Source organism: Falco cherrug, chromosome 6 (assembly GCF_023634085.1).
Source record: "Falco cherrug isolate bFalChe1 chromosome 6, bFalChe1.pri, whole genome shotgun sequence".
Lineage (NCBI taxonomy): Eukaryota > Metazoa > Chordata > Aves > Falconiformes > Falconidae > Falco > Falco cherrug.
The window spans coordinates 41986659-42108554 of record NC_073702.1 but is presented as its reverse complement, the minus strand read 5'-3'; the positions used below and the strand labels follow the sequence as shown (position 1 = coordinate 42108554).

The 121896-nt window shown below is 41.9% G+C and overlaps 3 protein-coding genes and 1 long non-coding RNA gene across 7 annotated transcripts in view; 2 read left to right on the top strand and 2 right to left on the bottom strand.

Moving 5' to 3' along the window:
- Positions 1 to 1101: 1101 nt before the first annotated feature.
- SLC22A3 (solute carrier family 22 member 3) lies at positions 1102 to 31897 on the top strand. 2 transcript variants are annotated; one of them, XM_005443096.3, is made up of 11 exons: positions 1102 to 1814; positions 14185 to 14288; positions 16274 to 16428; positions 17866 to 18031; positions 19068 to 19185; positions 25287 to 25384; positions 25522 to 25736; positions 28851 to 28959; positions 29204 to 29316; positions 30796 to 30895; positions 31650 to 31897. In XM_005443096.3, the coding sequence occupies exons 1-11, from the start codon at positions 1401 to 1403 to the stop codon at positions 31705 to 31707; spliced, it is 1650 nt and encodes a 549-aa protein (XP_005443153.2). In that variant the 5' UTR covers positions 1102 to 1400; the 3' UTR covers positions 31708 to 31897. The 2 variants fall into 2 exon arrangements, with proteins under 2 accessions (XP_005443153.2, XP_027666785.2); XM_027810984.2 differs by lacking the exon at positions 31650 to 31897 and having other exon boundaries at positions 30796 to 31643.
- Positions 31898 to 36157: 4260 nt separating this feature from the next.
- LOC102056450 (plasminogen) lies at positions 36158 to 64122 on the bottom strand. Of its 2 annotated transcripts, none has more exons than XM_005443098.4 (19): positions 64012 to 64122; positions 59766 to 59901; positions 57204 to 57310; positions 52621 to 52735; positions 51627 to 51766; positions 50627 to 50747; positions 50388 to 50506; positions 48926 to 49088; positions 48195 to 48325; positions 47277 to 47442; positions 46367 to 46533; positions 45299 to 45447; positions 43684 to 43777; positions 42022 to 42142; positions 41225 to 41299; positions 40723 to 40863; positions 39521 to 39627; positions 38478 to 38623; positions 36158 to 36848 (listed from the first exon to the last, which is right to left on the bottom strand). In XM_005443098.4, exons 1-19 carry the CDS (start codon positions 64058 to 64060, stop codon positions 36687 to 36689), a joined length of 2409 nt encoding a protein of 802 aa, XP_005443155.1. In that variant the 5' UTR covers positions 64061 to 64122; the 3' UTR covers positions 36158 to 36686. The 2 variants fall into 2 exon arrangements, with proteins under 2 accessions (XP_005443155.1, XP_027666784.1); XM_027810983.2 differs by having other exon boundaries at positions 50627 to 50744.
- Positions 64123 to 72929: 8807 nt separating this feature from the next.
- On the bottom strand, positions 72930 to 102174 carry LOC102056283 (plasminogen-like). Of its 2 annotated transcripts, XM_005443097.3 has the most exons (19): positions 102054 to 102173; positions 100557 to 100692; positions 99815 to 99921; positions 93647 to 93761; positions 92435 to 92598; positions 91783 to 91912; positions 91540 to 91658; positions 89932 to 90094; positions 88921 to 89051; positions 87950 to 88109; positions 86262 to 86452; positions 85124 to 85272; positions 84311 to 84404; positions 82206 to 82323; positions 81078 to 81152; positions 80387 to 80527; positions 76906 to 77012; positions 74250 to 74395; positions 72930 to 73242 (listed from the first exon to the last, which is right to left on the bottom strand). In XM_005443097.3, the coding sequence occupies exons 1-19, from the start codon at positions 102100 to 102102 to the stop codon at positions 73084 to 73086; spliced, it is 2454 nt and encodes an 817-aa protein (XP_005443154.1). In that variant the 5' UTR covers positions 102103 to 102173; the 3' UTR covers positions 72930 to 73083. The 2 variants fall into 2 exon arrangements, with proteins under 2 accessions (XP_005443154.1, XP_027666782.1); XM_027810981.2 differs by lacking the exons at positions 72930 to 73242; positions 74250 to 74395; positions 76906 to 77012 and adding an exon at positions 79038 to 79259 and having other exon boundaries at positions 102054 to 102174.
- Positions 102175 to 116651: 14477 nt separating this feature from the next.
- Positions 116652 to 121896, top strand: part of LOC129736413 (uncharacterized) — an 8488-nt gene continuing 3243 nt past the window's right edge. The window contains exons 1-3 of the long non-coding RNA XR_008732981.1: positions 116652 to 116786; positions 117133 to 117231; positions 117845 to 121896. The exon at positions 117845 to 121896 is cut by the window's right edge and continues 3243 nt beyond it. This is a non-coding gene — a long non-coding RNA (uncharacterized LOC129736413). The remainder of the gene's footprint in view (positions 116787 to 117132; positions 117232 to 117844) is intronic.

Here is a 121896-nt window from a genome sequence, read left to right as displayed (position 1 = left end):
GATTACTGCAAAACAGCATAACCAGGAGTCAACAAAATTCCCTCAAAAGCATCTTCTGATACAAGTAGAGCAGTGCATCTTTGAATGCGATGAATGAACGAAAGAAACCTGCGTCTTTGCCTAGCTCACACCACAGCATCAATTCTCATCTCTGTTACAAAATCCATTTCAGATAGTCTCTGTAGTAATCAAAGCCTTACTTGGTCTGGATCTAACTGTTCTAGAAACTGTATGTCGCTTCAAAACTTGTAGACACCCATAGGCAAAGCTGCAGGTAACCAAAGACAAGGGATTATAGAAGACATTTTTGATATGTGCTGTCCCTAGGCTCACAATGGAAAAAAGTGGCCATGGACCTCATGATCCTGACCAAAGTGCAAAACACCTGCCGATACATGTCTGATTTGACTCAGAGTTCTGCACGAGATATGCCCATGTGCACACAAAATGTGCCCCAGTCTTGGCTCCCTCTTCCCTTCTCTCCCCACTCAAACAGCTGAACAGAAAAGTGTAATAACTTGTTTTCTATTCATTTTTGAGGATGAAAACCTGTTTTTTTATCCTTTCAATATGTGGAAGATTTTGTGAAATTAAGATCAACAGGGTCGCATAAAAGCCTTCTTGAACAGGTGGATCCAACTTAAAAAAAAATAAAACCCCTGGATTTTGGACTGGTGCAGTTTGTGAGCCTCACCTTACACTACAGAAAGGAAAGCCTCTTGCAAAGTAAATCTGTACAGATGGTGAAGCAGCACTTTGGAGAAGTAATTAAACATTGCCACAGTATTCTTTTCTATTTGCTGATAGAAAGACTTTATAGCTCTCTCTGAAGCAACTTTCTTCCTGCCCCTGCCATCCTGCAGGGAGGCTGAATTACTCACTGCTGCTTTTTGCAACAACTTCTGTGTCTTTCCCATTTAACTCTGCTTTATCCTTGCACCTATTAATTTATTGTAGCTGCAGTGGGAGCTGGCATTTGTGGCTTGCCTGCCCTGAAGTAGTTAATTGGTTTTATTACATAATCTGGCTAACATTTGTGATGAATAGGAAATGCACGCCCCTCCTCTCCTACAATATGTTTGTGCACTTTAAATTGCACTCCTCCCCGGCTGTGTGTAAGCCCCGCGCCACTTGACATGCCCTGAGTCTCCGCATGTGTGCTTGGGTGCACGCTCGCATGCCTGCCTGCAGCTTTGCCCCGTTCTGGCTCTGCTCATGCTACCGGTGGCATTGCACACCCGCGTGTCCCTGTGCATGTGTGTGTGCGTGCACACGAGAAGAGAGGAGCGAGCAGAGGCAAGGCAGTCACATTTCTAGGAAGTGCTGGCATTCGATGTGAAGTGTGAAAGCAAACTCTGCCATCTCTTGGACTGCTGCAAGTGGACAGACCGCCTCACATAATGCCATCTTTTGATGAGGTTTTGAAAGAAGCTGGAGAATTTGGAAGATTTCAAAAGAGGGTCTTTTTCCTCCTTTGCCAGACAGGCATAACTTTTTCTTTCCTGTTCGCCAGCGTGGTTTTCCTTGGGCAGGCACCAGATGACTACTGGTGCAGGATCCCTGGGGCAGCTGAATTAAGTGAACGGTGTGGCTGGACACTGGAAGAGGAACAAAACTTCACAGTACTTCCCCTGCGCCTGGGGAACAGGTCCTCCAGCGGGGAGTGCGAGAGGCTGGATGTTGTGTGGGATGCCTCCATCAGCTGTGCCAGCCCGCTCGCTGGCTATGGCAATCACAGCACAGGCAACCTGCCACTCACCTTGTGCCACGAAAACTGGATGTATAAACAGCCCCACTCATCGATTGTCAGCGAGGTAAGGAAAATCCCCATCCTTTAATCAGTGGTTTCTGTCCTGGTGTGGGATTGCAGCAGTAAAATGGGATTGCTGCTGCAAGGGTTGTTGTTTTGGTGGCTGGTTTTCCTCTCCAGATTTGCTTTGTTCCAAGTCACAAGCAAATTGAGACAATGAGTGTGATCAAGTGTCAGTGTCAAGCTTTTAGGGAAAGGTGAGCTGATCTGAAGGGTGGCTTTCCAAAGCTAAACACTCCAACAGAGGTTGCTCTGTCACTAGAGGAATGTCAGATTAAAATAAAGAGATAGGTGGTTGCAGCTGAGGCTTCTGGTGCTCAGTTTTGGGCCAGCAACTTTGGTGGTGTAAACTCCAAGTGTACCTGACCGATACCACTTGATGATCTGGATCACTGTGCGTTATCTGTTCTCTGTATTTCCAGTACTGAACATTTCAGTCTTCAAGTACTAAAAAACAACTGGTAGCAGACTGCCCTTCTGAGATCTGGCAGGAGTCAGCAGAAATGATTGTGCTTACTAAAGAAAAAAAAAGACCAAAAGACACGTTTTTGCCCAAAGCTATCATTCAACTTTTCCTGAAATGTCAATGTCAGAGAACCACAGACTATTGTAAGTGCTGGCAAGTGTAGGGGCTTTCTAACGACACTGTGAAAGGCCATTTAAGATGCTTTCCTAGGAGATCCTCTGTGTAATTTTTAATCATCCCATGGATGTGTTGTGGTCTGGCTCCAGCATACAGTCTGCACACTAGGGGTGTGTATTTTAAGGTCATCCTGATGGTAACTGTCACTGACACAGCGATGACAAACATAAAGTGTTCTTAGAGGGGCTGGCTAGGAAAATGTCAAGGTGCAGTGCAAAATATGTCAGCACAGCCATGGGCTCTGTCTCCTGCCTGTCTCCTGAGCCTCCTGCTGTGTTTTTTAACTGGGTGCTTGCAGTGGAGCTGTGCCCTCCAAAACATGGAGCAGGCAAAGCCCTGAGCAAACACTGTACTGGAAAGCAGTGCCTATCCCAACTGTTCAATTCATCATCCTTCCCCCATCCAGCTGGGACCCCTGGATCTGCTTGCAGGCTTCAGGCTCTTCTGGGCAGCAGCTTTGTGCCCTGAGCTCCACATCTGACCTGAGCAACTTTAGCCAGGATCTGTGCTCAGGCCAGCGCCTGGCTGGCCCTAGAGGAGAAGTTCAGAACGGGCTTTTGTGTGCGACTCCCGAAGCCAAGGCTGCTTGGAGGGCCGCAGGTGGCATGCAGGGAGCTGGCGCCAAACCTTGGCATGACGTATCTCTGATCATGCTGGCAGTGGCAGCCCAGGCGGTGGGGGCAGGAGGATGAATGCTGCCCCGGAGCCACAGCTGGCTCTGGAGTGAACCGTGGCGGGTGGCCACGGTGGGAAGTTCATGCTACTGCCTCTGAGGGTCCTCTGCTGGGGGACTGTGAGGGTTTAGGTCATGGTGTACTTTACCAGGGCAGTCTGTGCTAGCTGTTCCCCTCAGAGCCTAAAAATAAAAATATAGAGATTCCTTTTCTTTTGTTGTTCCCTTTTTTCCCCTTCAGCCTCGCTGTAGGTGAAAGCATGTACGTTGTGCTCATAAGTTTGTGCTCAGAGTCCGTTTATGGCAGCAGGTTGTGTATCTGGCAAAGGCACTGTGACTTTTCAGCAGCGCTGAGCCACTGGGTACAGCTATGAGAGAATGAAAACAGTGTTTGTTTTGCAGCAATAAATGGGAGTAAAAGGTTCAATGTTCTCCATCAAATGCTTTGTCTATCTGTACCTTCTTCCTTTCTTCTCCTAGGGACCCCCTCCAGGGCCAGGGGAGGGAGAAGGGATGAAGGGATGCTTGGGGAAGCTCTCCCCACCTGTGGTCCCAAAGGTGCACATTGGGAAAACCAGGGAGTAACACCCTGCAAGTAGCAACAGGCTGGGACTGTCTGTCCCCTGTGCTCGGGCAGCAAGTCCCATCATCAGTGTCACTGCAGCTCCTAGAGGGACTCTTGCTGGCTGGGTTACCTTGACAGGAGGGTCCCGGGCTGTGACCTATGGCACTTGTGTCCTGTTCCCAGTTTTTCAGTATTTGCCAGATGAAACACATCCTACCAAGCTCGGTTTCTTCATCTAAAAAGGAAGCTTGTGGCCTGCATGTCCTGGCTCAATTGCTTTGGATCAGCTATTAAAAGGAGCTTGATATCTTATTAATACATAATATGTCCAGCAAAGACAACTTAAATCACAGATTTTATTTATTTTCTTTTCATTCCTCTGAGGCTCTAAGAGATCACGGCTCAACTTAAACAAGATTTGTGCTCTGTTTAATCAGCTCACCAAAGACATCTTTTCTCATATGTCTACTTGTAAATGCTTGCTTTTGTCCACATGTTCAGAAATGTATCTGTTTCTTTCAACTGTCTTAAGAATTCTGGGACCTTATATGTGGCTGAATCAACAGTGGAAGTGACCAGGGAGACAAAGTTATAAGGATGAGTTACATGACAGTCTGAAGGACCTGTGTTCAAGCAGAAAGAGAGAGAAGTGGGAAAAAAAAAATCAGGATACTGAAGGAGTTCTTCCAGGCCTACAGCAAGCACAGATCTGGTGTGGATTTGCAGCCTGGCAGGGGAGGCAGAGGGCAAATGCAGGCACGTAAAGCCTTCACTGGGAAAAGATGTCGTATCCCAGAGCAGGTCTGGCAGCCAAATCACAGGTTGTTGCAACCAGTTCTGAGCACCCTGAAGAAGCTAAATCATATGTCTGGAAGGGCTGATTTATGAGGAGTTGTGAAATGAATGGTATTGGCGTACCCGACTTCATTGCTCTAATTTGTGCATGGCTGGAGCATGTTGCTCACTGGCCAGTCTCCCATCTTAGATAGCTATCTTCTGCAAAGACACTCACAGTAACATCAGCAGAATGAAGGAGAGGAAAAAGGGGCAATGTGAACTGATGGAAAGCACTCTCTGCTTTGTAAGCAGTACCTGGTATGCCTGCTGCATCATCTGCTGCTGCGGGACTCAGTGCTGGGCTACAGTGGGGTGCTGGGACAACATACCAGGGCTTTCATCCTTCAGCATCAAGGAAAAGAGCAAAATCTGTTAAGAAATCATCACAGGAGCAACACACAGCAAAGCCAGTTAGCTTGGTCTAGTGACAGGCAAAAGAGCAGTGCTAAAGACTCCCTTTTAAAATCTTTTGCTGTCTAACAGGTTCTGAGAGGAGGTCCCTACTTCTGCAGTGACATGCCTAAGGATCTCTGTGATCCATTGATTTAGGTCAGGCTTTTCCTTGAAGGCAACCCAGATCAGAGTTGTCCACTGGTGCTGCACACATTGCCCAGCACTGCAGTGCCTGAATTAGAGTCAGCAAACCAGAGCTGGGATGATGTAAAGGTTTGGAGGCATCAGCAAAATCCTCGGCTATGTGTAAAACTTGGCAGCCACCCCTCCGACGCAATGGTGTCGCAGGTGGTGGCTCTGCTCAGGGGACCTTGACCCAGAGCAATCCCCTCTCGTTCAGTTTTGCGCAGCGCTTGGTGAAACTGGAAGACGCGGCTGTGTGCGTCAGTGGTGGGATGGGAATGCAGTTGCTACTCAGATTTTCCTTGGGGAGGGAGGCTGGTGGGGGCAATTATTGTGCTAAATCCATTCCTGGCTGGTGCCAGCTGATGCTGTCTGAAATGATGCTGGTCGTAGCAGGTGGCTGGCACTGCTCGGAAGGGAAGGCTGGCAACAGCAGCACCTTTGACAGGGGGAGGAGGGCAGGAAAGGATGGGGTTTCTGTGCAGGGGATGGAGAAGGAGGAAGAGCAGGGGTGCTGGGGGGCTGCAGTGGACCAGGGGTGCCACAGCCTCATGCTCTGGCCCCAGGGTTTGGAAGGGAGCCCAGGTCACCCCCTGCCCTCTGTAACACTTGAAGTGGGAAGCATGTTGCCTTCCACGTCCTTCCAGCTGAGCCTTGTGAGGGACACACGTACCCAGGATATACGGAAGTCAGTAAATCTAATTGCCCCAGGAAACTGCTGAAGAGTGAGTCACTGACCTTTAATACTGCTGGGCTTTGGCACTGTGTACTTTCGTCCCAGTGGAGAAAGTCTAGAACACTGCGAAAGGGCGGCTGGTGGCAGTTTGCACAGCGATAGCCATTTTATCCAGACATTTTTGGCGGTCGTGACTCCTAGAGGCATGTGCATGATTTACAACCATGTCTGCAGGTTGAATGGCCTTCGGTGGTGGTGGATGAAAGGAAAAGTGAAGTCTCATGGTCATCAGCAGCTGCAGCTACAGCACAGCTGGCATACTTTAGGCTTATTAGCAGCCTTTGTTGGCAGGACTTCAGCAGAAGGGACCCATTCCAATATGCCTTGTCTGCAGCAAGTCTTCACGCTGTAGATGATGTCATTTCAAGACCTGGCAACAATTTATTGCTGAAGTGTGAGGTCTGAGGTGGACGTACGATCATCTGAACAGATCCTATTGCACCTGCTGGGAATAAATCTTACTTCTCTGCTTGCCAGCTGTCTCAGAAAATAAGTCAGCCAGCATTTGCAGAGAAACCGTAAGCAGAGCAATAATGTTTGTCTCATAGTTTTTACAGTCCTTCAGAGCAGGAGATAACATGGCAGTCAAGCTCAGGGTGGAAAAAGCACGGCTGGTCCTTTCACTATCCTCCTCCAAGGCAATAAAGAACACAATTCAAAGTGTTGATCTAGTGTGATTACTGTCATTGACTTGGCAGTACCCTCTCTTATTTCCACTGTCATGGTGGGATTAATATGAAGTAGTGGAGGGAAAGGGAAAAAGGGCAGACAGGGAGCAGAGGTGGGATTAATATGAAGTAGTGGAGGGAAAGGGAAAAAGGGCAGACGGGGAGCAGAGGGAGCAGCAATTGCTGAATTTCTTATGCAGCTCTAATACAATTCCCCCCATACAAGAGGGGCTGGAGCAGTTCCTCGCATGGGTTACACCAGTTCGGATACGTTTCTGTCACTGCCATCAAGCCAGCTGCTGATACTGGCTGAGGGCTTTGGTTCTTCTTGGTGTTTTTAGGACAACTGCTGTTTTCCCCCCATTAGAAGACGGTAAGTTTCTCTGCCTCCCTCTTGCTTGGGACATGGATAGACAGATGAAAGAAGGACAGAACAGGTTTTCTGTCCTAGGAGTCTGGGTGATCTGAGTGGCAGGGATGCGAAGGTACCAGCTGAGCCTGGGACCATACACAGGAGACAAACCTCCAAAGCTTTCAAAGATGTTCCTCAGGCCTTGATCCACAGTGCCCTAGGGGCAGGATGAGGGCTGGTTCCAGTTGACCTGTGAAATGCTTAGCTTGAAACAAGACATGGAGACACACAGTCTCCTTGGTTAGTCCCTTAGCACTCTGACAGAAGCTCTGACAGAAAGAAAAATAAAAGGTAATTTCTCTCTTTCCACTGCATGTGCTTGCAGGGAGCTTCACTGCAGTAAGGGTGTGTGAAAGAGAGTAGTTTGACAGCCCAGATGGCAAGAGAGATGGAGAAAAGCTGTCCAGTAACAGACAAGGAATGTGTAGCAATAATCTGTATCTCCCCAGGTTTCCTTAAACCATGACTTTTGCCCTAAGCCGTTTGTCACTGGGAGAGAAAGGGTAAAGCAGGCTTTGTTTGGCCACTGGTGGGAATGCCACTTAAACCATGTGTGTGGGCTCTCACTACGCTGCTGTAAATGGGCTGAGGAATCACTGTAGATCTCTATCGACCAAGGAGTTTCATCCATCATTTTGAAGTTTAATCGTAACAGGCGGTAAAGTGCTTCCAAACTCCTACTCAAAGTTGCTACATTTTGAGGAGCTTTTAATGGCATGTTGTTATTTGAAGCAATGTATTTCTACAGGGATAGGTGTGCAGAAGTGTTTTGGGACTTGCTCAGTGCATAAAGGCCTCTCAAGTACCAGGAATTACAAGTTTGCAGTTAGTCTGCATGTCAAAATAAAATGGAAAATGTTTGCCTTCTGCCAAAGCTATGAAGAAATGAGAGGCTGCCACAGCCCCCGTGCTTCCCAGTCATTAGTCACGTATGAGCGTTTCTTCTGGTCCTATATCCGCCAGTTCCCACTCCATTCTATAGCGATTACTCCACTAATGAGCTACAGGGAACCAGTGCAAAACCTTTTCCTTCTCCCAGAGATATTTCACTCAGGTGGTTTGCTGCTGATTTAGAGGTGGGCAAAATGCACCAGCACAGTTCCCTCCAGCCACATCACTGCTACTGTAAATCTGCATTGGGATTTCACATCGGTGCTCAAGCCTCCAGTGGGTAGGAAAACATTTATCACAGGGATTTATTTCCAAGCAGGAGCGTACAACTGCCTGTACTGCAAAGCTGTCAGGGTGAAAGGGACTGATATTTTCCTGTTAAGGACACTACAGAGGGGGATATCCTGAAGGAGCTAGTTCCTGCTGTTGGTTTCTGTTGGCAGCACCTCACTTCTGCTCAGTATGGCAGCTCATTGCCAAGGCTAGGAGGAAAGGAATGCAAATGTGGATTGCTCACCGATTTGGGCAGCGCAACCTTTTTTAGTTAGCTCCCTAAATGGAAGGAGGCTGTATTCAGGCACACAACGCTTTTTGTCATACAGTGGATAGCAATCGTGCAGGCGAATGTGGCACTGAATGCAGAGATGAGTTGCAGGGTTGTGCTGGGTGCAGGCACTCGTGCAGTGCGGGGCTTAGCTGGGAGTATGGTGATGCTGAGGAAGAGGATGTGCCCTTAGCTGGAGCTGGCCACTTGATGACTGCAATGAGGAGCCGGCTAGCTAGGTTTTAACAGGGTTTAGGTGTAGCCAGCACTATACAGGTCAACAAATAGGCTTAAGAGCAGGGGCAAAAGACCCTAAGGTTTTCCTTTCCTTTTCCGTATCCTTCCCCCTACACTGCAGTAAATGTTTTAGTAATGAAGTTTCAAGTCTGTGGAGGAAAAAGGACTGAACACAGGACACGGTGACATTCCCTTTCTGCTGTGTTGTCCTGGGTGAGCTTATTCAACTGAAAGCAGAAATGTTTACTTCAAGGCATAGACATGCACTGCAAGGACAGTCTTTGTGGACAGAGACACCTGCAAATGCACAAAAGAGGACAGGATGGTAAGCTTTCCTTACTCTAACATCTCCCAAATGTTTCTCCTGAATATGTCCCAAATTTTGCAGCAGCAGAGGCATGCTATTGCAGCTGTAGAGGTGGCACTTCTGAAGGGAAACCTCAGCTAGGTCCCACCTTGCTGAGGGCTGTGTGATGCTCAGCAATGAGACACTAGCCCCACATCTCTTCTGCAGCTTATTTTCAATTAATGTGAGTTATAGCTCTTCTTCCCTGGAGATGCCAAACTGAACTGTTCAGAAAAGAAACAAAGAAAATGAAAGTCAGACAGCTGTGGTCTAGACAGACAGAGAGCCCTAGAGATTTTGATTCTCAGTGTTACCAATTTTGGAAACGGAGTGGGATCAGGGAGGGTAGTCTGTGATATTTAAGGACCATGCTGGGATTTTTTTGGTCTGTTACGAGAAGAGCTTGTACTTTCAGGGAATGGGATCTCCTGTTACTCACAATGGGAGATGATTACTGGCAGGGTTAGCTCTTCTGCTCCTTGACGCCACTGGATATTGTATGGAAGTGCTCTTGGCTGATGAGCTCCTCACAACATGGACCGCATCTTCTGGGCATAGGAGTAGCCTGTGTGGTAGGAGTGTAAATAGCCCATGCATGGATGGGCATATGACTGTTCAGAAACAGAGAGAAGGTACCACTCCTCTCCCATTTGTGGAGGCTGCTAGCAAGGGACATGGGAGATGTTTTGGGCAAGTGTAATATAGAAGGACTACTGACTAACTGGAGACAGGCTAAAATACTGGGTGAACACAGATGCTTTTCCTCCAAGTGATGCAGATGGGGATAACTATCAGGCACAACCAACCCATGTCACAGCTGAAGTGGTGATGTGAGCCTGCCAGGCAATTTGGATCAAAAAGAGATCTCTACAGGGTGTGCAATTCTCTTTTAAAGGCTACATTCCCCTCTAAAGGTTATGTTTGTAAACGAAAAGCGAGACATTAGCGAAATGATGAGTTAAAAGCTACATGCTATGTCTAGCAAACAGAAAAGGTCTGAGAATGCTTATTTGTACCAAAGGTCATTTAAATACTTAGAAAATAATAAAGCACTGGATTAATTTAGGAGAGTACAGTTAGTGTATTGTCACTGATCTCTTCAGAAAGAGCTCATCGTTTCTTAGAAGTTTTCTGTATTTTATTTCCCAGAATATTTTAAATAGTTGACACTATTGTTAGCCAAGAGCTAGTTTCAGCTGCCACCTAAATCACTGAAATTGCTGTTCAGATGAAAGAGTCCTCTCCTGTAAAGATATTTCCTCCTCTCTCTTTCAGGCATATGTTTATTCTCCTGCCCTCTTTTGTGACAGCTTATTCATTGCCTGTTTATAGTAGAAAGGGATCAAATTATTTAAACAGTAAATATACCCTTTGAAAAGGATCAAAAGTATAAACCCTGAAGGCCAGTGCCTGCAGCAGATGCTGGGACTGTTCCCTCCTGGCAGCTCTGTGCAGGCTGGCTGCTTGTCTGGGCATGGCTTCAGCGCTGCCCGGCACAGCCACCACCCACCACCCTGGGAGCTGAGCTCCTCAGACACCTTTTTAGCTTTGTAGCTTTCCTTCTGCCTTTCCCGGTGCCATTCCTGGGAGAAAGACTCTGCGGTGTGCTGAGGCTGCTGGGCCGGTACCATCCTGTGGCCAGGTAGGAATCATGCCTCTCCTCCCTGGGGGCAGCCACCTGCCCGGCACTGCCACCGTCGGTGCTCCCTTTGCCACTAATTGGGCTCCCGGGATAGCCTCCTGGGTCTTGGGAAACCTGGTGTGTCAGCTCAGGGAGAGCTGTAATCCCAAAGGAGTTTATAGAGATCTGGGGCCTGGTCTCTGAAACTGACAATTGAAATCAGGGGAGAGTGGATTTTAAGTGATCTACAATGTTCTTATTTACGCATCTTGGTCTGTGTAAGCATCATCTCATTTTGACATTGCTTAAACAGCTTTGTTATTACATGCACTTTTCAATTTTGTTCTCACACTAATTAATTACTCTTCCTGGTGAGGCAATAATGCTCTTATTCCCTTCTCCACTCTCTCCTCAGCAGTTTTGTCTTCCAAGGGGGAGTCCTCTGTCATAACCAGCTTCTTCAGGAGCAGTCACAAATGTTGGAGGATGGTTTGCTTTCTGACTCGGGCAATTTTGTGAAAGGCTTTTAAACCTGATCCTGTGTGAAGCCCTCCCTGGTGATTTATCAATCAGCCTGATACTTCTGTCCAAGGTTTTGATCTTTCAAGGAGCCATGCCACTTGTGAGGTGCTGAGCGATCTTAACCTTCACTGGGAGACAACTCACTCTGCAGACCACAGGATCAGGTCTCTCAGATTCTTGGGAACTGCTAGGAGAGAGGTGTGAGGGCCCCTCTGCCTCTCTGGGGAGCGGTGCTCCCAGGGTGACTCCACAAGCATCTGCTGGAAGCAGAAAATAATGGTGCGAAGGTTCATGTTGAACAGCCTTCAGAGCTGGATGCAGGTTGTAGCTGAGCTCTGTCACACTCCATCACTGTAAATGGCTGGGAAAAACCAGTGCATCACAGCCAGCTCTAAAGCCACGAGTAGGAAATGACATGAAATAACAGAGCATTTGGTAAAACAGCCCACGGCATTGGGCTTTTATCTCTCCCTTGAGCTGCCACCTGCACAGCAGAGTGTAAGGTCTCTCCGGCTGCCACTGCTCTGACCAAAAACCCACGGGGAAGAGTGCAGCTATGTGGTGAGACAGGCAAGGAAAGTGGAGACCTGTGCTGTGGTTTGGGGTCCTGAAACAGCTGTTGCTGCGTGGTGCAAAGCTCAGCTGAGCGGGCGACATTCAGCACCTGAATGTCTCACCTGCACCTGAAATTCAGCCCAAGCTGGCTAGAGGACCTGCTGACCAGGCAACGTATATACCTCTCCATGCATATACAAGTCCAGCAGCTGTCCAGATGGTCCCCCTGGTGCATACAGGGCAGTTCTAGCATGTCCAGCATGGGCCCTGGGTAGAGGATATGCATCAGGTGTGTCCTGTGAGGTATCTAGCTGAATACAGCTCTGCTAAGTCAGAGAGGTTTCTGTGAGCTCATGTGAAGCAACTTTCTGCTTGCCCTCTCTGCCTGTCTTTTCAAATGATTATTTCCTTTTCTGTTACACTTCAGCTGCACACTTTTGAAGCCAATGTTTTCTTTTAGCTGGTTTTTAGCCCTCTTGTAAACTGTATTACCCTGTATAGGTGGCTGCAGATGCTCCTCTGAGAACCCCAGCATCCGCCATTGGCACAGTCAATGGCATTGCCTTCTAAAATCTTATTTTATGGTCATTGCCATGAAAAAACTCTCTGCTTTCCAAAGCTGCGTCTTTTGATACTATTTGCCAGAGCTGTCATAGTTTAAAGAAGTGAGAGGTTAAGCAGCGTTTGAAGTCTGAAAGAGCTGCTCTATGTTCAGGCTATTTTAGGAAAGCATTGCAGTAGCCCTTGAGTGTGGCAGCTGAGAGCAGGTTTTATTCCTCTCGGAGGAAGCTGAGGCTTCTGCAGCTTTTGCTTATGATTCACAGAAATGGAAGCCAGATGCTGATGGCCTGACTTGGCTGAAAGGTGGCCAGTCAGGTTCCTCAGAGTAATGAGGCTGATATCAAAACCGTCTGTTGTGTTGGGACCTATGAGGTTACTTGCCAAGTTTTTCTTCACAGTTCTGAGAACTACAGTTCTTAGTCACAAAATTCCCAGACCTGCAACTTCAAGAAAAAGAAAAAGCCACAAAAAACCCCAAATCCTGGACTTGCAGTAAAATCATTGTAACTAACAATGATTCTGCTGTAGCTACTGTCAGTGACAGTACTAATAGTGCATTTAGAATCAAAACTGAGGAGTTTCATTTTAAAAAGTGAAGAATAGCTCATGGGAATGAGTGTGAATGGCACTAATGTGTGGTGTTCAGAATATTAAAAGAAATGGTTTCTTATTTAGGTACATAAAAGAATGTTTAAGAGTATTACTTTAGATTTTTGGGTCCAGATTCAGGATCAGTGAAATCCAAGTCTGAGTGCCCTCTGAATCTCCTGCATAGGCACTTCTGAAAGCCCAGGCCCAGGCAATAGTTGTTGGGTATTACAGCCTGCGAATGGGCTAAGATGGGGCTCAGGCTCACGGCGCTGAATTTCAGAGTCTGCAGAATTGTGAGGGGCAGAAAGGCTGTTAATCTTCTCTCTAACCCACCCTGTGGCCACTGCATCTAAGCATGATGTTTGAGCACTGGTATTGTGGTACATATGTGGTGAGCACAAATGTGGCACACTGTGTACACTTCAGCAACCAGCATCTTGTTAGCAATGAAATGATTTCTTACAGCTCATACCTGAAAGCAAAAGGGTCTCTCTAGGGTAAACGGTGGCAGCTGCTGTTGTCTGTGGCTTCCCCTGGTCCTGAAGCTGCATTGTTCCTAAGGCTACCCCAGGTATGGATCAAAACCTCCCGATTCCCACAAGGTCTGCAGAGCTTGGCAGGCAGGGGCTGGTATCTCTTTATTCTCAAAGAACCTCTAAAGCAATTTCCAATGATATTCTGTCTGGATAACCACTTTATTTTTAGTGTCATTTGAGTTTTAATTCCTAGTCTCTTTGTCTTCCTTCCTCTCACCTACTTCCCTCTTCCCTTCACCCCTGCCCAACCCCATCCCCATCCCCATTAATGAATCCTTCTGATATGCCCAATGTAACACCGTGTTGGGGATGTATTGCTACTGCAGTATAAAGAATAGAAAAGTCTGGGAAAGCTACACTAAGAAAATACATATTCAATGTGTCTGAAATTGTTCTGAGATGTGTTTTCTGTTTCCCCAGCGACCACATGTTTTTGCTTTTATGTAGAAGGCACTAAGAAAAATAATTAAATCATTTACATAAACTGATGTTTTCATTGGCTATAGCTGTGCACCCTTATTCTGCACTAAACAAAGTCATGGCTTTGCCTTGGCAACATATTTAACAGCGTTGTGTTTGGTTTGCAAAAGAGCTATTTGCTTTTCATATCTGGACAACTGATGTATGAAACACACAGCATCCTCTTGGCAAGAGGGAGCTCTCCCTCTATCTTTACCGCAGCTTGAAGAGGGCTTGCTGTGGCTGTGCTTCCCTGGCCCACCGGTGCTTGCTGTTGAACAAGCATATTTGAACTTCCCCTTCCCCCTCCTGCCTAGCTTTACGCAGTTTCTATGATGTTTCACCCTGAGGATGATGAATCACTCACCTGAGGTGTTCGTGCCTCTCCCTTGTTCCCACAGTACAACCTTGTGTGCGGCAGCGCCTGGATGCTGGACCTCTCACAGGCTATCCTCAATCTGGGGTTTCTGGCTGGCGCGTTCACCCTGGGCTACGCTGCAGACAGGTACTGTACAAGCACTGCTGTCCTTCGATCTGTTTGGAGGTGAAATCACTTGTAGTGTCACCTGCAATAAACATGTGTCAACACTTTGGAGGTTTAATTCATTTTGGATAAACTTCCCCAGCCTGGGTTAACACATTCCAGCCAAATGTGATCTTCACTTCCTTTTGGGCTGGAAACGTCATGCGATCGTACTTATTGATCCTGTTTGGGCTGTGAAATATCATAGAAAGATCTTTTCTTGCGGTTTCCGATGTTTTCTGTGCGCATCTGGACCCAGGAAGGGCAGAAGGGCACAGAAATGAAAAGGAAGCGTTCAGAGGAGTTTTCTGGACTGGCATTTACTGACAGATGTTTAATAGGTGCCATTGATGAAGAAAGCAGCCACCTGAGGAGAGAGGGAAGGGACTCAGCATGGTAACTCTCTCCATTCACAGGCTGGACTCGTACACTTACCACCGAAGTCATAGCTCCCTGCAGCCAGTCCTCAGCCCTTGCTAGGGCTGGATGAATATCAAGGAAAAAATGTGGGTGATACTCAGACTTGAGCAGCTGACCCACCCCAGAGCAGGGTGTCCTGCAAGCCCTACCTTGCTCTTAGGGTAAAAGAGGGAGCCTGGTGTGTGTTTTGTGCTGACAGCTAACAGTAGTCAACCTCTGTGTTGGCTGAGAGCAACACTGATAATTTCAATGGCAGAGCATATTTTTTTTAGTTCATAAAGTCCTTTCTTTCTGCCTGTTTTATTTTCCTTTGGTGTCTGTAATATTAGTAATAATAACTTAAATATGATTTCTTTTTAGGCAGGAATACTTACAGAATTATCTGGAATGTTATCTCAGATAATGAATTTTGAACTAGCAAACAAAAGTACTTTCAAGGAAAACTCCATCTTTCCAAGGGATATAGTAATAGTGGAAAAAGTAAGGTGGAAAAAATGCCATGGCACTGGCTAACTTAAGATGTCTCTGCTCAGTGTCTGGCTGGGCGGTTGTGATACTAGCACCTTAAGACTGGTAAGAGTAGAGATATTACAGCTAATCATTAAAATAAAATTATATGTCTAGGAGTACTTGCGTATTAAGCAGAATTTAACTCCTGTACACTGTGAATGTTGTACACTGATAGCACTGGGGGAATGTGCTGCAGCCAGACCTTTGCACTCTTGCCTTGTTGACAGCACTCGAAAGAATGGACCTAGTTGAAAATACCCTGATTCTTGTCCTGTATAAATTCTTCCCATCAAACCTTCTGAACAAAATGAACAAACAAATATTCTCTCAAATACTCTTTGTTAAGATAAACAGCTACATCAGTTTTCACAGTTTCTTCTTAAAACAGCAACAATAACAATGAGAAAGAGATCAACATGGAAATTCTAGTTGTGATCCAAGGACACGGTTGCCATGAAACTACAGGGAGATTTTGTTGGGTTTGTTTTTTTGAATTACAGCTTACCTTGGGCACACTATTAATAATGACATTGTTTGCTGGAAAATGAGACTCATAATATGATAGGCAGACTTTGAAAACAAGTGGTCTAAACCTAAACAAAACACTGGAAAATCACATAAAGTATTTAAAGAAGAAATTACTTTCACAGATCTGGCTGTAATTGCTATTAGGAGACAAATTTGTGAAAACAGAAATCCCCTTGAAATAAGTTGCCCTTTTCAGCTGGATCAAAAAACTGAATTGTAACATATGAGCCATAGTTTAGATACAAACCGACAAAAATAGTTTCCAAAATAAAAGGGGGCCTGGTGATGACATCACCAGTTTTAAAATTAGTGACATAAAAGTAATGATAACCACTGCAGGCAAAATTGTTCCATATCCATATTCAACACTGTGAAGATTCAGGCAGCCTTCCTTTGGAACAAGGATGGTCAAAAGGGCACTTTCAGATCTAGCATTAAAACGAGATGCCAGAAAAAAATGTATCTTTGTGTCTTTTCATGATTTTCACTTTCTTTTCCTTTTGCAACAGATATGGCAGAATCCTAATCTACCTGCTCTCCTGTCTCGGGGTTGGGATATGTGGTATCATAGTGGCATTCGCACCAAACTTTACTGTATTTTTGATCTTCCGTTTTCTCCAAGGCGTGTTTGGCAAGGGAACCTGGATGACATGCTACGTGATTGGTGAGAGCTGTTATCTTCTTTCTTTTCTGGTTAGGAAAAGTGAGGGAATTTTGGAGGACAAGGAGTCGTAGCTACATCTGCTCTTGATAATATTTTTTCTTGGAAAGAAAGCACTGGCCCTGGGGTCAGCAGACAATGATTAACCCAAGTCCATCCTACTTAATGCATTTGCCTTCCAAGACAAGGTGCCTGCATGCAAATTGTAATCTGTCATCATCCATAGGCTGGGCACATGCCAGAACAAAATATTTGGGGAAGCAGTCATGGGCCTTTGTCCAGATCATGCTAGAGATCTTTCTAGAAGCTAAACAGTACAGTGTTTCCTTACCTGACAATGTCTGCTAATTGACTGGTACAGAGATGGCCTCTGAGAATAGCAGCAAGTGTAAACACTTTCTGATATTCACTGCTAATACAGGATGGAAATGGGCAGCAGTGTACATGCCTCCCTGACCTCATAGGATCCCATGGAAAAGAGCGAGCCAGAAGTAATGCATGAGGACAGACTATCAAGAGTGACAGAACTGTCCAAGCTCTTCTTTTGTACCCATCACTGTGGTACTCGAACATGCCTGTGAGCAGCTGGCCACAGGCGATTCAGTAGCAATGCAACACTTTCTGTTGATGTTATTTAAGGACTTTTATGGCTGTCTAATCTATGGACTCCAATGGGGAGGGATTAACATAAATAATTCAGAGGTGAAGGTGTGGAATATGTATATATAAAGGTTTTCTGATTACACAGAAGATCACCAAGAAAATCAAAATCTACAGAGCAAGCTCCAGATAAACTGGATACACAAACAGGGACATGGTTAATTTTGGCAGAGTCTGAACATCTTCCACAGATGCTCAGAGGAGTTAACTGCTTTTCCTCACTGGGACAACAGATGTTTGGATGGCTGCTCCTCATTCTTTAGCTGGGAGGCTTTGCTCAGTGCTGGGCTAGACACCAGGGTCTGCATTAGCAGTATTTCCTGAAAAGGGAAAGGGATGGAAAACTTTTTTTATAAATAGCATCAAAACAGCAGGGATCCAGACTCTTTGATAGGTTATAGTCATGGCCCAGCAATGAAATGCCTCGCATAGCAAACTTACTTTTCATGAGAAAAGAGTATTGTTGTGGCATCTTGAATGACTGCCAGGTTCAGAAAGGGAAATTCTTCTTCAGAGCATGAAATAGCAAGACATTGAGAAAACCATCCTAGTAGGTGTCACCTCTAGCTGAAGAATAGTGGGTGAATTGATGAGGAGGTGTCACCTGTGCTTGCCCTCTACAGTCTCGGTGACAATTTTACAGTGCTGAAGGCAAGATGCTGGTCTAGGCAGACTTGTGACCTGATACAGTACTATCCTTCCTTATGCTCCACCACTAATATTCTTATTTCAAGTTAGACTTGTTTCTGTGTTGTTTATTTTGTCTTTCTCTCTGCTCAGTGACAGAGATCGTTGGTTCTGACCAGCGGATTGTTGGGATTGTGATTCAGATATTCTTCACCCTGGGAATTATGATTCTCCCTGGAATTGCGTACTTGGTTCCCACCTGGCAGGGGATCCAGCTGGCCATTTCACTGCCCAACTTCCTCTTTCTGCTCTACTACTGGTAACGTCACAGTCATTGCTTTTGTCATTATTGCTATTGCTATTCAAGCACCTTGAGACCCCTTCTGTGGTCCCAAGTCTCCAGTGTACAAGATGATGTAGCTTAGGAAAAAGATATTTGCATATTGTTGATTTTGGCATTTTAAATTCTTTTTAGTGAATCTCAGACCTACATTACTTTTTCTGCCCAGGCTTTCCCTCTCTTGTCAGCCACAGCTGGCGCTTCATAGAACCCTGCTCTATTCCCGTTTAGCCTGTGGCTCTTTACCTGGTTGACTTCACCAAAGTCTGCTTTTTCCATCAGCCATGGGACCTCACCTATACCTCTAATTATGTACTCAGTTCAAGCCTGAGCTTGCCCTACAGCTTCCATGAACTGGGCAGTACAGCTAATGAGTAAGCAGAGCACTATGGCACAGTGAACATCTGTCCCAGTGGAGTGCCTCCGTCCTGTGGGCTGGATCCAAAGAAACTAATCCACAGCCCTTCTTCCTGTATATTGTTTTCTTCAACATTGCCTATTATGAGCTTTTAAACTGTGAATCATGTTAATCCTAGGCCAGCAGAAAGTGAAACACCAGTCGGTAAAATTGCTTTGTGTTTGGTTTATACAATAGATACACATTCAGGTGGGTGTGTGTCTATCTTACAGTGATACAGCTAGAAGTTTCCTGATTTGCCTGTACTTGATGCTACATGTGTTTAGTGTTGACTTTCGTTGTTCTTTGCTGTTCTAAAGGCACCTTCTTTGCTTTGGTTATTGTATTTTGACATCCATTGTGCAAACACAATAGTTACATTTCTTATTTTTCAGCTTTGCGGAGTGCTGATGTAGTTTATTTTCTTCTTTCTTGCCCACAAGGGTCAGATATTTTACAGGAAACTGACTGGAGAAGCAGTCCACAGAAGAATTTCTGTATCCCAAAGACTGAAAAATCAGTATGTTGTGTATTAACACAGGCAAAAGGCAAAGGACTTTGTTTTACTTCTGATGTTAAAGGGCAAACCCTCTACTTATGACTTTTGTGTTCTTACAGGGTGGTTCCTGAATCTCCACGTTGGCTCCTGACACGCAAAAAGGGAGAGAAGGCATTAAAAATCATGCACAGCATTGCAAAACACAATGGGAAATATCTCTCACCACATTACTCAGAGGTAATGTCATCTGTTTGAGCTAGAGGTTTTTTTCTAATCTTTCTTAATCTTTTGAAGGTTCACTTGTGTTAAAATGCATTCTCTTTATCTGATGGGCAACGCTCTTGAGGTGTCACACCAGGACAAGACTGTCAGTCCCATATCTACTTTGTTAATAGCAAGAAGGTAAAAGTGAACTGGCTGGAAAGACATGGGCTGAAAAACGAAGTTTGCAAAGCAATGAATCAGATCTTTCATTTGCAACGCTCCTACTTTAAAAACTTGTGGGAAATATCAGAAACTAGCCTGAGGGCCAATGGTATTTCACAGCAGCTGCTATTTTAGCTGATAGAGTGAGCAGAGACAGAAGGATCCACTTTGCTGGCTCCTTTGCTAGAAGTTGTTTTATAACTCAAAGAGAAGATGATGTAGAAAATCGGAATTTAAATATAAATCTGCTTCCATCCCAATAAGGGGAGAACATGTCCCAAACTTCAAAACAGGGGAAGCACTGTCTGAGATCAGTATTTACAAAATTGGACAATACATGATAGAATAATAGTCCTTCGACAAGTGGTTTTGACTGAACCAAAAGGGCTGACGTTGTGTCATTGCAACATTTGCCTGTTCTGCATTGGGTAGCAATGCCTGGCTCTCAGACATGTTTACTGTGGCATTGGCCTTATGGTTCACTGACGACAACAGATGTGGACAAGGTTCCTGTTCTGTAACAAACCAGGTCTGGAACCCCAATGCTAGCAATAGTAGTGTTAGAAGTCATTATCTGAACTAAGGAAAAAAGCTATAAATTGTTAGCACACAGCTAACACAGCCCAGAGGTGGCATACTGGATACACTACAAGTATTTCAGGAAGGTGAGAGTTTATTGAAAAGAAATGACCTACATAAAATGTCTGTCTGTCAGTACACAGTAGTATTTTTTGTGCCTACATACAGACATATGTATATACATGAATTTTTATGCATATACAAAATGACCATGTGTGACTTTTACCTAACTTTTCACTGAGACTAAAGACAAAGACTTTGGAACGACAACTTTTGGAGGAGACTTATGTGTCCTATCCTGTCAGGAAGGAACATCATGATGCGTCTGCTTTGTGACAGGTAGTTGGCAACCTGGGATCCCAACAGCTTGGTATCTTACCTAGGTCTTCCCCATTGCTCTTCTTAAGCAAGGGAGAACCTGAGAATTTAGCCCAGTTAATCCCAGAAAAGTGGGGTTACTTCACCAAAATCCTAGATGATAATTGTGGATGAAACCCAAGTAGTAATTGTGGGAACTCTTCTGAAACATCAGATAGCTGTTCCCAAATCCAGAGGATTTTATTTACCTGGTGAGAAACGGCCTCCATAAATCAACCAGCCTAAGCAGCTCTACTTATTCAGGACCATTCCTGCTATAAATACAGACCTTGCACGAAAGTGCATGCAGGAAGAGCTATGTGGCAACAGAAAGAGTATAGAAATGGCCAGTTATTTTATACCAGTATGCAATTATCTTTCCACTTCATTAAGTACATGTTAATGACAGTTCTGGCAAGGTAAAGTTCACACAACAGGTTCCACAGAGAAGCTGGGCCCTAACCTATAGTATGCTTCCTAGCCTCTGGGATAATGATTCTGTAAAGTCAAAACTGGAGCTATTAGCAGAGATGATTATGCTGAAACATACATTTCCACAGCCAGCTGCTTTATTCATAAGCAGCAAGTTCAAGTGTCATAATGTCGCTATAATGGTATTTCTATAACTTTATGTTCCTCAAGGGAGCATGCAAATGTTAATGATGGGGAGGGAGGGATGTCAGGGAAAAAAGTTATTTATAACTTCCTTGGCAGGATATACCAAATGAAACTGTTGCACATTAGTGAAGCAACATGACAGAAGGAAATTTGATGAGCAGTAACAAGCTAGGCCAGCAATTAGTGAACCATTTTTCTGATGGATGCCAAGGCTGTGATACCAGCCAAGATCAGGAAATTACCCTCAGCTGTCCCACGAAGCAGAATGAGCTTTGTTTATTTAACATCTTTGTCAATAACATGGGCAGTGGGATTGAGTGCACCCTCAACAAGTTTTCTGATGACACCAAGCTGTGTGGTACGGTCAACACGTTGGAAGGAAGGGATGCCTTCCAGAGAGACTGACAGACTTGAGAGGTGGGCCCATCCGAACCTCCTGAAGTTCAATAAGGCCAGATACAAGGTCCTGCATGTGGGTTTGGGCAATCCCAAACACAAATAGAGACTGGGTGGAGAACAGATTGAGATCAGCTCTAAGAAGGACTTTGGGGGGTGGTTGACTAGAAGCTGCATGTGACCGGCAATGTGCATTTGCAGCCCAGAAAGCCAACCATATCCTGGTTTGAATCAAAAAGTGTGACCAGCAGGTCGAGGGACGTGATTGTTCCCCTCTACTCCTCTCATGTGTCCCCATCTGGAATACTGCTTTCAGCAAAGATCTGGGGCCCCAAGCATGAGAAGGACATGGACCTGTTGGAATGAGTTCAGAGGAGGGCCATAAAGATGATCAGAGGGCTGGGGCACCTCTCCTATGAAGACAGGCTGAGAGATCTGGGGTTCAGCCTTGAGAAGAGAAGACTCCAGGGAGACCTAACGGGGGCCTATGAAAGAGGGACTTTTTACAAGGGCACATAGTGATAGGACAAGAGGGAATGGTTTTAAACTGAAGGAGACTAGGTTTAGATTAGATATAAGGAAGAAATTCTGCCCTATGAGGGTAATGAGACACTGGAACAGGCTGCCCAGAGAAGCTGTGGATGCCCCATCCCTGGAAGTGTTCAAGGCCAGGTTGGATGGGGCTCTGAGCAACCTGGTCCAATGGAAGGTGTCCCTGCCTGTGGCAGGGGGGCTGGAACTAGATGATCTTTAAAGTCCCTTCCAAGACAAACCATTTCATGTATCTATGATTCTATGGATTATTGTCCTTGGCTGGGACATACGCACCAGTGAGATTCACCCATCCTGGTCAGCATTACCTAGTGCCAAGTGTGGCCCAAGATACGTAGCAGGAAGGTTGCGCTGCTGCAGGTCTCCCTCCACATTCAGCCCTGCATTCCTACACCCACTTCCCCTCTTTAAACATTAGCATTTTCAAAGCGTTATGCCAGAATGGAGATGTGTGTCTTTCCCTGTTTTTTGTTTTAAGTTAATTTATTTTTTGTCGGAAGTGTCCCTGCTCATGACCCCAAGCCACTCGCAGCTGCAGCAGATTAACCTCCACACATGTAGATTTGTGCTGGATCTGTTCCTTGGGCCTTTTTAATATACAATGTGTATCATCCTTGGTGCTGTGCCCAGAGGAAAGACAGCATCTACAGGAAGCACATTAGCTGTGAATCAAGTGTGTTTCTCACGTTAACTCACATCAGACTTCTCTTTCATGAAACAACGGAATTTCAGGTAAAGCGCTGTGGATGTGGAGGATCAGGGACAAGTGAGAGGCATCATCCATCAGTGCATTTTGGCTAAGATTTTCCAATACATCTGTCAAAATTCCATTAGCCAAGTCCCTTACATGGCTCTGGATGTAGTAGCGTTGCATTTTTATTGGCATGCAGAAAATACAGATGACCTCTGTATAATATTTGCTTCTTTTGCTTTGTGAGTTATGACACTGGTACAGTTCAGCTCTACCCAGAACTCATTAAATTAATTGTAAATTATGAATTCTTTTTTTCCAGTTGCTCATAATTTTACTAGCATGTTTTTTTTATCAAGCTAATTCTTCAATTCTCGGTCTCTGTCCGAAAGCAGAATGGGCTGTAACCAGCTGAGTGAGAGCTGCTTCTTGAGAAAGTTGTGGACGAAAACCCCCTCTCCCTTTATACACACACACACATGCACACACGCACGCACAAACACACACACACACTACAGACGTATCTAGACATATATATTTCTAGTATATGTTAACTTACATACATATGTATTATATACATGCATGAATGTACTATCCTGTGCAGAATTAAGCATGTACAGAACTATATGTCTGTGCTATGAGGAATCTTTAAAAATTATTGCCAAAAAAACAATATGTAATTTTTCTGGGACATAAAAATGTCAGGAACCTGGTTGTAAAACTTCTTCCAGAGTTTTCAGATAGCACATCTTTGTAAACATGGTTCCTGTCATTGGACTCCTGACTGCACTGATGTGAATAGCAAAGCTCCCCTTGACTTCAAAAGAACAAAAAGAGGACTTTTTCCCTACAAAGATCTGACTTTCCACAGTGATATTTTTTTTTTTCTTCATCCATTAAAAAATGCTTAGTGTTGCTTTGGGTTATTATGCCTTTATTAAGACAAAAAATATATCGTAGCACCTGTGCTGAATTTATCTTTAGTCCTTTGGAAAACTAAAACTGTATTTGCACAAAGTCACAACTGATGGCTGGCAGCCTGCTTTTATAAACACAGTTGTGGCAGCTTTATAACTGTAATATGAGGAACTCCAAGAGCAGTGCAGAAACCCAGCAACCTCCGCCTGCCCCACAAAGGGCTCTGGCATGCAGCAGAAGTAGCAGTGCTTTGAAGAAAACTTCTGGCTCTGGTTACAGAAGAAAAGCAAAAGGGAGTGGAAAGGACATTCAAACAAATGTGAGGTTTCTCTGTCCACTTAAGAAGTTTTGTGCCACTCAGTTACGAAGAAGTCATGTGTAAATACACCCAGCCAAATCTCACTGAAAAACATCTGTGCTACTTAGGATACAAAAAAGAAATACAGGGCGAAAGCTTTGGATTGAGCTGACGAGACCCTTGGGCCATGCCTTTGGCTTCACTCGTCTTCGCACCATGGATCTCCACGTTCTCATATGCTTCCCGGTCCTTTCACCCATGTCTTCCCACCAGCCAGGGTTGTTTCCTTTGGCTCCTGTGCCTGCGTGGGCAGCGGGTGCTGTGGTGGTAGAGAGGGATTTACTCCTCTCTCTGGTCTCTTAGTCCTTCTTTCAGGAGGAGGGCCATAACTGAGAGTCAAAGCAGCCAGGCTGCCCAAAATCCTCCCAAAAAGGATGCAGCAGGTTTTAACTCCATGTTTCCCACAGCTGCTTTGAGAACTGATGGCAATCCCAGATGCAGCTGCCTGTTCATGGGCAGTCTCATGGTTTTTCCCTGCCTAAAACCACCTCTGTCATCTCTTCCTCATCTTCCTCACCCATGAAATGAACATAGGAACAAAAGGGCTGCCACCTGGCTTGGACATCATGGTTACAAATGACCTCCATTAATGTCCCTAATCCCTTTTTGGCCCTGCTAATATTCTGGCCTCACAGTATCCTATAGCAATGAACTCCAATGCGTAAACACAGACTGTGTGAAATCTTGCCATTTTCTGTGATTGTTCAACCTTCCAGCTGATGATTTCATCAAGTGCCCCATTGTGACTGTGTTGGAGGAAGCTGTGAACAGATTTACCATACTTTGTAGGCAGTATGAGGACCATGAATTCATACTTTGCAGGATTTTTTTCTTCCAGGATAAAATCCATGTTCAGCACAGTGCTTGTGTATTTTAAGACCCTCTGAATTCCACCCATTGAATGTTTTGTAGCACGAAGTGCCTTCACAGATCTGTTCTTTCTCTCACTCCTCTTTTCTTCCTGCTGTCCAGCTGTGCCACCAGCCATGTTCCCAAGCCCATTGCTTGCTGCTCACCCCCTCTCTCCTTGCTTCCCTCAGCCCATCACTTTGCGCTTCCTGCCATGGTCCCCTCCTCTGTCACCTCTGGCAGAAGGAAGCTATGGTCCCAGTGACCCTGACGTGACAATGACCACATATTGCCTTCCAAGAAATTCCCGGTCAACAGCAAGGAAATAATTTCTCCATTCTCAGGTCAAGACTGAGGACTTTCTTTTTCATCTTTGCACAATCACCATGAAGAAAAGCCCACAGCCATGTCCAGTCACAAGCTGTGTCCTGTATCTGCACCCTGCTCGGGAGTGCAGCAAGCTGGCGGGCGCATCAGCACCTTTGCTTGCTCGCTGGACTGGAATATTGCTGAGCACTGTGTTTGCATAGAAACTCTGCCCCAGTGCCTGCCTGAGCCCCACCAGCTGACTCTGCTGCTCACTTTTCTCCTCAGATCACCGTTAGCAGTGAGGAGGTCAGCAACCCCTCCTTTCTTGACCTGGTGAGGACTCCGCGCATGAGGAGGAACACACTCATCCTGATGTATGCCTGGTGAGTGCCCACATCAGTCCAGCTTGGTACGAGGACAGTGGGTTTTGAAGAAAAATTCCCTTGTGACTTTTAGGGTTTTTCCAGCTGCCGACAGCCATTTGTTTGCCTCTCAACAACTTTTTCCCTTTGCTGTTTAGGTTCACAAGTGCCCTGATCTACCAAGGGCTTGTCATGCGCCTAGGAATTGTGGGAGGAAACCTCTACCTAGACTTCTTCATCTCAGGAGCTGTGGAGCTGCCAGCTGCTCTCCTCATTTTAGTGACAATTGATCGCATTGGCCGGCGCCTTCCCTTTGCAATAAGCAACATCGTGGCAGGAATTGCATGCCTCATTACTGCCTTCTTGCCAGAAGGTAATTCCCGTCCCAACACCAAGCTCTTTAGGTCAACGACTTCTCTCTGACACACCTTAAGCAAGGACAGCAGGCCACGCAAAACTGGAGATAAAAGCAAAAAGTGTCTGGTGATGCAAGCAGCACCGCAGTCAGGGAACAACATACCTTATTTGTTTATAGATTTCCCTGGAATATGCAATGGCTGTATCTTTGCTGAATGGTGAGCAACAGCTGGGTGTAGTCTTAGAAAAAAAAAATGTATTATGGCCCCGTACAGTTTTTGAAGGCAAATGCAAGGGAAGAGTATACAAAGATAAAGGGAAAATACATTCCCTGACGTGGAAGACACTTAGTGATGTAAGCAATAAGTGATTTAGCTGAGGAAGCTTGGCAGTCTTCCCATTTGCAAATAAAGCAATGCAAACCCCAACATGATGCAGGGGCTGTGACAGACAACATGATTATTGCCCTGCCCTCACCCTCCCAAGAATTTGGATAATGTTAAGGGGTTGGAGGAAAGATACGGCTTTTGATTAAGTCATTTTTATCTGGTTTCAAGAACAACTACAAGGTCTGATACTGCACAAATCTTCCCAGAACTTCTGCCTTTTCTTTAAATAGTTTTTCCTCCTGTGTATTTTCTTTGATCCGTGGGGAAGCATTTGGACGTGCTCGGAAGTGGATGCTACTATATCAGCATGCTTTGCCTTAGTGTAGCTGGGGACTGGACGCTGAATGGACATTAGAGAGGCTTATTCCTCCCCAGGGACGTTACTGTCAAAGTAAGGGACAGTCCTGGCCAGCCTTAGAGGTTTTAATTCCTGAAGTTATACTGTGGGGCAACTGTTCTCCTAGAGAAGAGCCACGAGAAGCTATTTCAAGAGTATGATGTCCCCATGAAAACCGGCAGGTTTGTCGTGAGTGCAAAATGAAATCCTTCAAAGAGGTGTGGTTTTCATCTCTGTCTCAGTTAAGCTGCCCTTAAGGGGACTCCTCAAAAGGCAGTTAAAATTAATACTGTATGCTTAATTAGCTTTATTGCTTTAACAGAAGCAGAAGTGATGGGGAAGGGAAAAGGAAGATCAGTTCTGTTCCTGGTGCTGGCACTGGTGGCTGTGTGATTGTGCCCTGGTATACCATGTTGTCACTTGTTTGCATTCATCATTTTGACCACTGAAACCTGTGAAGACAGACTAGGCTGTCCTGGTGGATTTTCCCCAGGTCCTCACATCTGTGTGCCTTTCAGAAGAGCCACCACACAGCCAGTGGATGCCGTCTGCCCTGTGCTCCGGTGGCAGCTCCCTTGACACAAGGCACATCAATTCAGGCACAGAGGGCCTGGTCACCATGTCACCTGCTGACTTTGATAGCATCATTTTCCACCTGTTAAAAAAGTATGACGGTCCCACTGGGACGGCAGGGACTGAGGAATGTTAATTGCCTGGAGCTAGGGCTGTTGCAGAAAGAGGAAGCGAAGAACAGCTCAGTGGAATTACTCCTGCAGGACACCTGCCTCCAGTTCCTTCATGTATTTCTGGGCACACCATCAGCTGAGCGTGGTGTAGCAGGTCTGTGGTTAGAGCAGGAGCATCATGTGGGGCTGGTATGGCCTGAGTGAGGGGAGAAAGCGGTAGCCTGGAGCCAGCAGGATGCTGCCACCAGCCTGTTTTCAGTAGTGCCAAAGTGCTGAGGGGACTCTGCCCAGGCAAGGAGACGACAGCCTGGGGATTAAGATAATTGCAGATGGGACACCTGAGGTCCAAGTCCTGCTTTCAAAAGAAGTCTGTTTATACAGATGGGAAAAGCTGCACCAGCAGCTTTGTGAGATCTCCATCCATGCTGGGGTGCTTACACAGTTTGAGTCTCCTGGCAGAGGGAGGAGGCACATGGACGTCACCCTCACCTTGGGGACTTGATGGACTGAAGGGGTGCCAAGGAGACAATGTGGATTTGTTTTGTTCTTTCCAGCCTTTTCTTTTCTTACAAGTGTTTGAAAACAGACCTTTTCAGGGCAAAGGCAGTGTCTCACAACATGAGGTGAAATTTGGTGGGGGTTTGTTTGGTTGTTTTGGAAGGGAAATAACCCCAAGTGTGACATTTTTGGCTCAGAGCAAACCGAAATGTTTTCTTGTTCTTCCTATTGAAGTTTTGAGAAAACAGTCACTGCCAGAGGCCTCTCCAGTGGCAGAGTTCCCCTTCATGCCGAGTCCAGGGTCATTATTTCACTCGCCTCCCTGTCTGCCTGGTCATGACCTAAACCATACAGGAGACTGTCCTCTCCCAAGGGCATTGCAGAAGCGCTTATTGCATTCCTCGTGATGCTCCTCCAAAGGCCACTGGCTCTCCAGAGAGGGCACTCAGACTGCTGGCATGGCTCTGCTCTGCAGTGCAGATGTGACCATTCCACCTCCTGCTGATGTATAAGGGCTTCCTACCAGTCATGTCAGGTATCAACAAACACCAGGGAGGGGAAGGGGGAGGATGGCCAGGAGTAGCATTATTAGGAGTATGTCTAATGTGCAATGGCTAGACAAATTATGAAGTGTAGTTGGCTTGCACTAGGGAGAATTATTTTAATGTAGTATCCCTGGAGGTATTTAAAAGACATGTAGATGTGGCACTTAGGGACACGGTTTAGTGGTGGACTTGGCAATGCTAGGTTTGTGGTTGGGCTTGACGATCTTAAAAGTCTTTTTCAACCTAAATCATTCTGTGGTTCTATGCACCTTTAGAGGTATCTTCTTTGTTGTCAGAAGGCTTTGGGAGGTGACCTACCAGTGTTTCTTACAGCATAACTTCCCTATAGAAATAAATACTCCTTTCCAGAGCTCAATTTGGTTATAGTCATGGAAGCTTATAACATTCGTTCTCCCATCCATGCTGTTATGCTCCACCAGCATCTTGAATCAACCATCTAGAAGTGATTTCTGATTCTCCAAAGCAGCCTTGCATGATTCTGGAAAGCAATAATTGCCAGTATAGATTGATATCTACAGCAGTGGCCTTTCAGTCTGATTTTCACTGATCCAGTGTTTCTGTGATGTAGCTTCTGCTGACAGGGCCTGGGGCTCTCAGAAATGCTCTGCTGGTGCACCAAAACATGCTTCACTGGGGTTTCTTTTGAATGAACAGATATTCCATGGCTCAAAACGACAGTTGCCACACTGGGAAGACTGGGCATCACAATGGCTTTTGAAATCGTCTATCTTGTGAACACTGAATTGTACCCTACAACACTCAGGTACATCAAAAGCTCCCAGGCATCTTTCACCTTTTCCCTCTCCTTTTCCCCATTCCCTATTTCAACGTTGTTTAGTAAAACTTGGTTTTGTCCAGAATTACTTAACCGAATAGCCACTGCTCAATGTGGATGGCATATACTGATGAGATAATTTTGGAGCTAAGTCTACATTCTGCTCCTCAAACTGCTGGTTCATCAATTTGGCAGCACCTCTTAAATATCTGGCACTATTTTTCTTTTGCAGAAACTTTGGTGTCTCCCTGTGCTCAAGTTTGTGTGACCTAGGTGGGATCATAGCCCCATTCCTGCTTTTCCGGTTAGCAGCCATTTGGTTGGAGCTACCTCTAATTATTTTCAGTAAGATTTGATCTAAAATATACTGTTGGTTTAAATATCCTTCTCCTAATAGGGCTTTTCTTTTGGAGCAACAGTGTACTGTGTGGCCTCGTCTACCCCTCAGAGCAGCCCCTCTCAACCTTCATGCCCAGAGCTGAATGGCAAAGGGGTGAAATGTGGGTGATTTCATGGCACGCGAAGAGCTCAAGTCTGCTTGGGTAACTTGGTTGAAGAAGCATAAAAGAAACTATGTGAGGTGCTTTAAGACTGAGAAACCTTACAGCTAAATTCTATAATTGCAGAGAAGTAAGCTTAGTCTCCCAAGAGTAGAGGTTAATGTCCTTTAAAAAATACTTGGTTTAGGTTTTTTGGTAGTTAACAGTTATGACTATGGATGTTGTATTAACCATAACTTTGTATTCCTGTTGAACTCTTTTCCTCAGTTGCGTTTTGGAAAAAATGAGCCCTGCAGAGTAATTCTGTGGGGAAAAAAAAAATTATTTCCAACAAAGAAATGGGATTCTGTGGCTAAACCAGACTTCCAGGAGATACATATTACTGAGAGAAAAGCAAAAGGGGTAGGGCAGAATAAGGAAATTTGTGCTATGACAACTTCAGCTGAAAACAAAATGGAAAGACAAAAGACATTTTAAAAGATTACCATTATTCCAAGACATATATATATATCTCTATAAGTATGGTGTTCACATTATTTAATTCTAAAATTCTGCTGCTGCTGAAGGACATATGAATTCCCCTTGTGAGTACACAGCTACAAAATCAGAGAGGATCAGAGAGGACTGTCAACAGTCAGGCAACATTCTAGCTTTTGCTCCAGCCCTTCTATTTTGTACTTCTTACAGTATTTAATAGATATTATATATAATAAATATATAATATATAATTAATTATTAAAATTAATTAGTTATTAATATTGCATTATTATTTCTATGCAGGAAATTATTCTAAAATAACCACTCATGATGAACTATTTCAGACTGGCTCTGTAGATACAGAAAATGCTCTTTCCCAAGGATGAATTTTTATTCTGAATCACATAATCTGCTTTGGCCATGGATACACAAAGATGGTATTTCAGGAAAATCTCAATGGTCTCAAGAAACACAGATGCATCTACATGATCCAGCCCCTTGAACGAAAGCAGATTTATTTTATGTGAGAAACACCATCCTGTTTCCAGTGCAGTTTGTATGCACTTGCCCATGTGAACTTGCCTCAGGTTTTTTACTTCTAAGATCTCCTTTTTGGGGCAATTCAGGCTGCAAATGAACTGCTAGCCCTCAAGTTTTTTTGTAATAGGTTAAATTGATGTAGCATAAAGGTGCTTGATAAGAGTAGGGTAATCACAAGTAGCTGTTTTACTTCAAAAATCTCACTTCTACCTTTATCTAAATAAACTGTCCTCAGTGGATAAGCCCTGCAAATAAGAAAATGAACAATTTTCTTGTCACTTTCATAACTCTTCAATGTCTATTGCAGGTATTCTTGCAGTTGTCTGTGGGCTCCTGGTCTTGCTTTTACCAGAGACAAAAGGCATCTCTTTACCAGAGACAGTGGAGGATGTGGAACAGCTTTCAAGGTATGATATGTATTTTATTGCTTCTACTTGGGTGGGGTTTCCTGGGGGCTTTCTCCTCCAACTTTATCAACTGTCATAAATTATTGATGTTTTCCAAGTGTCAAAGTAAATTCCCTAGTCAGGTTGATATTATGAGCAGGTAGTATTTTCCTCAGTAGAAATGTGAACTTTTCAGTACCACTAAGGCAGATTGTTAAAAAGAAGTGTGGAGATAGAATCTGTACTTTTCTCATAAAGACATGAAGTCGTCCTATGCACCTCTAGAAGCAGAATGTAATAGAATGCCAGGGAGATATTGCAAAGTATAGCCTGCAACTCTGCTCAAAAAAACCAGGCATTACTTAAATCAAAGCATCCTGTGAGGAAGGGCCCTTCATCATGGGAGCACTCTCACCATTTGTGAAGTTATTGAAAAATCACACACAAGGTGAATTTATAGCTGAAAAGTTGTAGGTGCCCAGCTTTCCCACCCCTGGCACACACAAGCCAGACTCTTCACTGCACTGCAGGTGTGCACGGAACAGTTACACCTTGGCTAAATTTCTTGAGGAGCTAGCACTATACATTAATGTTTCGAGCATTGTATGGATATGACATGAACAACTTTTGCCTGTTTCAATGTACAAACTAAAGAAAGAGGAATATTCCTATGCAGAAGGTAAATGTTACAGTACTGCAGCTTGGACTACAACTTGGACTACATCCTTTCTTGTTTCTTTCACCCTTATACCCCTCTCCCCTTCTGTTTCTTCAGCCATTTTGGTATATGTGGCAAGAAACGGAAACACCGGGACACCAACTCTTATATTTGACCTGTGAAGGACAGCACTGAACAAAGAACTGTGTTCCCATACTGGGAATTTGTTCTTTACATGCCACCACTTCAAAATTTGCTGCAAAGGATGGATTAAACTCCATGTTCTTCTTCTAAGCACAAGGACGTTTAAAATAAGCAGTGTATTTTTCTATAAATATGGAATAAATTCTTTTTTTTTTTTTTTTTTCTGAGTGTGCTGTTTGAAGGATGGGAGCACTCTGTGGTTTTTGGTAGACAACAGAACAACTTTAAAAAGATGCACTATCCAGCTCAGTGAGCTTTTATTTATTTCTTTATCTGAGCCATTTGTTTATTTCTATTATTAGCATATACCTTTGGGTGGTTTGAAACAGTACTGTTTGTTTAAGATTTGGATGACTTTGAGGAAGAAAGAATTAGTATTTCAACCTATTCTCTTTTGCCTCTGGAGAATCTGGACAAATAGGTCTGATGGCTCAGAAAGGAGAGTGCTGATCAGGGCAGCTCTTTCTCTGGTTGGGAGGGATGGGAATCAGAGGCATGCATCAGGAGACCCTTGCCCTGGTCTGATCCTCCCTCCCAGTGAGCCCCTGCCACAAAACCCCCGCTTCCCCCCTGTTCAGGGGCTTTCTGAAGTGTGGAGCAGCCCACCTCCTCTCCTTCCCAGGGCTTTATCCCAGTCTGTCACATCCTACACTCAGGGCATTAGCTCTGCAGGGCAGGTTGTCCTGCTGCCCATTACTGCCTCCCCTCAGACACAGCTGGGGCTCATGTGACACCCTATTGTCCTGTCCCCTGGCCAGAGACCCCCATATCTCCAAGGGAAGGGCTTCTGCCTGCTCTCCCCTGTTGGCTGCTTTTCCAACCCACTTTTTCAAGAGCATGCTGATTTTTCCCCTTCTAAAACAAGCCCTCTGCCCATCCCTGCAAACCAAATTCCCTCACCCTGGCCACTGCCAAGGTTACCTGCCATTTCTGTCTTCTGTCCATTATTATTTGTCATCTTTCCGTCATGGAAATAAATTATTTGGGTTGTTGTCAGGGATGTCAACTGCCTTGGGAAGATGGGCAGGGGTGAGATGAGCTTTGGTTATGAAGGAAAGCGTTAACTGGTCCTGGTTGTTTGAAAATGAAATGTAGCAGAATAGCTTGAATCTGTGGCTCTGCAAGCAGACAGCAGGGACAGCCTGCCCTCCCTGTGAGCTGTATGACCTTCTTCATCAAGCACTGGGTCCTGGCCACTGACAGGTAAACAATACACTCCTTACAGTGAAGGACTTGAAAAGGTGTTCAGAAGGTATGTTCTATTACCAACAAAGAATTAAAAAAAAAAAAAAAGACAGACAATGAGGTCTTGTAAAGGGCCTTATAAGCTCAGAAAATAACATATTTGGCACAAGCAAACGTAGGACTGAGTTTTGAAGTGCTACGAGTAGTGCTAACAAATAAGTAGTGCTGACATTCCAGCCAGTGCAGCTGAATGACTGCTGCTCCAGTCTCACCATCTTAGAAGCAGATGTAGGCAGGTGCCTGCAGAGGGGGATTTCCTATAATGAGGAGTATGCTATGCATTTCAACAGTTCCCAGCTCTCCCTGCCTTTTCCCAGCAACTGCCTATATCACCAGCCCTGCTGGAGGAAAGCAGGACCTTCAGTGATAATCTCGGTCTAACGTTTGTGTACTTGGAGCTGTTGGCGATAAAGGGCTGTCTTTCAAGGCTGTTTCTAACTTCTTCTGAGGCACAGTTAAAGGTCAACGGGCTGCTTAGCAAAAGTCAGCAGTGATTGAAAGATATGAAACCAAATTAGTATCTCAATAATATATCTGGCTAATTGGCAATATTTGGAAGACAACCCCAAACTGGATCTACTGCTGCAGGGAGAAAACTTAACCCTACACCAATGCGGTCTTCTACAGATCTCTGAAGATGGCACCCCATGCCTGGCTGGCAGAGACCAGCCCTGACCTGGAAGCCGTGGGCTTGCAGTGGCCAAGTGCCACGGCTCAGAGCAGGGGGGGAGTGCAGGCGCCTGGCCACAGAATCAGCCCTGCCTTCCTCACAGCCAGCCAGCCCACCGCAGGCACTGCCTTTGGAGAGCCAGGGCGAGGCCGTCGGGTGCAATGCTGTATAAGCTGAGCCTCCCTCTTCCTTTTAATGTTTTTCCTTTGTGAATTTAATTTTTTTTTAAATTGGTGTCTTAAACACTACAGAAGTCTGAAAAGGACTGTAGAGATCATTTAAAGCTGTGACTTTCCAAAGAAATGTCAGTATTATTTGCCAGCTGCTGCTGTTTGTGGACAGCTAAAACGTGCTGAGAAGTGAAAGACATGAACACTTGCTTCTGGCCTTTCAGACTGCTTTGTTTTGCATAGCATCATGTGTTGCTCAGAAGAGAATATAAATGAAATATTTCAATATGTAAAATGGCTAGGAGAAGAAGTGTCAGAAGTTTGGATGTATTTATTTTACAAAAATTCATTTTGTAAAGGACAGCTGGAAAAAGCCTGGGTATGTTTTGACTTCTAACATGATAGTACTTAACACCTTCAGGTAGAGTTTGTATTTGGTAACGGCTCCTGTGCTAACTCTTACCCCTGACAGGGGGATTTTGTAAGACAGAAAATCCTCCCATCCCCGTGAGACTTTGGGTTACCTCATGAAGGTGATGTGGGTAGTAACTTGTATGACCAGCTGTTCGGTGACAGTGGGGTTACACCACTGTGAGTGAGAGAGGACAAATGAGGTGGTGGAAGCAAAGGCAGAGCTTCAGCGAAGGAGAACCCTTTTTGGGGAGAAACCAGCTGCACGGAGGTACACACATGTGGTCAGGCAGAGCTCTAGACAGGTTGTTCGTTTAAAAAAAGTTATTCTGAATTCATATGTGCCTTCAAACCACTTAACTCATTGAGTCTTATAGGAAAATCCTGCAAACTTCTCAGGAGGCAAAGCAGTGTTCTCTTAAACTGCATGAGCTGACACTAGAAAGACTGTTGTGACTCAGATCATTCAATGAGAGGCACCTCAAGGAGGGACCAAACACTGTCAGCTATAGTTGTCTTGCATGTGTTATACTTCAAAGGCTCAGTGAGAGATGTGACATGCGTGGCAGACAAAGGATCACCTTAGTGTCACTAAAGGCACACAATCAACATGACCACAGAAACCCAGCAGCTGTGATCTTCTGCCAGCAAAGAAGTTCCTGAGACCAACAAACGGGTGAATGTGCTACTTCGACCAAATGTGCTGCTGCCACTGAATTTAGTGGGTTACTTCATCTAGTCTGTGTGAATGGTTAGTGATGTGGCAATTTTTATTGCTGCTGACACTCTTGCCAAAGGAAAAGATTACAATTTACACACTTGAAAGGGTTATGAGGTGGGACTTTTGTAGCTGCTCAGGCTTTCCCAGGCATTTTTAGCCAGTTTGGCATGGACATCTGAGATAGGTTTGTCTGTCTATAAGCCAGGTATTAACTATGCCCACAAAAGTTCACATCTGAAGAGCTTAACCAATCAAAGACGTAGCTACAACAAAGAATTTCTGTTGTCAGGGAAGTGTTGTGCGAATTTCTTGGCCGGCTTAATGGTCAAAATTAATAGATACGGAAAATACGCAGGATGGTATTTGTGCTCAGTGATTCCTTCTGACCAGAGAGGTGAGTGGGGAATGCTTTATCAGAGATGTTCCTGCTCAGGAAGGCAATGTTCCAAGACCAATGCTTCTCCCAGAATCAGACTCCAGTTGCGGAAGCTGCAAAAATTGCCCTGCCACCTGACTCTGTTTTATAGCTCTCATCTCCCTTTAAGTCTATGGGAGAAAGCAAAAAACTCCTAGGATGCAACCATCCCTTTTGTACATACATGCATACAAAAAATAAAAAGACAATCTAAATTAAGTGACACACAGCTTGGCATGCCTGGGAGTGCACCGACAAGGCAAATCCCACCCCAGGGAGTGGCTGTGTTACTTGGAGTACAGTCAGCACCCCCTGGGGGTGCAGGAAGGATGACATGCAGAGCTGAGGATCCCCAGACATGTGTGGGGTGCTCTCTGGCTGATATGCAAGGGGTGCAGAATGAGAGCAGGGGTTCATAGTCAGCAAGTGTTTAACTTTGGCAAGTGTGCGCCAAGCTGTCCTTGGAAAACATTCCTAAAGGTCTAAGCTTTCGCTTCCTATAACCACAGGCATGTGTACATCATTTTCTTTTAAAGAAAAATGTACACTTAAAGGTTATATAGTGAGATAAAGTTAGACAGTGAAACAAATGGACAACTGAATTTTATAATGCATTAAATGCATTGTCATTACTTGCTGTAATGATTGACAGTTATCCATCTTCACTATGGACTAACTTTAGGTTGAGGCTATGTTGTATTCACTTTTTTATATCTCTGATGCAACATTTGTACTTTTGCTGACACACAGATTTCCATGTCAATAAAAAATATGAAAATACAAACCAAATGTGTTTGCTTCTTTGTTTTTTCAATCCTGTGTATTTAATGCTATAGAATATATCTAATAAAAGTTCACTTGTATGTAAGACATGTACAGTGAGGTTTGTCTTTGGTTTGTATCATTAAATTGGTAAAAGGCTCAGATGACTCATAGAAAATGAGAATTATTCCACTTTCTTCATTTGTTGGAAGCACAGCATCTTGCAAAAGTCAGCCTTAGAAGAAAAAGTAATTGTTGAGCCTAATAAAAGATTGAAATGCAGATGTCCAGTTACAGTTGGGGTTGAGATTTTTGACATGTATTTCATAGGTTAGTCTATTGTCAAACATAACAACCCACAGAACATATATAAAGAGGGTAACATATCATCAGCTGGATTTCTTGGCAATAATTGTTAATTTATATCAATTTAAAATGAATGAACATATATTTATTTTATGTTCTTAAGAATGATTGTAGCTTTAATATTGTGCCTGGAATCTTGTATTTCTAACATGTATACTGCTTTCCAGGAGAGGGCAGTTCATACCCAGGATCAGTTGTTTTCCATTATACTCTCAATCCAAGGAATATAATTAGAAACTCGAACGTAAACACCAGGTTTCATGGGTTGGGCACAGCCAAGGCCCCAAGAGGTGACTCCATGTTGGACAAATCTATCTTGGTCCAGACAGACTAGAGGTCCTCCACTGTCCCCCTAAACAGAGAATGAACAGAATTATTCCTTCATGGACAGGACAGCCACATGTGCAAGAGTAGCCTTTTCACAGGAGGCACTGAAACAGAAGCACCTCTCGCATGTGAGGGCTGCACAGGTTGTAAGAAAACTGGAGCTCTATCCAGAAAAGAGTTCTTTATGCATGTTGTTGAACATTTCTGTAAAATCATCTCTTCCCGTCACCCAGGTATTACATCTATCTTTGAAGTAAGGGGATTTGGTGAGAAGGAATCTGGTTGCCCTTAGTAACTTAAACTGCGCCTCCGCCCTCAGTCTCTTCTCTGTGGTCTTCATGGCTTCCTGTTGTTACTAGATGACCCAAGATCAAGTGAATGCATGTGTTCAGACAAAATGCACACCCCTCAGTGACCTGCTTGCCTGTGACAGTGCTAGTGCAGAGAATTACCCACACTGTGTTGGCAATGGCATTGACCTCCTGGCTAGGGCAGGCAGTCTGTTGTTTTCACATCTCTTTACAGTTACCTCTAGCTTTTCAGGGAGGAAAGTTTCTGTCTTGGTTCAGTATGTTAAGCTTTTCTAGGCCCTTTCACATATTTGAAAGCACAAGCGTCAGAGCACAAGTCTGATGAGGAGCAGCTGAGGGAACTGGGGTTGTTTAACCTGGAGAAAAGGAGGCTCAGGGGGACCTTACTGCTCTCTACAACTACCTGAAAGGAGGTTGTAGACAGGTGGGGGTTGGTCCCTTCTCCCAGATAACAAATGACAGGAGAAGAGTAAATGGACTTAAGTTACACCAGGGGAGGTTTAGATTGGATATTAGGAAAAATTTCTTCCCTGAAGGGGTGGTCAATCATTGTAACAGGCTGCCAGGGAGATGGTGGAATCACCATCCCTGGGAATGTCCAAAAATCATGTAGGTGCAGTGCTCAGGGACATGGTTTAGTGGTGGCCTTGGCAGTCCTAGGCTAATTGCTGGGCATGATGACCTTAAAGGTCTTTTCCAACCTAAATGATTCAATGATTCTGTGATTCTAAGAGTTAAAGAAACTGAAGAACTCAATTTCAAAATGTAGACTTCTGGAAAAAGCCTTTGTACCACATTTGTGAGATGACCTATTGCCAACCATATTCTTCCTTTTCGGCAAACGGGAAGTCCAGCATGCATTTTGCCTCACCTTGTGTGATTTTCACAGGTACTGACACTTGGAAATTAGTAATTCCTTTGGCCCTTGCTATGCCTGCATGGCAGGCTCTGCCATTGTTCCTTGACTGCTATCTGAGATGTGTCATTTTAACTGAGCTAGATTGAACATTGGAGCTAGTGTAGCCAAGGAAAGCAAAGTGGTCTGAGAAAAAATATCAGACTGTTAGTTATTCTAAGTTGGCTTCCACACACCTGGCTTGGGCAGCCGTGTATTACCATTCACTCTGTAGTACAGGCTTATCTGAAAAATTACCTGCCCTACTTCCTAGTAGCAGGCAAGGGAGCAAGGGAAGAGCAGAATCCATGTGCATTTTTCAGCTCACATGCCATGTGGTGTAGGAACATCCCAAGGCTAATTTCGAGCCTCTAAAGCCCAGAAAGCAAAGCGCTGTTTGATTTGAATATGCTGACAACCAACTCTTAATGCTCACAGACTTTCTTACCTGGCAGCTATCTGTGCCACCATGAATATTCCCAGCACAGAGCTCATGTTTTTTGACTCTACCGTTCAAAAATTCAGGGCGGTTGCATATTTTATTCTCGATTACGGGGAAGCCAGTTTCCTTTAAGAGGCCATCACCACCGGTTCCTTTGCAAATAATAATAATGAAAAAAACCAAACCAGAATAAATGACAAAGGTAGATGAACATCTCCACAAAACAAATATTGAGATATGGATAAACAGTAAAATAAACATAGGGTTTATGCACTATGCATATACTTCCCATGCATAATATGAAGTGATACCAAAATCAGTAAGCATTATCAGTATTATGGTAATTCTCGCTCTCTAATAACTATCAAATACATGCTGCACTGATTGCATTCCTGCTTCCACAGTACATCCATATGGACCCAGTATCCAATGGTATTTGTGGGAGTCATTCCTAAGCCATTTTATTTCTCTGTATCTGAGTTTTCTTTGTGGAAGAAAGGAGGTAGAAAGTAAACAGTTTAAAATGGTATGATGGGCAGAAGCAAGGAGGCAGAGAAGGTACTGATGTTCTTCTCAACCAAGACAGAGTGGGAAGTTTTGAAAATGAGAATTATGTTTATATTTGTATCAGATGTGAACCAAGTTGGTTGGGAGAAAAAAAAAAAAACAAAAATTCAAGAGAATGAGCAAATCACCTTCACCTGATTAAGAAATGGCCTAAATGTAGAAAAACTTTCCTTCTGACTCTGTGAAAGCCCAGTCTGGGGAAAAGCGGAATGGACTGGGATGTAAGAGTTAGAAGCTCCTTAAGTCTGATTCTCCTCTTTTAGTATTGGTTTAGAGGGGTTCAGTTTACATGGCTCTGAGTGATTTAGAATCTAAATCAGATGGAAACAGTGAAAAGAATGGCAGTACCTGATGAATTTTGATGAAATAGGTATGCATGCAAGCTTGTGCAGGGTGTTTTTGGCACAAAGAGAATACTCTTTGGATAAAGTATATATCAATTTCCAAACACAGAACTTTCAGATGTGTTAATGCTGTCTCACCTTTTGTGTCCCCCCAGCCGGTCACATAGCACTCCTCTCTTCCTCCTAACACAGCATTTTCTTTTGGCAAACAGATGGGGATTACATGATTGTTAATGATTGCTGGGCTGAAAGAAACAAACAAGAGACTTGTACAGGAACAATCATTAGGACATTTATCCCTGGTATCATCTTCATGTTTCTAAAAAGATTATACAGTGTGACATTCAGATAAGGGTTTTTCCTAATGTGCAAACCCACTTTTATTTCAGGCTCTAAACCCTCAGAATGTGGTACACAAAAAGGAAAAGTTAGAGGCTTTTGAATACTAAAATTACTACAATAAATCCAGGAGAATGCTTTAACTTAGGTTGATGTATAGGCCACAAAACCTAATTACAAGGCTACTTTGGGGTATGAATTAATGGCTTTTAACACATAGGGTTAGCTTGCTCTGTCTGCATCCAGTCTGACTATTTTTAAATCATTTTCAAACTGGACACTTAGCACACAGCAGAACACAAGTCAATCTGACTTGCCTTTGAGTGCAGCTAAGGCTAGGTTCAATTCCGAACACACATTAGTTGTGCTGACCCTGCATCTGTTTTGGACCTGCATTGCAGCCACAGAAATCAAAGCACAAGCACTGTATGTTTCCATCTGCTTGCAGCTGTACGAATGTATTCCTTTTTAGTTGTACAGTGCCTTGGTAAGAGTTTCAGATGAGTGGAAACAGATGCAAGAAGGGCTGTGCTGGGTATTGCATCAAACACGTATACTGGACAGACCTGCTAGAAGAAATCTTCCCACCACAACATGAAAACAGTATGAGGTGACATCATGCTAATATGGCTGCTTTCAATCCTCATTACCTTATCAAGGTAGAGGCATGTAGAAACACAGACTGAAATCTTCTCTAGGCATTATGTCCTCCTACTCTGCTGCCACTGCCTTGCCTCCCAGGAGCTGGCACCTAGTGCACTGCCAACCTGGGTCAGTGTTCCTAGCCTTCCTCCCCTCCCAAGGCAGCCCTTTCTGTTTCTGAAGCCCTGCAGCTGAATCACCTTGGTTTCCACTGGAGCTTCTGCAGAAAGGGAAGAGAGTGTCTTAAATGACTGATTGAATATTGTGTGTAGAGAAACACACATATCCATGACACCAGCAACCACTCTTTACTCAACTTGTCCCATCAAAATGAAGGAATGCTTCAAGTGCAAGGGTACCTTCTCAGTTTTAGCAGAGCAATGTCTGCCCTGTGTGGCTCCTTGAACAGTTTCTCAACATCTCGTTTTTGCACTGATGCCTCTGATGCTCTTTCTCTGTGTAATCCAAGGTACACTTTGTATGCAGATGGCCGTGAGGACCTATTGGAAATGATTGAACATGGTGAGCTGATGAACACACACTCGGGACATGGACTACTAATGACATTACTGGGCACCTTGTTCTGTCAAAGTCATAAAAATACAGACAGCTTTGGTGTAAACTTGATTTCTTAATCCCTTATTATGGCACGTGAAATCAAGTTGGCAAAAGTTATCACTGTCACTCTTTGTTTCTTCGGATGAAACTCTGCTCTAATGAATGATGAACAGATGGTTCAATTCTCAACTGTTTGCAAGCTGAATTGAGATACAGCTCGTGTTGGTTATAGGATACATTTTGATTCTCCTATTTTCAATCTAGTATAAGAAAATGCTGGCACAGGCTATAACAGATACTTACTTTTCTAAGCAGTGAGCAGCAGTAAGAACCCACTGAGGGTCTATCAGAGTTCCTCCACAGAAATGTAGGCCGTAACTGTAATAGAGCAGAAAGGCATAAAAAGGTGGGGAAGTTAATTCTACAGCAGATAATTAGGTGATCTCTCTAACATGTACATCTTTATAAACTGAAGACATTGTGCCACATTTTCATTAAGAATCAACATTTAACTTTCCTTGAACAGTATTTCTTACAATGACGTAGTGTTTTGTGGACATTCTTATAAGGCCTTGTATGACAACATCTAGATCTTCATTCTTAACCAGTATTTTTATTACTGGAAAACCTTACATGCAGTCATGTATACCGTTGTAGAGATTCTGGCTTTTATCTAACATAAATCACTGAAAGCTTTGCAACTGGCCTTGATTCCTAGTTTTGCTAATAACTTTGCCAATAGGATCAAACATTTACATGGAAGGATCGATCAAGATCTGTACTAGCCATACTTCAAACTGTTGCTTCTGCTCACAGGATGCTGATTCTACCATAGAATATTGTGAGAAATTTGAAGACATTCTGCCTTTTAGTGAAAGTGTTCTTGAAATCAATGGTTGTATTTATAGGTATTTATCATAAAACAGAGCACTCTTGGTTGTCTAAATGGCCATCTTTAAGATTAGCACATATAATGTATAGCCTTGAGCTATTTTTAAGTTAAAATCAAATTTAGAATGCTGCAACCACATATTATAACATCCTATGAGAGACAAATGTCCCTTGCATGTGAAGTTTAATGTAATGGGGAATGGCCATACCTTGTTCGGAGACTGATTTGCCAGGGCCAGGAGTGTGGATGTGAAATACATCCAGCAACAATCCTTTGAGCACACAGCTTTGGTCTAAACTTGGATTTTCCACACTCATACTGAGCAGGAGCTACAGAATAAGAAAAAAACAACTACTATAAGGAACTTTAGCGTATTTGTTATATATTCACTATGCACTCAGAAAACTAGAAGGTGAACCTGTTACATTTATCACTTCAGCTTTTGACTCTCTGCAGGCAATTCTATACTATGCACCACATGTACTTTGTTAGGTTACCTTAATCTGGAATGCTTAGAAATGCCTGGCAATTTTTTTTCACATAAACTTCTCAGTGGTCGGCAAATTACACATATATTTACAGTCACATAGGAAAAAAACCCACCAAAACCAAACAACAACTGGAGCAGGAAGGAGAAGGAAACAGAGAAAAAGAAAAAAAATAATTTTCTCAACATCTTTAAATGTACTCTTACAGATGCCAGCAATGCAAAACTGCACTGGCAACTGTTTTCAAACTGATCTTGGTGATACAGCACATGGAATTCAACCACTGCCTCTATGTAACAATATTTTGTCCACTCTTATCTTGGAGTCTTTTGGTACTTCTGAGTTGTTAAAAAAGGGCAGTTCTTATTTAGCCGTGGGAAACTGACTCTTATCAACACAGAACTTAGATTTGTTGTCAGCAAAAGGAGCTAACTAGTGAAATTAAAGGCAAAAGCCACATTCTCTCTGTTCTTTAGGTGAACATCTGAACAAAGAAAGTATTATTTTTTTAAAAAAATTGGTTCTTGAAATTTAATACAATAACCATGTGAAAATGCCATTTTCCCCCCTAAGAGTCCTAGACCAACACTTTTAGTGCAGTAGTATTTTTACACTTACAGTATGTGCATGTTATAGAACATTTTTCTCTTTTGTATTTGCTCCATTTTGGGGTTTTGATCAGAGCACATTCTCTGCTGCTCACAGTTGAGAGGGTAGGGCCGCAAGAAAGTCATCCTTCTTTTGAGTAGGAACTACCTCGCCTCCTGGCATAGCTTTTGTTGTTGATAGACATGAAAGGACTTGAAACCAAAATGTAAGATTTTATCATTGTACACTTCGTTGCACCAGCTCAGAGTACTCAATGGCTTGATTACTAGTAACAAAGACAAGCGCATTTGGTCAAATATTTAGGGCCAGGTCCACTTTTCAGACATCTGATATGGTATAATATCAGAGGAGTAAAAATCTGCTTTACATCCAGGACAGAACCAGAACTGCATGAGAAGGGGGTGCAAAAATTTTGCTAGGATAAGAGCATCCCTTGTTCAGCTAGGCCACACATGTGGTTATGCCAGGTGACCAGACAGGAGCAGAGCAAATATCTGCAGGAACAGCCCTGTTTTGAAACACATGGCAAAACCACCCTTGAGCTTCAGTGGGCTCCAGGTACACCTCGTGCTGGGTTTGCACTTCCAAGGAATAAGCTCCATTCTTAAGACTTCAGGCAGGGTTTTTGAGCATCACTTCCCCACAATCTTAATTTCCAGTCTAAAGCTATTGTACTGTCTTAGATCAGTCTTTCAGATTAATCACTCGATGTCCTCCAGTTGTCATAGAAGGTTACAGGAAAGGGAGACACTAGTCTTTAAAGGAATAATTACGGCACTTGGGAATGTCACAGTACTCCCAGGCTTTTCTTGGGTCTGTTGTGTAGCACCAAGGTCCATTCACATCTCCATCAGGATTCCTGCAGTACTGTAACAAAGTATAAAGACACCAGCTATTAACCAGGGCACAAAAATGCCTACCAATGCATGCTTCAAAATAAAATCAAATTAAATTTGGGAAATTTTCTTTCTGTGTCCTTTCTGATGAGTGATTTCCAGCTCCTTTAGTCAAAATTTGTTTCTTTTTTCTATTTGCTCCTGAGTTTAGAAAAAAATAACAAAAATGAAACCTCTTCCACTGTTTTCAGCCAGTGAGCTTCATTAGCAAGCTTGGACCTCTGAGTTCTCAAAAAGTAAGAGATGTTGATCTAGGATGGGCTTTTCAAAAGCCCTAAACTGTCTACTCCTGCTTCTACTGCAGTTAGTAGGAGCAGTAGGGTCAACCCTGAGGTCCTTTCACACCCATTCTGGTTGCGTGTCTCATGACTCCAGGGCAAGTGGATATTGTGTAAGCTGCTTTTGCACTACTTGGTGATGCCTACGATTCCCGGGGGCAGGGATGCAGTGTTCATCCTGACACGGGGTGCTTGGTTAGCTGGATCACTTTCTAGGTCTTGCTGGCCATACTGACTGATCTCTGCTCAGCACAGATACCTCACACAACTGCATGCTACCAGATATTTTTCTAGTTTCTTCCCTACTCTGGAATATATCCCGTGTCTTAGGAAAAAGGAGAAAACATATGCTTCCCTTCCTCAAGAGTCCCTGTCAAATGCAAGAACCAAAAAAATTATGTCATGTAGCTTTTCAGAGGGAGTTTCCCCAATATGAGCTGGAATTCAATACAGGGTATGTGATGTTATCAGAAGATTGATTAAAGCAAGCTCTAAAATCATGTACCTGGAGAAAAAACAGTTCAAGCTAGCAACATCAAACAAGCTCTTTATATCACATACACAGCTTGTCACAAACCAGGCAAGTATTGTGTATGGGGTGTTACAAGTCTAGGGAAGCAGTGATGAGTACCTGTGTTAGGACCAGGGAGATGAAAGTTAGAGATGGAGAATGACTTACAGGATGGGTCAGATGCATATATAACCTTGTGTGATGGTCTGTGGCAGAAGTTGGAGGGCTGGAGGGGGAATTAATAGAGGGTGGGGGCTATATATCTCAAGGATATATATCAATATACATCAATCCATCAGCTATATATCTCAAGGAACCTGCACTGAACATTGGATCCTTTCCCATTTCAGCTGCCACTGTTACTGCTAAAACCTATGACCCCAGGCACTCCTTCTGGCAGAGGAGGTAGAGATGCTGCCCACAGACCACCTCCAGTTAGTCCTCAGTAGTGAGGAGAAGCAAGTGCCCATCCAAAGCCCCTTGTTTATGCCGCAGAAGTATAGAGCAGAGCTTCTGGGCATCTGTGTGTCCCACAGAAATACAGACTGCTCATGTCAATAAGAATTAGCACAATAAGGTTCTTGGGTTGAAATGAAGAAAATAAATTAATTTACAAAGACCTGGCATGAAATGCTTGCTGAGGGACCATGAAGAAGATGCGTAAAGGTCAACAACAGCAAGTATTAGATGAACAGCTGCTTACATTTTTATCCAAGCCTGCTTCTGGATGAGTCATGGGAGTGAAATAGTCATGACTATGAGGTTTCTGAGAACTCCACGCTTGACAAGTTCTGCCTCTTGCAGTTTTTGCTACTGTGCCACGGTAGTCTTTACCATTACCGTTAATGCAGTCTGTGAAAAAAGAGGAAAAGGAAATGATTGTTAGCTGTGAGCTATTTGGTCTCATCCATACTTGATGGTGGTGAAGGAAAAATAAATTTGAGAAAATACTACTAGGACTTACACATCCTACATAATGTTTATACAAGGGAAGAAGGACAGTGTAGTGTCAATGATGGCTAATAGTCACATTTTAGTTTCCTTGCATTTTAAACATGTTATTCATGATCAGGAAAGTAATAAAACAAAGAAGCTTAGATTAAGTTGACCCCTCGAGACTCCAGAAACCAGTAGCACAAAGACCATGCATTCATAAAGTCTTTTCCTTACAGATACAGATATCTGTCCAATGCCACACTTTAGAGTAGGTAAAAAGCAGTAATACATGTTCAGCCAAAACTGTTAGCCTTCCAATCAGAAGAACATGTCATAGCAAAAAAAGAAAAAAAGAAAAAAGAAAAAAGAAAAAAAGAAAGCTGCAGCCCTCTATACCACCTACTGCATAACACAGTTGCATCTGAATTGAGTTAAAAAAGCTAGTTGTCCTCTGGTGGGAAATGGAGTCCAGGAAAGTACTTTTTTTGGAGCAGTTTCCAGCAAAATGCCATCATGTCTGTATCCACTTTCATTGTTAGTAGCCCTCCCACAGGAGTGTGAAGACTACTAGCCATCTGTTTGCTTGTGTTTCCAGTATTGCCAGATGTAGTAGATAAAAGACACGATATTAATCTAAAATCAAATACAGAAACCCTGCTATAAAATTCTACAAGAAAGTTCAGAAAATGAAGAGAGTGGATACAGTATTGTGTTAAATTCTGTAATTATCTGGAGTTTCCTGTATGTCATCCTTTTTAAATTATTGATGACATTTCCATAAAAAATCAGCTTGCTGGTTGTAAGCATTTCTGGGGGAAGTGAAAAGTATTCTCACCAGGATTTGGTTCCAGTGTTGTTTGAGGAGGTTTTGGTAAAGTCACTGGTACCCGACTATCACACCTCTTCAGGTTGCAATACTCCCATCTCACACTGGGGTCGGTGGTGTAGCACCATGGACGGCTATCAGCGTCTGGGTTTCTGCAATAATTCTGCCTCAGGTCCCTACAAATATAAGCATATTATGTACCCATCTATGCCAGTGATCTGAGGAGAATTTGAAAGAACATTTTAGAAAGCAGGTCTGCTACAGAGTTAGCATATATCATTTATCATGTACAGTATGTGACAGAAATCCTTTTTCCAGCATAAAGAAATCAAGAAACATATGCAGAATATTTAAACATGCCAAATACTTATTCACTGATCAATGCTTATAGTAGAACACTGTTTACAAATCCAGATAAGTAAATGCACATAAGTATATTGAAGCCCTTTTAATTTATCAAATGCATTAATAGCTTTTAAGAAGATAGAGATTTTTGCATTTTTGAATAAGTAAGTATTAAATATTAAGAATAAGAAAACAACCCATCCCTTCCTCAAAGCTCTAGTGAACTGCAGACTAGGAAACAAAGACTTTAACTCATGAAGAAGTTCATGTATAGAAACAGTTCATTTCAGTATAAGGGAAAATTTATGGTAACTCTTAATTTCTTTAGAAGCAATGTAGAAACACACAGTTAATTAGTCTAAAGCATAATAGTGACAACTGTGGTTTTTTTCAGGATGACGTTAATAGAAAACGATTCCACATTAACAAAGAAGAAGAAAAATAAGCGATTATTTTCATCAAGTACACTCCCTTCCCAGTTTTAAAATCGTTGTTGTGTAAAGATGGAGCAAATCAAAACGAGTTCATGGCTGGTCATTGTCCAATGAAATGTGGCAATGGGAAATACACATACGCATTTGGGTACTGGTCTGCTGTTTTATTGTGTCGGTGTGGTGACATCGAGCTCCAGGCTTGACATTTCTTCCCCGTGAGAGTGAAAGAAGCTGTGCCACGGTAAGTCACGCCATTGCCTTGATAGCAGTCCTCAGAAATTTGAGCCTGCTCAGGCACATCAACAGCTGTAGTGAATAACAGAAACCAGTCCCTTGCATCTTAATACTTTGATATTTATACATGAGAATAGAAAGCCAACAGAAAACAAGCCAAAGTATTTCAGTGATCACCACAGCACTCTCTCTGTAACAGAACCCTTCTCAGACTGTAGATCAAATGGAAGATTCCTAAAAATGTTTGTAAAAATTTCATGATACGCTAGATTAAAAGCACTTGTATATCAATGTTACTGTCATGCATGGGGGTTTATTTTAGCTAATGATCCAAATAGTTCACATATGGACCGAAACTTCTGCAGGGTAGGGGAATGTCTGTGGTACCTGTGTGGAACAAGACTGCCTTGTGTAAGGACAATTTTCTTTTGATTGCTTTTTATGGGATCTTGGTTCAGTACTCTTAAATTGTCTTAGGTTTTGCTTTGGATTCAATTTTTCAGGAGCTGGCATGTAAGACTAATTAACTTTTCCATGGGTCATTTAAAAATATAGAGGTGGAGAGAACCATGACTTGGCAAAAGGAAGAGACCCCTGTTACTGTAATTTTTCCTGATCTGCGTCAGCAGGTCACTTAAAACCTACTTCACTTGTGCACCAGACTGAACATACCAGCCTGGGTTCCACACCAGTGTCAGGAGTTGAACTGATACATAGCAATACTTAGAGTGACAGCAACAATACAACTAAGCAGAGTCACCCAAGATTTTTCAAAATACATCAAGATGAGACCCTTCACTTCAGATGTCTCCTTTTCTTCTTACCAGGGGCCTCTGGCTTTGACCCATCACAGGAGGGGATGGTGCAGTATTCCCACCGAGCGGTTTTGTTGGTGGTGTAACACCATGGCATCTTCTCACCATCAGGATTTCTACAGTAGTTTTCCTCTAGGTTCCTGAAACAGAAAACTTAGCTAAGAAAAGCTTCTCATGGAAAGCTAGTAAAGGTTATACGAACAACAGGAGGATGTACCTTGCTGGCTCATTTACTATTGTATTTACTGGTGGGTAAATGCTGCTGTCATTTACTGATGCCATTTACTAGATGAATAATTGCAATGTGCTGGTGGTTTGGATGTGCTACACCAGACACCTGCTAAACTGATCAATGTACTAAGAGATTGTATTTCATGTAGTACTATGAGGCCAAGAGCAGCACAGCAGAAACATAGGGTGAAAGAATCTAGCCCCAAGCATATATTATAATTGTAACTTTCTTACTCCACATTGCTTCACCTGAGCAACAATATGGAAAATGATGAACTGGAGAGGGAAAAATTCAATTAAGCAGAGCTTGAAAGTCAGAAGAGACACTAGCATCCAAAACCAAAGAAGTGTATAAAAAGAAATGTGCAAAAAGATTGAAAAGTTGGAATCCGACAGGTGATGAATGCTAGTGTAAATGAAGAACTTTGCAATACAGTTGAAGAAAAACAAAGTCGTTCTGTGCCTTGGTACTTCTCATGGACACTGAACAATGGAAAGGTTTCACTTACTTGCAAGGATAGTTTTCAGGAGTGCGAGCATGTCTGTGAGGAGATTGGGAACTCCAGTGCTGACAGGTGTTTCCTGATTCAGTAACAGATATTGTGCCTTGATAGTCTTCTCCTCTTCCTGACAGACACTGACGCCCCGGTGCAGGAGCTGGTGGGGGTGTTGCTGTTACAGGAAAAGGAACTGAAATTAAGCAGTGCCTTCTAGACATAGTAAAAAGCAATACCAAAACCCCTTTGAACTTTATAATTAAGCAGGCTTTTTAGCTTTCTTTGCAGGTAAGATTTAAATATAAAAATGTTTGGAAAGTCCAAAAGTAGAGAAAATATCTAAAAATAACTTCACTTTCTTCCTTTTCAACATCTTCACAAGCAGTCAGGCTGCCAGAAGGACATTTGCGTCTGCCCCTTTAGAGCAGCCAGGGTACAACATAACCGAGCGCTAGCAGCCCCATCAGAACAAAGCTGGAAAGGGAGCAATTGGCAATACTTTCACTGGGGTGAAAGTAGCAGGCCCATCAGTGATAGGTACGGACATAGGGGCAGATATAAAAGAGATGTACTCTAACTGGTGAGAGTTAGAGATAGCAAGGGTGAGATGTGAGAAGCCTCAAGGAGAAGTATTGTGGCAAGGACAGGCTTTTTGGGGAAAAGGAAATTGAAAAGGTGGAAAATCAAATTGGAAGAGCAAAACAAAAGCCAAAAGATTTTCAAGAGGAGTGGAACTTTCTGACATCAAAAGAGGAACATCAGAAGAAACATCATAACCACTGAAAGGCCTAGTCATGGAAAACCACATCAAGGAATGGAGATGTGCTCCAGGCAAAACCATTAGAAATGCCTATGACAGACATGTCTAGTTTGTTTGTTTTTTCTTTGAGATACATTACAGCAGTCTTTTATTCTTTCTTTTATCTTTGAGGCCTCTTCTGTTTGTTCTAGCTCCTTGCATCACTCTGAATAGAAGCTGTCTAGATGTAGAGGAATTATAGAGGAATGAAGGCAGGTTAATTAACATTGATAGTATACAGCTGTGGGCTTCCTTCAGGGACAGTGTGTTGGCTGATGTGGATAAGGTGCAGCTGTGGCTGGTTCTGTTAAGTAGTTAAATAGCTCTAAGAGGTATGGAAAAGGAGCAGCTAATGATGAGAGGCCTGGGGGAAGCAGAGGGAGGAGAGAGAGAGAGTGTGCCAGCCAGCCAGCCAGCCAGCCTGCCCTGGATGTAGGTGAGACAATGAAGGATGCAGCAGAGGCAAGAAGCAGGGTGGACTGGCCTGAAGAGTATGAAGAAACAGCACAGACAGTAGATGAACTTTTGAAACCTTGTGGGGGATCGGTGGCTGTGCTGGGGCAAGGCATGGGAACTACTTATTGAAGTTAACCTGGTATGGGATGGTAAAAGCCTTGTTGTAGCCTACTAGTTTGCTAGTGCTGCAACATCTAGAGGTCTAGAAGTCAGACTCACTGCAACGAGGAATGTCACAGTATTCCCAGCGTTTAGTCAGACTGGTAGTGAAACACCATGGCCGAGGTTCACCATCAGGATTACGGCAATAATTCATCTTCAGATCCTTCTCTGGAAAACTGAACAGGAAAAATAATTTTTAAAAGATGTCACTAATCTGTAATGGTTACCCTGTCTGGGGCAGGATGGTCTTCAGGCCATTGTTGGCAATAAACCACCCATCACAGAGTCTGACTCACTTTTCTGGGAGGTATCCATGAGAGTGAGGTTGCTGGGAGTCCCAGCGCTGGCACTCAAGCCCAGATGTTGTTGTTGCAACTACTCCGTGGTAGTTTTCTCCACTGCAGTGCATACACTCTACTGTAGGAGTAAGGCAGAATGAGAACAAGAGACAGAAAGTCCTTGAAGAACTGGTCTGTAAACACTCATAGTCATCTCACATGAAACTCAAGAGCCTGATCAGAGCACAAGGCTGAAGGACAGTCTTTTTTTGGTGAAGCAAAAGCTTATTTTTCTTAGCAAGGTGACTTCAATGGTTGGTTACATTTATAGTTGATTACATTATATAGTATATAATAGGACAAGGGGTAATAGCTTTAAACTGAAAGAAGATAAATTTAGATGATATATTAGGAAGAAATTCTTTACTGTGAGGGTGATGAAGCACTGGAACAGGTTGCCCGGAGAAGCTGTGGATGCCCCATCCCTGGAAGTGTCCAAGGCCAGGTTGGATGGGGCTTTAAGCAACCTGGCCCACTTGAAGATGTCCCTGCCCATGGCATGGGGGATGGAACTAGATGATCTTTAAGGTCCCTTCCAACCCAAACCATTCTATGATGGTATTCGATTTAAAAAAACCCAACTTTATGGACTGCGGTTTTTTTAAAAGCTAAATTAAAACTACTAAGCTATACTTGAAAATCTGTGCCTTGCTGCTGTCATGTTATATTGAGTTTTGCACTGGCAACTGTCATTTAGTTCAATTCCAGGCTTATCATATGTGAATACACTCATGTATCATTCTTTTTATCTAGGGAAAAAAAAAGACTTTGTATAACTGTTTTGGGGGGTTTTCTGATATCTTCCTTGTTGGTGCTGAAAATTTAATCGGAAAGTTTCAGGCTGAACTAAACTCAAGTCTGGAACAAATACTCAATTAAAAATTTAAGTATCTGAATAATTTCACATTTTTGAACACATCTTCCAAAAAGGGAAAGAAATCAGTATATATATCCTGACCTTCACACTCTGGGATGTTACAGTAATCAAATCTGGTAGCAGGATCTGTTGTGTAACACCAGGGTCCACGTTCATCCCCATCAGGATTTCTGCAGTAGTTCTCCTCCAGTCCCGCATTGGGATATTTTTCAGGTGTGTAACTGGAACAGAGTTTAAATGCGGTTAGAGAATAAGGAGAGTGTCCCAGCTGTTGAGCTGAGAACTCTACAAATTAAATCTTTATCTAAAGACCATTTTGTAGGTGGTGTTCAGAAGTCTTCTAATTGCTACTGTGACATTGCTGAAGTGTTAGAAGTGCCATAGCTATAGACTTCAGGAAATATGGTACCTCTAAGGCCAGTCATGTCTTTAATACTTGCATTTACTCCAGCTGTATAGTTTCAAGTAATTTTTGCTCAGCCAAGGTACCACGTAGCATATAGAGAAAATTCTCCCCTGGGACGTATTCCCTGGGAGATGTAATGAAAAGACACTTGCTGAAATGTGCAAGTTCTCTGTAACCTGAGTGCTATGCCTTCTCAATAGGAGGTTACTAAATAAACTCACTTGGGTGTTTTTCATTAAATACAAGAAATACTGCCCTGTTAATTGTGGATTCACTGATAAAGCAATGTACGTCTATCTCATCTGCCACATGTCATACCTTTATCTAAGAGAAGTTCTTGCCCTGGTGAGATTAATGGAAAATTTGTATTTCAGCAGAACCAAGTGCTTTCCTGTCTAGCTTGCTCATGTAATTAATTGCTCAATCAAATGCAACTGCCAATATTGATAATGTCTGTATTGATTTCAATAATTTCAATAAAAGACCCTTCAATTGCAGGTCTCTGAGTAACAAGGCAGATTAGAGAATTGCCTTATTCTAGATAACTGTAAAAAAATATTTTATAAGAAGATGTTGAACACCAAACAAATTGGTTATGTCTACTTAGCATGTATAAATGGCTTAGAAAAATTTCACAAAACCTTATAAACATATATGAAAAGGCCTTACTTTGGTTTATGTGGGACAGTATCAACCCACTTCTGGCATGGCACACCTTTCTGAGTTTTGGCTTCTGTTCCTCTGTAATTGACTCCTTTTCCCTCCTTGCATTCTAGAAGATAAACTGAAATGACATGTGCTTAATTAATCAGTATCATGACATATCCATTAGATTTTAGCATATACAAAATTCTTTTTCATGCTAATATATTTAAATACATTTGGACATATTTCAACTTTCTTATGCCATCAAAAATAGACAGCTCATGTTGCAAAAACCTACTAGTTATCTGACATCTAAGTTGAATTAATTAGCATTAAAAAATCTATGTGAAAGCCAACAATTTCCAAAAACCAGAATTCTGGAGACAAAAGTGTAACAACCTGGTTCTTTTGAGAACATGCTATTGTAGATTTAAATAATAAAACATGCTTTTAAAATTTAAATATGCACTTTAACAAAATAGAAACACATTCTTTTTTTCATTGCCTCCTATGATGTTATTAAAGTTATGGACAGTAATTGAAATCAAACTTTAAAAGAAAGCCACCTGAATTCAGCTGAAGAAGATAACAGGACAGAATCATAGGTGTGTACACATAGCATTTTACAACTTTAAATAAGCAATTATTTTTCAATTCATATCAATGTGGATTACATTGTTTTATTGACATTCACCACATGATGAATGAGATTTAAATAATTCATGGTATGCTAAAACAATGACTCTCTGCTGTCCAAGATAAAATGGATAGTGGTTTGAGGGTACATATTAAATATGGTTTTATGCTTTTAGATTTTGGAACTTAGTAGTACCTTCATAAAAAAAAAAAAAAAAAAAAAAAAGAGTGAAAGAATTAGCAATGAAATCTTGTCTTTATATAAGTTGAGGGAAATTTTAATGTTGGATAAACCTGGGGTTTGTATTGGTAAGCTTAAAAACATTACATTGTTCCAGATTATTAATCCTCAAATTAAGTAAGAATTGAAAGCTCAATGTTGTATTTTTTTTCCCAGGAGGAGGGAGCAACCATCTCCCCATTGCAACCTCTAACATTTTCCTGGGAGGACTGAAGAAACGCCTTTCCTAGCAAAGAGTTTTGATTGTGAGAGAACAGCAGGTTTACAAGGTGTGGCTCTGCCAAGGCAAGGCCAAAGGAATTCTGATCTTGGCACATTCCCTCAGAGTTTCTATATCTGCAGTTTAGGGACAGTCACTGTCAAGTAACGTCTCCTCTGGCTTAGAAAACTAAGCAGAAAACTCATTTAACACTTCTCTATGCACAGGGCATATTTCATCAACCAGTTCCTTCTTCCTAGCTGCAATGAAGCAATCCGTCCTTTAGGTTGTGACCTGGCTTGTCTCAGCATCTTTAAGGTGTGTCCAAATCAGGTATTTGTGGAGGTGCAGTTTTGCATCAGCTTTTCTCAGCATCAAATTTATGCCAAAGCTGACATACAAGTGGGAAATTAACATAAATCTGGAGAAATAATACCATTTTACACAGGTCTGTCTTGTCAAAATGCAAGAAACTAGTATTTGCATCTGAAATAAAGTCCAGCTCTTCTGTGGGATGATAGGCAGTTTAGATCTGGATTTATAGATGTACCTTTAAGCACATCTTTATTTCGATGTATGTATATGTGGGCGAGTTTACTCTAGAAACTTTAGCTGGAAGCCATTTGGATCCTCAAACAATTTTGCAATAAATTAACATTAAATACCTCAGTAACTGAACATTGAATCACTCAAGCACTGACTCTTTTTGTTTGCATAAACTTTTGACCGTTTATATAACCTTTAGGCTTTTTTCTGTCTGACGACACATAACTAACTTTGATCCCCAAACTCAACCCATGTTCCTTGGGTTAACTATTTACAAACAACTACATGGATAAAAATTCCCAAATGCTAGCTTAATTTCTTATTACTTTTTCTGTAAGTCAGGGAAGGGTAACTTTCTCTTTTATAGCACGTACCATTAAAAAAATAATTTTAAAAACTGAATTTTATATGAATTGTCATAGTTTTCTTTGAATGCAGTGATAAAGAGCAATTAGCTCTCATCAAGTAATTGCTTCAACTGAAAAAATTAACGTTGCTTTCAGTGATAGTATTGCAAAAGCATCTGGACATGTGAAAGGAATTTCCTTGTAGTATCAGGACAGCAGCAGCTGCTGAGGGAAGTGGTGTGATCTGCTTAGGTAAAAGCTACATTTTCCACTCTGTTCTGTAACAATAGATTAGTCGGATGTTATCATTAGAATGGGCATGTAATTATTTGAGACTCTCTGCAAATGAAGAGCTGAGCAACAGAGAAATTATCTGAGACATACACAACAGGGTGCAGGTTTGATATTCATGACACCTAGGTCCGTCTTTTGTTTTCTGTAGGTAGATACACAATTTTTTGACATTCCTATTAGGTAGAACTACAGTTTTTCACACCTTTCCTGATGGGGTTCTGTTTTTCAAGAAACTAAAATCCATGGCTGTGACCTCAAAAGCCTTAGAAGGATGCAGTAACAAATCCTCACTGAATATTGCAGGACTCACATCAAGGTTCTAACCTCACCAAATCTAAGGGATGGCTCAAAAATAAATCAGAATCACAGCCTAGCCCCTGGTCACAGTACTGAAGCAAAGTCAGTAAGGATTGTTTACATGTAAGTTAGTTGATCAGTCTTTAAATTTCATTACTTGCCAATTGATCCGTTCAGTTTTTCTTTCTAATAGGAACTACAGAAGATTTCTTAGCATGAGTTAATCATGATTCAGGGAAATTCCCACCAGCTTCTGGATATAATAAAAAAATCTTACATTCTGAACATTAAATAACCTACCAGTTACATATACAAAAAAAGGCAGCTGGCTATAGGCTTCAGAAAATATCAGACTGAAAAGGGCCCTCAGTGGTCTTTGATCCAAATCCCCATAAAATGCATGGCCAGCTTCTGAGCTGGCTGAGACTGCTTAGAGCTTTGTCCAGTCAATATCTGCAAGCGTGGAGGCTCTGCAGCCTTTCTGTTCAATGTAGTCTGATGCTTACCCACCCTCCCTGTGAAAAAATATTTTTCTTATATCCACAATGTCTGAACAAAATCTCATTTGCATACTCAGCTGCAATCCAGCTAAAGCGATTGAACTACTACATAAAACCTTCTTGCAGGTGTTATACACATAGCATTATATTATCCTACAAGTCTTTGCAGATCAACAGAGGAGTAAGGATGCAGCTTTCTGGAGCTTATTGGTATTTACAGTCTAGTTATTGTGATTCTTGACATTTTATTAGAAACTGTCTGGTTGAAACCACTGCATGATTTGCAGCAGCTGAGAACCAGGTTCATTTTTCCTTTTCATGCACCTTTCTTTGTTGAAGGACACCAACTTATTGGTAGATACTATAGTTTCCAGTTTCTGAATATTTTTAAATGCATTAATATTTTTTTAAAAGTTACAAATCAGCAAATGGTGAAAGGCAATGTTCATGAAGTCATCTAACACAGAACAGTAGTAATTCTATTTAAAGTTTACCACATTATCTTATGTCTAAATGATCAGTAAGATTAGTTCTCCCTTGTGTATTACTGAAATCAGAGAACAACACAATGAAACTTATGTTACATTAAAAATAAAACACATTCCTTCTTCCCTGTATATAGCAAGTGTTCCATGCTTGATTATGTAATCAAAAAATAGTCTTAAAACCCAATTGTTTGTCTGTATCTGGCATAAGGTGGTAGATTTTTAAAAGATATGATTAAAAACTGGATATTTGCCATTTCTTAAGGGCAAACTTCCTATTTTCAGCAAGGAGATCAAATACACTTCAGTCAATTCTCACCTATGACAAGAATGATCAGAAACAAAGCATGTACAAAAGGAGAATACAATAATTCACCGTGTCAATTAGTTGTACCATAAAAATATTAATTAGGATAAAAGTTTCACCAAATGCATTAACTGAAGAGCACAAGCATCATATAACGAGATAAAAATACTACAAAAAGAGATCATTTTAATCTTAAGCACAATTAACACTCTAATACTCCTGACAACATGTGCAACTAATATAAAACTGATTTGAGTCCCAGCCAAGTAAACTGTGAATTTTCTTTGGTGATACAAATGAAATTATTTGGTAGTTTCCATCAGTTTTTCTGTGGGAAAAGGTCTGTCTCAGAAACCATTGCCAACACAAGTAGTTCCCCCTAGAACCCTCAGCAGAGATAGAGAAGATGCAGCCATAGGTTATTGGTTAGTTCAAAAGGAGAGGAGGGAAGGGTCCTTTACCATCTCCATGAGTCCCAGCATCTTCTGCATTCCCTGAGCAACAGTGCTCTTTTCTGCCTGTGGACCCTAGGATTTAGGGAGCAGGAAAGATGCTGGAGCACTAATCTGAGGGGGAAAAATGGTACCACTGTATACGAGCAATGTGGCAAAAAACAGGTGTTAGGTAAGGACTGACCTGTTCACTTCATCTGACCCAGTGAAGGCTTAGCCCACATTGTCATTAGGGTTATGTGAGTCCCACTGGAAAGCATAACTCAGTGAAATAATATTAAAAAGGCATAGACATAGACATACTTCTTTTTTCATAAAGTACTGCATTTGTTCTTCTGAATATCACTGCTGTTTTCGTGTTCTCAGCCAATGTTAAACACTGTTGGTCTTTACTCGTGAATAAAAAGGCCCTGTTGAAATTAAGAGGAGAGAGCAATATAAGAAATAATAGCTGAATATGTGCATTGTTTTCTTGAACACCTTTTCTAGTATTCAGAATATATATTTATATAGATGTTATTTATTTATATATGCAAATAAATACATAAAATTATAATTTTAGCAGACACTGCACTTCAGTGATATTTAACATTGAGTGATGTTTCACAAATCATTGAGTATTGCAGCTCCCATTTTCAGTGGTAACTTTGACTCCTAAGTTGTCATACCAAGCTTAGGTTGGAAGGGAGCTACATGAACAAATTATGACAAGGGATAAAAAAGGAGGTTTATGATGTGCCAGAGACACCAGAGAACATACTGAAGAGGATATATCTGCCTTATTTAGAAAAAAATAGCGGTCGTTCAAGGAGCAAGTTATTCTACAGAATTCAGCAGTTACCAAGGAAAAAGTAAAACACAACAAGGCAGAACCTTAAATTATTTTGCAATAACTGTTCTGAGTCATCATACGTGAAGCAATGTAAGTGCTTTGGAAAACACTGCCGTTTGTCTTTTCAGCAATTGCTTAGGCTGTAAGTCTGCAAAACTGGAGCGGATGGTGTAACCTTTGCAACAGCATCTAAGGAAAACTCCTGACAGGCTAAGTAATTTCTACAATTGGCTTTTCTGAACAAAAAAAAAAAAAAAAAAAAAAAAGCAGCAATAGCAACATGGCATTCAGTAAGCATGTCTATACCAAGAAAGCAAATGCTGACAAAGCCCATTCTGTAGCCCTGCAACCAACTAGCATGGTCTGTGTGCCTGTATCTGTAAATTCACACAACCTCTCCCCAAAGGAGAGGGATCACATCTGGACTTAATGCTGGCAACTATGTCTGTGACTTGTCTGGGGGGGTGCTGGTTGTCCTGGGACAAAACTACACTGGGGTCTGTTCACCCTGATCCAAGCCCAGCTCTCAATAATGTTAAATTTATAAGTAAGGATGTAGCTAATGAGCATGGTCCAACACACTGCTAAAGTGGAATAACAAGTCTGAAGTATTGGTATGAACATATTGGTCTGAGCACTAATGTGAGGGTGCTGTAGTGCTGGCCTTGTCTTAAAGCTCTGCCTAATGTTTACCTTTCCTCCCCCAGACCCTTCCCTGCCAGATAGCATCTCTTCTTTATTGATTGTAATCGGTCTCACATAATTGATTAGGGAGGCAAGGACAAAAGGCCTTGATATTATTCTAGTGCCAGGTGATGGTAGGCTAGACCTGAGGCAGAGGCTAAGGAACGATGCTGGGTCAGAATATGCCTCAAAAGGGAACAATAATCCTCTGCAAACTGTAAACAGGTAATCTGAATATACAGACCTGCCCTCTGCCTTCCTCCCTGCCCTGCTAAGCCAAGTACTACTGAAGCTCTGTCCTCTAGTTGTGGTTTTCAGAGAGGGGAGTCAGATCAAAAAGAATGGGGTGGTACTCCACACTCTCAGTCAGCAAATCCCTGTCATCCTTCAGGGTTACACCTCTGTAAAATAAATCTCATTTTCCCTTCTGATTTAAAACACAAAGTTACAAAACACATTTAGAAAGTCAACGCCAGGGTACCCCTGCCTTGAATAAAAGCCTGATGGAGAAGTAAATGGTGGAAACAGCCCCGCAGCCAGTCTGCTGAGTTCAAAAAGGTATGATGCAGAAGCTATAGATCAAGAACTCAAGAAGATTAGAAGAGGAAACCTCCCTGACTCGTATGTGAGGACTGCATCCCACCACAATAATGGATCTCATTCCTCATTACTCTCATTGCCTGCTGCACTTCTGAAGCTCAATGGGCTCTGAAGCTTTGGTGCAGGAGGCTCAGAAGCCTTAGGCTCAAAGCAATGGGTTCCCCTGAGGCAGGAACCTGGGCAAAGGCCAGTGGTACAGACTAGATGACATCTTTCATGTTTTTTTAGCCCCCCTGGGCCTGGTTAAATGCAAATGCAGAGAGAGGGCTTGGCTGGAAGTAGGAAGTAAGGTTTAGATGGCCACCTCTTTCTCAAAGTAAATAGAAGTTATGTTAAGTCCAAATTCTGGTAAAATTCAGAATGGATGTATATGCAAGATAATAGGTAATGCAAGGGACATAAGCAATGCTATTATTGTTATCCTAAATTTCCAAACAATTAATTATGACTCTTGCTAAATGAGTGCAAGAGCATTGATAAAACCATGTCAAGTTGGTCTAGAGTGTGCCAAGCTGTGGATTAAGATATCAGGAAGTTTTCTAATACAAATTCAACATAATTTGCTTAATTTCTCTGTTTCTATTGTCTTCATCCCAGGCATTTTGTTTCCATACATCTTTTGGTTTTCCAGCAAATCTCAGACACACATACTCCTAAGAAATCCCTCAAAAGTTCAGACTGCTGATAAATAAGGCAGACTGCTCCATCATCTGCAGTGAAAGATACATATGGGAACCAGTGGAAATTACCTGCAAGTAAATTTACTTTCGGCTTCACATCGCTCGGCACATTCTTCTTTACTATTAGTCCTATAAACTTCTTTCTTTGGGTTGAGTAGCCAAGCTCCCTCTGTTCTCACATAGCTGTCTAGTATGTCTCCTTGCACTAAAAGGAAAAAGAAGGAAAGGTAAAAATATGAATACTGATATGATTTATTTCAAGCTTTCATGTTAAATTCTTTGTCTCCTAGTTGAGTAGCATCATAATTTAATTTAATTTCTGGAATAATTGGATGAATGATGACAAAATATGGGTAAATCTTTCTTTCCTAGTATGGTAAAGGGCAGCATCACCGAAAACTCAATGTAAGGCAGGACAGAGAAGTGGCTTGAACAGCGCTTTGCACCATTCTGAAAGTCGTAACAGGTAGCACAAACCTAGGGTGTACAATACGGGAACAGAGAAGATGACCCAAGGAGCAAAAAAAAGGAAAAAAGGAGTGTTTCAGAAAGAAAATACTGGTCACCCATATTTTGGGGAAAGTGGAGAAATGGGACTCAAGAAGGATGTGAAACAATGCTTGTCCATTGCTGGTATCTACCCACATGGAACAACTTCACTTTTATCAGCCACCCCATAGCTGCCTCTTTTCAGTGCTCTTACTCTTGCAAGAAACAAGCCATCCTTAAACAAGACATGAGCTTATCACTGTGCTCATATCCAATTTACCATTTTTGTAATAACTCTGTATTGAACTTACTTAAATAATCAAGGTAGTGTATGTTGCCCTCCATTGCAGTGAATTAGCACAAGACATGAAACTGATGAATAAATTCCCCTAACAACCTCTGGGCTATAGCTGCGTGTGAAAAACATAGGATACTAAAAAGTACAGCTATGTTTAAGAGTAAACTCCAAAATGTTCAAGTACAATCCTTCTTGTAAAGGACTTTGCCATTCAGTATTTTCTCTCTCCGTTACAGCTGTGCAGTCTCTCAATGCTTAGCTACAGTTCACAGCGCTGTGACTTTCATAACTTCCAGCTGCAGGGTCAGAGAGTTGCATGAGCCCTGTGATTTTTACAGTTTCTTTATCAGACAAGCATATATCTCTACTGACAAATGTTTGGCTCTGGGAGTTACCTGTTCTGTATGGTTTCAGCCCCAGACAGACAGTCGGCCCATGGTCTTGGTGATACATCTCAGTCCTGCTCTGTGCCCCACTTTTGTGCCCAGCCTTACGCAGTTGCTGGATTGAAGGCATACAGGGAATGAACCAGGCCCTGGCTTCCCTCTCTTGCAAGGCAGCCATGCTGAAGAGAGGGACTTCTTTCTTCAGCTTTTGCTGACCCTTCTCTTTCTCAGCCATAGCCCAGTGCCAGCAGAAGGGACTGAAAGCAGCCTCATGCAGGTCAGACCCTCAGCCTGTGACTGGGAGGCTCCACAGAGATGTTCAGTGAAATCTCTTAAAGGCTGAGGAAGTCAACTACTCCTCCCTTTCCTCAGTAACACTCTTTTGAAATGTGAGGCAGGTTCACATGCCTCCTGGTACAGTCAAATTCCTTCACCTGAGTGCTAGCTCAGCCTGCAGTTGAGTATTATACAGAATCACAGAATGGTCAGGGTTTGAAGGGGACCTCTGGAGACCATCTAGTCCAACCCCCTGCTATAGCAGGTTCATCTACAGCAGGTTCCACAGAGTCATGTCCATGTGGGTTTTGAATGTTTCCAGAGAAGGAGACTCCACACCGTCTCTGGGCAGCCTGTTCCAGTGCCCTCTCACACTTAAGGTAAAGAAGATCTTCCTCATAGTCAGATGGAAAGTCCTGTGTTACAGCTCATGCCTATTGCCCCGTGTCCTGTTGCGAGGTACTACTGAAAAGAGCCTGTTCCCATCCTCTTGTCCTCTTGACACCTGCCCTTAAGATATCTGTACACATTGATAAGATCCCTCTCAGCCTTCTCTTCTCCAGGCTGAACAGGCCCAGCTCTCTCAGCCTTTCCTCACAAGGGAGATGCTCCAGCCCCCTCACCGCCTCTGGACCCTCTGCTGGACCCTCTCCAGTAGCTCCCTGTCTCTCTTGAACTGGGCAGCCCAGCAGGGGACACAGCACTCCAGATGGGGCCTCACCGGGGCAGAGCAGAGGGGGAGGATCACCTCCCTCGGCCTGCTGGCCATGCTCCTCCTCACAGCCCCCCAGGATCCCACTGGCCTTGGCCACCAGGGCACAGTGCTGGCTCGTGGGCAACTTGCTGTCCACCAGGGCTCCCAGGTCCTTCTGCACAGAGCTGCCTTCCAGCAGGTCAGCCCCAGCCTGTACTGGTGCAGGGGGCTGTTCCTCCCCAGCTGCAGGACCTTACTGAACTTCTTTTTCTCTAAGATAATTTTGCACCTATAAGATGGAACTGATACAATAGGCACAAATGCCAAATTATGCTTCCTCCCATACCATTGCAAATCCAGAGAAGTTACTGCAAGTTTTTTTCTACATGTAAACTAGGGAGGAGTTTGGCCCCAAGGGTTGACAGTTGCATGAAACAGTATGCATGAAAGAAGAAGACAGTTGATTAAAAAAAAAAAAGATAAAGTGAAAAATGATACCATAAAATTTCACATGGCAGGCACAGGAATCACTGATTCCACTAGTTATTTCAAAACAAAAATGACATTAAGAAGAAAAAAGTTTTGAAAGAAAACATTAAACTAGGTTAAAACAATATCATAGGGATGCTGAAATGCCCTCCACAAGGACAAGAAATACAAGTAAAGAATTCCTATTATGGTACAGCTTCATTCCATATGATGTTTATTCTCTTCCATTTTGACACTTTGCAATAATATTGTCATTATAATTATGGCATTTGACTTTTAAAATATTGAAAGGGTCGTAATTGGTTTGGGTTATGAAAATATTTTCCACCCTTTTCTGTTGTAATTACATGGCAGGGCATAATACTTTAAGAAAAAAAACCCACAGAAACATATGCAAACTGGATAAAAATGCAGTACATTTTCTTGCTACCATTTTTCCTATGTCTATGGGATTTTTCAGTGTTAGATGTATTACTGCCTTATTCAGAAATGCAAATATTTACTGCCATTTGATAAAGGATTTGCAAACAAAAGCAGAATATTGCAGACAACCCCCCAAATCCTGTAATTTCCTCCCCTGTATAAAATTCTTATTTATTTGAGAAATGTATTTGATTTGAATGAGGCTGTTATTCTGCAACAACATGACTTAGCAACTAGCATTTAAATTAAGATGATAATTCTTAACATTACATAATATCTATAATTTTTTAAGCTTAGGCATGTGTCTACTATTTCTAGCTATAATCTACCCAAATGTTTTTCTAACTGTTAACTTTTAATATTTTAAAAATACGTATGTAAAATTCTTTTGTATTTTATTGGGGGTTTTTTATATGTTGATAAACTCATAGCTACATTTTTAACTGCAATCACAACAAGCTGTGTAGTTATACAGAAGGCCTGAAAGAAGCTCAGCCATATGAATTGCCTAGTTCATTGAAGTTTAAAGTTTTCAGGACAGAGAATATTTATTCGAAAATTCTGTAAGAGTTACAATCTACTGAATCCAAAAAGATATATGTAAAGAGCCTTACTCAGTTCTGTGTGTTACAAATTATTTTGTACTATCTTCCACAAAAATAGTCTTGCAGCACCAAAAATACGGCAGAAACTAACACTGACCAGATTTTGGCCTCTCTATCACATGGTATGAAAACTTTCCTGTTAAGATTATGGCTATGAAAGACTGAAACTGTAGTGTGTAAAACAACTTTTCCTTTTTTTTGTGATTTTATTTTTTGCAATGCATTTACAAATTTTAAAACAATCAAAATAAAGATCACAACACTTGGCAGTAACAGAAAAAAAGAAACAACCCTTGGATAAAAGGCTGCTGAAACCAGAGGCAGCCATGTGTTTGTAGCAAGCCCTGGGCAGGATGATTTCCAAGGGCACCTCCATTTCTGGCCATGGGGCATGTTTGCCGGGAGCCATTTGTTCCCCAAAGCTGTTGCTCTTCTGGTGTCTTTAACGAACACAACACTGGAGCAATCACAGCTCTTGTGGTTGTTCACAGCACAGTTGTTGTTCAGCAGCAACTCTCTGGCCAGGAAGCCCCAAATCCATCATCATCCAGGTAAATGATGAAACAGGGATTCGGGGTCCCACCTTCATCAAATGGATCTTGCAAGCCCTTGATCCCCATGTCACCCAGGCAAGCGGAAGGCAAAGGACTCTTACCTGAGCTGAGCAAGAAAAGAAAGAGAAAGGCAGCTCTGCTAATCCCCATTTTGGCCCAGCTGGCAGGTGCTGGAAGTTGTGTGTGTCCGTGCACAAAGTTTTATTGACTTGCAGTGGAGTGAGGCAGCATCAAACAAACAAGGCAGGAGGATTAAGTTAATCATTCTCCCATGCTGTGACCCCCTTTGCCGTGGTGTGGCCATTGAACCAACCTTGAATTGGATGGATTACCAAATCGGACTCAATCATTTGTACTGGATGCTGGGAAATCTGAAGGTACTCTTTTGTTTTGTGGGGCATGCTTTATTCTCAAATGGTTAGGTCTTTCTTTGTTAGAGAATAGACAGGAATGATGTTGCTGGAAAGCATGGGAAATCATGTGTCCAGGCACAACTTGAATTTCTTCTGACACTAGAATCCCAATGGCAATTTCAGCCATGCTTACGTGTATAGATTTATAAGGACCAATTACCCATTTAATCTCAGGGTAAGCACTATTATCAAATCTAGATAATATTAGCTCTGTAAAATAGTTGAATTTTACTTTTTTTTTATTAAAGAATTCCTTTTCCCCTATATTGCTTTGAGCTAGTCTTTTCTTTTTTTCTTCTATTTGGGAGTAAGGCTTAGAATTCATTTTAGTTCAACAGCATATCTTCAAGTTTAAGACACATAGACAGCTATTTAGTGTTCTTCCTTACCAGACATTTAACCTCACACTGCACGCATAAACTCATCCAGTGAGGGTGTCAGACTTTGCTCATCCATGTGTTATCCTGATTTCAACATCAGCTCACTCTGCATTTCCCAAGTGGCCTTTGCCTTGGAAATGTTGCACTGCAGCACCATTTCATGGCATCTCTTGCATGTTAGGTCACTGCTGTTGCTTCAAAACAACTTGTGGAATCAATCAAATGTGTGAGTGACTCACCAGAGGCCGGAGGGGTCTAAATATTGGATGAGGAAAACAGTTTTGAGTGGGTGCTGCTGGCTCATGCAGTTGTCTCTGCAATTGAAGGTAAAAAGCTCATAGAATCATGAGTTCCTTCTAAAAACTAGTGAGCCTATCCACTTCACTATTGTCCTGCTTACTTTAAGTGGAAATTGCACTGTAATATGGGCTTGATATAAAGCTACGGGTGCAGAGTAAATACATCAGAGAGGTGTTCTAGTATGGCAACCAGAGTAGCTGCTATTTTACAGATTATGTGAAAAAACTAGAGCTGATCCTGATTGTAGTCCTGTGCTATTTTTCTTCTGTAGGGTGCTCTAATACCATGTTATCCAGTTGTCTTCTGTACCTGAAGATGTTCTAATGCATCAAAGTGTGGGATATCTGTAGAGTCTTGCAGACCTCTCACACCAGGACAGGGAGACAAAGCAGATGGGCCCAAGAGAGGAGATGGTGGGAGGTGGATTCAGCTCAGGGGAACATTTGAAGGGTGACAGAGAGAAGGGGTTGGATACTGTGCAATTAGCCACACATTTTTAACAATCTTAACCACATTTTCAATTCTCACTCCACAACCTGGGTTTCCTCTGTCCTGCTCTGCATCCCCTGACTCCCTGGGCCACTCTCTTTACCCCAGCCACTGCCAGCATCTGCTTGCCAATCCCTGTGCCTCCTTCCCATCAGATGTTATCAGACGGTGGGTTTTTTCTTTACTCCAATGCAAAATTTGTTTTCTGCACAGCCCTTCACTCCACAGCACCTCTGGCAACTTCCCCATCCCTCTGTATCTTCCATTTCCACTGGGGTATTTGCTGGGTTACTGTGCTATGGTACATGTCTGGTTGTTAAAGTATAAGAAAAAATCTGTGCATGTGGGTTACAAGCTGCTGTTTCTCCTGCATGGGAGAGGTTTGAAAAGTCTTGAGTTCTCAGTGAGTTTATCAAACTCTTTGATAAACATGATGGTTTAGATATTTTAATCAGTTCAGCTTTTCCTACAGGTTTTCAAAACCAAAGAAGCTAATTTTGTAGCCAAAGGTGTGTCCTGTGTCCAGGACAGTTTAAGAATATCAGCATGTGGCATGTAAGTAAGTATGCTTTTGCAAGCTTTCCTTATGTTAAAGGTCTGCATACACTCCTTCAGATCTGTAGCAGTTGCCACTTTTAGGCTTGGGTCTGATTCTTCTCTCAGTCTTGTTGCCTTGAACCTGGTTAAAATGCACCTACTTCAGTGTGGATGGTCCTTACTTATTTCTGACGAAAAGAAAGAAAACTGATATTGCCATTTCTTTCAAAGATGACAATGCATATTTTGGAGAATTGTTATTCCTTTCTGTCTTAATGGATCTGATCTTGGAATACTGGACTTGGGGATATTGTCAGCAATTGTTCCTGGTACAAAAATGCTCATTCTATACGTTCTCCACAAGAAAATGTCAAAACAGAAGTGTCTTTCTTCTGCCAGACTGGCATTCCTTACTGCTGTCTTGTGACAAGAATGTGACCTCTCAAGGCACTATGTTTGAAAGGATCTCTTGTAAACTGATGATTTATCTCTCTCCTTTTGTGCCTTTTCGTGCTTTCCTCTTTTCCCTCATAAATCCACACAGTGTCTAAATCTTTCCCCAGTTCTGGTCTTGAGGTGTTTGTTCTCATTTATTTGACCACTGTGAGGCCTACGGTAGGTGGAAGTTTATCAGATCTTATTTCAGAGTCAAGCTGTATTAGTTAGCACAGTGGTTAAAATATAAACAACAGTAGGAGACTTTTTAAATAAAAGTTGACCCTTGAAATTGGGTTTACTGTAAGCTCAGAAAAATCCCCTGCAAAAGAAATTGCAAGCAATGTCAGAACATAGGTCTCACCTTATTGAATAAATTCACATAAACACAATTTCCCTAGATTTCAGAATCAGAAAAAGTCAGAAAACAGCCACTTAGATGTCAGTTATTTGCTAAGAGGAGAAAGGACCAAAGGCAAGATTCGGTTGTTTGGGGGGGAGATCTCCAAAGCAGCTCTAAGAAAGGGCACAGCTGCAAGGCTGGAGTGAGTGTGAGCTAAAGGAGCTCATCTAAGAGCTCCAAAGGGTAATGCTATGGCATGGATCCATGGCCAGCTGGGAAATAAGGAAGGTATTTGTACTTTCTTTTCAAAGACAACAAGAACAAGTGACAAAACTGAGAGTTAAATAGCCCTGATTCACACAGCCAGAGGGAACTTTGGGCATTGACCCTAGAGGGATAATGAGGATGGTTTCTAACAGCAGGAGCTGCTATGGGTAAGGTGGGAAGGGGTTCAGGAAAAGAAAAGGTAGTCAAATTAAAAAGAAATTCTGTCTTTGCTTTTTACATGAAGGAACACAGAGAGCAGAAGACCTGGTGGATAAGCCCATCTCTGCAATTTCTGGTCATGGATGCTAATGTATCCAAGGAAAGGAAAGTGACAGTGACAGTAAGGAGACACAGAAAGAATGGTTTTTCAGTAGTGGAAGTTTAGTCTTTGAGATGTTCATTTGTTCTGGCTGCTGCCAGATATAACAAACCAGCAGGATAAAGTCAGAAGTATGAGAAGCAGAGAGGCTAGGAAGCGAGCAAACTGAGCATCATCTTTATGGTACAAAGATCTAAAGAATTAACTACAGGGGTTTCTGTGCTTCTGTAAAAGTATCTGGAAAAACAGGGACCCTGCAATTGCCTTTAACAGAGCTGTGAACAGCATTAATGCCACAGAGAATCTGACAGCAGTCTTTAGTAGAGGCCATTGAGCGAAAATGCAGTCCTTTCCCCACCTTACAACTAAGCGGCTGAAGAGTGAATTCATTCAACTGTAAATACTTAGAAATAGTGCCCAGTTCAGCAGCTGTGGCATTGAGCATGTGGTGAGCTAGAATTCATACATGACAGACAACGTCATCACGTCACTGCTAGGTAGGAGGGCAAAAGCATTCTCCATTTCCTAGATGGAGAGCTTTGGGGAAGCCACAGCCAAGCTAAACAATGGTGCACAGCAGAGTAAGCTGGTGGGCAGCTTTGAGTCCTGCTTGAGCATCCCAGCATGTAGTACCCAGCACTAGCACTGCTTTGGGAAATGGTTCAGCAAAACCACTGCGGTGATCTGCTGCAGCCTACTCCATGTTTCTGTTAGTGGGAGCACAGCCTGCACACAACCTTGTCTTTTCTTGATTCTGTCCTCCTCTGACCGTACTGCAACTGCCACCCTGCTGCAGGTGCTAGTTACTTTTGACACATGGGGCTGCACAACAGAAACAGAGAAGCAGCAGGTAATAGGACCTGAAACTCAACGTGTGTGTAGATTTTTATGTTTAACTCTGTTTTTTTCTTGGGAGAGTCTATAAGGCAGTGAGTATCTGTTTGCACTCAGGCTCCTAAAAGGCTGGTGCTGGCAGGTGACTACTATGCTTTTTTGGGGTTTAGAGGACAAGCAGCTCCTGTCTCCGCTGCCCCAAATCAAAGGACTGCTGTTCTGGAGCCTACACGGAGGGAGGGTTGTTGAACTCTGATCAGTCCTTCCTCTCACATGTACTGGTGCTTAACCCTTTTAACTCTGTTTAAAATGTTTGACGTTACTGGGGAGCCCTTGGATAAGAACGAGAGCAGCAGAATGGGGAAGAAAATATGAAGAGAAGAAGCATTACCACTATTCTACTTCTAGTTAGAAAAGCAGAGGAGAGAATGTGTGGAGAGATTTTGCACTTTAACCAATTGCCCAAGTGCCTTCAAAGACCCCAGCAAATGCCCGCTACTTGTAAGGTGCTGTTCTGGTATTTTTCTACACACTTACACAGTTACAGAAAATTATCTCAGCAGCAGTGTATTGTTTACTGATGGTTCCAGCTAATGATGAAATCAGCTGTCTAGAAATGCCACTGAAATGACATGGATGTTTATAGCTCTTGCTTCTATGACAATTTCAGAAAAGAGGGACAAGCAACCTCTATTTTCCACACAATGTATATATTGAAATTGCCAGTTAAGTTTCTACTTGTCACTTAGTTGTAGGTTTATTTCCATATTTGTTCTTGACTCATTAATTTGCATAAAGGAAGGGTGTTCTAACCAGTTTAATCTTATTGAAACAAAATGCTAGAAGAGCAAGGCAACAAATGATGTTGTTATACTCTGTTCAAGGCTGTGTGGAATGGGATCAATTCAAAATACTTGAGACAATGAGATTTTCAACAATACGCCAGTGAGATGAGAATATCACCTCAGATTCAGTTTAATATTTTGGCAGTGTGTGTGAGTGCGTTTGTATGTGTGAATATAACATACAATACCTTCTTTGTTTACAAGCAGTTTATAAAAGTGTTTATGATTGTTCCAGTTTGATAGATGTTGTATAAAAATCCTTTATTCTTTAATCATTTTTATGTTCCTATGCAAAAAGACCTTGCCGTTATACTCCACAGCTTGCAGTTGCTGGAAGCAGCACTGGAAAAGTTGTTTGGTTTCCCCCTGCCCCCTGACTCTCGTGTAAACATCTGGGGTAAGATCAAGAAATTTTGCATTAGAAATCATGGAAAATTTGCTGATCAGCTTTATAAATTGCTCCTATTATATTTTTACTTAAAGTGCTTTTCTGAAGGATATGCTATGTGTCCAAAAGACTGTAGGATATCATGTTCTATTTTTGCCAAAGGAAGTGCAGAAATATAAGGTTCATCACAAACAATGAGGTGGAAGGCAGATGAAAGTGGGATGAAAACTTGAACAGATGATGCTGTGAACTACTGGATTTACCTTCATAACTTATTTTTCTAACTTGTTTTCAAAGTCTGCAACATCTTCCCTAGTTGCAAACTGCCCATTAGTCTTGCAACATCTTGCATAAGGTATCTTCTTGAAGAAAATGCTTCTCTAGCACTCAGAAAGATTTGAAGTGCTGCAGTTGTCTACAGGCTTAAGGTCCAGGAAGACAAAAAAATCCCGTGGTACATTTGCATGTGTGACAGAATAAGAAGGTACTGTAAGTAGTATTGAGTTGCATTATAAATGTAAAAATAGTTTTATTATTTAGACACACCAAAAGACTGGAAAATGCAAGAAGACTTGCCAGAAGTATTGTATCACTGTGTGCCAAAACCAGGACAGATGACTGATAGTAAATCAAGAATTCCCATCCTGCAAGAGAACAGCTAAAACCACAGTCATTTTCTCAGCTGGAGAAAATAATGCAGGATTTTCAGGTTGTATTCTCATAAAAGCTAAAAAACCCAACCCCAAGTCACAAAATGACACCCAGAAAAGACTCAAATAAGTGTGGAACCAAGACAGAAAATTCAGAGAATGTGGTAAAGTGAAGTCCAAAGAGAGCCTTCAGTCCCTGAAAACATCTTGTAGCAAGAAGACGGACTGCTAATGAACCGCATGGATTTCTGGGAAAGAAACCTGATTCCCAAATGTGATGTATAACCACATGAGAATTGTCGTATTTAGTAAAGTGTCCAGGGAGAGCTACACTGACAGTCACCCAGATCTAACCAAATAGCACTGAGAGACAGGCTGACAAGAGCATCTGGGGACAATAACCTTTTTTAGACCTTGAAATTAAGAACAATAACCTTTGGTTTACATGAGACAGCAGCAGCATTTCAGTGCCAAATGTGCCGGGCTGTTGGGTTGCATGAGGAGTATGCAGCTGCACACAGCTGGGCTGCTGCAGCCTGTGAGTTATGGGCAGACAGTACAAAACCTCTGCAGGGAGCTTATCGCTTAGGCTGGCAGACCCCCAGCAGGCACAATTCGGTATCTACTAGCAAAAGACGGTATCAAATACCTGAAATTTCCATTAGGCAATGCCTGTAGGAACTGAAGAATGGCTTGCAGGCACCAAGAGAAGCAGGAACAATTTCTAGGTCTGGCCAGTTATTACACAGGAGGAACAGCACTTCTGGCAGAATTTGCAAAAGCAGCAGTGCATGGGGTATAGAAAACAAGTACAGAACAGCAACAAACCTTTCATGTGCTTCAGGAAACATTGTGCTCAAGAGGTTCTGAAAGTATCCAAGTTGACTGAGCACACAACTCCAGAAAAGCCTTTGAGGCTGTATTACTGCAGGACAGCTAGGGAGACACTCTGAGTACTATGCTTGAGCAGAAAGCTTGTGCAACTAGAGAATGTATTATATTGGTGTCAGAGCAAAAGGAGCTGTTTTTAAGTTCACACTTCAATTTTTTCTCCAACCCTGCATCACTGGTGGTTTAAGTGAGGTGGCAGAAGTGATTGTAGCCTGAAACAGGGTCACCTGTAACAGCCTGTTACGTGTTCAGCTGATCACAAAGGAAAAAGTGGAAGATACTCGCCACCATCTCCAGCTCTTCTGGGTCAGAGTGCAGAGGTCTGTGATAGTGTGGGAAACTCCGTGCTAAAGGCCATGTCCTTTGAAAGGTGGCCTGTTCTTATGGCTGCAGTGGGGGTACACAAGCAAGGGAAGACTGGGTGGAAGGAGAGCAGTAGCTTGGAGAGGGAGACAATATTTAGGATCCGGAAGGAATCTAAGAAAAAGCTGTCAAGAAAGACTGGGTTAAAGAACAGATATTCAAGCAGTATCATGATGAGCAAAGGAAATTGATGAGTGGGTCATAATGGAAACCATAAAGAATTATTAGAGATCAAGGAGTGAGTAAGGAGTCTGCAAATTATTTTTTTTTCAGTCTAGCTTTTTAAAAAATCCCAAAACAAGTTAGTTTATAGACCCTGATCTCTGTAGAGTTTTTTTATAGCAGTAATAAAGTATCTAAATACTAGATACAGATTTATAATATACTTTAAATCAGGCATAGAACTGGAAGACTGAAAAAATGCAGAAATCCATGTTCAGATTACAGGTCCATAGGGGGTGTGCATTTCTTCTGCTGTTGGGTCAATACATATACTGTTTGGAAGTGATATGTTTTGAAGTGATTGGAACAAAATTGGAACAACAGCTGAAACTAGCTTTGGTAACTGACTTGGAGTCAATGGGACAGGTGGCTTTCTGTTGATTTCTGATGCTACTGGAAGATGTCCTACTCAGCAATTTCCTTTGGCCATGTCAGTACAACTTGAAGAGCCTTTCTCTCATCCACCTTTTCCTGATAGCTTCGATAGGAGTCCTTTTCTCCCATCAGGTACATCAGGGAGGCAAGAGGCTACGTTCCTTGGCTCTGGGAGGCTTCACTAACCTGGGGGTGCCCGTTCTTTCTCCACCTCCAGAGCGCACAGCAGCACAAGCTGCCAAGCCCAATAAGGCAAGCACCAGTGCACTGGCACCCATATTCACTTGTCCAGCCCTCTGAGACAACCTTGCCTCTTCTGGAAATAAACTGAAAGAACAGTTTATATTAATTTCTGAACTCTGTCAGGGCTGAACTGCTGGTGTCACAAGTGAGAGCAGGATTTCTGTGCAAGCGCCTCACAAACATGTTAACTGTACCACGCATCACTTTGCCTGCTTGAGTGGATGGGGTTTTTTTCCATGCAAACATCTAACCTAGGAAGGTCAGATGATTGCATGGTGCAGCACAAAGCTCTGCTTGGGTGGCGAGAGTGGGGGTAATTAGTCCCAGGAAGAAGCAACCCCTCGAGGCCTTCACTGAGCTCCCAGCAGCACAGGCACAGCCCAACTTGGCCTATTCTTACCCAAGGCAGCAGCTGGGTTTGGCTGTTACCTTCTTATTCCTGGAGCAGCAACAGGAGGGGAAGCAGATGCCAGCAATGGGTATAGGGACAGGCCTGATTTGGGATAAAGTTTCTTGCACAGGGAAGAACTTCTACACAGAGATAGGCCAGCTGCTTGCATGTACGGAGGAGGAAAGCAGGTGTCTGAACAAAGAGGAAGCCATTTTCATGAGCTGGAGCACATCTCAAAAGAGAGGGGTGAAGTAGGAACCCCCAAGCTGCTGCCACATGTGACATGGTTGATTTACCCAGGCACAACACACACACACACACTGACAGACAGTAATAACTGGTCAACTTGGCTATTGCAATAGCTACTTATGCTCAGCCAGTAATGAAATTTATTTCAGTTTCTTATGAATTATTAAAATTTTAAAACCATCCTTGCAATATTTCTGACACAGGGACTGCTTTCCAGAAAAGCTAGCTTGTATCCAGATTCAGTGGGCTGCCATTGCATTCTTGATCCAGGAAACAAAACTAGGAATTCTGACAAAAACAGGCTTTGATGGTTGAGTACAGTCCAGTCCCCAAGAGGTGACTCCATATTGGACAAATCTGTCCTTATCTTCGCAGACCAGAGGCCCTCCAGCTTCAGCCTAGGAAGAAGAGATAATAAAGTGACTCCTCTAGAGACACTAGACATGCAAACAGTAAAATACTGGCAAGAATAATATTGTGGTAACTCCGAAAACCTCAATATATGACTGAGGCAAGGGCTGTAGAGAGGGAGAGTGTTTTGTTAGACCTGCTGGAGTAAAAAAACTGGGGGGTAGGGTGGGGGGAAGAATTGTTTCCTAGCACCCAGGCCATTCCCTTGGTCTGAAGATCTACCAATCATGGATGTGGAAACATCCCCAGATCACTGTGAGGCCAATTACACACACAAAAAGGAAGTTCTTAATTTTCCACATCCTCTGACCTACCTCATCCTGGACAAAATGAACTTAATTGTTTTAATGTTTTTAATGTTTTAATGCCTTAAAATCCAGGCATGGGGCAGGATATGAATACCTATGTCCAGCGATGTGTGAGCCTATCCATGAATGCACTGTACACACTCTCAAAGATATCATTCGCACCGGCAGTCTTGAATACCTGCTCAGACAGACCAGCATTTGCTTTCTCACTCTGTCGCCAAGTAGCTACCATCTTTTTATTCAAAAGCTCCCAACATGATAGCCTCCATTAAGAAAACCACATTTTAAAAGTATTTTTGTCTACTTGCAAAAATTAGAAAACTGGAAGCATTATCAAGGGATTAAATAATCAAGGGATTAAATAAACATGTGGTACAACTCCAGGCTGCATCAGAAACAGTCACTCGTTTCCCCTCTGTCTCTAGGAGCAGAGGGGAGTGCAGGTAGCATATTTCAGGCTTTATTTCAGGTGAGGCGGGGTATTCACAACACTAGGCTGCTATAAGTAGGGTACGTCAGCATGCAGTTCTGAAAGGAAGGCAGAATTACCTGACACAATTTCCCTGCTGTTCTGGTTGACTGGGTAAGCTTCATGCAGAAGCCTTGAGTTGCTTAAGCTATTTCTGAGCCTTGAAAGTACAAATTGTCACTTGACCCGCTTACACTCCAAGCTAGATTATTCTTACCTCACAGTTATCTATGCTTCCAAAAGTAAATCCACCACAAAATTCATTATTTTTGACACTTCCATTCAGAAATTCAGGGCGATTACATATTCTGTTTTCAAGCACAGGGAATTCAACATCTTTTAATCTGTTGTCTGTATCAGTACCTTTATGAACAACCAAGAAAACATAACAGTTATAAATGGCATCATGGTCATTGTGATCTGGTGAAGCCTCAGTAATGAGAGGACTGGGATCTGTCCCCAGCTCTACTATAGCGTCTGAGCTCCTTTGAAGGACCTTGTTAAATCTATCAGCAATTTTGTACTTGTATCATGCCTACCATCAACATGCAGAGATTATTCTTCTTTGCAAAATATTAATAAATAAATAAAAACAGATGCTTAGTATTCTGATCGCTTGTGTCAGTTTGTAGGCTATCATCATGGTGCCGTAGCAATGGCTTGTTTCAGGGGGGAAAAAGTTTGCATGGATTTACTTTACATTAATTTGAACTCTTTCCAGCCTGAAGTGTTTTCCAGGAGGATTTTCCTTAAGTCAAGGTTGCATTTTCCCAAAACAGTTCATTTAGACATTTGGCTCTGGCTCTGCTCGCCCTCGCCTGCTGATTTCATGAACTAGTTGCGCGAGATGGCAGGACCCTCCTTCCCACTGCCTAAATGCAACAATGGTCTGTTGATTTTCCCATCCTAACGTGCTTCCAGAAGAAATCCAGCCTGTACCATTTTTCAGTGGCTGTGATCACTAGAACATAGGAAGTAGCTGCCACCGTGTGGCAAGCTGAACAAAAAGAAAAATATGCAAGGTATGAAAGGGAAAAAAGGTGAAAAGCCAGTGAATACTGTCTATGCTGGAGAAAAGCGTTACTTGATAATGCTGATGAGTTACACTAATAGTAGAGTGATTATTCTTAAGCATTATTTTCATAGCATCGATTTTGTAATTAAATGACACGAGAAGGCAGAAAAGGCACTGCAATCTATGTGGAAGGTTTTTATGGCGAAACTCAGAGATAGGGACATGTTCTGTTCTTTTTTTTTTTTTTTTAATTCTGTGGATGCACACATGAAGAAAAATCAATTGGCTTCATTTTACAGATGGAGTATTAATAAGGTGCTGTCTGGCAAATGAGGTGGAAAGGCATCCCTTGCGTGTAGCTCTGGAAGGCCAAAAATGTGTACGTGGGAGCTGAGCCTGAATGAGAGCAGATGCCAGCATCATTGCTAGGAGCTGCAAGGATGAGGAATTGCCTCCTACTGCAGCAAAAGCTGGTCAAAGAGGGCTGTGTTTCTCAACCCACAGCATAAGTGGAGTGAGAGCTGGGCAGCAGGAAACCCCATGGTCTGTTTCTAATGCTAGACTGTGAACAAAACTCAGGTGACAATTAAAACCCTTCAGCTTGAACTCATTTTGCCTGTGCCCCAAAGGTGCCTGGATCTGAGCAAGCTCTGACTCAAAGGCTTCACAGTTCCCGGGATGCCATCTTATCTTAGATACAAGGTCTTAAGACTGGTGCTTGCCCATATATACTATCAGTCTGGAGTCAATGTAGGACCCTGCAGAAGTCTATGCAGACAATAATGTTTAGACTATAGGACAGCAAACGTAAGTTTCATTCAGATGTTAAAAAAATGTATATCTGAAGATCAAAATTAAAAGCAGGGGCACTATTGGAGTATTATCATTATTTCTTGTCCTGCTTTTGGCTGGGACAGAGCTAGTTTTCTTCTTAGAAGCTGGTGCAGAGCTATGTTTTGGATTTGGTGTGAGGACGCTGTTGGTGGCACACTGATGGGTTTGGCTGTTGCTGGGTCATGTTTATACTCAGTCAAGGACTTTCCAGGTTCTGGGGCCCTGCCAGCGAGAGGGCTGGAGGGGCACGGGGAATTGGGAGGGGACACAGCCGGGACAGCTGACCCCAGCTGGCCAAAGGGATATTCAATACCATGGGATGTCATGCTGAGTATATAACCTGGGGCGAGGGGGTTGGCTGGGGCCTGCCGATCATTGCTCAGGGACTGGCTGGGCATCAGTCAGCAGGTGCTGAGCAGCTGTACCGTGCATCACTTGGTTTCTTTTCTCCCTTCCCTTTGGATTTCATTCCTCTTTCCTTCCCCCTCCTTTTCATTATAGCTGTTGTTGTTGTTACTATTACTATTACTATTATTATTATTATTAATAATAATAATAATAATGTTCTTTTGGGTTTATTTTATTTCAATTATTAAATTGTTCTTATCTCAACCCTTGAGTTTTACATTCCTTTCTGATACTCCTCCCTATTCCTCTGGGTGAGGGGGGAGTAAGCAAGTGGCTGCATGGTACTTAATTACGGGCTGGATTTAAACCACAACATTTGTGCAAATACAGTGCATACCTAAGCTGAAGAAAGATCAAAATAGAGAGAGATAAAAGGTGGTAAAGTCTTGAGTCCAATTCTCCTCTCTCTTTTCTGTGGTTTAATGAATCAAGTTTATGTGAGCAATGAGGGGGAAAAATAAAGCTCTGAGAGAAAGAAATAGAAGGAATAACATTGCCTGGTAAACCTATGACCTAGTTAAATCTTCAGTAAAATGTGTGTTCCCATGAGTGCACATATTTTGGGATAGGATTTGAAAACATTTCTAAGTTTTTAACCATACCAAATATACTTTACCTCTTTTTTTCCCCCAGGCAGTTAGAAAACATACTGCATTTCTTCCTATCATCAGACTGGTTTCAGGCAGACAAACTGGTTTTACATGGTCATTAATTGTCACAGGACTGAAAAACAAAGAAAGAGTAATTAAAAGATCCTTAGAAAAATTACCATCAGCTTGTTCAGTCTTCATACTCAGAAGGCTCTGCATGGAAATGGCGTGGAGAAGGGTGGAGAAGCTGATGGTGTTGTGTAGGTGGTTGTAAAATGGTGACTAGTCAGTGAAAAAAAGATGTTCTTAGCAACTGAAAGTCTCTGGGATGTGTTTGTGGGCAGTCACAGTGCAAGGGTGTTTGCAGCATGGTGCTAGAGCGCTGATCTCTGGTTAACTCTGGTGTGTATAGGAACATGCACAAGACCAATCCCAGCTCTCAGCAGCCCTTGCGTGTGGTGTGAGCCTGACATCTCAGATTGTCTCTGCCTCAGTGGTTGTGGACATTTTCAGTGACTTCGCAGGAGGAGGAAAGGATGGATGACTGAGTAAATAAGCAGACACAGTTGAAGTTGCAGAAAATTCCTTTCTCCTCTGGTTATGTGGGTGATACAACTGTGGGTGTCATCATGCAGTATCTCACACATTACTAAGTCTAGCACATCAATAAAGTAAATACCAATATAAATCTCTTAAGCATCACAACATTGTGCCTGGAGGCTTCAGCACTGGAATAAAGCTTGATATGGAGGGGGCAGGGCCCTGGGAAGCAGTTCTGCAGAAGATGAAAACATTGCATAGGGAGGTCTTTGCTTTGGACTGTTTGATCCCTTGTTGACTTTCAGATGTAGATGTGAAAAGATAAGGTGGCTTCTGGAAGGTATATCACCCTAGGAGTCAGACAAGTGCAAACAGTGAAAGTAAATCTGAACAAGCTGTTAAATGAGATCTACCACTGCCAAGAACCTACCATGTAAAGTTTAGTTCTGATTGTTAAAGAAAGTAAAAGGACCTGAATGAACTCCAGGTGTTCAGTCAGGGTAAAATGAACCATTATAATCTCTTTCCAGGCCCAGAATGATTTTCAAAGTATGTGATGTGATAGCTAGTAAGATCTTCAATATCCAATTAAAGGCAAATAAATCCTCCTGTTCCTAACCAAGTCATGCCAGGGCCATTGGCCCCAAGAAAATTCAAGAGAATGAGAGACCAAAGGGAACAGAATTTGATCCATCTTACAATAAAGATCTCTCCAACACAAAAATCTGTATGAAACATGAACACAGCAGTCCAGGAAGGTAGGAGATGTTAACCAGCTTGGGTGATGAAGCTACAGTTGTGCCAGAGCTGTCACGATCATTTTGAACGTTATCCTCCAGTCTTCTGAAGTCCAAGATGGTGATCTCAAACCTCCACTCTCACATGGTTCCGTTAAATTAATCCTGTGTGAATTCTTTTCCCTCTAAGAATGAAAATCAGTCCTGCAGCTTCCCAAACTAGTTCATTCACTTTTCAATAAAGTCCATTTTTATATCAAAAGAATTCCTGAGAACTGATAGACAAGAGGAGATTAAAGTGAGAAAGCTCAGATTGGTGAGGGGCTTGCTTTGTTTCCAGGTTTCTCTAAGTTTCTAAGTTTCTAGCTCCTCTAGTACCTTTATCTTCAAGGTTGTACTTAGCAGCTCAGGTCTAATTCCACTGGTAGTATGGCCCTAGCAGCAACTCTGGCTCTTACTTGGCCTGCTGGTGTGACAGTAGCCTGGCAAACAGTTTTGAACTACAGCAGTAGAGCTTCTGCTTTATTACTACAGCAATGCAGTTTCTGCTTCTCCAGCATCAAGAAGTTAACTGTGTTTCTACCTATGCTCCTATTCTTCACCAAGAAAATTTAACATCCATCCTAAGATGAGACAACACCTAAAAAACCTGTTGGCACAGAAGGAACTGGCCTTTGAATGGGATTGCAATGAACACCAGGTGGACACTGGCATCTTCTCAGAGGCCTTTCATGTCTGAGTAGGTAAATGAACAGGAGAGCAGGAAACAAGACCTCAGAAGATGTAGTAGAGTATGGATGACATGACATTGAGATGGAAGTATAAAGTCCTAGACAGAGCACATCTTCTCAAGAGCATGACACATAATTTACCTGGGACTAGACTTCTACCAAAACTAGTGGTCTTCCTCAACAGATCAGCCCTCCTTTGGGATGATTTTGGTCAAGATCTTCAGAGACCTGCATCAGTTGTCTGAGAAGTCTTGTCTATTGCCACAAAATACAGGTATAGGAGTAGCAACCAGTCTTCTCACATCATGTTTTCTTGGGTGATCTGTTTTATGAACAGTGAAGATTTGGAAGTGCTAAGGTCCATGAAGAAAGCTGAAGACAAATGTAAAGAAGGAAGTTAATGAAGCCGAAAATAAGCAAAGTTGATCTAAGCCAGAAACTGGGGGATATGGTGCCCATATCTGTTATTTATGGCATCTCACATGCAGAATGTGTTCAGATGGTGAGTACTGCTGGTGCAAAACGGACTACAGTGCTATAGCATGCATGTATCTACCGTGCAAATGTGCATAGCAAGAGTAAAACCAGTGGAGCATGAGTTCCTTCTACTAACCTGAAGTCAGTGAGATTTTGATTAATCAGGCACCAGAGAACCTGAGCTGAAATTTAATGGAAATTGTTCTAAGTTCATTAAAGCTGTATGGTGGATTTTTAAAAAGAAACGTCCTCTCAGGTCAAACATGAGGTTTTCATGATCTTTAATCCATGTGTGGCGAGCATAGAAAAAGAGGGAAACCTATGAGTAAGTAGAAAAGTTTCAGGAGCATTCTAAAAGGGAACAAATAACATTGAAATAACTGCACACATTATGGAGCAGATTGCTCAGACATCTAAGCAATGTACAGAAAAGGACTTCAGGCAATTACAGTTAGGCATAGGGGTTTTCACTATTTCACGAGCAGGATCTAGTGTTACTGAGTTTTGGCCAAGTCTGCAGCTTGTGAAACATGCATGTGGCCTGTGCTGGAGCACTGCCAGTGAAATTGGACACTTCTACTTGCTCCGTGCAGAAGTGGGGTGCCTCCTGGCCAAAACTTCAATTGGTGCTCACAGCCCTCAGAGCTGAGCAGGAAAAGTCTCCAAGCAGAAGATCCTCCAGACACAACTCTTCTTTGGTTTGCCTCCACCCTCCCTGCTTCAGTGGTGCTGCTTCTTAGCAGGTGGCAGGTGGCAATTCCTCATGACAATCCTTCTCGTCCTAACTAGTCCTTGCCTTCCCTAACCTGTGTAAAAAGCTCACAAGGATTATACCAATGGGGTTATTCAGCAGGAGAGATGCTCAGAGTTCACCCTTGAACACATTTATGGTAACACTTGAAGGGACTCTCATACTCTCTTGCACCACTCACAACCACCCCTGAGAGCTAACACCAGGCTAAGCTAACTTGTGACTTCAGAATAGAGGTGTTAGGGGTGGAAACCTTGGACTGAAATGATACCTGTTCAACTTCAGCAAAGCAATGTCTGCTCCACTCGGTTCCTTTAATACTTTCTGAACACTTCGTATTTGCAGGGATGGCTCTGATGCAACGAGATTCTGTATCCCAAGAAACACCCTGTAGGAAGAAGGCTCTGTTGGCCTGGAAGAAATGACAATGGCAGGGTTATACATCCATACATGTAGTCAGGAATGCCACTCATACAAAATTCAGTGATATCCCTGGAGAACTGCAATTAGCAAGATGGTCAGGTTTCTTCTGATCATAGATGCTATCATTTATTCTTGGGGAGAAGGAAAATGTGGCTTTTTTAACAGTTTGATTTTTATGATGAAAAATCCCATGGGCTGTAAACGATGTGGCACCTTCTTGCACTGTTCACAACTCCTAAAGCCCTAAGGATCATCAGCTAGCCACAGTTTTCCAAGTGAAATTAGTGCGAGCGCATCATTAGCACCCTCTTTGGCAACCTTTGGGGAGGGGGAGAGCTCAGACAGGAGTAGCCTCTGTTGTGCTTTGCTACTGTTTGACTGAAGAGTAGAAAATAAAAATCAGCTTGCTGGCAAGAAAGACAGGAAATAAGGAGTAAAGAAAGTGCCCTATTGGGTACATCTTTCTGCTCTGTTGATTTATAACAAATCATACAGATTTATTTAGGAAATGCCTATCACTCATTCTGGCGGATACTCACTGTTGCAAGCACTGAGCTGCAGTAAGGACCCACTGTGGATGTATCAGAGTGCCAGCACAATGGTGCATGTTGTTACTAGAATAGAGAAGACAATCACATTCATTTAAGACTGTATAGTCAATTCTCCACCATCCATGTTGTGCACAATCGAAAATATTAGCAAGCTAGCAATATGCTCCTTATTCGAACCTTTCACCTGTCATAGTTTTTCTTTTGCCAATGGCAAGAGAAATCAAACGCAGAATTTCAAAGGACAAGCTTTATTTGCTCCAGAACATGAGGGACATGAAAAGAAATTTGACACCCAGGTAAAATTTGTGCAACAGGGTGCTCTTGCTTTCAGGAATTTAATAAAAACAATTACATTTCCTAACAATTTTACTTCTGATATAATGGGTTTGTCCTGTTGAGCAATTAATAAAATGATACATCCTTCTGATTTGTGGAGTTGCTTTGGACTAGTATTTAAATAAACCTTACTGTGGACTTTTAACTTCTCTTGGGGTAATATTTATTATGGTGACCATCAAGAACTCTATACATTTTTTCATTAGCCTTTCTGTAAGCACTTCTTCATCTCCTATTCAGCCACTGTCATTGTGACTGCGGAAATGCTATGCATAATCATTTTTTTATACTGAAAGATCATGGTCTTCCTGTGATATTTAACACAATTATGGTGGTCACAGCATCATTTTACATTTGAACTAGATTGGATGCTGGATGAAGAAGGAGGATCAAAATCAATTCATACATGTTTGTGGCCATGTTCCTGGGCTTAAATCCCCCACTGCAGAATGCAATTAACTGTCACTGTCCTCAGTGGGAATTATTTCTTCCCCATTTCAGTAAATAAAGGTGTACTTAATGTCTGCAGTTTAAGTTTGCCCTCTAGAGATTCACGAGAAAGTGGGGCATTTGAGATCAATAACCCAATAAGTAGCTATCTGTGAACATTATGATTAAAAAAAAAAAAGAAGTTTATTTTACATGTTAAGGCATTTTATACAGAAACCAAGGCCAGTCTCTGGAAGAATATGCATTGTTTCCTGTCAGTCTCTTTCTAACGCCTGTTCCCTGTGAAACCCTGGTGCTCACAGATGGTGATACAGTCTGGAATATCAGTACCTCATCCTGAGGCTGATGTGCCAAGGCCAAGACCCTGGAGATGCGTTGCACATGATATATTGTGCACAGGCTCGCTCACTCCTTGTTGAGACTTTTCCACAGTCATGTTCAGAAGAAGCTACGGAATAAAAAAGCTACAATGGAGAATTTTAAAGCAGTTCTGTAATGCCATCCACAGCACAATCAGATGAAAAGAGAAAGGCATAAGACATTTTTTAATCTTCCTTAGGCTCTCACTTTTTACATTGGTTAATAGAAACTAAGGAAAAAGAAACAATCAGAACCTTCAGACTCCCTTATATTATCATTACCTTGAACATTTAAATCTGGTGCTCATATATCACATTTGACATGACAAAATACTAATTTACCTGGGAAGAAATTGTTAACTATGTCAGTACTTGGATGTAGTCAGATAACTAAAACTACAATAAGCCCCATCCCCAAAAGAAAATATGTAGGAAAGCTGAAGGGAAAAGGGAGCTAAAGACAATGGAAGAAGCTGAACGAGAAAGAAAGCTAAAGAAAATGGAAGAGTTTATTGCCCAGACAATAATACCATTTTCTAAATCCTTTAAAACATTACGGTTTACACCTTGGTTGAGTTCAAACCAATCCCTAGATTATAAATAAAATTGAGTCACTGCCCCCTCATCTTAAAATACTCCAATTTTGCCCTCACACTGCTCACTTTACTTTCTTGTTAATCCCTATCTCTCAGAACTTTTTAAAATGGATTGAGCTTGGGTGCTCAGTAAGGACCCAACTAACTCTTTCCAGAGCCGCATATGGTGCTATGGATGTTAAATTTGTTAGTTCCAGTATGAGACAATTAATAAAGTAATCAAAGGCAAGAGACTGTAAGGCTCTCCTACCCCTTACTTTAAAAATCTATAATTCAAAGACTGTTTCGAAAAGAGATCAGATCTCAAAGTGAAGCTCTGCCACAGCAGTTCCAGGGAGCAGGTTTTTACAGCTGTGTTATGTTGTTTGTATGCCATGCGTTATTCTTTTTGACTGCACAGCTCTTATGCCTCGTTGACAAAATTAACATGTACAATTATAATGCATTGCTGCTTAGAGGAACACATGAGCTGGCCAGCATGAAGAATATCGCATACTCCTGAGGGAGTGACCACTTTTAGGTATTTTGTATTTCTACGTTGGCCAACAGAGTAGGGACATGGCCTCTAGATGTTACCGTAACAAAAACAATAGATGAGGTGAAGAAGAAATAGACTTTACATATCCCTGCCAGATATGTTAAAAAAAAAAAACAAACACAACAACCACCTGTCAAAATGCAGGCAAGGAAGGGAAGAGCAAACAAGATGAGTGCCAGGTGTACCAGGCAGCACTCCCAGTACATTACAGCTGTAATTATTGGTGATTACAGTATGTTGATGCCCACTGCCAGGGCACCACAAAAGGTAAAATCTCTTTCACTGCTGAGTTTTTCAGCAAACACTATACATGCTCAGTGCACTGCTTACTATCTCAAAATAGAAAAAAAGAGTTAAGGAAATCTGTGTAAAATATCTAGGACCAAATTCACTCCCGACCTCAAACAAAAGGCAAAATTCTAGGGACAGATTATTTGAACATTCAGATCAGAATAAAAAATAACTCAGCAGAGAATGAAAAGGATTTCAAAAGATGTCATCTCTGGTGCTCCTAACTAACTGGAAAAGTATATAAGCAGGTTCTTGAGGCATTAGTCCTGCCACATATTGCATGGAAAGGCTAGCATGAACATCAAGGAATCACTCTCTTATGTTTGAGGAGCCCAGGGAAAAAATGCCTATCTTCACAGTTTCACTGGATATTTCAAATTGAGTTAGCAACTCAGAGTGCTTAGCTTCACTGACAATAAAGGGCATACACATTGATACCTATGAAATCTTAATGATGATTCTTAGCACCAGGTTATCTAAACGTTGGCTGACTGTTAGAGGTGCCCGATTGTGTCAAACTTCCATATAAACCTAAATTCAAATCTGAAGCTACTGCTTACTGCAGTTTTTTATGGTTGGATTGAAAACATTTTGTAACTATCATAACAAGTTGTAGATAGGGAGGATAGAAAAGTCTTTAAGGATAATTACAGCAGCGTGGGATTTCACAGTACTCCCATTTTTTTTCTGGGTCTGTTGTGAAGCACCAAACACCATTTACATCTCCATCAGGATTCCTGCAAAACTGTAATAATTACAAAAACAGAGAATGAAGACTCCAAATGTTAGCCAGAAAATGAAGAAGTCTGTAAGTGCATGATTTTTAAAAAAGTGTTAAACTAAAACTTTGAATTCTTTCTCCTAACTACTATTCCACTGTATGTTAGATGCTTTCTATTTCCCCTGATCAGAAAATTCTCTTTCCTGTGTCTCAAAACCATTAGGTGAAATTTGAAAAATATGATGAAATTGCTGTCATTTTCTTCTTCCACCAAGACTCATCCTAGCTCTAGTGCTTTTTAAGGCCTTATGAGAAATAAAGTTTGAAGTAGGATGAATAATTGCTTTACACTAAAACATTTATTGTTGGCCTAATCCTTCTTCCCCTAAAGTCAGTGTGAGCAAATTAGGTCAGCCTCAAGAATTTGCCAGAAGCCTGCTTAGTTTGTGGCAAACAGCAAAAGACATCGCTTTGGGGTTTGCAGAAATCAGGGAAGTGCTGTATGATTTCTTCTGTGCTGCTTGCCTGTCAGCGTCGACCTCTGTGCTTAAGGTACCAACATCCTAGGTACTATAAAATGCATCCTTCCCTCTTCAGTGCTATTATAGGTCTGGACTATCAACGTGGTGACTTCCAGATATGCTTAACCTGGTCTATAAAGACTGAACGTGAAGTGTTTACTGAGGGGTCATGGACAAAGAAGACAATGTTCAATGACACCAATGACATTAGCAGCTGTTTACATTTTTATCCAGGCCTGCTCCTGGATGAGTCACGGGAGTGAAATATTTGTGGCTATGAGGTTTCTGAGAACTCCACGCTTGACAAGTTCTGCCTCTTGCAGTTTTTGCTACTGTGCCACGGTAGTCTTTACCGTTACCGTTAATGCAGTCTGTGAAAAAAGAGGAAAAGGAAATAATCGTTAGCTCTTGAATCTATATGTGGTGGTGATAAGCAGAAACAAGCCAGACTAAGTACCTTTAGGACTAGCACACTCCCTAGTGTCTACAGCAGAAAGACAAAAATGTGCCCTGTGATATGAGCTCTTAGTCTTTCAGGATGGATGTTTTCCTGGATGTACAGAGTAACTTAACTGGAAAAAATTTCGAGGAACTTCAGGCTAAGCATTTTCTGTAACATATTGCAAATATCTGAAAGGACTCCAGGATTTTTGCTAAGTCAGTATGAGTAAGCACATTCCATGGGAGAAGTGTATTTCAGTTAACAGCTCATTAGGCTGAAAGAGCAACTTTTGCTTCCAAGGACATTAACTTCAGGTACTTTCTTCTTCTGCATGTGAGAAAGAGTACACAGCACCATTTAGGAATGTATCTTTTATCCAGCCCTGCCACCTTCTTTTACAAAGTAAATAATCTGTGAAAAGTTCCACCATAAATTCAGAAAAGTCACACCACCTTGACCAACATGGACTATTATGGAAGAAACAAAGCAGGATAGAAAAAAATCCATTTCTCTTGGTGCATACATTGTGCAAAACATGGTTGCCTATGAAGAATACAACAAGCTAACGTCGACCTCGTGAAAACATAAAGCACAGGACAAGCAAAATTCCTATAATAATACTTTTCACTGTAATCATAGTATCAATAGGACTCAGCTACAGAAATGCTAGAAATTTTGTCTATTTTCCTCGTTCCCCTAAATGAAAAAGATCTCCCACAGAATGCACCTTAAAAATATATAGGCTACAGGATACGAACTGACTAAAGAGTACATGCTTCAAAATTCAACCCTACAGTTCTGAAAGCTGGAGAAGGGATGTGATTTACGTTGCAGCCCTATTGAAGAATAATTTTTATAGATTACTATTTCCTTTACCCACGGACTCTACAGGAGGTGACATTTATAGCCAGCTGTTACCAGATGTGGTGGGAGTAGTCAGGTCACTGTTTTGTGCTGTTGTTGCAGGGGGATCATTTGGTGCGGGCTTTTGTGTATGATCATCACACCTCTTGAGATTGCAGTACTCCCATGTCATGTTGGGGTCCGTGGTGAAACACCATGGGCTTTCATCACCATCTGGGTTTCTACAATAGTTGTCTCTCAAATCCCTGTGAAAATACACACAATAGTCATGCTGCCTGAGACAGAAAATGATCATAGGAATGTCTTGCCAAAAAGATGTGCATCTGTACTACACAGAGATAGATTCATTTATTAAGTTTTTACTTATTGCCAGATATCCTATTACCAGCAAACACATTTATGCCTGTGAAATGAGTGGGGAGCTGTGTTTCACAGACGCATCAGAGTCATGCATACATTCATGCGTAAGGAAACAAAATTCAACTACTGGCTTAAATTCTGGCTGTAATGTATCAGTGTGCTGAGTAGCTAAATAAATGCCCAATATCCTAATAATTTAATTTCTAAATATATATGTATAAGCATACACAATTTTGTGAATGTGTGAATTAGTAATAAATACGCAGGAACATCCATACTGTTGGTGGGCAATTATGCTTTCCCAAAATTTTTATTTTAAAATGTCAAAGGGTTCTTTCTTATATTCAGAAGAATGGCAAACAAATACTTATGCAAATGATTCACCCCCACCCTCCAACATTTCTACTGAATTCAGTGGGACCACTCCCATGCCTGTGCTTGCTGGGGCAGGGGGAAATAGAATTTCTCTTTCTCTCTTAAGTAATTTGCAGAGTTGGAATATTTCCCCATCCTGAATCACATCACTGTCACAGAATACAAAAATTGAAATGCTTCTTTTCTGGATATGTCAGAACACCTTAATTACACATTTTCACAGCTTGATTTCAATTTTTTTAAATGTTTGTGAAAAACAACCCCTCTGAGGATGTTCCAGTTTCACTACATCATTATTTTTGATGTCAAAATATGACTGAAAATGTAAAAAAAAATTATTTAGTGTGACATCATAAAAAAAGCCCAAAAACACAGAAAGTATCAACCTTCCTGCTTATACTTGTAATTCACCACGCAATGATGGATCTCCTAGCAGCTGATACCTTGGTGCTGTCCTACCCTATTAAAAACTGGCACATTAGTAATTTCAATTAGCTCTCTAAGTCATTGCTGGTCCAATTTTGTTAGTCTGAAGAAGACCAGCCAAGAGGGAAAATTCAGTATATGTAATTCTGGTTGACCAATTCCAGCTACAAAGAACATTTAAATGGTAGTTCTAATCATAATATATCTGACTGTGTGTTTTGCAGCCTAAATGCTGTGTTGTCCCCAGATGAAATAAGTAGAAAGGCCACCACAGAGGTCTCAAATTAATAAACAAAATGCATATTTCAACAGATCCCCAGACTCTGGATACAAGTCTCACAGGGTTGGTTACAGAAGCTCACATTTAAGAGTAAAGTGACACATCTGTATTTTACTCAGAATTTAAATAACAAGAAAACAGTTTTTATAAATGAGAGTAACAGAAAATGTTTCAGTGTCTTGGAAAAATTGTCTTTTATTGATACATACCCTGACAGTGTTTTAAAGCACAGATGTGCAAAGATAATATAAGCAGCAATAGTCATTGTCAGATAAAGCAACAAAAAGTGAGATAAACATACGCATCTGGGAATCTGTCCGGGGTTTTTTCATGCCTGTGTGGGAACATGGAGTTCCAGGCCTGGCATTTTTTTCCTGATGCAGTGATGGAAGCTGTGCCACGATAACTCTGGCCTCTGCCTTGGTAGCACTCCTCTGGCAGGGGAACCTGCACAGGCACATCTGCAGCAAACAGCAGAAACTGGTCTGTTGCATCACGATTTTATGTTCTTATTGAGTAGGCAGAAGAAAGCATCAAACACACAGGATGACAAAACCAAATTATTTGTTTATACAGACAGCATCCAGTGAGAGCATCATGGCCAGCATGAAAAGCAGAAGGACAGAAGGGCATTTCCAAAGATATTTAGAAAACTTTCACAGATTACCCTCATCTGTCAGGTGTCATTCAGTGGAGCAATCACCACTCAGTTTCATTTTGGTATATGTGAACATGTTTGAACTAAAAATCAGAAAGTTCATCGAAAAAATCCTCAAAGATCAGATGCTAATGATTTTGCCCCAATATATTTCTAAAATGGACACTATTTTAAACTTTATACTCTCTATTATCCTTTTGATTGCACTAAGGCTTTCTTGTTATTTTTTGTGCTAAAATGAATGGAAGTTTCAGAAGATACTTTTATTACTTTGGAAGCTCCTGTCCTCTCTTGTGGCTACTTTCAAAAAATGGGACTTCATTTTATAGAGCACTTTTTCATCTTTTTATCCCTGTTTTTCATGTTTCAATTAACTTGCTAAAAATGCCCTATCTTTGGGAAAAAAAAGGAATAATAATAAAAAACCCCAACAACCTCTTTCATCCTGTAATTTTTCAATATTTGGCAGGTTTTGTAACACGCCAAGCAGAAAAACTGCATTAACAACAATGACAAGGTTGACTGGAAAAAAGATTTAACACATTTACAATGAGAAACAATAAATCTCTCACTAGTTTAAAGTCCTTATTTCAAGTATGTTCCACTACTTGTACCAGCAATCCCTTGTTCTGGCCCATCACAGTGGGGAATGGCACAATATTCCCACCGAACGTTGCCGTTGATGGTGTAGCACCAAGGCCTTTTCTCTCCATCAGGGTTTCTACAGTAGTTTTCCTCTAAGCCCCTGAAACAGAAACATCCGCTTTACACACAAAAATCCAAAAGAGTTGTGTGCAAGACTATTAACAACTACTGCATGCAGGACTCAACTCAGTGGTTACATTTATGCTTTTTAGAGATTAATTTACTTTGTGCACCACTATTTTGGGACTAAGCAACAACCTTCAAATTTACAGTCTTAAATGCTGATGATATGCAGAACTTTTCCAATGCTTACACATTCTGCTCTGGTTTTTGAGGCCAAGATATGGCAGTAGAAGCTGACTTCAAAATAGAAGCACCATTGGTGTACCTGACTATTATGGTAAGAACCAGTCAAGGCTGGGTGTCATGAACTGATCCTGGAAGAGTGCGCAGATGAGCACCAGTGCATGCTGCTCTCTGCTCTGTGATAATGGACAGGGTTTCACATGCCCAGGAAAACTTGCAGGACCCATTTCAACACCCACAGGATGAAAATACGGAGTCAAAAGTCTGGTCAGTCCCAGCTACCCAGCTCTGCAAACCCCGCTCCTCTGACCTTGGAGCATAAAGATGTATTGAAGCATCCTAGACCTTCAGAAAAGTAACTTATTGAAAGTGTGCCAAAACACAGCCAGAAGATTTTAAACATAAAAGTAGTAAATACTTGTAGCTCTGCAGTGGGATGTGGAGGAGACATGTGAGACAAGTATGTGAGAACAAAATAGCTAGTAAAAAAAAAGGAATGAAGAAAAAAAATGAAGATCAAGACCTGAACAAAAGTAATGAGAGCTGACAAAAGATGAGAAAATAATTTATCAACATAACTGTGGAAAACCTGTGCTTCTCTTGCCTCTGCATCTGGATCAATAAGGAATAACTATGTTCTTTGGTATTTAAAAAAATGATGATGCTCAACATACTTGCAGGGATATCTGTCAGGAATCCAACCATGTTTGTGAGGAAACTGTGTGTTCCAGGGTTGGCAGGCTTTTCCTGATTCGGTGACGGCTATCCTGCCTCGATAGTTTTCTCCTTTCCCTGAAAGACACTGGGAACCCAGGCCAGAGACTGGTAGGTGCATAGCTGTAACAGGATTTAAAAAAAAAAAAAAAAAAGAAAAGAAATGAAAAATGCTGCTAACTAGTGCTTTCAAATATATTTTAAATCCCTTTGTTTTCTGTAATGTCAAACATTCATATTTTTCTCTTTCCGCAAAGGTGACATTGGTTGAAAGCTACGACAAAATCAAGGTGTACATTTTCACAAGCAGTCAGGCTGCCAAACAGCTGTCCTGTGCCTGCCCTTTTACAGTAGTCAGTAAATAACTTTGCTGGGTTGAGCCAGACTTTGTGCCTGCAGCCCCGTGAGAGCAGAGCTGGAAAGGCAGTAAGTAGTCCAGTACAGCCTTGTATAAACAAGTGGGATGAAGGGAGCACATTCATATAACACACACAGGTAGTGTGGAAGGGCAGAAAGGATAAGGGCCAAGGAAAAATTGTGAGAGAAAGCAAAACAGCCTTCAGTGTTGAGCCCCTGGAGTCAGTGAATTGGGCAAGTGGGGCAGGAGTGAAGGAAAGTGAGTTAGTCTGGCATGTGGGGAACAGCAAAGAAAGTAAGAATAACGATCAGAGGCAGAGAACTGCAGAGGACAGAGGGAAAACAAATATACAGTGCATACCTATTATATATACTTTGCACATGGAATTTCCTGAGGAGACAAAGGTTAGTCTGTTCCTTAAACTTTAAGCACAACATGGAGTTGCTATGGTAACATTCACAATTTACTTTATCATATGTATCACAGAAGTCTATAAATAGTCATTCTTCCATCTCTAATTGAGCATGCTGAGGTGAACTACATCTAGCAAACACATGCTGCTGCTTAGAGCACTGGCAAGTGCAGATGTATAAGAAAGCAAGCTCTAGAGACAAAAACACAAATATTTTTTCTCAAAGTGCAGGCCAGTTCTACAAACAGCAATGCTAATCTAGTTGTTCAGTGCTTTGGAATGTCCAGATTTAGTGTGCTCAGCTTAATCGGTTAAGCTAGCTCACTGATAAATCAGGTTTTTCTCCTGAGGCCTCAGCTTGTTTCCCCAGACTCATCCCTTGCTAAGAAAAAGGCAGTGCTGGCTGTGCTGGCCAGACCCAGTTAAATGTCACAGTACACCCACATGGTGATCTAGGTGCTTTCCAGGAGTTAGCAGGTGAGCTGAAAACTACCACCTCATATAACTTGAATGCCCTGCCTCTCAGGCAAATTGAATAGTAAGGTGGTTGAAGACAAATTAGGGTTTCCATAATGTCTTTGGCATTATTGCACTTCGTGATACTTGCATCCTTGTTGACATTACATGACTTTATGTAATAGAAATTTAAAGAGTGATTCTGTTTATTAATTTGCACTTTCCCTGGTTCACAGTGATTTCCTTGGATTAGTCAGAACCGTGATTTCTTGCCTTTCCCTTCTCTGAACGATTTTAATGTGAAAGCTACCCTCTGGAGTGATCTCAGGAAATCAGACTCACTGCAACGAGGAATATTGCAATATTCCCAGCGTTTAGTAGGGCTGGTAGTGAAACACCAGGGCCGAAGTTCACCATCAGGATTACGGCAATAATTCATCTTCAGGTCCTTCTCTGGAAAGCTGCGTATTTTAAAATGAAAGAGGAGCTTGTGAGTCAGCTATGGCCAGCTGTAGCAATTGGGCTGTCTGCAGGCAGGGTCTCCCAGGCACTGCAGGAATTAATCCAGCACTGAGTGTGACTCACTGTTTTGGGGTAAATCCATGCATATGAGGCTCTTGGGCATCCCAGTGCTGGCACTGAAGCCCAGACTCTGTTCTGGAAAATTCTCCATGGTAGTCTTCACCATTACACTGCATGCATTCCACTGTAGGTTCTAGGCAGAATGAAAACAAAGCAAGGTTTACGAGAGCTGTGAATTCTGATCCTGATCTATTCATGGGAGACTACACTGAAAGGAAAAGAGGGTTTTGCTCCAGATAATGATGAAAGGAATGCAGAAAACCACAAATTACAGCCTAGCCAAATGTATAAAGCTTTAGGGATACATGTTATTTGGAGGGAGAACTTTGTCACATATCTGTATGTACTAATAGCAATGGGATGTATGTAAAACAGAACTTGGGTCAATCTTTACTCTCATTCAAATAAAATAAGTTGCCAGGAGTAAGAGCAGGACAATATCAGCAAAAGATTTTAAAATTTCAGAAAAAAAATTTACAAAATTACTTTGATAACTGGAGCCAATTAAGAAAAAACCTTTGTGTTGAGAACTTAAGTCCCAGCTTGATCTAAATTCACATTTGAAACCAATCTACAATAATAAAGCAAGAACAAATAGCAGGAATAACAATAACATTACCTACTCAGACACTCCTTCTCTGAAAAAGAAATATACCTTCTCCAGTGTACATGACCTGGCCCTCACACTCTGGGATGTTACAGTAATCAAATCTGGTAGCAGGATCTGTTGTGTAACACCAGGGTCCACGTTCATCCCCATCAGGATTTCTGCAGTAGTTTTCTTCCAACCCTGCATTGGGGTGTTTTTCAGGTGTATGACTGTAACAGCATTAAAATTCTGTTTTAATTCCAGTAATTTAGTGGAGCAGAAGGGAAATGTACAACTTGCTTAGGCAGCTGTGGGCTCTATTAATTCCAGTAATAATGAGAGAAACAGATTTCCCATTGAAACCTTTCAACGAAATCTGAAAAAACATTCTATAACTACTGTTAGTAGCTTTCTCCCTAGGTCCCAGTTGCAAATGATGAGTGAGTTTACAGCCTGTAAGGACTATGACAGTCTTAAAGGATAAGTATTGTCTTTAATACTTGCATCCAGTTGATGACCTGTGGCTCTGCCATGTATTTTTCTTAGTGGAGCTACTTTGAGTGGAGTATTTCTAGAGAGTATTCACCAAACACAACCGCATCTTAATTTGCAAGATTTTGAAGCAAGTGACCTTAGACTTCTTCCTATAGCAGTCCTCCCAGAGAAGACTAAATGGCTTTTAAACAAAAAATCTAAACATGTACATCCAAGTTTCATTAGAACAACAAAAAATATTTTTTTTTAACAGATAAATCTCCAACAAAGAAAACAGAACCTTTGCTCCCACACTGGTTTCAGCGAGCCCAGTGGCAGCAGCCTGGAGAAAACTCTGCCTGGGCAGGTCCCTTTGGGCTTGGATACTTTGCTGGATGTTTCTTCTTGACTGTCTGGATGACAGGCAGGGGGTCACAGACGTGGACAGTTATCACAGCCTTTTTTTCTACACCTTATACAGAAGAGAGGAATTATGGCCCTACTGTCACCACCAACAAAATTTTCCTCATGTGTTGACAGAAGGAGCATTTCATCTTCTTAAGAGGCCCAGCTTTTAGACACAACTTTTCTAGCTGACAATATACCTTTTCCTTACCCAGGTCATTGCAGTTCTCTTCCAGTAGAGTCCAAATTAACAAGACAGAAGAAGATAAAATTGTCTTAGAAAGTCACCTGACAACTGCCTTTGATAACATGTACTATAAAGTTGTTTATACACATTAAGATGAGAAAGCTTGGAAGAGATTCAGAACAACATGAAGACAAATCTAAATAAGACCATACTTTGGGTTGTGGGGTGTTTTTTCTGCCCACTTCTGGCATGGAATACCCCTCCGAGTTTTAGCTTCCATTCCTCTGTAGTCCTTCCCAATCCCTCTTTTACACTGTAGAAGGTAAACTGAAATGGAATTGGCTTTGTTAATTCAATGATGTTACAGCATTGCATATTTTGAAACTGAGAATCTTCAGATAACTCTGAAGTTCATCAGTTCATGATGGACCATGTTTTACGCATGTTTTGAACCTCTTGTGCATGCAAACAGCTGTGATTCCATAAGGCATTTAAAAACAAATTAGTTACCGAGTACTAAGCAACTACAGAGGAAAATTCCTGAAGCATTTCTATAAAGCTAGTAAAGGCTAGTTAAGAGAACAGATATAACAAGTTGCAATTGTTTTTGACATGTATAAGATGTATGCTTATACTGCTATACTACTGGGATAAAAAGGAAGGTCTTTCACCAGTAGCTGGAGGTTCTTTGAAATGCATTGCTCATAAGCACATTCACAGTGTGGGTGTCATGCAACTATCCCTTCAGGCCAGAAAATTTTTAGTTATCAAAATATGTTTGTCACATAAGCAGCCCCCAAATCTTTGATTCCTCTCACCCTCAGACTCCCAGATACTTTCTAGTGGGATTCCAAAGCGGAAAGAATGCAAAGCATGTTGATGATGCTTTTATTTGCAACAGACTTTGAAAAACCACCAATTATTTGGGGGAGTGACCTTCATTTCCCCTTTCAGATATTTGCTTGCACAAGAAGGTTCCCCCTAAACCCCAAAATGTAAAATGGAAATGCTAAAGCAAGAACAGGAGACCAGTCTGATAGGAAAGGTGAGCCTTGTTTGGACACCTTGCAACAGTTACTGCTGTCGCAGTGTGTGGCTGGGACTACTAATGTCTGTGCTGCGTTGTCTTGCCAAAAGGGACCTGCTGCCTGGTTGTCAGAGAGCTACTGGTGTGCCCAAAAGTCTTGTCACTACTGCTTCAGCACTGATACTCTAGTAGCAGGTCCCAGCATGACCATCTCTGGTCAATGGCCTTGCCCATGGACTTCCTGGTGTTGCCAGGTTTCTTCTAAATGGTTTTAGCCTGCCTAAAAAAAAGCTGGACACATCTGACACCTGGGGCAAGGGGTGGAGGCTCTGTAGAGCTGGATCAGGAATGAAGACAAGCAAGTAACTTCCCAGTTCAAATGACATGTGGAAACCACCATGGATTTATGCTTTGATATTTGATCCCTCTTAAACAGCATTTAGTAACATGGTTTCTTGCTGTTTGACCCCCAAAGTCTCTTTTACTTTTCTGTCCTGGGCAGGAGTTGCCTGTGCTGCCCTATAACCCCTGATGGTCTGTGTTCCTCAAAAGAGGGATGGGATCAAACGCCAAACTGTATGTCAAGACAAAATTAAGATTTGACTGGGCAAACTGCTCTGTAAAGAAGACGTCTTTAACCAAGTTCTTACAAAACATTTCAGTGACTAATTCCCAAAACTTTGGTTATTAACCCTACAAGAGGGTGAGCATCCTAGATGGCCACTGAGTCTATAAAAATGCCATGGTTCTTGAACTCTGAAAGGCCAATTAGAACCAAAGGAAATCTGACTCAACAAAATGTAGTGAGCATAACCCACAAAACCTATGTATCTGGGCCTTGTGGATTATTCCTGCTGTTAACAAGGAGGCTGTAATCAAAAGAGGATTCCTCATACAGGGTTTTTCCATTAACATAAGGTAAGTAAAACTGTAACTGCCAGATATATATTCATGGAGTTTCCAGAGGGATGAACCTTTCAGTTTTAAAGTAGATGTTTTGTATGTATATGTTGAATCCAGTCCCAAGGAAAATGAGCTCTGGCAAAGACTGGGGTCAGAGTAGCTCTTATGAACTCCAAGGTCTGAGTCAGGCATACATGAGATTGTACAGTCACCATGAACCTAAGGGAGTGGCAGGGTCACAAAATGTCCTGTAGATTACTTTCTTTAAGCAGAACAGATTTCATCATATCTCAGCAAAAAGGAGTTTTACAACAGCTATTTCCTGGTGCTAAGGAGTCATGGTGGGGACGGAAAACTTTTGTGAGGCTTAAGGGAGCTAAATGTCTCTATTTGTAAATTCAAGTTCAGGCAGGGGGATGCTGGCTGTGATTAATTAGATTAGAATAGAATCATAGAAAAAATTAGGATGGAAAAGACTTTTGAGATCATCAAGTCCAACCATTAGCCCAGGACTGCCAAGGCCACCGCTAAACCACGTCAGTAAGCACTGCATTTATGCATATTTTTAAAACCCCCAGGGACAGTGATTCCATCACCTCCCTGGGCAGCCCGTTTCAATACTTCACCACCCTTTCAGTGAAGAAATTTTTCCTAATAGCCAATCTAAACCTCCCCTGGTGTAACTTGAAGCCATTTCCTTTTGTCCTGTTCCTTGTTATCAGGGAGAAGAGACCTACCCCTGCCTGCCTACCACCTCCTTTCAGGCAGTTGTAGAGAGCTGTAAGGTTCCCTGAGTCTCTTCTTCCCCAGACTATACAACCCCAGTTCCCTCAGGTGTTCCTTGAAAGGCTTGTGCTCCAGACCCTTCACCAGCTTCAGTGGTGATTGTTGCTTCTAAGAAGGTGAGTATCACTTTTATGATGCACTTTAACAGCCTTTTGAGAAATATCTCTGGTTTGAGGTGGACTGGGGCCATTACAAATACAAAATGCTGACATTTGGATTATCCAAAGACTCCACAAAGATGTTGGCAGTGGTAGCTGTGAGCTTCAGAAGGAACGAGATAGTCATATATTCCTGCTAGTGGAAAGTGGAAGGAAGATGACTCTACATCCTCTGTTTGAAAAAAAAAATAAAAAAAATTAGGCACTGTAAATCTGCGCCCTGGAAAAACGAATGAAGCAACTCTTTGGCTGCTGGAGCTAAAAGCACTTCCTGCTGAAGCAGACTCTCATGAAGAGGTATCCCTATGAAGGCAGAGGTAGTGCATTGCATAGCAGCAGCACACGAGCTGAATGGTATAGCCAAGGGTGACAGTGTGTCCCCCACCTGTCAGAGGTGGGCATCCTGGAGTGCAGAAGGTGTCAGGAGATAAAGCTGAGACAAGCAGTTCCCAAATTGCTGCAGATTGTAAGAATGCTGAATGATGAGGAGATGATGCCTGATAACTCATTAGATGAAAATGAGGAGTCTGTGAAGCAGATTTTTTCCCCTGCTAGTATCGAGCTGCCTCAAGGCTCAGGTATGTGGGTTGGGTTGTTTCAAATAACCATGACCATTAGCACAAGGATAAATCAGGGAAAGAGAAAATAGGTTCCACATGAAAGGATTTGGTATCCATGACCATTCATGACTGTGGCAGTGCCTAATTGCAGCTTTCAGTGACAGTGATAGATGTTAAATATGAGGGAGACTTGACCTCCACTCAGTCTGCAGTGGGAGCTGAGAAGAGCCAGCCTCTAGTTTAAAATTATCAGGAAAGGTCTCCCAGCCACAGCAAAGGACTGGTAACTGCAGAAGGGCTAGAGCTGAATGTGTTTGCTATGACAGCCTACACAGTGATTGCAGTGAAGGAAGAGAGGTGGCTGCCTGCCATGCTTAGGTGGGATTCTCACCCTGCGGAAGGACAGCAAGTAAGCACGTCTCTGTCCTGGGCCTGACAGCCAGACAAGTGCCTCCATTCGGGGGGGACCCCCTGCCATGATAGGCATCTACAGGCTTTTGAGCTGGTCCCTCGGTGTGAGGAACCAGACACGGTGTCTCCTCCTGCAGTGGACTCAGGTGGTGACATTTCCTTCAGTCCTGCTCATGGCCAGGAAGGAAAAGCTCTGCTTCCAAGAGGATGAGGAGGGAGGGGAGCAGACCTATATCTCACCCTACAGTTTCAGTTAAAGCTAAAATGTAAACAAGACAAATCCATCCTGAAGCATGAGAAGGTGCCAAGCTAGGCCTTTTTTTTTTTTTTGCCTTTTTTTTTTTTCAGGAAAAGCTGCCTCCAACGTGGGTGTGAGCAGCAGAGCTGAGGGCTCTGACTAAATTTCTAGGTTACTTGTGTTCAGGAAGGTCACTGGGATGAACACTGAGGCTGGAGGCACTAGGCCTGTCTTCCAGGGAATAGCTGTGGAGGACGCAGGCAAGAAAGAAGAGAAGCCAAAGAATGCTGTCTCCTTTTCCTGAGACACCAAGGCTCCTGGGTATCAAATCAAGCGTTTTGCTGCCGGCAGAAGCTCAGGTGTGTTTCTTCAGATGTTTCAGAAGTTTGGGAGAGCTTGGACAATGGCAAGCAATGTAAAGGGGCCTTGACGAGGTTAGGGATGTTGTCTTAATTTGTACCCCTTTAAGCCTGAGTTATCGTGTGGCCCTCTGACAGCATACAATTAGGATCAATAAGGATTATTTATTCATTTAGAAGGGCTCATTTCAATTTAATAATTAATGACTTGTGCATGTGCCTATTCACTTTCAACATATGCAGAGGAATTTTCAGAGCACATATTCATCCTTTATCCTGTTCTAACCTCAAAGGAAAACTCCAACCAATTTTGACTTCAGTGAAAAAACATCACATTTAAAATGCTGAGGCACTGGCTACACCCATTGTTTCCACAGATACTCCACTTGTGCCAGAAATTATTTGGCTGAACCTGCTCCAATATTTTTCTGTAATGGTGACTCACACATCTGTGGTCTATGAGAAATGTGAAAAATAACGGTGGAGAAGAGCTCTCCATAGGCTTTAGCCTTGTGAGGTCTGTTACTGGGGCATGGGGGCACAGGACTATAGAGCTAAAATCTTTTGATCAAAGCAGCCGCAACAGCAGTTTTGCCTTTTAAAACAAGAAGGAATCTGACCACAATCACACTCAAGATCAAGCAGTACACTTCAAATTCTAGCTTTTATGGCTTTAGCAATCTGTCTGAGCTAAGCATAAACTGCAAGTTCAGGAAAACTGGTGAGAAAATCCACCTGTCATTTGCATAGAAAGGAGACACCAAGGGACACATATTGCACCATAAGAACAAAATGTCACTGGCTGATAATCAGCTAGAGGTTCAGTTAGTACTTACTGAACATATCTGTTATGAACCAGGATGTACCCAGTGTTGTGAACCTGGCAACCCATTATCCAGCCTAGTAGCAGAATTAGGTTACGGATGTGTAAATGTTAACACTTTAGGTTTTTGTTATGTTTAAGCCAAATCTCCAGCAGATGTTAATGAATTCATCAGCACTGTATCAGTTCATACTAGCTGGGAATTTGGACATGAACCGCTTTCTGTTTAAAACTTTGATATGGTAAATGGGACCTGCAGCATGGTTATTCATGCAGGTTCCTTTTTCTGTCTATCTTTCAAATGCTTCAGAATTGTAAAGACACCAAAAATAATCTGAAACTAAGTGAATTATTCTTAACAAGAAATGTTCACTATTCATCTTACATATTGGTTAGCAATAGATTTATTTTTCCCAGAAGACTCATTGAAGTTAGTGTTTGTGACTGCATTATCTATGTTCCCACAAAATTTATGAAGATAATCTAGTTATTAAAAAAATATTTATTTTCCCAGCTATATAGAATGTATTCAAAACTTAGAAAAGCATTAATTCCAAAAATAATCTTAAAACCAAGCCACTTATCTGAGCCTGCCATATAATAAGAATTAAGCATAAACAAAACAGCTTACAAAATGCGAACATTTGATTATAATTTAAAATAACACAACAATTATAAGTCAATACAGTTATTTAAGACAAATAATTCTTGACTGAGTTATTACACAGAAAATTAGAGAAGTGGGTACATAGGCATAGATAATCCTGTGGTCTTGAGATTTTGTATGACCAAGGACTCCACTGGCTCCATGAAGCAGAGGACTGCAAATACTTAAAGGGCAGAGAAATACATGATTTTTGCTTTGGAGTATGTTTATTCTGCCTGGTCCCAACAATACATGACCAAAGGAGTTAAATACAAGTTCAAATATAAGAAGCCTTGATGCTATATGTGGACTTCTCTGGCAGTTTCAGCCCAGTACATAATGGGTGCAGGCCCACCTCACTGAAACTGTCCCCACCTGCAACGGCTGCTCCATCACTGCAGCAGAGAGTGTAAGGATGTCATTAAAATAGGTTTGATGTGTAAAGTATAGCATCTTACTATATACATACTTTTCTTCTCATAAAGAACTACATCCACGCTGTCAAATGTCACTGTCATTTTGGTGTTTTCAGCCAGTGTTAAACACTGTAGCTTTTTCCTGGTGAATAGGAAAGCCCTGTTGAAATTAAGAAGGAAGCAACATTGACGTAGGAAGAAATATTTTAAATTAAATTCAAATTAATTAACTCATAATTATTTTTCTATAAATTATTAATTTATCAGCACTGCCTTGTATCAATTTCTGTATTTCAGATACTGCACTCAGTATCTGAGACACTGAGTAAGAGACTGACATTTTCTACTGCACCAAAGTGGATGACTTTTTCAGGATGTATGACTACGTGAGTAAGTTGGTGTGTGGGAAGCTAGTTACTCCATTGGCAAAACATTGTCAACAGCATCCTAAGTGCTCAGGTCAGCACCTTTCCCTACAATGAATTAGAAGTATCTCACTCTTCTTTTGTGAAACAAGGCAGCACCCAGCTAAAGAGGCGTAAGCAGCTCTCCACCTAACATTGGGTAAGAGCAGGAACTTAAGCATTTACTACAGAATGAGTAATACATTGTAAATCCATGCTTTACTTGACCTTGTGGCAATTTATGGGTGGAGATAAGCCACAAGATAAAGGCACAGGCATGGGAGGCACTGCTGCAGCAGGATGGGGTTGTTGGTTCTGAGCAACAGTAGGAAAACATCATTGATATGCAGGCACCCACAATGACATAGTTTGAAGATTCAACAGAAATTACCTGCAATTAAAATTTCTTTCTGCTTCACATTTCTCTGCACATTCTTTTTCATTATTTGTATTGTAAACCTGTTTATTTCGAGTAAGTAGCCAAACACCATCTGTTCTTAAATAGTCATCCAGTATATCTCCTTTCACTACAAAGGGAGGAAAGAAATCAGACATTAAAAATGAGAATGCTGCAGTTAAGAATCTACAAGGCAACACAGGTTGGCAAAAGCTTAGCTAACAGAAAAGAAAATGTGATGTTAGTTACCTGGAAAACACTGCAAATTATAAACTTAAAAAAGAATACAATACATATGAAAATGCAGCAGGAAATTTATTACTCTGGCTGAAGTCCAAATCCTTATAAACCTGGACATGACACATGATAATTGAACAGAATACTCAAATATATGTGAGCAAACCATTTTCTTCTTTTATATATGTAACTTTCCAGACTTGACCAGTACTAATCCAGAAGACATAAATAATATTTTTAAGGCAGTTTTGTGGACCATCACCTCGGAGCAAGTGAGTTAGAGCTGATAACAATAAGCAAATAAAAATAACGTCATTAGCTGTTTCTTCTAACCCAGCACAATCACACAATGATACATTCCTGGTATTCTGACATATTAAATGCCTGGGCTATTAGAAAAGCATACAAACTGTACCGAGATGTTTTTAACAGTACTTTGTAAAAGTCATTTAAGTGCCATACAATGATATGCAATGTTAAAGTACTAGGAATATGATATCTGATTGAAATCTGATTGAAATTTATACTACATACGGAATATTTATTAACAGAATTTGTAGATGAGCTTGAAATTCATATATTATCCTTAGTGGAACACCTGTCTTCTTTTGGAGTTGCAAAAAACAATTCTAGGCATATTCCTGGAAAAGTTGATCTAGTTATTGAAGATTAAATTTCTACTGCCCCCCGGAAAACAAGAGAGAACATTTTCTTGTTAGTGACAACAGAAAATGTGAAATTGCTGGAATATAAAGGAGCTTTTTCATTTTTAATTTTGTTTTAAATATTTAATTTTAAAACTTTAAAACTCCTATCATAGAGGATGAAAACCAGGAACACTGTGCCTAGCAATGCTTGGCAGTAAAATGGCTTTAGTATTTGATCCAAAGCCTGCTAAAACCAGAGAAAGCAGTCTCTCTAACTGCTATAGGTTTTGTAGCAGGCTTTTGGGATGCTTTCCAAAGGTATCCCCATTTCTGGCCATGCGGTGTGTTTTCAGGGAGCCATTTGTTCCCCAAAGCTGTTGCTCTTCTGGTGTCTTTAATGAACACAACACTGGAGCAATCACAGCTCTTGTGGTTGTTCACAGCACAGTTGTTGTTCAACAGCAACTCTCTGGCCAGGAAGCCCCAAATCCATCATCGTCCAGGTAAATGATGAAACAGGGATTCGAGGTCCCACCTTCATCAAATGGATCTTGCAAGCCCTTGATCCCCATGTCACCCAGGCAAGCGGAAGGCAAAGGACTCTTACCTGAGCTGAGCAAGAAAAGAAAGAGAAAGGCAGCTCTGCTAATCCCCATTTTGGCCCAGCTGGCAGGTGCTGGAAGTTGTGTGTGTCCGTGCACAAAGTTTTATTGACTTGCAGTGGAGTGAGGCAGCATCAAACAAACAAGGCAGGAGGATTAAGTTAATCATTCTCCCATGCTGTGACCCCCTTTGCCGTGGTGTGGCCATTGAACCAGCCTTGAATTGGATGGATTACCAAATCGGACTCAATCATTTGTACTGGATGCTGGGAAATCTGAAGGTACTCTTTTGTTTTGTGGGGCATATTTGTGTTCTGAGATTGCTTGGCCTCGCTTTGCTGAAGTAAAAGATGGGGATCATGGTGGTGGTAAAGTATGGAAACCTGGGCACAATCTAATTCTACAAGTCCTTTATATTCAGCTTTCAGTCCCAGCAGTATTTTCAGTCACAGACTTGGACTGCTCTAGTTGGAACTGCTTCTGATTTACACTTTTGTGTAAGCCAGTCCCCAAAACTAAACCCTGATAATGCTAACTTTGCACCAGAATTTCTTTCAACAATCTCCAGAGTCCTTCCTGGGGGAAAGAAGCTTCCTTCCTTCAGTTGTTTCCCATTTCTGGATTGTTTTTTATTCATTATTTGGGAGGCAGTGTTCACTTTGGTTCAGTGTATGATGTGCATTTGCCTTCCAGGCAAAGCTCCTGGTATCTCAGGTCTGCCCAGACCTCAGAGTGCATGCAGGGTGCGCCACACATTTCAGCAACACCACCTCCATCACACCCATGGGGCTCAGCTAAGGCAAGCCAGGCATCCCCAGCCAGAGTGCTCTCAGGAGTTTTAAACTGGTTTGCCTGGCAAGTGGGTATAGCCTTCAGCTGGGGTTGGTGGGGCACAGGAGAACAACAGTTAGGAGCAAGGTGAGAGTCCCACATATTCTCCTCTGTGCTGGGAGGATGATGGTTCTGGAAAGGCCACGTACAACAACCACATCCCTGTGAGCAGTGATGACTAGGCAGGTCACCTTGGGTAAAAGCATTGGTCAAATGGTACATGCCTCCAGGGTACAGGTGGGAAATACACCCTGGGTTGGTAGGGAGGCAGTGGGGAAGTGGCCTTTCTGCCTCAGCTCTGGGACACTGCAGAGGGCTCTCAGTAGGGAGCCAGTGTGTAGCCTGCAGTCAGGGTGGGCAGAAGTGATGCCAGTAGGAAAACTGAATGATTGGTCTTGGTAGCTGTTTTGTGGTCAGTTGTGTCCATGTACCACCATACCCACAGCTCATCCACATTCCTACCTCCACAGTTACTTTTTGAGCATATCATTCAACCTCCACCACACCTGGCAGAGGGATGGAACTCTGATGTTCCTACAAGGCACATCAACATCAGTCATCAGAGGAAAGAAATCAATTTTTTTTTCCGTAAGAACACTCATGGTGGAAGCAAACACCATTCATTTCTGCTTGGCCAGTCAGCAGGTCTGTCACCGCATGCATAGGTAAATCTTGGGAACATTTACCTCATACATATGGATGTGCAAGAGACAGTCTGTCCTAATGGAAGCAGGAGTACATCACAGAGAGATTATGGAGACATGAATGGGAAGAAGCAGGATTAGGGGAACATTTGGAGTGAGGAGGGTGTGGAGGACCTGAAGATTTCCCAGTTTTATATGGGAGAGAGGTGGGGACAGCAAGAGGTGCAGGAGGACATGATGAGCAGGCATATGAACTACACAGAGCCAAGCCTTTCTTGTTCCGCCACTGACAGCATTACTTGCTCTGCCCTCAGACAGCAAATGCCATAGACTATATAGGCAGAAGTCTGAAGCCACTCTAGATCTGCTAGTAAACAGCATGGAAAATTCTTTTGGATCTCATATGAATCTTAGACTAATCAAAAGCAGAGAGATTTTTATGCCCATTTTCTATTAGAAACAATGGAAGCCACACCTTTGCTCGTGAAAACTATGCTGTAATCCTACCTGATTTTGTTTGGGATTTTCTGCAGAATGTGCTGTCCTGGTAATGTCCAGAAGAGTGCAGCAAATGATACTTTTTTGACAAAGTGGGTGACATTAAACCCCCAGCATAAGCAAAGGCGTCAGATGCTTACATGAAACATTGGCAGAAGATGTTTGTCCATATGCTTGAAAAAATCCCAAGGGATTTATTATTTTGCTGCTCATATCACAGCTTGCAAGGAAATTTGTCTAAAGCAAATATGCTTTTCTTTTTTCTCAATTCGCCCTTTTCCTTCCCACCACAATACAAGAGGCTTAAAGTTGATTGTTTTTAAGTCATGTAATATTAATAGATTCAAAAGCTTGATTGTCTCAAAGCAATATACCATGTAGGAAAGACAGCATGCAAGCGTGAAATACAGAGAAAAAAAACAGAATGGAAAGAGCAAGGGGAAAAAGCCAAATTATCATTATTACTGTAAGATAGATACTGAAAAACCTAATAAATGTTATGAGGTAGTGAAAAATAGAGGGACCTATTTGGAACAAAAAAATCCCACAGATTTTGTGACAGCATAATGCAGATTTTGTCTTATTTAGAAAAATAAGAAAGAGAAGAAACAGCATCCTTAAAAAGGAAAATAACTAAGGATAAAATGAATAAACAATTTTTGAGCTCAAACTAATGCTCTTATATTAATTTGAAAAAATGTAGCTATAGAGCTGCATAGTAATGAAAACTAAAAGGAATCTGAATGTCAAGTGTCAAATTATAAAATACTTTCATTAGGCTTTCAGCTTGGAAAAAGTTTTACACATGCTTGCTCATCCTGCACCTTTGCTAAGGAACGTCACACAGCTCTGCTGCACTGACTTCGAGTGTGTATTTCCTTTAAGTGATGAACAGGAGACTTGTCAGTTAATCAAGGAGATACTTCCAGCCACTGATTCAATAAATTCTGTCAGTGGAATATAAAAATTTCTACTGACTTCAGAGGGCTTTTAGGCAGGCCTTGTAAAATCCCCTGTACTCAGCACTGGTGAGGCTGCACCTCAAATACTGTGTTTGGTTTTGGCTCCTCAGTACAAGGCAGTCATTGAGGTGCTGGAGCGTGTCCAGAGACGGGCAACGGAGCTGGGGAAGGGTCTGGAGCACAAGTCTGATGGGGAGCGGCTGAGGGAGCTGGGGGTGTTTACCCTGGAGAAAAGGAGGCTCAGAGGAATCCTTAGTGCTCTTTACAACTACCTGAAAGGAGGTTGTAGACAGGTGGGGGTCGGTCTCTTCTCCCAAGTAGCAAGTAACAGGGCAAGAGGAAAGGGCCTCAAGTTACACCAGGTGAGGTTTAGATTGGATATTAGGAAAAATTTCTTCACTGAAGGGGTGGTGAACCATTGGAACAGGCTGCCCAGGGAAGTGGTTGAGTCACCATCCCTGGAGGTATTTAAAAGACTTGTAGATGTGGCACTTAGGGACATGGTTTAGTGGTGGACTTGGCAGTGTTAGGTTGAGGGTTGGACTTGATGATCACCTGAATCAGGTGAACTATTAGGGCACTGTTCAGATACAATGAGCACAGAGCAGAACCTAGCTCCGTTCATCACCAACATGTGAAAGACATTTTTATAAATTTCAGTACCTCATTTTTGGGGGTCTCCATTACAGATCATTTGCTTATTCTCATGGATACTTACATTTTTTCCAGAGAATGCTACTGATGATGATGATTACTATTACTATCAGGTCATCTACTTGAAATCAGAGCCCAAGCACTAAGTACTTGAGATATGTATGAGACTTTCTCAACCCTGAAGAGATTACTCTGGAAGGAGACAAGGAAGGGGTGAAGAAATAAAATGGTATGGCCAAGGCAGTAGCATGAGCAGAAACCCACATTGGCTGTGCCCACTTCAGAAATCGTTGCACATGAGCACTTGGCTTCACATGTAGCAACCTATTGCTTGTGTTTTTAACTAGTAAAGGGAGTGTCTGTGAGAAAGGACATGAGAAGAAGGCAAGAAACTAGTGCCTTCCCCACCTGGAGCAATGCATCTGCTTAACGTGTACCAGGAGCTCAGGACTGTTTCTGAGGCACCTGCATGTTAATGTTTGTCCCATTGACACTGTCACCTGGACAAAACACTGCAGCAAGTTTCCTATTTATAAAATGTGGGCAAAAAATATTTCATTGCCTGTCTGCTGTGAGGTTAGTAAATTCAGGCTTGTTTGGGAGTGGAAAGGAAAGGATGGCATAAGTGCTAAGCATAATACTTTTACCAGGCTGTGAGGCAGGTATGGTTCAAAATCTACAGGCAATTATTGAAATGTTATAAATAATACTGGTTTGAGGCCTCATCCAAACACATGAAAAATCAAATCAAGCTCTGTGACAGAGTAACATCTTGCTCCTCCCAAGTTAAAGAACTGCAAATCAGACAGAACTTGCTGGGAAGGTGTATATGGGATGGGTCAGAGGAAAGGAGACAGAATAAAAAAGATTGGGTTGTTTTGGCTAGAGATTATATTACTAGAGGAATACACAAGAAGAACCTTCAAATGTAGACATAAATAGATGTCTATTATAACATATGTATGTATGTATATATATGTGTGTGCATATATATATAATGATTACTGCAAAGAAGAGTAGATAGTCTATTCACCGTAAGTGTGGAGGATAAGGCAAGCAGTATGGATTTAAATATACAAAAGAGATTTAAAATCAAGATTCAGAAAAATACCTCTTTCATGCAAAGGAGAGTGAAGCACTGGAATTTTGCCTGGGGAGGTTGTGAGATCTTCAGGACTGGAAGTTTTAGGAACAGGTTTGATAGATGCCTGACAGACATTTTGGATCTGTATGTGTTCCTACACTATGATGGCTGAACTAGATAATCCTTTTTGTTGTCCTTTTCTTCTGATTCTGTGAATTAGATTTGTGACACCTAAACAATCCCTCAAGACAGCTGTACTGCAGCTCTCCACAAGCACTGACAATAATCCTCCTCTTTTCTCTGCAGGATGGCTTTTGCACCTTCTGCTCCACTGATCTTCTCTCATAGCTCATAGACATGAAAAGAGGAACTGTTTCTAGGACCCCAGAGCTTTATGTACTCAAGTTCCTGCAGCCACTGCCCTCATTAACCACCTTGGTTATATCTACATGCCCTGCGTAGTTGGCAGGCTCCAGTTCAGTGCTGTAGGTCATCTCTTAGAGCACTTTGGTTTCCTTTGGGAAAAGTACAGCACCCTGAATCCTTCCTGCGGGAAGACTAATTGAGCAGAATAACTCTTTTCAGAGAAAGAAGAAAAATCTTTTCCAAACCACTCTGGGAACATTCAGAATTCTCCTTTCTCAAAGCTCTCCAGTATGAGCCTACAACAAACATAATTTCATTCAAGTGACAGCTCCCCCTGCCCCGGGGCACACCAAGCACAGTTGGTTTGCCCCTGCTTTTCACAACATAATTGCAACTTCTGGAGTTGCCTCACCTTGACAATTCAGTTGTTTTTAGCTGGAGTGCCCCCAGCTATGTCGAGAAATACATGCAAGTCAGACTTGTTTAGGCCTGATCTCCTGGCCTCTGCCAGTTCTCCTGTAGCTACTGAGGGACAGTTTATGTCCTCCTGGCACCTGCCAAACTGGGGCTCTGGCTCCCACCCAGTGGCTGCTGTCCTGCCTCAGGCTTTCATCCACCCAGCCTCTCAGCATCAGCACCACAGGCGTTACCAGCACGCTCCCAGCACTGCTGAAAGCTCTTTACTTAGAATAGTCAGATAATAAATTATCAGATAATAATATGTTACAGAAAAACATCTTGACCTAAATGACCTTGCTAAATAAGAGACTGTTATTCATTTTAGTCTGTATGACCTGCACACACATATTGGTATATAATTGAGACCCACCTAAAGGACAGAGTACTTTGATGGAGCATACTCAGAGGAATTATGTTCTTGTTAATAGTCATAAACAGCTGGTTCTCTAGGCCTAACTCCTTCCAAAATTCAAGGTCTCTACAGCTTGTTGCCTTTGAGGAAGGTTTGAGGCACAGGTCTAGAGCTCATTTCCTCCTGAAATTTTTTGGTCCCGTATTTTCTTCTCCTGCATGTGGATACAAACAACTAAATCTTTAATTTGAAATGTTCTGTGTACCCCCAAAGTGTGAATTTGTGCCTTTTGTTATAGCAATTGCAGGGCTGGAAAGAGGTCTTTAGAAGCCACCTAGTCCATCTCCCTTCCCTCAAACAGAACCGATTCTACCATGTCCTTCCTGACTGCTGCTTGAACAACCACAGGTTAAAAACCTCCCAGGATGGCAACTCCACACCCTTTTCAGGAAAGCAGCCAACAATTCTCCTTACTGTTAAGGCTTTCCTGATGCCTAAACTGAAGCTTTTTGCTGTATTTTAGTTCTTTCATGTCTTACAGCATGTGAGAATTTAGCAAGGCATCAAGCAGTTTTGTGAAAAATAACCCAGTATAGTACAACCCTTAGTAGTTCCTAGTAGTTCCTCTATGTGGCTGGATTATCTTTACATAAAAAAACAATATGGCAGGCTTTTTTGAAATGTGTTCAGACAACTGGATGCAATATTAAGTTTGAACAACATGCAGAGCACCGAATAAAACATATAACTAATACATATTAATTTGTATTCATGTAAATAATACATATTTGTTATATATTACTGATAAATTTCAGCCTTACTCAAGCAAGTAAGTGTATGACAGTAGTGGCTCAAAAAGCTGTCTGAGAACGAAAACCTGAGCTGACATTATTGAGACACCAGCTGTGTCTCATAGCCCTCTACCGAGCCACAGTCTTATGGCCTTTCTGGTGCCACGTGGTCCCAGGCTCTGCTCCTCCAGTTGTGCTTCATTTGTTCCAGCCAGGCTGCTCCTTATCCGAGTACAGCTTGCACACAGGCAACGCAAGAAGGGCTACATCCCTGCTGTTCCCCACTTCTCTTACAAGAGGTTCTCAAGCACATTCATTGTAGCTGTAGATAAAGCTAGGCCAGCTGGCACTCTTGAGACGCTAGGTGATAAATACCTTCTTGTCAGATGGTAAACCTTGGGCTAAGGGCTTTTCTCCAGAAATTCAGTATAGGGTGACTTCATGAGTGGCTCTCTCCTACACCTCCTGTGAAACATGCTCAGACAGGGCTGGAGACAGTGTAAGTACTGCTGGCTTGAATGTAGAGTATGACAGCTCCTGACGTCTGCAAAGTGTCTCTGCTCAGCGGCTGTGAGCGGGCTTTGCTGGAGAGCTGAGCCAGTCACCCCCCCAGTGCCAGCTGAACGAGACGGACACTTAGTGTGCATCAGCTCTGACTCGCCACGCTCCCCGTGGGGGAATCACTGCCTGGGGACAACCAAGGTGTGAGCAGGGAGTCAAACTGAAAAGTGGAAACCCTTTCCTGATGGCAAGGAGCATGGAGAAAATCATTTGGCTCCCTGAGGAGCTCCCCATGGGTCCATCAGGGCAGGGGCTGGCTGCCAGGGACTATCCCACCCCAGCCAGGAGCAGGCAGCTGGGGCACTGGGGGGCAGCCCCAGCCCTGGGCCATGGGCACCTCCCTGGGGATGGGGACAGGCCAAGGCTTGGCTGGGCCGTGGGCCCGTGGGTGGGCCTGGCTGGGCAGGGCTGTGGCTGGGCAGAGCTGTGGGGAGCTGGAGACCGGCCCTGCTGCAGGTTGCTGGGGCAGGGGCTGACATTAGGTCCTGGGCCGTGGGGGAGCTTCGGGGCGAAGGGGGGCGAGCAGGGACAGTCAAGCTGGTGGTACTGTCAGGGTCCTGACAGCTACAGGCCAGGAAACTGAGGTAACAGGAGCTTATTTTGCTGTCTTGCACCCATGCCATAACTAAGTCATCCCTCTCCTGTGCACAGCACAGTTCCTTTTGTTATAAACGCCATCTGGCCAGAGCAAGCCAGTTTAGTTTCATGCCTTTTAAATCCCTCCCCGCTCTCCCCATACCAAGCTGGCATCCAGCCTGGTGGGGAAGAGCTCAAGGTCAGAAACATTTCTGTGGAGAAAAACCTGCGAAAGCAGTTTCTTTCAGTGGAGAAACTGAAAGTTCATGACACTTGACTGCCTGTTATCTTTGCACCTGCAGATGCACAAGTGCAGCAATAATATGGACCTTTTTCCTTGATTTTTTCCATGCTTACATCCACTGTGACTTTTCCTGTGTGGTGCAGGGTGCAGGGCGGAGGGCTGGGCTGGCATGGGGAGCATCTTACGGCCCTCAGGAAAAACTTACTCATTTTGTGGAGACATTTCACTGACCGGAGATAATAATCTGCTATGACATCTATTAGTACAGGTTTTATTTGGTTTAAAGTATATGTCAAAACTGTACATAAGAACACAACAAGCTACACTGCTGAACAATATCTTACATGCACAACATATGGACTACTTAGCCCTACATTTACCTTTTTCCTCCATATTTCTCAGGTAGTAGGTTAAAATTTACTTTTCTGTCTTAAACTGGGCTTCCCTTTGAGAGGAATCTTGTCCATCTGAGGGGAACCTTGCCCACCCAAACCTCTCCTTTCTCCTTGATAGTCGTGGCAGTGATCATCTGCATATGCTGCTACAGGTCTCTTGTCAGTGACTGAAATTCATTAGCATAAAATAAATACCAAACAAATGTGGTAACTGCATACATTTAATTTAATGTAATGTCAGCAGTCAGCTCAGAACACAGGTAAGAGCTAACTTTGTCAAGTAAAATGAAGATATTATATTGTTTCTCTGGTTGTAACATTAAACCTAAAATTATCTCAGATAACCTCAGCTCCTGCTCTCCGGCAAATCTGAAACTTAGTTTGTGTTGTTGGCAATTGGACTTTCTAGTAAACTAAAAAACCACCTGATTACTCTCTTTCCTGTAAAGGACATGTTTTTAGGAAATCACAAGAGCTGAAACTGTTCCATCTCTAAATCCACTTTAGAATATGTGCTTTTGGATAAAGTCCCTTAATAACAGTTTTATTTTCCTTGGAAACTAATTGACGTTAAATTCCTACAGGCAGAAGCTACTGGCCTTTATGTTAGGACATGCTGGCCAGCACATGCTGTAATGAACTATATTTATCCTCCTCCCTTTTCTGACGTGAGATCATGCCATGTTTTTCCCTGGTGAGTTAGCAAACAGCTTCTCAGCACCATGATCCTCTGTCGTCTGTGCAGCTGTTGCCTAGGTTCCCCACTGGCCTCTTCCCTGCCTCTGGAGTTTCAGTCAGGTTATGCAGATTTCCTTCTTGACACATTATGCTTTTTCCCTGGAGAAACAATACCATCTTTAGCTCTGCTGCTTCTTGGCTGGAAACACCAGGAGGAGGTATTTGTGTAAAAAAGGATCTAAATTGGCTGTCCGGGGTAAAAGGGAGGAGACACCTGTCTACCAAAAGGTAGGACAGTTGCAGAAAATGTCCATTTGGACAGTTACAGAAAATGTTGCTTTCCTCTTCCCTTGCAATCATGCCTCCACATGAGGGAACAAACTCAGGGACAGAACACTCAGGCAATGATAAAGAAAGCAGGAGCTCTACAGTATGGCCCCTTAATTATCTTGAAAACTTGCAGATTTGGGGGCCTGCAAATGCCTTTTTAAGGTTTAGCCCTACATTTGCAAATTAAATACATATTTAGGTACCCTGGGAAAGAGGCCTTGATGTTCAGAGACACTGTGCAAATTAAATTCCTATTCTGCACCTGGACTTCACATTAACAAAGAAAACAAACCCACTTGATCTACTGAGCTAGAAATGGATTTAGCTGTCCATCTTGGTAATTCTTCCAGAAAGCATGTTAGCTTTAATCACCGTTTACACAGGGAGATAATCCATGTTTTATGTTTGAAAAATGTCTTTTCTTTCAACAACCTTACCTACTGCTAAAAAGAAGGGAGGAAAGAGGGTTACTACTAAAGCAGCATCCATGCTTTTGTTCACAGTCAAGGATATTTGGTATTGCTATGATAATATGCTTGGCAAATAGAGCGTGTAGCTGGATGGGAAAGCTACTTAAAATTCAGCGGCTCAGCTGTCAGCAGCTCAGCTGTGTGCTTGTTCAACAAATTGTTCCTTGCACTGAGCAAAGACTGGGCTTTTTCACCCACTTTTAGGGGACCTCTTTTAGTGGTCAGAATAGTGATTTATCTGTGGGCATCTTAAGCAAAAAGTCTGTCCTGGATTTGGCTGGGATAGAGTTAATTTTCTTCTTAGTAGCTGGTACAGTACTGTGTTTTGGATTTAGTATAAGAATGATGCTGATACACTGGTGTTTTAGTTGTTGCTAAGTAGTGTTCACTCTAAGTCAAGGATTTTTCAGCAAGCAGGTGCGCATAGAATCATAGAATCCTTTAGGCTGGAAAGGACCTTTAAGATCATCACATCCAACTGTTAGCCCAGGACTGCCAAGTCCACCACTAAGCCATGTCCCTAAGCACCGCATCTACGCATTTTTTAAACAATTCCAGGGGTGGTGATTCCACCACCTCCCTTGGCAGCCAGTTCCAATGCTTCACCACACTTTCAGTGAAGAAATTTTTCCTAACATGTAATCTAACACCACCCCTGGTACAACTTGAAGGCCATTTCCTCTTGTCCTGTTGCTTGTTACCTGGGAGAAAAGACCTACTCTCACCTGCCTACAACATCCTTCCAGGTACTTGTAAGCAGATATGAAATTCCCCCTCAGTCTCCTCCTTTCCAAGCTAAACAACCCCAGTTCTCTCAGCTGCCCTTCATAAAGTTTGGTCTCCAGACCCTTCACCAGCTTCATTGCCCTCTGGAAACACACCAGCACCTCAATGTCTTTCTTGTAGTGAGGGGCCCAAAACTGAACACAGTATTCAAGGTGTGGCCTCACCAGTGCTGAGTACAGAGGGACAACCATACAAAGGGTTCACACACACTGTAAAAGCATATTATTTACTTTTAAGCAAGTCTTCTTGTATAGGCTTACTGAAAATACTCAAATCTGATCTAGCTAACTGATTCCATTTTATAAATATGATCCTGGAATTACATCTCATCTAGAAGTATTTCAACAGTGGTTTAAGTTCTTTTTTTTCATTCATTTTCTAAGAAAAAAAGAATTTGTAACAGATTATTACTTTCTCCCTAATGGAAGTGATCTCACACACAGAACATCAAACTGCTGACTGGATTTAATCCAAAGTTTCCTGAACAAGAACATCTGGTTGAAAGACACTAATGCTAGAAAATCTATGTATAAGATCAAAACAGTATTTTGAACAATTTTGTGACTTACATAGAATAGCTGCTATAAAGAATCAGTACAGTAATTCTAACAAAATTAAAAGCCACCAGCAACTTTTTAAAGTCATCATACAAATATTTGCATGTTTCATGTTTAGAACCATGATAAACCAGTAAACTTGGTTCACAGGCAAGGGTGAGATTGACAATACAGCAATTCAATGAAATAATTAATAAAACTTGCTACTGATATTATAGTATCCTTACCTTTGCCATGGAGAAAGGGATTATTAGGAAGGTATAAAATATTTAATATATACTTGACATGGCAGATATTTCTGCCTCCTACAGAAGATCAAAAACTATAGTTATGCAGCCTATGCCTTCTAAACTAGCATAACAGATAAATCTGTAGGCTATTATAATACAGTGCACTGTCCCTAAAGGCAAAATAGAATGAGAAAGTTTACATAAACACAAATAAGATTGGTAGTCTTAAATCAGTCTAGTTCTCTACTGAATTGTGTAAACTGATGCTAAAAACTGCCTGGGTAAGTAAATCATCCTGTGTCAAATTCTTCTGGTTTTCAAAGTAATTTTTGTTTATTTGAGTTGGGGTTTTCTCCTCCCTTTTTCTCTCTCTTATTTTATAGGATTTTCATATGAGAAGAAAAAAGGAACATATCTACACAATGGTAGTCTTTGTTATTTAGATTAACTCTTCTGGAAAAAAGGGCAAAGAAAATCAACACAGAAATCAATCAGATTTGTAAAAGACCTAGTTAGATGTTTCTATTACATACATGTAAGATTATTAAGCACAGCACAAGTGAAACCATAGACAATAAGTGCATAGTGATTAAGATGAAAGAGGGATTATATTTTTAGGGGATTGATAGGGACTATTAATTTTGTAATGTCTTAATGCATTGAATTTGAAATCTTTGTAAGTCAAGTAATAGAGAAGTTTTAGCCTTGTGTCTTTATGAGACAATGAAGTCAAGATACTAGCAAAATTCACGTTGGACTACTGTTACTTTTCTAATAATATGAGTCATGAAAATACAGTATTAAATAAGATAGCCAGAGTCTACTGGCTATATCTTCTAATACATATTGCATATAAATATATGTATAAAGCGGATACTTTAATGATAAAACCTGCAAGTTTGGTTGCTCAGTTAGAAAATGAACTGTTGCGGTAATGTTCTCACATATTGTCTGCTTAGCTTTTGCCAAGATAATGGGCATGGTAACAACCGACAGGATTTTATTTTGTTACAAAATTTAGTCAATATTCATACCTGTCCTATGCTATTATTCTCTTTCTACTGTAGAAGTGTGCATTTATTATAATAAATCTAATAACATAAATACAGATTTTTAGGAAACAGCTATTCAATTGCTCTTTTTAATCTGTAGAGAATATTCAATGGGGGAAATGGCGGGTGTTTGCTCAAAAGCTTTCTGAACCAGTAAAAGCAGCAAGTGAGGACATGGGATAAAAGACAGCAACATTTTAACTGACATCACACAGCCAAACTGGCTTTAGGACTGGAGTGAAACAGTGCGTTTTCTGCCATACATGTAATTGTAAACAATAAAGATTTTGTCACTGGGATTTACAAAACAGATGCTGAAGAGGAAAAATAAGTCAGGCTGGCCTTTGTATCTTTGTTGACTCTGCAGGGAAATGAACAAAATATGCATTTTTTTAAAAAAGTAAATGAATGTGACCAAACCACGGACAGTGAAGTTCACCACTGAAACAGTTTGACACTGTTCAGTTCAACACTGAAACCACAGAAACCATAAAAATGGTTTCTGTCTATTCTCTGCTCTCCAAGGAGAAGAGCAGAATGATGAAAGTGTTGTGCAATAGATATTTGAATCTAGTCCAGGGTGCCTGTTAGTTAAACACAGGGTGAAAATTATTCCTCAGGCTATGAATGCAGATGATTTTTTGGGTGTATTGAAATTTCTAGACAGGTTGTCAGTCTTTTTCTTAAAGATAGCGCTTCATTAATTGTCAAAAAGAAAGAATGGTATTGTTTGGACACAGGGACAACCATGATGGAATGGGCTACTGAAGAATGAATGTGCTGGTGCAAACCAATACATTAAAGTAGCTATACTGAGATCTGATGGTTCTTTAGTATTACAAGGCATGGCAAAGACTCAAATGCGTTAGAGCTGCTTTGCTTTCTTTTCCTCTGTTGCATGTCTTAAATTACCATGGAGCAGTCAAATGTATTTATGTATCTTAATAGCTAATGGGAAACCCCTTCATTAGCCTCACTGTGATAGAAATTCTTTCCAAATGGGGTAGAAGATTTCAGCTGGGGCTGGGACTTGTTTAAGCAAAGCATCTGATACCACTTTAAGACTTCCTCGGGAATACTGTGGGGACTACAGCTGCCACTCCAGAAAGGACTGGGTCTCCTTCATAACCTGTGACTTGTCTGCCAGCCCCATCCACATGTCTCAAGAACCTGAGTATTCCCAAATAACTCTAACCATCTATTTCTGGGCGTACTACCTCTGATGTTTACACACTGACACAAGGTGGGTACTAAGTATCTGATACCATTTTTACTTTGCACCGTAATTGGTTGGCAACGGCAGGGCTGAAGAGCACTTGCCTCAACCTGCCTGACAGAGAAGTTTTTGAGCTAGCCATTTCAGATGTTACTGCACCATGTGTAATCCCACGTCAAGACTCAATAGCAGTTCTGAATTTGCCATACGCAAAAATGAAGAAAAGGCCTCTTCCAATTCCACTAAACCAGACCCTGGGGAAATCCTGCCTAATGTTGATTGTCATGTACAAGTAACTTCTAAAACAGAAGGGTTCTTTGCTGACTCTTTTCTTCTGCCTGCATAGCATCTGGAAAGGAAAAAAATCCTCATGCTTGGCAATCACTGTGGTTGTTAGGTAAATTCCAGAGCATGGAGATTAGCAGAGCCACATACTGCTATCTGAAAGGCATTCACAGCCCAAAGCCCACCTATGGAGAACCTCTGTCTCCCACAATTCAACTTGATGTCTTCATGACCTATGGGAGGCCCTGAGAGAAAACTGGAAGTATGGCCATTAATAATGCAGGACGTCAATGAAAATGTTGAGAGCACAAAAGACCTAGAACAATAAAACCTCTACAAGAGCTAGAAATTGGTGTGAGATTCAGCTGCACAGAGAACGGGATGTGGTGGATAGGTGCTTCACTTGTTTTTATGGTAGAATGCACTGACATACAGAGAATAGTGAAAGAGGGAAACAAGCCATCAGTTTGCCTACTTATCAGAGTGTTTACAGTAATTTATAATGGATTATATTTAATCTTTATTCTTAAAATTTAATGTAAATTTAATGTAACATTTGGAATCTCATTTTTGAATAGGCATACTGCTCTCCAGGAGAGGGCAGTGCATTCCCAGGATCGGTTGGCTCCCATTGCTCTCTTAATTCAAGAAGTTTAACTAGAAACTCTGACGAAGACAGAAAGTTTCTTTGTCATGGCACAACCAAGACCTCAAGAGGTGAGTCTATATTAGACAAAACTGTTGGACAAGACAAACTAAAGGTTGTCCTCTGTCTCCCTGAAGACGAAAAGTACGGAAATACGCTAGTGACAGTACATCAGTCATCACTACTGTGCAAAAAGGAAGCGCAGAAGTGGACTGAATATATCACCACAGCTGTACAAGGGGAAATAAATAGCATAACCTGAATTTTGGCTAGGGACAACTTCTCCCTATTTATTACACAGTTATCATAAATCTGTATGCTCTAAAGGCATAAAAGGCAGCCGGGAGCTAAGACTGGCCCTTTATTTCATGTCGTTTCATTCTTCAACTCATTTCATTACGTTTCATATTTTTACAGGACCATGTGAGGGATATTTCTGCAAATGGCAGGTGATGAGTCAGACTGCTTTTCTTCACTTACAGTCATCCCTGTCCTCCCTCTACCTGTCTCTGCCAGGTATGTGATTCACAAAAAGAGCTTTGAACTCTGCTCTGGAGTAAAAAGCAGGGTAGCCACATCAACAAGATACAGCAGCCAAAGTAATTAGCCTTAACAGCATCTGGTATAGACACTCCTGAGCTTGTCTGAGATAGTATGTTCATGTATTATATGTCATGGTTACTGAAATCCACAGAAGATACTGTCTCCTCTCCTGGGGTGGTGTAGCAGCACTAGTGCAGTACTCAACAGGAGTTAGTGAGTCCTCTGCAGCAGCTCAGGTGCTGACAGGAGCTTATCTGCAGCTTTTGTTGCACTGCATTGGAATCTGCACTGCAGGATCAGTGTAACAAAACTCATGGAAGGAAAAGGTGATTTCTTTTTAAAATGTCTAAGGGAGTTGATTTACCCATTCAAACTCATTGTCTCATAAACTTTACTTGCTCACACTCCTGCAACCACATGCAATCAAGCACCTCTTGGTGCTGGACCTCTGGGCATCCAAGTGGTCTGCCCAGCATCATCAGCGGGGTACAAGGGATGCTGGCTCTTGAGTCCTCATCACATCTCTGGGGTTATTTTTGATTAACAATGGCTAACTAGCTTTTTTTCTATCTTTTACATCATTTAGGAGTCAAGAGCTGTAATGGGGTGATCCTTTTCTACAGCCTCTCTTCCTGATTGGTTAACAGAAAAAAAAAAAAAAAGGCAGAATGTGGTGTGCAGTCATGTTATTCAAGCACTAGAAAAGGAAGGACAAGGCACAGTGCATTCCTCTCAGCTCTTACATTCTAGATGGAGGAGAGAGCATATATCACCTGAGTAATAATCTCAGAACTGAACTACAAAGACTAACAGAGAATTTTTTATTTGCTTAGAGTCAAGCAGAAATTTGAAATACAGTCATAAACAATAAAACGGGAGATCAGTGAATATACTGACAGGACCAAAGAATCAGAAAACCAAACTTCTAAGAGCAATGTACTTTCTACAGGCTTGCAGTAAGGATAGAAAAAGATAAGCAGTCAGTGGGTTAGAATGAAGAACTTGCTACAGAGCTGAAGGACAGAGGAATTCATTGAGAGGGAAGGGTACTGGCTGTTTATATTAGGGAGGTAGTATTACATTAGGAATATGTAACAGTTCACTGTGTTAGCTGGAAATTGAAACTAGACCTTTCCTAAATTATTTTTAGTGCATTTGCTATTTCACCATCTACCCACGTTACAGTTAAATCCACTTTCTACAAGTTCCTTCAGAGTCTGAGACAAGTGCTAAAGATCAGTGTGTTTGGTAGGCAGGGGGATGCATCCTCCAAGGGGCTAACAATGACCATACCACAGTCTGTGTTCCCTCCTGCTTTCAGTAGTGCAATGTATTCTCTAGGTGGACAATCATAAACAATTAGGCACATAAATATATCTGCATAACCAAGACTAAGTTTGAGAACCTTTTCTATTGCAGTACTCAAAGGGAACATGAGCCACATTGTTCTTTTTCAGATAATTTTATACCTTCCTCTTCCCCTTCATTGCAAATTTTGCTCCTGTGAACTTGAGGAAGGGCAGGGGTTTCTGTTTGTCTCTTTCATTTTATTAAGCTGTGGTTGCGCCTTGTGACATCTCCCTTGCCCTGGCACACTCCCCAGTCCTAAGTCATCTGCCACTTTTGCCAGGTCTTTAGTGCAACCTGCCACAGTGCCAGGATCATACTTTCTCTTGCTGACTCAGAAGTGCACACAAAAGACTGCCTTCACCTCAGCAACTACATCTACAACCCATCTCAGAGGGTGATCTGCATCCATGCCCAGAGGTGGATGCACTACTGACTCCCTGGGTAAATACATATAGTCTTGTCCTCGTCCCCTGCTCATCCCAATGCTGCAATGTTCTTGCAGTAGTCCTAGTCCTTCCAGTCTGACTGGTAATGATTTCAGTATCAGGATGTCCTTTGTCTGTTGAAGAGGGGACAAAGACTACATCTATACTAGTAAACTAAACATAGCCAGAGCCTGGGCTTGCACACTGTCCCGTGATGGTGCAAGTTATTCAGTTGTTGACACATTCCCTGGCATAGCTCTGGCCCATGCTGGCTAGCATGGTCTCACATAATGCTAAAACATAGTGTGGGGGCTGAGAGTCTGGGGACTTTCCCAGTGAGCAGTGTAACTGTCCATTTCATTCTTGATAAAACCTAGCAATGTCTGTAGAATCTTAACTACACTCTACAAATGTTCTGCATGGCCGAGTAACACCTGGTGACATAGTATTCCTCTTACTGACATTCACTAGAATATACATGCAACTGCAGAAAATATCCATTTTTTAAAAATTCACATTTGAACCAAACTATATCTTTCATAAGCAGAAGCTCACCATAAAATTAAAAATGTTGTTAGAAATAGAGAAGACAACACGGGAGTTAGTTATAATTTTTAGGTCCAAGGACCCATGAATGTATATGCATGTGAATTTGAGTAGGGATTCCTATCTAGCAATAGTTCTACTGAATTGCACAGTGAAGGCTGGATGGGACAGTGAAGGCAATGGTCTTCCTCTCACCAAGAACTTTGAAGAACTCAATTGATTTCTGTCTTGAATCACAAGTTACAAAATCGCCAACAGTTTCACAAAAAAACTTTTCACACACATAAAAAATTGTTGATCTAAAAAGTGTGATTTGAGATGGAACAGAAAATAAGAGATGAGCTGTCAGCAGATTTAAACAGAGATTTATGTGGGAAGAAGTAATGATACACTGGAAGGATTTGGGGGAAAATGACAGATAAGAAAACTGAAAAGGACAAGAGTTAGTTAAATTAATCATATCACTCTTATCGTTTCCATTTCAGTTTTCAGCTAAGGGCAGGCTTGCTAGCCATTATTGCTTTGCCATATAAAACACAGTCCAGGCTACTGATAAATGTCAAGCTCTTCAATTCTTCCACCTATTACTGTCTAAAGCACTTTAAAGGCTATTGCAGCTCTCTCAAATATTTATAAAGAGACAGTTTTGGAAAGCAGACAGCTACTTTGCCATATGTCTGAATTGCTGTTCCTCAATGTGTTTTTGAAGAGTAATGACAACTCTTAATATTTTTAAGGACAATTTAAAGGGACCCTCCTCATTGACATTTAGTCCACAACTTAAGTTTTGCAAAAAAATGACTAAAGGATCATTTTTAATGTTTGGACACATGATTTATTTTATCAAGCACATTCCCTTCTACTTTCAAGTACTGTAAAGCAACTGTGTGGCAAGCAAGAGCAACCGGCTAACATAAGACAAAAAAATGCAAACTAAACATACACATTTGGGAAATCCCTTCCTGTTCTGCTGTGACAATGTGGGATTACCAAGCTCCAGGCTTGGCATTTCTTTCCCGTGACAGACACTAAAAGAAACTGTTCCATAGTAATCCAAGCCTCTCTCTCTCGATAGCACTCCTCTGAACTTGAAGACTGCATTGACATATAAGCATCTGTAATGAACAGCAGAAATCAGTCCCTTAATTTAATGTATGTGTTTAAATTTAAAAAACAATAATAACCCTCCATAACCTTCATGAAATAGGTAAAAATGAGTTAGAAAAATCATGCAGATTAGTAGGCAGTCACAGGAATGTCTGGAAATAAAGAACAGAAGGCATTTGTAAGGGTGTCTGGACCGACTTCATGCAACAGATGGTACTTGGTAGGAGCACTTGCATTTCAATTTCACTTCTGCACGCTGCTTGTTTTGTATTAGGGAAGCAAAATCTCACATGTGGCTGTAAAATTTCTTCAAATGTAATTTTTCATGAGTTTTATTTAGGAGATTAATGTTCAGGATTTTAAAAAAAAATATTGTTATCCTTTTATTTATTTCTTCTTCATCCTCATTTTCATTTCCCCCCCACCCTGCCAATACATGCAATAAAAGATGTGATGTCCAGTATTTTGATTTTACATATATCTTTAGTTGTGTTCATTTCTGATATGTTCTTCTATTTACTTACATATAAAAGGAAAACTAGAACTCTCTACTTTGTCAGTCAGCAGACTTTTAACATACAGTGTTAGTTCCCTTGGGATCAAAAGGCCCTACTTTCTACCCACGACTAAGGAAATTTTGCAGCATGCCCACAAGATCAAGAAACAATCAATAGTACTGAGCAGAGTTTTAGCTGAACTTTTTACAACAAAAATGACCTTTTTTTGCTTCTGACCTATTTTGTGCTTCTGTAGCACAGCTGTATCCCCTCTGCATTCCCAGGGTTTTTTGACGCGGTCTCTGGATGCTCACAAATGCCATAATACTGCCATCATGTCATGTTGTTGGTGGTATAGCATCAGGGCCTCTTACCAGCTTGCTTCCTACAATAATTTATATCTAAACTCCTGAAATAAAAACACAGAATGAAAATATCAGCATTCTGGAAATCTGAAACCAGCTGTTGTAGGAAGGTATAAAGTATTTTTCTGACCTGTTTAATGTGAGTTTTATTTACTGGAGAGTCATCATCACAGATACAGCATAATCCCATGTTGCTGTTTGTTCATGCTAGAGACACATTATTTCAGTAACTGTTTTGGAAGTGATCAACAAACCTGGTAATAAACATTCTTCTACTGGCCTTTATACAGTAAGTTTTTCATGTTTCCAGTTGTCTCCTTTATGCTTGCAGTAAAATATGCCTACTGT

Bases quoted from the DNA above. Each gene is read 5' to 3' on its own strand.
- SLC22A3 (XM_027810984.2), top strand. From the start codon at position 1,401: ATGCCATCTTTTGATGAGGTTTTGAAAGAAGCTGGAGAATTTGGAAGA. The intron at 18,032-19,067 runs GTAACGTCACAG...GTGTTCTTACAG, and splicing joins CTCTTTCTGCTCTACTACTG to GGTGGTTCCTGAATCTCCAC. The intron at 25,385-25,521 runs GTGAGTGCCCAC...TTTGCTGTTTAG, and splicing joins CTCATCCTGATGTATGCCTG to GTTCACAAGTGCCCTGATCT.
- LOC102056450 (XM_005443098.4), bottom strand. From the start codon at position 64,060: ATGGGGATTAGCAGAGCTGCCTTTCTCTTTCTTTTCTTGCTCAGCTCA. The intron at 57,311-59,765 runs GTAATTTCCACT...TAATTTCAACAG, and splicing joins GAAAGTAAATTTACTTGCAG to GGCCTTTTTATTCACGAGTA. The intron at 41,300-42,021 runs GTATGGCCATTC...GCTCTATTACAG, and splicing joins CAAATCAGTCTCCGAACAAG to TTACGGCCTACATTTCTGTG.
- LOC102056283 (XM_005443097.3), bottom strand. From the start codon at position 102,102: ATGGGGATTAGCAGAGCTGCCTTTCTCTTTCTTTTCTTGCTCAGCTCA. The intron at 84,405-85,123 runs GTAAACAGCTGC...TAATTATTACAG, and splicing joins GAGCAGGCCTGGATAAAAAT to TTTTGCAGGAATCCTGATGG. The intron at 77,013-80,386 runs GTATCATTTCAG...TTTGTTTTTCAG, and splicing joins GCTTTGCTGAAGTTGAACAG to TCCTGTGACAATTAATGACC.